The sequence below is a fragment of the Sus scrofa genome, chromosome X (genome assembly GCF_054392235.1).
Source record: "Sus scrofa isolate SSC_HxYL_T2T_F1_AM1 chromosome X, Sscrofa_HxYL_maternal_Yorkshire_Landrace_v2.0, whole genome shotgun sequence".
Taxonomy (NCBI): Eukaryota; Metazoa; Chordata; class Mammalia; order Artiodactyla; family Suidae; genus Sus; species Sus scrofa.
Window position 1 is genome coordinate 120,990,308 of NC_139401.1, and position 119,482 is coordinate 121,109,789.

The 119,482-nt window shown below is 48.0% G+C and overlaps 7 protein-coding genes, 1 long non-coding RNA gene and 1 pseudogene across 11 annotated transcripts; 4 read left to right on the top strand and 5 right to left on the bottom strand.

Annotated features, from left to right (window-relative positions):
- Nucleotides 1-6,108: 6,108 nt before the first annotated feature.
- Nucleotides 6,109-24,266, bottom strand: LOC146394795 (uncharacterized). 2 transcript variants are annotated; one of them, XR_014834688.1, is made up of 6 exons: nucleotides 24,045-24,266; nucleotides 16,832-18,054; nucleotides 13,043-13,135; nucleotides 12,583-12,662; nucleotides 10,963-11,973; nucleotides 6,109-9,075 (listed from the first exon to the last, which is right to left on the bottom strand). XR_014834688.1 is itself a non-coding variant. In XM_085006681.1 (5 exons), exons 2-5 carry the CDS (start codon nucleotides 17,000-17,002, stop codon nucleotides 11,916-11,918), a joined length of 402 nt encoding a protein of 133 aa, XP_084862807.1. In that variant the 5' UTR covers nucleotides 17,003-18,054; nucleotides 24,045-24,266; the 3' UTR covers nucleotides 6,109-11,915. The 2 variants fall into 2 exon arrangements, 1 of the variants encoding a protein (XP_084862807.1); XM_085006681.1 differs by having other exon boundaries at nucleotides 6,109-11,973.
- Nucleotides 24,267-24,525: 259 nt separating this feature from the next.
- LOC100736603 (retrotransposon Gag-like protein 8) lies at nucleotides 24,526-25,764 on the top strand. The gene has a single exon (XM_021079959.2). The coding sequence runs from the start codon at nucleotides 24,542-24,544 to the stop codon at nucleotides 24,881-24,883; it is 342 nt and encodes a 113-aa protein (XP_020935618.1). The 5' UTR covers nucleotides 24,526-24,541; the 3' UTR covers nucleotides 24,884-25,764.
- A 15,682-nt stretch (nucleotides 25,765-41,446) lies between these two features.
- RTL8C (retrotransposon Gag like 8C) lies at nucleotides 41,447-42,761 on the bottom strand. The gene has a single exon (XM_003135416.7). It carries the CDS (start codon nucleotides 42,696-42,698, stop codon nucleotides 42,357-42,359), a length of 342 nt encoding a protein of 113 aa, XP_003135464.1. The 5' UTR covers nucleotides 42,699-42,761; the 3' UTR covers nucleotides 41,447-42,356.
- Nucleotides 42,762-45,258: 2,497 nt separating this feature from the next.
- LOC110257712 (retrotransposon Gag-like protein 8) lies at nucleotides 45,259-46,538 on the top strand. The gene has a single exon (XM_021079958.2). The coding sequence runs from the start codon at nucleotides 45,275-45,277 to the stop codon at nucleotides 45,614-45,616; it is 342 nt and encodes a 113-aa protein (XP_020935617.1). The 5' UTR covers nucleotides 45,259-45,274; the 3' UTR covers nucleotides 45,617-46,538.
- An 11,097-nt stretch (nucleotides 46,539-57,635) lies between these two features.
- Nucleotides 57,636-58,084, bottom strand: LOC100517446 (ubiquitin-conjugating enzyme E2 N pseudogene; annotated as a pseudogene).
- A 6,560-nt stretch (nucleotides 58,085-64,644) lies between these two features.
- On the top strand, nucleotides 64,645-72,559 carry LOC102157543 (embryonic testis differentiation protein homolog B). 3 transcript variants are annotated; one of them, XM_085006695.1, is made up of 3 exons: nucleotides 64,672-64,784; nucleotides 69,816-69,917; nucleotides 72,185-72,559. In XM_085006695.1, the coding sequence occupies exon 3, from the start codon at nucleotides 72,236-72,238 to the stop codon at nucleotides 72,413-72,415; it is 180 nt and encodes a 59-aa protein (XP_084862821.1). In that variant the 5' UTR covers nucleotides 64,672-64,784; nucleotides 69,816-69,917; nucleotides 72,185-72,235; the 3' UTR covers nucleotides 72,416-72,559. The 3 variants fall into 3 exon arrangements, with proteins under 3 accessions (XP_084862820.1, XP_084862821.1, XP_084862822.1); XM_085006696.1 differs by having other exon boundaries at nucleotides 64,708-64,784; nucleotides 69,864-69,917; XM_085006694.1 differs by lacking the exon at nucleotides 69,816-69,917 and having other exon boundaries at nucleotides 64,645-64,784.
- Nucleotides 72,560-77,764: 5,205 nt separating this feature from the next.
- Nucleotides 77,765-94,682, bottom strand: CT55 (cancer/testis antigen 55). The gene is made up of 5 exons (XM_021080817.2): nucleotides 94,461-94,682; nucleotides 91,299-91,480; nucleotides 87,099-87,243; nucleotides 78,921-79,033; nucleotides 77,765-78,171 (listed from the first exon to the last, which is right to left on the bottom strand). The coding sequence occupies exons 1-5, from the start codon at nucleotides 94,549-94,551 to the stop codon at nucleotides 77,980-77,982; spliced, it is 723 nt and encodes a 240-aa protein (XP_020936476.1). The 5' UTR covers nucleotides 94,552-94,682; the 3' UTR covers nucleotides 77,765-77,979.
- An 8,257-nt stretch (nucleotides 94,683-102,939) lies between these two features.
- LOC110255250 (small integral membrane protein 10-like protein 2A) lies at nucleotides 102,940-106,263 on the top strand. Its single transcript, XM_085006693.1, has 4 exons — nucleotides 102,940-103,597; nucleotides 104,371-104,427; nucleotides 105,111-105,678; nucleotides 106,087-106,263. The coding sequence occupies exon 1, from the start codon at nucleotides 103,037-103,039 to the stop codon at nucleotides 103,271-103,273; it is 237 nt and encodes a 78-aa protein (XP_084862819.1). The 5' UTR covers nucleotides 102,940-103,036; the 3' UTR covers nucleotides 103,274-103,597; nucleotides 104,371-104,427; nucleotides 105,111-105,678; nucleotides 106,087-106,263.
- On the bottom strand, nucleotides 106,033-111,825 carry LOC146394796 (uncharacterized). The gene is made up of 2 exons (XR_014834697.1): nucleotides 111,793-111,825; nucleotides 106,033-106,217 (listed from the first exon to the last, which is right to left on the bottom strand). It is a non-coding gene; the product is annotated as an uncharacterized LOC146394796 (long non-coding RNA).
- Between the last annotated feature and the right edge of the window lie 7,657 nt (nucleotides 111,826-119,482).

The window sequence follows — 119,482 nt, forward strand, 5'->3', positions numbered from 1 at the left end:
AAGGGAGGGGATTTTCTTGGCCACAGTAGGCTCTATGGGACAGGAAGGGTGCTGCTTGTGCCCCCTCACCTCTCCCTTCCTGGCCCAGACTTCATCTTCCCTCCCTTCTCCTTCCCAGGTTGCAGATCTGGCCTGTGAGGAACATACAGAAACAAAACAGGAGCTGCTGGGTCCAAGGCACCGGCTCATGACACATGACAGACACTCACTTGACTAAACTGTTGTGTTTCAAGGCTCAAAATCGTTCAGTAATCTCTCAACTACACACCCCGCCCCCGGGGCCCCCACGGAATAAAACCAAGACACAGACTGCCACCTAGAGGTCATTTATAGCAGAGGGAAAAGGGTTCAAATACTTGCTCTGGGCTCACACCTGGGCAAGTCGTTTTTCCCTACAGGGATCCTAATTTCCTCTCCTATAAATACTTAGATCAGTAGTTCCCAAATTCGGCTCCCCAAAATGTGTACGCCTTTTTAGTCATTTGTAATTAGGTGCACTCACCGGAATTATCTATATGATCTTTGAAATTATACAAATGCCCATGCTTCACCCCTGGATATTCTGGTTCAGTAGGTGAGGAGCAAGCAGAGTCAGGGCCAGGACATATGTATAAAACAAAAATAAAAACCATCCACTGGTGCTTTCAGAGACCTCATGTAAGGAATCTGTGATGCAGATGTCAGAAGATGTTCCTGCAATAATGACAGTCTTCAGTGATGACCTCACGGATCCTAGTCGGGCTCACTTTCTCACTCTAGGGCACTAGAAGCCTTTCCTATTCTAATGTACATCGTAGATTTCCAATAGACCTTAATATTATGCAACACATTCAAAGGCGGTTAACCATAGAATCGACAGCTACGAATGGTCCAAGCACACCAGTGTTTTCAAGATCACAGTTAGGAAAATCTTAGATTAGGTGTCTTCACTCCGGTTGTCAAAACAAAATACCATGGACTGGGTAGCTTAAACTACAGAAATCTGTTTTTCAAAGGTCTGGAGGCTGGTAAGTCCAAGATCAAGGTGCCAGGAGAAGACTGCCTTCTCCCTATGTCCTCAAATGGCTTTTCCTCCACGTGTGTGGGCAGGAAGAGACCTCTCTCTCTCTCTTCTCCTCTTCTTATAAGGCCACCAATCTTATTGGATTAGGACTCCATCCTCACGACCTCTTTTATTTTATTTTTATTTTTTATTTTTTGGCCACTCCATGATGACATATGGAGTTCCTGGGCCAGGGGTCAGATCTGAGCCATAGGTGCAGCAACGCTGGATCCTTTAACCCACTGTGCTGAGCCTGGGATCAAACCTGCATCCTGGGGCTGCAGAGACTCTGCCAATCCCCTTGCAGCACAGCAGGAACTCTACCATGACCTCTTTCAAACTTAATTATCTCCAAAAATCCCTGTGTTCAAATACAATCACATTGGAGTTAGGGCTTCAACAGATTATCTGGGGTGGGGGTGGTACACAAGTCAGGCTACAGCACTAGGAGATATCCAAGGCCATTCTGAGTCTACATCCTAAGATTTTTGTTTGTTTGTTTTCCTTTTCTAGAGCCGCACCCGTGGCATATGGAGGTTTCCAGGCTAGGGGTCAAATCGGAGCTACAGCTGTCGGCCTACACTACAGCCACAACAACTCGGGATCCGAGCCGCGTCTGCGACCTACACCACAGCTCATGGCAACGTCGGATCCCTAACCCACTGAGCAGGGTGAGAGATCAAACCCGCAACCTCATGGCTCCTAGTCGGATTTGTTAACCACTGCCCACGACGGGAACTCCCCATCCTAAGATTCTTAGTGAATCATTTTCTTTTGATGAATCATTGTTCACAATATTAAGGAATTTCCCATGGGAAAATCATATAGATGACCTCACAGGGGCGTATTTTCCAAGTGTTCTAGTGCCTCCGATGAAAGGTATTACCAAAGAACAAAGGATTACTGTGAAGACCAACCTTTTAGAGGTTTGTCCCCTTTATTAATATTGGAACTAAATCAAGAACCAATATTCTGAACTTGCTCAAAATGCTAGCCCGTATCACATTGCCATTTCTAACCCAGATGGTGCCAAGACATATTTATCATCATGTCAAAACAAATAATCAATAAACAATCTGTAATAGGAAGAGAAAAAAGTTGTATTTGAACCAAACCAGGCCTAGGAAACAGCTAATCAGTAATTCTGAGAAGCTTCTCTGGAGAAGCATGGTTTTCATCACGGTTTTATGTCTTTTCACAACAAACAACAACCATCAAACACAAACATGGCAGGAGTACATTCCTGCAAGATTTCAAGAGGGAGAGATTAGCACGTACACAGTGAGTCAGCTTGACCTTAGTGTCTGGGAAGGGAACCTTATCTTTAAAGGAATATTAGCATAAGCGTCATAGGATGGGGTGGCATTTATTCCTATCTTCAAAGTGGACATACTTTACTTCTGGATAATGCATTCTTTTCTTAATGGCTAAAGCAGATGCACAAAGCATGATAAACAGGTCACAGGACAGGCTGTTCTAGTTAGCATAAAGTTCAAGCCAAATCACATATAAGCCAGAATGACTTCCCCATACCTCAATTGTGAAAATTTCTTCCGTCAATCACAAAATTTTACTGATCCCAGACAGTGGTCTAAAACTGTAATCCTGCATCTGAGCTTTACGTAACATTCAAGTTGTGGGCGAGATGTTTATTTTCTCCCCCCCCACCCACCCCCCCAGTTCTGTAGAAAGGACCTTCCCTTTATTTTCTATTGCTCTTAGGGTATGAAGGGAGAAGGCTGAGCTGAAATTCGAACAACTTGCAAATCCACAAATGTCTCCTTTACACCTAGTTTCTTTCTTTTTTTTTTTTTTCATTTTAGGGTCGCACCCACGGCATATGGAGGTTGCCAGGCTAGGGGTCGAATCGGAGCTGCAGCTACTGGCCTACGCAGGATCTGAGCCAAGTCTGCGACCTACACCACAGCTCACAGCAACGCCAGTTCCTTAACCCACTGAGTGAGGCCAGGGATGGAACCCAAATCCTCATGGATCCTAGTTGGGCTCATTAACCACTAAACCACAAAGGGAACTCCTACCCCTAGGTTTTGCTTTGATGTTCATCCCAATGGATTAGAAGGAATTCATACACCCTGAGTAAGCTCATATCTTACATATAGACTTCATTTCCATATATTAGTTCTTGTATTTTTATGAATCCATATTCTGCTTATAAGACTCTGCTCTAGGTAATGGCTCATATTGCCATATACAGACTGTGGTATACTGACTGAAAAGAAAGCCACAGCAATATCTCTCATCCCTGGATTTACAGCCCTTTGCTTGTATGTTGAAGGGAGAGCTGAGGATTTGCTGACGGAGTTAATGTGGGGCATGAAACAAACAGAGGAATCAAGGAGGACACCGAGGTGTTTGGCTTGAGCAATAGGAAGGAAAGAATTTCCATCTACCAAGGCGAGGAAAACAGAGGAAGAATAGAGTTCAGAGGGGCAAAAAGACAGTCTTAATGAATAAAACTTTCACAGATACTATATAATTTATTTACTTTAAAATTTATAATTTATTTACTTTTAGTAAACTTATAAAATTTATAATTTATTTACTTTTTAGTAAACTTATAAAATCAGTGAACCCAAGATTCCCTTAAATGTTCGCATATATAAACAACCTATAAAAGTAAGAGTTCAACTAAAATCCCAACCCCAAACCCATTAATCAACTATGTATTTTAAACAGGAACAACAGGAGCCATATTGTCTTTGGATGGAGCTGTTGTGGGCATCCAGAGAGTTGCCCTGCAGCATTATCTCATAAAAACGTGATTTATGAAAGAAACTGGAGTGTCATTGCCCTAAATGGTGAATTATGTGCATATATGTGATTACAATGTTAGAAAAAGTAATTTAATGATCAGAGTGGTAATTTGATTTTCCGGTATTGGTAATAAACTAAAAGTAAGTGCCTCTGGTAAAATCAGATAACCCCTCATTTTTATCTTTTCAACATCGATGCAGATGACCATATGATTATCTTCTTTTGGTCTTTAAAAATTTTTTTGATTAAAGTATAGTTGATTTACAATTTTTTTTCTTTTGGTCTTTTAATATAGCAAATCAAGGGATTTCTTAACACTCAACCTTCCTTACATTCCCTGGTCATGGTGCATCATTCTCTGAACATGCTGCTCTGGACTATGCTGGCTAATATTTGGGGCTTTCCTATTAATACCGCAGGCAACATGTGCAGCCTGGGTGCAAGTACTCTCTGGCTGAGCGATGCATGAATAATAAACAGGAACGTGTGTTCACAGAACCTCACAAAAGTGAGGGGGGGTGTCCAGAGACTGAGCGTCAGACAAGGAACTCGGAAAGGCGAGTGAGTGCCAGGGAGGGTGGGGAAGGTGAGCACCTGGCTGACTCTTCAGCCTCAGAGCACCTGGCCCTCCCCTCCCCAAGCGCAGCGGGCTCTGTCCCCATTACGTAAGACCTAGCCTCCCCTACAGCCTTGGGAAACATAGATTCCGCCCCCGCCCTCCAAGAGCAGACGTTAGCCCCGCCCCTTCAGGCCCTAGCGTGGACTCCATGTTGCGCCTGCGCACTAGCAACCATCTGGTCCAGTGGGAGGAACCCGCGCAGGCGCCGGTATGGGCCATGGCCCCGCCCACCCCTGCCCTGGGCCCGCCCACCCCTGCCCTGGGCCCGCCTCCGCGGAACGCACTCCTGCTGAAGCCTGGGAATATAAACATCAGAGTGGTAGTGAGATTTCCTGGTGTTTGGTAAAGCCTAAGTGCAAATGCCTCAGGTAAAATCATACCCACTGACCTGAAATAGGGCCAAATGGCAGATGGCTCACAGCCTTATATGAGACACATTCTGTAACACAAGAGAGGATAATAAAAGGGGTATAAAGTTCCAGCTCCATTTGGAGAAAAAGAGAAATGATTTGAACTTTGCATACTTATGAACCTCTCAGGCAGGAAATGAGACACTGCACCTTTGGCCACTCTAGTCTGGATGGCAAGAACAGAGCTGCTGACACCTGGGGCCCACGAAAGAGAACTGTACCCAACCACTCAGCATGTCTACAGGCAGAACAGATTGCCAGTATTGTTCTCCTTTCCCTTGGGGGTTGATTTTAGTAACCATAATCATAAGGCTTCTGCTGATGTGTTTTGTTTTGGGTTTTTTTTGTTTGTTTGTTTTGTTTTCCTTTTCAGGGCCGCACTCGTAGCATATGGAAGTTCCCAGGCTAGGGGCTGAATCGGAGGTGTAGCCGCTAGCCTACACCACAGCCACAGCAGCGCAGGATCTGAGCCGCGCCTGCAACCTACACCACACTCAAGGCAACACCGGATCCTTAACCAACTGAGTGAGGCCAGGGAACCAACCCACATCCTCATGGATACTAATCAGCTTCATTTCCACTGAACCACAAGGGGAACTCCCTGCTGATATGTTTAAACCATGGTAAGCTATACAGAAGACATGAAATTTTAGTTAACTGCATGTCTAATTCCAGTTAGGGCTGGATACTGTGTTGACATGTTTAAAGAATAAACAACGCCAAAAATTTCTTCTACTTACTTAATTCTGCTATTACAAAGGCTTTCTAAGATCTAGTGATGTCATGTAATGAAAGATGCCTCGGACACAAAGAACCAAGGTTCTCATGCAGGCCTCACCAGGAATTAACTGTGTGCTTGTGGCTTCCAGTTTTGGTCCTACTGACTTCTGATGCTTTGTACAACCATGCTGGTCCTCCTACCTCTGCCCTACCCTTGGGAGGATCAGGAGATTTCCCCCAAAACCTCCACAATCCCCAGATATATATTTATGGCCTTCATGAAGTGGTTAAAAGGATCACTTCTTATAGGGAGGTATTGGATTACCTATGACCTTTAGGGGTGAGCTTAATGAAGGGTGGAACTTCTACCATAGCCTGGAAAGACCCCATTCCCCTGCCACCAACTCCTGTTCTTAATCTATCAGATTCTATAGCTTAGAGCTCAGCCCTGGTTCAGGCAACAATGCACATGGCAGAGCCGTCGATTCTTTGATCAGGCGGGTGTTCATTGTGAATAATAAAAATCTACAAGTGAGATCTTCTGAAACAAATTTTATTGGAAGAACACAAGTATTTTACAAAATACAAGAAGCTTAAGCAGCAAATACATTCTAAAGACACAGAAATGAGGATAACCCAGGGAAACCCCACAATATGTCTTTTACATGATATTTTCTGCAGTGAAAGGTTATTAATGAGCCTTTGCAGGCTAGCCTAGCACCCATTCTTGGCATCTAGTCCCAAACTCTAAATATAACAGAAGCATGGTTTGCTCAACTAGGACAAGATGAAAAGTATCAAACTGAGTAGCTAAGGCCAAGGAACTCAGTCACACAGAAAACAGAAGGTGGTGGGAAGACCTCAGAGAAAAGAGGCCTGCTGCAGAGACCAACCAGCCTGAGACACTACCTTCCACCCTATAGGATACAGATACAGTACATATACACCTTGACGTGTCCCCATATGTAAAATATTTTACACCTGGACATGTCCCCATGTGTAAAATATTTTAAAAGATTTCTCAGGTAAGCACAAAAGCACATATTATAAGAAACAAAACCAACCCAAAGTCCAAGCCATTCCCAAAGGCACAGGACCCAAAGTCAATTTCTGGTCAAATGACAAATAGCTGATGTCACAGGCCACTCCTTGAGCTGAAGTCCTCCAGGTGAAGTTCACAGCTTTCGCAGAAGTGCTGTGATTCTACAAAATTCAAAATCCTATGGACTAAAGGTTAACCTTATATGTGCCAATGCAAATGCTATGCATACATAGAAAAACCAAGGCAAAACAATAATACAGAGTAGTAAATAGCATTACCCATTTCCCAGTGTAGAAGCATTCTTCCCTTTCAGTTCTAAAACCTCAAGACACTTGAGGGGGAGTATACATCTGTAACCACGAGAGGGTCTTTTTTGTTATTATTTTTAAACCACTTTATTGAGGTTATGAAGGTATGACTGACATACAGAAAGCTGCACATACTTAATACATACAACTTAATGAGTCTGGAGATAAGTATACCTCCACGAACCATCATCATAATCTATGCCTTAAACATATCCAACCCCTGTTAAGTTTCATTCCACCCTCGCTAATTCATATTATTATTTTTTGACAGAAGGTAGAATAAGATTTACTCTCAGCACATTTTTCTATACACAATACTTCAAACTCTGAGCTCAGGAGGAGACGCGCACGTCTTGGTTCCCAGCTTTAACTACATCCTACATCCCGTAGCTCAGTACCCTGACTGTACAACCTATAATCACTAGAGTCGAGTCTGCGACAGGCCTTTCAGCATTCAGGAAGGCTGCTATGTCTGACTGCTGGGGCAGACTGAGCAAATCAGAGCATCTCCTTAGGATTCATTCAACAGAGCCCACTGCTGTTCTTATCCAAACTTGATATGAAGCAGTACAGTAGGCCTGCACATGAGTAAGAAGAGGGAAGGGAAGCTGAGAAGGCCAACCCAAATCTAGACTGTGAAGGGGCCTGACTGGCGACACTCAGTAATCCCTTTATTGTGTCAGCTGAAGGGCTGCGAGGGCAAATTCAAATCCAGAGGGATCAGAGATCATTCAAGCTACATAGGAGGGCACACATTTTGCACACTCTTTCCACCCTGTTTGACAGGGCTGCACACTAAACATTCACAACGTGGGATCTGAGTCCTCGCCTCCTACCACATATTCTATCAGGTCCCATGTATCCCAAGACACAGAGATGACATCTCTGCCAGGTGCTCCTCTGGAGACTCAAGAAAGGGAGGATAGGAGAGGGAAAGCCCAGCTCCACCTGCCAACACACCAGTGACATCAGGGTATCAGTTTACACCCTCTCAAAACAAGGTCTGTAGTTTTAATCCTCATTCCAATTGATCCTAGAGATCCCAGAGAACTCCCCCTGAGGACAGAGGCACGGGTAAAAGCAGCCCAGAGGATGAGCAGTCACGCATACTGATCACTTGTCCTTCAGGTGCTTTTGGCACGAGCTCCTCCTGAGGAAGGCCTCTGCACAGGCCTGACTTTGGCAGAGCTCTGGAATCAGCAACTGGGAGCAGGGTGCCAATACCCAGGAGACCAGGTGTCTCATGGGAGCATGTTGTAAGGGCAAAAAAATAAGAAAAGTTAAAGAATCCCTGTTGAAAAAAGGGAAACGGCCTCTCTTTTCCCTTAAAACATTCACCTTGGAAAACTTATCAGCTCTTTCTCTGCCTCTTTGCAATGTATGCAAATCTTTTTCTTGAAGCTAAGTAAGCTTTTTGGTAATGTGACAACCCAGAATGTCCCTTTAAGGACCAGGCACCCAAACTCCTGGCAATAAGTGAGAACTAGGTAAAGGGGGAACAACTTGAGGAGCTGAAATCAGAAACTCACCTAGACCCTCGCAAAGAACAGGAGGAAATGGACACCATAAAGCAGCGCCTAAGAGTCCATAAAGCTACAGGAAAAGGGAGGGAAATATGTCCGGAGAAAAACAGCATAAGCAACAGCAGTTCCTTCTCAGAACTCCCTCAGATTATAGACTGTGCAAAAGTCTAGCAGGATGAAGGGCTCCCCTGTCACAGTGGCCATCCTTCACAGGCCTGCGGCAATACAGAATAAGGATGAGACAGCAAAGTCATCCTCTGCAGACAGAGCACGATTCACTTGGAAAATGGAGAATAACCCTGTTCCGTAAGAAATGTCTCAAATTTACAAGAGAGCCACATTTTTTCATAGCATATTCATCAGTGCCCATGGTTATCTTCTGTCCCCCAAATATACTGACCCAAAGGTGTGTGGGAGAATGAAGAAAGGGGACAGGAGGAGTTCCCGTCGTGGCACAGTGGTTAACGAATCTGACTAGGAACCATGAGGGTGCGGGTTCGGTCCCTGCCCTTGCTCAGTGGGTTGACGATCCGGCGTTGCCGTGAGCTGTGGTGTAGGTTGCAGACGCGGCTCGGATCCCGCGTTGCTGTGGCTCTGGCGTAGGCCGGTGGCTACAGCTCCGATTCAACCCCTAGCCTGGGAACCTCCATATGCCGCGGGAGCGGCCCAAGAAATAGCAACAACAACAACAACAACAACAAAAAGACAAAAGACAAAAAAAAAAAAAAGAAAGAAAGAAAGGGGACAGGAGAAACAGCCCTGAAGCCACAATGCCCCCTCACCTTGCACACCCAAAGCCTTGGGTCCTGCCCACCGGCAGCCCCCCCTTATATTCTCATTACCACTTTATTTCTCCCTAGGCTGTGGCTCCGTGTTTCAGGAATCGAAGCTAATCAGAAGCTTGAGATAAGAAAACCAGAGCAGCCTCCCTGCCCCAGACTCATCTCCTGGATCCTCCTGCCACCCCCAAGGGCGCAGGACCACACACAGTCCCACACATGCCACACAAACCCCCCACTGTCTTGGGAGGGCAGACAAAGGCCCCTTGATGCAACCTCATCTCCCCCGACAGCAAGACCAAAACGGCCCAGGGGCTAGACCAGCAGGCATCAAGGCCTCCCAGCAGATACACACAGAAGGAACAGCGACAGCCGGGGGGCATAGGCCCTCTTCGGCAAGCAGAACAGGGGGGCTTCCCACACGTCCCCACTTCAGCTCCTGCACACGGACAGCACCCATGTGACCTCTTGCTTCCAACTAACATGCAGAGGAGTCAGCAGGAGAGGGCGGAGCGCGACATGGAAATGCTCTGATGAAGCTCCAGCCACATCCCCACACGCGCAGGTGTGGTTCCTCAGGATCCCCACCAGCCACCGCTATGCACAGTGGACACTCTTCTGCTCAGCTCCTTCCTGTCACCAAGGAGTCCTGACCACAGGCCACGCTCTGCTTCTGCCCTAGACCCAACATCTCCCACAGCCCAGAAGCTCCATCGCCCCTATGTGCCTCCTGCAGGCCCCTGGCAGGGCATCTGAGCCACGGAGTGGAAAGGGGCGTCTGGACAGGGACCCAGAAGAGCACCCCCGCACAGCGACGCACCTTCGCCAGGCTCTCTGTGCAATTCGGCTCACAGAGTGGAGCCGTCCACGCAACCAGGCCTGACTATTCACAAGAAAGAACCAATGTCAGCATGGGCCTCCCATGAGACGGCCCCAGAGTCCTGGTCTAGGCCACCAGTGGGTGAAGAGCCCCCTTTCCTGAGCCACTTGTCACAGGCCAAGGCACCACACAGCACGAGGCAGAAACACCAAGACCTTCCCCAGCAGCAAAGCCCCAAATGCCTGGGACTCCTGGAAGATGGGGAAACGCCTCCATGGTAACAGCCTCCCCTTTCCCAGAAGGCCACCGATTCTCAGGTCACCCCCGATGATGGGCCCCGTGCTCCGCCCACCCCAGGCAGGACTAGGGGTTGGGAAGCGGGCAGGGGCCTGGCCTGCAGTCACACAGTCCAAGACCCCTTTCACACGGAGGGCCCAGGCCCTCCAGCAGTCTGCTTTCTCCCCCTGCTCTGACAGCCTTGCTCCAGAGGGCTACCCTTCCCAGCCCCAGCCCCAGCCCCAGCCCCATCTCTGGGCTTTAGGCAGCCCAGGGAAGGCCCGGTCGTTGCATCTTTCCTGATCAGGGAAGCTCTTCCCGGTCTCAGCCCCTAATTTCTATAGCTCTTCTCCTGAAAAGAACAGACAATCAAAGGCGGCCGGAAAAGCAGTCATGAAACTCATTTAGTTCAGGATGTATTCTCCCATGGAAACTGGTACAGCCACTGTCAAAAACAGTATGAAGGTCCCTCCCCAAAACTAAAAATAGACCTACCATCTGATCTAGCAATCTCGCCTGGGGTATATACCCAAAGGAATACTTTAAACCAAGAATTTATAAAGCATTCATATTCCTACCAGTGAGCAGACATTAACTGAGTACATGCCTCATGAGGCTAAGTGACATGCCTGGCCTAGCACTGAACGCCTGGGAAAGAAGCAGCAAACCAGATCCTAGCTCAGATTCCGAGGAGGATCATCTTCTGTTTTCCTGAGAGTCCTGATTGTGAGAAGGTCACCCATTAGAGGATCACCGTTTGAGAGTCCTCAACCTTGCGACTCATTTTTAAGTGCCAATACTCAGCAGATTTACCCATTAAACCATCCATTTAGGCCTTCCCGATCCCTCCTTCCAATGAAGGCACCCAAGAGTACCTTGATGGGCAGTGGGCACAAGTGCATGTGGAAGGGGAAGAAGGCATCACAGTAACTGTTCAGTTTCACAACTGTTTCTGATTAGTAAATAAACCAGTCTTGCTCACATCACTTGGTGAAGGAACATGGGTTTGGGTTTTTCTAAATATCTCAGGCCTCGGGTTTCCACTGGGTAGAAAACCATCATGACCTCATCTTCCACAGCTTTAAAGTAATTTAACCAATTACAGGAATGAATAAAAAGTCTCTGAAATGTCAACATGCTATCTAAAGGTTACATCCTTAATTTCTAATCACAAAGAGATGTAAATTTCTCTTACCCTTTGGTGAGTGAAATTTAGGTTCTGTGATGCCACCTTCTGGATAAAACCCATGCTAATAAAGCAACAGAGGAAGCAGAGGTATTTATGAAACTAAAGGTTCGAAGTGTTCTTAAACACACCTTGGTAAAGTTCATGCATTTAGCACTCTCTTCCCCCACCCCAACTGTCAAAACTCTTAATTTTCAACAAAGTAACCACTGCGCAGAAACAAAGTCTCTTTATATAGAGGAAGGAAAGGAGACCTCTTTGGCGCTGCCAGTTAACAAACACCCTCTTGGTGCCCAAACTTGGTGCTGAGTCACATCAGCTTCGATGTAAGGCATCAGTGCTGGCCAGAAAAGAAAGCGGCTCCGAGCAAAGCAAGGTCTGAATTGCCGGGCTACCTCTTGGCATCATAGCAGGATTAAAGAGACTGGTTTCCAAAGAGCTGCCAGGTAATCCCCAAAGGACATGTGCTGGCTCTGTGAAAGGAAACAAACGTTTAATTGAAATTATAACAAAAGTCTAAAGAAATGAAGTAGCAGTGGGCTCTGGACAGGTAAGGAGAAGAGCTAAACTAAGCCACAATGTTCTGTTTCAACATATGGATTCTGTAAATGATGTACTAATTCCTTCAGTACCTCTGTGTGCTGAGCACTTTACAAAAATTATCACACTTGATTCTTACATCCCTGATAGCAAGGTGTGATTCCCACTTTGCAAATGTGGAAACTGAGGCTCAAAGGTGCGAGTAAGAAAGACACAAGGGTCCTTCAGACTCAGATACTAGAAATGTATTGTGAATGGAACACAACGTATTGTCACAGCAACATCTGCAAGCCCCCCTCCCCAAATAAAAGCCTGACGAAGTATGGAAGAGTAAATATTTATGGAAGTACTGACCTGCATATTACTTGACTTATTAGCTTACACCTCCAGGACCACTGCCAAATAAATGCCTGCCCACCCACAGTGGGGGTAGACTGGCAGACTCTCATTCTCTGACACCCACTTGGTGTACAGATCTCATCTTTCTCCCTTGTCTTAGACAGAGCTGGCTTTAAATTATATTTAAATCCATGTTCTCATACCTGAAAAATAGCAGCACTGCCACAATCTGGATCCTTGGAGTTTGTTTTTGGCAATCCCGTCCAGTCCATCCTGCTTCATCCTGGTATTACAAGGGTTTTCCAAAAGGATAAAAAGACAGATCAACACTTTGATGTGAAAATGCCAAGATAAGGCTGTTTGGAAATCTGACATTCTGATAAAGTATGTCTCTAGTAGTGGCACCCACAGTGAACAAAGGAACACAAAGAAGGACTGGAAAAAGATGCCACTGACTAAAGACACTGATTAGAGATACAGGATCTGAACCAGAGAGTTAACAAGTAGTGCCCAGAGGGTGACCCCGACATTGTTGGAAAATCCTATCTTAGGGATTCAGGAAAGGCATTTCGATACCATCTTAATTATGGTATAGCTGACAGGGAGTGGGTGCTACCCTCTGTCCAGCATCTATGGCCCCACATGACATAAGTTTGCACTTACTTGTTTGGCAGGTCTAGAAGTTGGTTCTGGGTCCACTCTCTTCTCATTACAAGCCCATAGGCTGAGCAGTACTATCCTTTTCCATCCCAGGTCCTAAAGGAAATGGTGATTGTACACATCTGCAAGAAGACTTACTTATGGGCACACAGCTTAATACCACTGCAGCAATCTTAGGTAACTTGCAAACTCGTAAGTTAAGTAGCTAGGGCAAACTTCCCCTTTCCCTTACCCAGAAAAATTTCTGAAAATGGCTGGTAGGGCCAGAGCACCCAGTTATGCAGCCTGTGTGAGGTAGGGCAAAAGAGTGTTAAGACAGGAACTGCATGAATCAAATCACAAGATATGGCTGCTGCTTTATAGAAATATACCTGATTGCCCCTTCAAAATGAACCATGGCTCACCCTGCTTTAATAAAACATCACAGAGTAATTATTAAATATTTTTTTTGCAAGGCATTGCTAGTTATTTGCTAGAAGGGGAGTCTCAGAACTCCATTTTTTCTTTTCATGATGACTCATACAAAACCATGGGTAAGAAACCTTTGGAATGGGTTACCTCTTCTCACTTTGCTTCCAATCACAAAGATTATGGGTAATAAATCAAAAGGGTTTTGTGTTCTACTTCATAGACCATGAAATGCGCATTATACAACTGTGTTATTATTAGTCTCAGTAGTCGATAATATAGTTCCAAAACTGATAAAAATAGAAATGAGCTAATTTAATTCAGAACAAATTCATGAAGAATTTTTTTACATTACATGATGTTTCCAACATTTTTCATTGAACATAGGTCTTTGAAGAGAAAATAATGGGGAAAAAAGACATTGGGTAAAGTATAGGTTGAGGAATTAGCTCTTAATTTGCAAGTATGTTTCTAGGATACCATGGACAATGGGCATGTAATAAAAATCCCTTCACTCCACACTTAGATATTGTTCAAGGTCTAGGGATCTGCCTGAAAAGTCAAGATTAGTGAGGCTAATTAGTGTCAAAGTTCCTGAAATCTGCATTCCTGCCAGTACCAATGACACAGATACAGTAAAACCCAAATACCAGCGATGAGTCTTTCACATTTCTAAATGTAATCAACTTATGGATTTAGACATCATCAATGTTCCACCAATATAAGAGTCATTAAATCATTTCTACATGAGATAATACATAGACCTGAAATTGAAACCAAGAATCAACAAGCAAAAAGGCTAATAAGCAAACTTATAACCATCACCATCCCGGAAAGGAGGTAACTGTTTTACTTAACACAAAGTATCAGAGTCTCTCGGTGCTTGGGGTACTCAGGGCTTTGAGCAAAACCACAATTTTCCGTTAATTCGCTCCTTAAATACACTGCCTATTTCTTAAGCCAACATGCTAGCACTTGAGGCATTAAGGCACAGTCAGCACTTTTAAGAACAAAGAGGCAGGGACAGCACCCTCTGCAATGGTAGGGGAGCGGGACGTTGTAGCATTTGCAGTTTGGCTCAAGACCTCAAAGAAAAAGGACAAGGACAGGTGTTTTCCTCATCGGACTGGTCAGTACATAAACTGGCATAATATCCTTCTTTCTAAATAGAAAATATACAAATCATTTCTTCTATGGGAGAACGCCTGCGAATGAGGACTAGGCCAACACTTAAAGAAATAACACATTAAGTGCAAAATTATGGTTCTAAAAATAATACTCAAAAGAATCCACCGTGGTCAGCACGGGCCATGCACTCCCAGAAAACTCATTCTGGAGATGAATTTTCTTACATGCAAACTGAAAATGCTCCACGATTTTCAAAAGGAATACACGAAAAAACTAAAATCAGAACTGAACTGAATAACATGATAATCAACCTGCAATTATTTCGAGAAATGAAATCCCAAAAGCCAAATGACTTCAACGGGCGGCCGGGGACCGGCACTTCCGGGAATTCACTGTCGTAAAAGAACGGACGCGTAGCCAGATAGTCAATGAGTGTTTTTTTTTTTAACTGAAAACAAAACTTTCCTTATTTTTAATAGAGCTACGAAATAAGATACACAAAAGCTAATTCTCAGATAGATACGATGCTATTAAAACATTTTAATGATTTAAAAAACCCGTAATGTTAGGCTGCCGGGCCGCGCGCGCCGGTAACTGTCGTAAAGCAAGGAGCAGAAAGACAGAACATAATTTTTCCTCATTTGTAAATTGAATATAACGTGAAAATTTTAAACATAAAGCTTATTAAAAGGGCCAAGGCCCACATTTAATAAAGTGATACCGAACACAATTCTGTAAAACACAATCCGAAACTGTGTTAACGGCGAACATTAACATACGGCATACACTGTCGTAAAACGTCGAGAACTCAGCCAGCTGACAGTTCTGCATTGTAAAACTAGAGTACCTAAAAAGGTTCATTTTTAGGAAAATTTATGAATAGAGATCAAGACTAGAATTTGACAAAATGTATTATGTCAAACACGCAATTATATTATAAACTTAAAGCATTCAATCACACGTTAAACGCCCCTCTGTGAATTGAAATTTACACTAAACCATTTAAAGGAAATTTATTAGGAGAGCCGGGGTAAAAATTTAGTTGAATGCATGAGTACGAAGATGTAAAATTAAATGCCAAACAACACCCAGTCTTGGCTGTCAAGTACAGCTAATAGGCATTCACAGTTTCTAAAACATTCAGGCACTCAGCCAGATAATTCACTTCCAAAAGTGCACTCTGAAAATACTTTAGTCTGGAAAATATTTACGAAACACTGCCAAAATAAACATTAAAAAAATTCGAATGATTGCAATGTAATAAAAAAATACCCCACGCCACTATATTAAGATAAAACAGTAAACAGGATATCTGGGTGCGTGATTTCTTTCACGGTCTCAAAGCAACAAGGTTTTGCCAACAACAGTGCGATTTTTCTCATTCGAAAATTGCAAATAATAATTTATTAGGGAAAACGTAATGAAAAGTGCCAGGACCACTCTTACGTGAATACAATGGTATGAAACAAACATAAAATGCAAAAGACCCTTCCACTGAACTGAAGGCCATTTCCGAGGTCCATGAACAAACAAACAAACCCCAAGCCGACCAGGCTTTCTGTCTACTCATTTTCACGTTAAAATTTTCAGGCTTTTTGTCTTTTTTAAAACAGTACGTGAAGAAGGCCAGTCCGAAGAGATAACCAACAAATGATATTACACTTAGAGCCATGCTGTTAAATGAAACACAAAATTACGCTCAAAGGCAGCCAAGGGCCATCACCTGTCAGGATCGCTCACGCGCTTACTTTCTCTTTTCAGGTCGAAAGTAACAGAGATTCTACGACTGGCAGGGAATCTCACGAAAACGGGCAATATCAGCATTTAAACAAACACCCGACAACAACATCCACCTGAACATCAACACTGAACAAGAAAAGGCCAAACCAGCTCCCTGGCGGCCAAAGGCTCTGCGCCGCCCCGGGCCCACAACCTCCGCCAGCCGCCCCAGCCCTCCAGGCCCCTTCTTCACATGAAGCTGCAAACACCACAAAACCTTAAGACCACGAATGGGGGCAGCGGGATCAAAACACACATTTAAACAGAGGAAACGATTAGAAAGTTTCATCATTTCTTCCATAAAGCACAACGCTGCGTTCGAAGACCGCTAACGGACCCCCTCTGCCGGCGGTCCAGAAGCCGTCCACCTGCCGCCCACCCACGGCTGTCAAAGGGTACGAGGACACACCCTCTACCCCACTCTCTCCATTTCACACTACACACTGCCAAGGACGAAAAGAAATCAACGAAACTTACAGTTTTGAGCTCTCGGGAAAGGGAGCCGCCATGTTCTCTGCTCGCCGAAGTTAACGGTTCACGGAAGCCCACGGATGCCCGCACAGTCCAATCCAGATCCACAGGCGTTTGGTCACGCGCCAGGGCCCTCTTAGCCGCCCTTTCTGTGGCCCCGCCTCCGCACATCGTCATTGGTGGGTCTGCAGTGATGGACGGGAAGACTATCCACTCCCGTCAGGCCGGCAACTGGAACCCGCCCATTTCTCAAGCCCCAGCTCAAGTACTGAAATCCTTGCTCTTAATCTTTCCTTCTACGTCTGTGTCCATCCCTCAGTGCCCAGCTCTGCTTCTTAGGCCTTTGCACCTGTCTTTTCCTTTGTTTCCTGTCTTCTCAGTCTGGAAATCTTGCTCATCCAGTTTTCCCAGGCCTAGACCAGTTGCAGCCCCCTCCAGGAGCTTCCAAGGTTTACTCCTTTCGCCCCTACAGGAAAATGAGTTCTTCGCTATTAGATTTGGTCCTGGAGACACATCAGGGCAGAGATGCAGGAGAATCGTGTTTGACTCTGGGATCAGATAGTACTGGGCTGAGCACTGTGTCAAGGACCCAAGGTTTGCACTTGGAATTTTGGCAAGGCAGTTGAGGTTGTAGACACTTAGGGAAGGCCAGAGAAAACCAACACCAAAGTAACTCAGAGCAGCCTCCCAGGACTGGTCCCAGCAATGAATTCAAGCAACTCTAAGCCACCTTTTCAGGATTGCCCCATCTATTCTTTTCTTTGTATGTGGAAATCCTCCTCCTGCCCCCCTCCTCCACTTTCATGACTCAGGCCAAAGCAGCCTCTTACTCCCCCCCCCCACCCCGCCCCTGATTTCAGTTCCCTCCCTCATCTGCAGAACACTGATTCCTTTTGTCGTTGTCATTGTCGGGGCAGGATAACTAGCCTCAGATCTTGTCTGGAAAGGGCATCAAGCTTCATGATTATTCATTCTGAGGCTCTAAGCTTGCTCCTTGGCAGGAGGCCATCTGCTCAGTGAATTTTACAGCTGTCCAAACAAGGATGTGCAGATTATCTAGGTCAACTCCTTGAACGTTGAATTCAGCTGCTCCTAATGGTGGTAGGTGAACCTCACAGTGACTGGGTCATGTTATGCAATAATTCATGACGTTGCCCTACTCACTCTGGAATATCATCAACAGCCAACAGTAGCGACAGAGATGGCCTGATAATTCTCCAAGAGGAGACCTGAAAAAAACCGCAAAATGAAATTGGTTAAATTCAGTTCCAGAGAGATCAGCTTAGTAACACAGGGGAAAAGACTTGGCAGATACTGGGATGAGATTCACATCAACAGCGTTGCTCTTCTTTATCTTCCCTCCCCATGTGGATTAAGATCCCACATTCACCACGTCACTGATTGTTGAACAAGGCCTGCAACAACTCTCTAGCCCTCTGGATCATTGTCAAAGTCTTACCCCCAAGCCCCAGATCTGGGAAAAACTCACTTTCTGTGGCTTGCAAAGAAGCAGCCAGACTCTAGTCGGGAAGTCACCTATGTGACCAACGGCTGTGTTCTTAGTACCACACAATAATCTGGCTGGCTGTCTTTGGTGCTAGTGTTCTTGCCACCTGCGCCTTCATCCCCAAAGGCCTCTCTGTGGCTCACTGACCTGTTTGCTTGGAGATGCATGTCCTGCCATGCTGGTCAGAAGTAGAAAATTTCCCAGAATATCAATAGTCAAAAGAACTGACTAGACATTTCCCCAATGGCTGTGGAGTCGGGGCCCAGTAACAGACCTCTGGCTCCTTCCCCTCCTCCGTGTATCCCTGATCCCCTTCGCACTTTCTGCCTCCTTGCCTCCCAGTGGCCCTCTGGACCCACTCTTGCTCCCCCTCCTCCCACTCCCTTCTAGAGCATCAGGCCAGCTGCTTTGAGGGCCCGGGGCCATGGGAAGCCTGGTGGATTTCATGAGCATGGACCCATTGCTGTACGTGCTTCCCCGTGACATGTGCTCCTGGGATGGTCAGCACATTGGGCCATGTTCTCCATCTATTGTATAAACTTCTGGAAGTGGATCCACTGGGACAAAATAAATTTTTTGGAGCAGTGAGGAGAGTAGAGTTTGGCAGGAGGGCGGTTGGGAGAAGTAGGCTGGGTAAGGTTTCCATAGGACCTTGTTAAGTCTAGCACAGTTGGGATTTTCCTCGAAGTGTGATGGGAGCACTGAATCCCCTCCCTTCTCTGTTTCAGCGCACAGTGGGGACCAGTACCCAGGAATGCCACTTCCCTGCTCTCCTGCTTGGCTCCAGCTCAATCACCAGAGCTTCCCTAACCCCTTCCTTGGGTGTCCCTCTAACTCTGCAGCTGCCCCTCTAGCCAATTTAGCCTCCAGGGCACCCCCGCCCCCCACTTCTGGGCTACTGCTTCTTAGGATTGACCTTCTGAGGCAGTTCCAGGCACATGATGAAGACTTTCTACCTCTTGGTAGGATAAGTGAGCTGTGTTCTGAGCGCTGCAGAGAAGTGAACAGATCAAAGGCTGAGCCTGTGCTTTACTTAGCCCAGTATGGGACAGAAAGAGAAGCCAACCTCCGGAGCACCCGCACTTACTCACACTCTCATACGATCGTGACATCGTAATGTATACATCGGGACCTCACAGGTATGCACAGCTCAGTGATAAATCACGATGAAAACCTGAGACAACCAACCACATAAAGAAATACTATTTTCCCAGTGTTCTGTGATCATCTATGTGGGAAAAGAATCTGAAAGAGAATGGATGTATGTACATGTATAACTGAATCACTTTGTTGTACAGCAGAAATTATCAGAACGTTGTAAACCACCTATATTCCAATAAAACTTTAACAAATGAAAAAAAAAAAAGCAAGTTGTCAGCAACCTTGAAACCTCATAACTGGCTCCCCAATCACTATTTTCTTCCTCCCTTTCAAAGGTTACCACTATCCTGACTCTCACAGTAATCACTTCCTTAATTTTCTTTTTAGTTTCACCAACTAAGCTTGCACCCCTAAATATTAAGCTTTGCCGGTTAAAATAAAATTATCCCGCCCCCCACATTTTTGGACATCTGACTCACAGGAAAATGTTAAAAAGAAAATGGGAGATGAGTTCCCTGGTGGCCTAGCTGTTAAAAATCCAGCACTGTCCCTGCGGTGGCTTGGGTTTGATGCCTGGCCGGATGGATGGATGGATAGATAGATAGATAGATAGATAGATAGATAGATAGATAGATAAAATAGGATCTCTCCACTCAGGTCAAGAAAGAAAACATTTCCATCACTCTAGAGGCCCCGCCCTCCGTGTGCAGTTTCCTATTCACTCTCTCCTCCCTCCCTCCCTCAAAATAATATGCTATTTTCGATATATCTTATCACATGATATCACTTATATGTATAATCTAAACAAATGATACAAATGAACTTACTTTAAAACAGAAATAGGAGTTCCCATCATGGCTCAGCAGTAACAAACCCGACGAGTGTCCATGAGGACATGGGTTCCATCCCTGGCCTCGATCAGAGGGTTCAGGATTCAGTGTTGCCACAAGCTGTGGTGTAGATGCGGCTTGGGTCCTGCGTTGCTGTGGCTGTGGTGTAGGCCGGCAGCTGCAGCTCTGATTCGACCCCTAGCCTGGGGACCTCCATATGCGGTGGGTGCGGCCCTAAAAAAACCCAAAAACAAAACAAACAGAAATAGACCCATAGACATAGAAAATCTATTTATGGTTACCAAAGGGGAAAAGGGGGGCAAGGATAAATTAGGAGTTTGGGATTAACAGATACACACTACTATATATAAAATAGATAAACAACGAGGACCTACTGCATAGCACAGGGAGCTATGGTCAATATCTTATAATAAGTTTTTTTTTTTTTTTTTTTTTGCTTTTTAGGGTCGAATCTGCAGCATATGGAAGTTCCCAGGCTAGGGATTGATTCAGAGCTGCAGCCACTCGCCACAGCCACAGCCACACTGGATCCAAGCCACACTTGTGACCTATGCTGCGCCTTATGGCAACGCTGGATCCTTAACCCACTGAGTGAACCCACATCCTCACAGACACTATGCCTGGTTCTTAACCCACTGAGCCACAATGGGAACTCCTACAACATGCCTTCTTGATTTATCAAATTCCAATCTCATGCAGTACTTTCAATATTTCCCTAGGTAAAGCAAAAAATTAGAAAACATTACCTCCATGTAGTCCCCTACTGATTCTATGCATTATTTAATGTATTTTAAGTCTCTCTACATTTTAATCCCATAAGGCAGTATTTGTTCAGATCTGCCCATTTATTTTCCCATTTCATTACCTTTTGCTCATTTAAAAATTTTTATTCTGCCTGAGGAATATATTAGCATTTCCTTTAAGTACTATTCTGCTAGTGACAAATTCTCTCAGGTTTCTCTTTTTTTGCATAAATCTATCTTCATTCTTAAAGTATATTCCATCAAGCTAATAATTGCTACTGTGAAGGTAACTTGCTTTTATCCCCTGAAATCTTTAAAATTTTTCTATTTGTCATTGGTGTTCGATGGTTTTCCTGACCTGTGCTTAGGTGTGTATCTTTCATTTTTCCCTGCTAGGTGTTTTCAGCTAATGTCTGTTCAAATACTGCTGCGGCTTCATTTTCTCTCTTTTCTTTTTCTGAAACTAAATGTCATCTAGTCACGTTCATACTATCCTGCATGTCTTATCTGTATTTTTCATCTGTTTATATTTCTGTGCTTCATTTTGATATTTTCTTTTGTTTGTTTGTCTCTTTAGGGCCATACCCATGGTATATGGAGATTCCCAGGCTAGGGGTCCAATCAGATCTGTAGCCGCCAGTCTACACTATAGCCACAGCAACACCAGGATCCGATACACGTCTGCGACCTACACCACAACTCATGGCAATGCCGGATCCTTAACCCACTGAGCAAGGCCAGGGATCAAACCCACATCCTCATGGATGCTAGTCAGGTTCGTTAACCACTAAGCCACAACGGGAACAACTGATATTTTCTTAAGACATATCTTTCAGTCTACTATTTAACTGTTAGGCTGTATCTGACCTTTGCTTCAACACATCTGTTGAAGGAGGCAGGACTCCTTTGTCATGGTCTGCCAGCCTGTAAGGCCAAGGGTGGCTGAGGCTTGCTGCATGGAGCCTGGGGGAGAGGAAAGGATGCTTATCCTGGATATCTGGAGTCTGCACTCAAGGCTCTGGGAAAGAGGATGGTGATAAGGCCACAAGGTAGGAGGCTGGGATCTGATGAGGGCAAGTCCCAAGCAGGCAGTTTATAGTGAAGGAAACACATCTCTGTACAAACATGTGGATATAGCAGATCTGGTGGAAAAGTCCCAACCTAAAGCATTGTTACTAGAGAGTAACAATGGCAGAGTCCCATTCTCAGAAGAGTGTTTATTTCAAAGCCCTATCCCCAGGGCATTTACTGAAGAAAAATCATAGGGAATTGCTTAACATCACGGCTACTTGAGGTTGCCAGCATCTGGTACTTGAGTCAGGAGAAAAAGATAATAAAAGTAAACCAATAAATAATAAAATATTGTGAATATCTATTGAAGCAAGTCATCTCTCACTACCCTTATGTTTCAAATTTCTTCATACTATTTTTGCTGTTTATTTTACCATATGAATCTTAAAATTGCTGGCCTAATCAAAAGAAAATCCTCTTGGAGTTCCCTGGGGGCTCAGCAGGTTAAGGATCCAATGTTGTCACTGCTGTGGAGCAGGTTTTATTCTGGCCCGGGAACCTCCACATGCCACAGAGGTGGCCAAACAGAAATAATAATGCTCTTGGTGGTTTGGTAGGAGGAAAAAAATAGTGCATATAATTTGATTGAACACAATGTTGCCTCATGACAAGATCCCCATCGCTGGTCCTGTACTGGAAGTAAAATTTAACTTAGGGAAATGTAACTATTTTATGATATTGAGTAAACTTATCCCAGATCTGGGGATATCATTTCATTTGAGTATTCTTCTGTCTCTCTCTTTAGCAATTAAAACATTTCTCTTTCTATAATGATTTTGATTTTTTCCATTATAGCTGGTTTAGAGTGTTCGGTCAGTTTTCTACTGTACAGCAAGGTGACACAGTCACACATACATATATACATTCTTTTTTCTCACGTTATCATGCTCCATCATAAGTGACTAGATATAGTTCCCAGTGCTACACTGAAAACATTATGTGGTGTTTACCGTTTAAAAAATACATTCCTAGGCATCATTTCCTTTGAATTGTTTTTCCGGATAGGGTCTTCTACCATTATATAGATTTTTCTTTATGCAGCCACACCTGCAGCATGTGGAGGTTTCCTGGCCAGGGGTCAAATCAGAGCTGCAGCTGCCAGCCTATGCCACAGCCACAGCAACACTTGATCCATGCTGCATCTGCAAACTACACTCCACCTTGTGGCATGGCAAGAGAATTAACCCACTAAGTCAGAATGGGAACTCCTACCATTAATATTATTATTATTATTTGCTCTTTAGTGCTGCACTCCCTTCATATGGAGGTTCCCAGGCTAGGAGTCTAATCCGAGCTACAGCTGCCGGATTACACCACAGCCACAGCAACACAGGATCCGAGCCGCGTCTGCAACCTACACCACAGCTCACGGCAACACCAGATCCTCAACCCACTGAGCAAGGCCATGACATTGAACCCGAAACCTCATGGTGCCTAGTTGGATTCGTTTCTGCTGTGCCACGACGGGAATTCCACCTTTATGTATCTTAACTGGTTATTTGCTGCATATATAAAAGCTGGTGATAAATTTATATTAATTTTATACTGTCACAATTAAAATCAGATGTAACAGGCAATGGCTAATTTTTCCTTCTCCTTTCCAATTTGTTAAAACTTAATTATTTCTTACCTTCATTCTTACATATGAACATGCATAAAGACACATTTGGAAAGCACCCATCTACTCTTTTAGTCTTTTAGTTTCTATATTGATCATTCTCTAGTCTTTCAATATAGCAAATTAAGAGATTTCCCAACATTAAAACTTCCTTACATTCCCTGGTCTTGGTGCATCATTCTCTGAATATGCTGCTCTAAATTATGTTAGCTAATATTTGGGGCTTTTACATTAATGTGGCAGGCAACCACATCTGCAGCCTGGGTGCCAATAATCTCTGGCTGAGAGATGCATGAATAAGCAGGAAAATGTGTTCACAGAACCTCACCTAAGGGACGTCCAGAGATGGAGGGTCCTCCAGGGAACTCTGAAGGGTAAGTGAGTGGCCCACAGGGAGGATGGGCGCCAGGCCTACTCCACACTCCAGAGTACTTAGTCATCCCCTCCCCAAATGCAGCGGGATCCACACTCTACACTTGGCGATTAAGGCTCCTCCGAGGTCCCCCTCCCCTCGCCAGTGTCCCGCCGCAGGAAATCTTGGCCCCGCCCCTCATATTCTGAACCCGCCTCCTCGGGCGAGCGCTAACTCCGCCCCCACGCGCCTCTCCACACCCCTCCCCGCCCGCCCTACGCGGGCTCCATCTTGTGCCTGCGCACTACGTGACGCCAGGCACTGTGGGCGGGGCCCGCCGGCGCCGAGCACCGCCCACGGCCCCGCCCGCTCCGGCGGGCCCGCCCCGCCTCCCCGCACACGCACTTCCCGCCCCGCCTCCTCGCCCACCTCGCCGAGAGGCCCCTGCAGCCCAGCCAGGCGAGCGAGGCGCGATGGACGGCCGGGTGCAGCTGATCAAGGCCCTCCTGGCCTTACCCATCCGGCCCCAGACGCGTCGGTGGAGGAACCCGATCCCCTTCCCCGAGACGTTTGACGGCGACACCGACCGGCTCCCGGAGTTTATCGTGCAGACGGGCGCCTACATGCTCGTGGACGAGACCCTGTTCTCCAACGACAGCCTGAAGGTGACGTTCCTCATCACCCGCCTCACCGGGCCGGCCCTGCAGTGGGTGATCCCCTACATCAGGAAGCAGAGCCCCCTCCTCAACGATTACCGGGGCTTCCTGGCCGAGATGAAGCGGGTCTTTGGATGGGTGGAGGACGAGGACTTCTAGGCCGGGAGCCCCTCGGGCCCGGGGGCGGGTGCCCGCGGGAGGGTCCGCTCTGCCCGTCGCCCAGCCGCGCAGACCGCCGCGGGCGCCCTCCCGCCGCGCCTCCCCCGTCCCTCACCTTCGGGTGGCCGCGCTCTCCCCGCGCGCTCGTGTCCCCTCCCGCGTCGTGCTTGCCTTTGTTCCAGGAATAGCGCTCCAGGTTCCCGCCGCCTCCGCCGCCTCCAGGCCTGGTGCGGACCGGCCGCCGCCCTCTCGGGCCGGCCCGGCCCCTCCCGTGCACCCTTGGACCCGGTCCTGCGCTCCAGCTGCAAGCCGGGCTCCTGTTACACGCGGGACGGACCACCTGCAGCCCGGCGCCCGCCGACCGCCGGCGCCTGGCCGGACTCCCAGGCCGGCATCCGGGTGCCCAGAGACCTGCGCTGCCGCTGCCGTGCCCCCACCGTCCACCGCATCGCTCCCGCCGACGCCCTGCAGCCTTCGGGGATCTGGACTCACCACCACCCCCCGGGGGGGTGGGGTGCCTGAGCCGCTCACTGCCCCCCGAGACGATGATTGCAACAGCTCTCCACCGCCGCGGAGGGGCCGGCCAGCCTTTCACCGTCAGCGGGGCCCACTCCCTCCCTACTCCCAGAGACATCTCCTGCTCCCGCTCCCGCTCCCGCTCTTGCTCCTGCTCCTGGCAGCCACGTCGAGTCACTCATTGTCTCCTGTGGACCTGTTAGTTTCGCCCAGAATCCAGTTCTCTTCTGAATTTGGAATATTTTCTTAGTTATGTGTTTGTTGTTCAACAATATAACTCTGATATCCACCCAGCTCCTCAACACTACTTGGAAAAAAGTCTTTTCTTATTTTCAATAAATGTCAGACACTATTTAAAAAGAAAATTGAGTCTCAATGAATATGGTGCTTCTCCTTCCCCATTCATGTAAAAGCAGTCCGGAAGTCATGGATGTCCCTCGCCCTTCCCTGGGTGATGTTAGAGGCACTCTCCGCTCTGTTGACTCTTGCCGATAAAATATCGAAGTCAGAATCCTGAGGTGTTCCTGGCATGGAGACCCCGCTGGCAACCCATTCAATCCCAGATGATAGGTCCTCTAAACCAGTTAGGTTTATCCCAAGCATCTTAAGAAATGGCTCTTTACTTTGGCCAAGGTGATGTTGAGAAGTTCATCCAGGAGGCTTCTCTGAAAAGCTTTCCTCATTTCCAAAAATCCATTTGAAAGCACCCAAATTGTCCCAAACTGTTAATCCAACACAGATGGTGAATAATGTCAAAGTTTTATTTATCCCATTATTCAGGGAGCCAGCGGAATGATACAGGTGCTTTTGAAAAATATTTATAGTACCTTCACTGTGTAGGTAGTGGGGGTGGGGAAAAACACAGAAATGATATTGTTGATACATAAACCTGGTTGATGACCTGTAGGAAAATAAAAGTATAAATTTCCCTAATACGCAAAAAAGGTCATCTCTCTTATCTGCAGTTTAACCTCTTACATTTATAGCACTGTAAAAAGCCTGTGTTCCTTTACCAATTGTTATTTAATGAATTCACATATACCCTGCATCAGATGATTCCCAGGTGGGCTTATGGACAATCCTCTGGTGTGATTTTCAAAGGCTATACAAGCTCATGTATTGTCTCATTTCTAAATTTTGGTGATTTTCCAGAACACAAGAAAGAGGAATAAATAACACCAGTGTTTTTTTCACTTTTTCCCCTCTATCTTTGTTTGAACCAGTATGTTTGGGCCTTTCATATGTTGTAGTTCACAAGGCTGCATTGAGATGGAGATACATTACTTGCATTATGTGTCTTTTTTTGTTCCTCCCAATACTGAAACCACCCTTGACTTGCAATATAGCATGTGATAGGTCAAAGTCTTAGAGTCAGGAAAAATTTGAAGTGCTTAATGAAATGGAGTTTTATGATTCACAGGTTCTTAAAATAACTGAAAGCGGGCTCATGATGAGGTTCCGATTCAAGGTGCTGGCAGGAAGGCTTCCTGGACGGGTTGAAGGCTGATCGTGCTAAGCACATGCCCTGTTTGGTTTAAACACAGATTCTGCTCAAGCGGTTTGGGAGCTGCTGGGAAGCAGTTTACTTTCTGCAGTGGATCCAGCGCATTCCCTATGGCCTGCGTCCTCCTGGCTCTCGAGGTAGGCAGGATGGGCTGGGGCGGGCGACTGGGCGTCCTTTGAACAGTGCTGGTCGCCCCCACCTCCCTCAACCAAAATGCCCCTGCATTTTACTCCCTCCTGCCGGAATGGCTCTGTTGGGGATTGTTCTTTGGTCTACATTTGTTGTGTCATGCCAAGTCCTTTTTCGGGATACAAATGTCTAGGGCAGGGTTAATAGTTTGCAAGAGTTAATCAGGACCATTTTTGGAAGATTGAAGAAGAAATGGCATTTGTAAATAGAAAAGGGAGGTTATTTTTCATTACCGTCTCAGCTCTGAACCCTATAATAAAATAGCAGAGACTTGGTGGCTTAAACATCAAAACATTTATTTCTCAGAGTTCTAGAAGCTGGGATGTCCAAATTCAAGGAGCTAGTTCATCAGTGTCTTGTGAGAGCTGGGTTTTTCCTTTATCCTTACACCTTACACGGTCGGGGGCAGGAGGGGGCACTCCTATCTCTTTTTAAAGGGACTCTACTCTCGGGAGTTCCCATCGTGGCGCAATGGTTAACGAATCCAACTGGGAACCATGGGGTTGCAGGTTCGATCCCTGGCCTCGCTCCATGGGTTAAGGATCCAGCGTTGCCGTGAGCTGTGGTGTAGGTCACAGACGTGGCTCGGATCCCGTGTTGCTGTGGCTCTGGCGTAGGCCGGCAGCTACAGTTCCGGTTAGCCCCCTAGCCTGGGAACCTCCACATGCCGCGGGAGTGGCCCTAGAAAAGGCAAAATAAAAAATAAAAAAATAAAAGGACCGTACTCTCATTTTGGCACTCCAACCTCTTGACCTCTTCTAAACCTAATAACCTCCCCAAATGTTCAAACACCATCACATTGGGAATTAGAGCTTCAACATATGGATTTGGGAGGAGGAATACGAAGATTTAGTTCATAGCAATTACTTTGCCATCTCAATCATTACAGTTGTCATTCATACTTTGTTTCCCTAACTTCGTTCTCAGCAATTTATTCTGTCCCCCACCATAAAGCCCCACCTCAGAAGTGACTATCAAAGGAAGGAGAAACATAAATACTGAAACGAGAAGATGTATATAAATATCAGAGGCATGAGAGAGAAAATGCAATCAACCTTGGTGGTGGTTGGGGCCAATGTTGATTTGAACTCTAAAAGTTAAGATAATATCACACCAATTTTGTAACACACGTGTACAAAATGTTCATACAGAAAATACAGACACAGAGGGGACAACGTGGTCCTCGAGTGGTTTCGCGTCCTGAGTTTTCAGGTTCTGGAGCAATCCTGGTAGAGAGAATTTGTGTAATAAGTGGTTTGAAAGCACAACTTTCAAATTGATACAACCATAATTCCCACACAGCTTGTTGATGAACACCTGTCAAAATTTTATTTAATGCATTATTCAGGAAAGCAGCAGAATGACAGAGTTAGTTCAAAAAATCCTTTATAGCTTGTGGGAAAAAGAATTCAGTAATAATTTTGTTAATTTATGTACAACCCTGGCCTATGTCCAGAAGAACATCACTTCTTACTATATTTCTACAAATGAATTCCTTAAGTCTATAATATTTTTTGCAATTTTCAGAAGGCTCACTTTATTGCATTTAAAAGATGTCCTTGGGTGTTCCCATTGTGGGGCAGCAGAAATGGATCTGACTAGTATCAATGAGGATGCAGGTTCGATCCCTGGCCTCGCTCAGTAGGTCAGGGATCCAGCATTGCCTTGAGCTGTGGTGTAGTTCGCAGACGCGGCTCAGATCCAGAATTTCTGTGCCTGTAGTGTAGGTGGGCAGCTATAGCTAGGATTTGACCCTTAGCCTGGGAACTTCCATATGCCTCTGGTGCGCTCCCCCCCACACACAAAAATGTCCTTGAATTAGAGGTGAAAGTCCATGGCATAACAATGTGGCTGACGTTTTTGAGCACTCCCTATGTTCCAGAACCTTACACAAATGTTCTTGTTTGATCTTTAGCACCCTCGTGAAGTAAGTGTTGCTGTGGCTATGGTGTAGGCCGGCCTGGGAACCTCCATATGCCACAGGTTTGGCCCTAAAAAGCAAAACAAAAAGAGAAGTGGTAGAACTGGGACTCACATTGAAGATTCCAGAAGCTCTGTACTCTTAACCAATACGATGCCTGTGCTGCAAGCATTTTTATTTTTATCTTTTGTCTTTTTTTTGAGGGCCACACCCGAGGCATATAGAGGTTCCCAGGCTAGGGGTCTAATCGGAGGTATAGCTGCCGGTCTACACCACAGCCACAGCAATGCCAGATCTGAGCCACGTCTTCGACCTACATCACAGCTCATGGCAACGCCAGATCCTCAACCCACTGAGCGAGGCCAAGGATGGAACCCGAAACCTCATGGTTCCTAGTTGGATTCATTTCCGCTGCACCACGATGGGAACTCCCATTTGTATTTTTCACAGCTCTATTGAGATATATTGGGCACACCATAAAATTCAGCCATTTAAAACGTGGGCGTCCAGGTCTTTTAGTTCATTTACAGAGTTATACAGACTGCTTAACCTCACTAATCATCAGGGAAACGCAAATCAAAACTGCAATGAGATGTCACCTCCCAGCTGTTAGGATGGTTATTATTAAACATAAGAAAAAAAGTGTCGGCGGAGATGGAGAGCTCCTCCTACAACAGCTGTCACGCTCTTGGTGGGAATGTAAAGTTGTGCAGCCACTAGGGAAACCCCTATAGAGGGCCCCCCCCAAATTAAAAACAGAATTACCATGTGATCCAGCGATTCCACCTCAGTGTATTTATCCAAAGAAATTGAAATCAAGATCTCCAAGAAAGACCTGCACTCCCACGTTCACTGTGGTATTATTCACAATAGCCAAAATATGGAAATAATCTAAACCTCCATCAGTGAGTAAATGGTTAAAAAAAAATGTTGTATAGGAGTTCCCGTCGTGGCTCAGTGGCTAATGAATCCGATTAGGAACCATGAGGTTGCAGGTTCGATCCCTGCCCTTGCTCAGTGGGTTAAGGATCTGGCATTGTGGTGAGCTGTGGTGTAGGTCACAGACGCAGCTCAGATCCCACGTTGCTGTGGCTGTAGTGTAGGCCGGCGGCTACAGCTTTGATTCGACCCCTAGCCTGGGAACCTCCATACATACAACGAAATATTCTTCAGCCTTAAAAAAGAAAGAAATGAACTCTAGTTGGCTTGAGCCCAGGTCATTCACTTGGCATCTCCTGGGACTCTCTTGCTCAGTCTTAACTGTCAGTTGTGGCACATTTGCAGCAACCCCCGCCTGGAAAGGACATGGAGGCCAAGGGCCCAAGCCCTTAGGACCAGGTAAGCCACCAGGACTTGCAAGGTGAAAACCCGAAAAGGATGGCATTTTATGCTGGGTAGTAAAGGAGGAAGAGGGTGAGCCACGATTGTGGCGGGGAGACCAATTACAGCAACAGGAGCTCATTACACGAACCTACATCTTCTTTTTTTTTTTTTTTTTTTTTTTTTTTTTTGTCTTTTTGCCTTTTCTAGGGCCGCTCTCGAGGCATATGGAGGTTCCCAGGCTAGGGGTCCAATCGGAGCTGCAGCCACCTGCCTACACCACAGCCACAGCAACGCGGGATCCAAGCTGAGTCTGCGACCTACACCACAGCTCACGGCAACACTGGATTCCTACCCACTGAGCAAGGGCAGGGATCAAATCCGCAACCTCATGGTTCCTAGTCGGATTCATTAACCACTGCGCCACGACGGGAACTCCCCTACATCTTCTAAGTGTCCTCTCAGGAAGAGAAGCCACGGAAACCATGAAGAAGATGCTCCCCTAACCTGGATGGAGAAGCAGATCCATGCCACACAAGGGGTGCACAAAGGTACACGTGAAAGTGTGCCACTCAGATCTCCCTTCAGCCAAACCTTCTCTGAGGATAAGACTGAGCAAGCACCCTCCAGAGGCTGCACTTTTGGACCCCATGTCATCTTCACACTGAGGTCATGCTCTCTTTAGGCTGCTGCCAGTCAATGCCTAGCGGAGCAGGGATACCAGAGCTGGACCATTTCTGTCTGACACAGGACTCTACTAACAGCTCATCTTTGCTCGGAGCTCCCCATTTCCCAAAATGAGATTTTTTTGCAGGCATAACCTGCAGACTAAGGCTGTTTCTTTTTTTTTTTTGTCTTTTTTTTTTTTTTTTTGTCTTTTTAGGGCTGCACTCATGGCATATGGAGGTTCCCAGGCTAGGGGTCCAACTGGATCTGTAGCTGCCACCAGCCTATGCCACAGCCACAGCAAAGCATGATCCGAGCCATGTCTGCGACCTACACCACAGCTCATGGCAATGCCGGATCCTCAACCCACTGAGCAAAGCCAGGGATCGAACCTGCAACCTCATGGTTCCTAGTCCAATTCATTTCCACTGTGCCACGACGGGAACTCCTAAGGCTGTTTCTTCTCTATCTCCTTTACAGGTGTCAGCCTAGCATCATAGGCTGAAGACTCTCCCCACCTGTCCCTTCTCCTCTTCTTTATCCTCCACAGGCCTTCCCCCCAGTAAACTACTTTTTTTTTCTTTTTACAGCTGCACTTTCAACATATGGAAGTTCCCAGGCTAGGGGTCAAAACAGAGCTGCAGCTGCCAGCCTACACCACAGCCATGACAACACCAGATCTGAGCTACATCTATGCCCTACGCCGATGCTTGCAGCAACACTGGATGCTGAACCCACTGTGCCAGGCCAGGGATGGAACCCACATTCTCACAGAGACAACATTGGGTTTAGCCCACTGAGCCGCAGTGGGAACGCCTCTCCCAGTAAACTGCTTGAATGAATAATTAGCATCGGCTTTTTGGAGGACTGCAAATCACAATTGACAAAAATTATAAATTGGACTTCATATAAACTGTAAAAACCATAATACTTAAAAAGATAACTCTCAGAAGATTGAAAAGCAAGGTATAGACCTAGAAAAAAATGTTTGGAATACACATATCTGACAAAGGACTCTTAGCTAGAATATATAAAGAACCATTATAACTCAGTAATAAGGAGAAAAATGGCAATTAAAAAATGGCCCAGGGATTTGAACAGACTCCTCATAAAAGGAGATATATATATATAAATGGGCAATAAAGACATCACTATTCATCAGGGAACTGAAAATAAAAAATACACTGAGATAAGATTCACACACTGGAATGTCTAAAACTAAAAATAATAAATTAAGGAAGTTCCCTTGTGGCACAGCAGGTTAAAGATCCTGTGTTGCCACAGCAGTGGCACAGGATGCAACTGTGGTGCAGGTTCCATCCCTGGCCCAGGAACTTCCACATGCCATGGGTGTGGGCAAAAAAATAATTAGTTAAAATATGTTAAAATGATGACAATATCAAGTGTTGATGAGAATGTGGAGGAACCGGAACTTTCATGTATTGGTGATGAGAGTGTATAATTGAAAAACTGTTTTTCAGAGTTCCCGATGTGGCGCAGTGGAAACGAACCCGACGAGTATCCATGAGGACTCGGGTTCCATCCCTGGCTCACTCAGTGGGTCAAGGATCCCACGTTGCTGTGAGCTGTGGTGTAGGTGGCAGACTTGGCTCCGATCTGGTGTTGCTGTGGTTGTGGTGTAGGCCAGCAGGTGCAGCTCTGATTTGACCCCTAGCTGAGAACTTTGCACATGCCACAACTTCAGCCCTAAAAAGCAAATTAAAAAAAAAAAGAAAAAGAAAAACTATTTTGGAAAACAGCTTGGCAGTTTCTTATAAAGTTAAATATACAATATACACCAACCAGACAACGTAGAAATTCCACTCCTAGGTATTTGCCCTAGAAATAAGAACATATGCCCACATCAAGACTTGCATACGTATTTTCCTAAAAGCTTTACTCACAATAGCCTCAAAGTAGAAACTACTCACATTTCCATCAAACAGATTAATAAAGAAAACAAATATGGTATATCCATGCATTGGACTACTCCTTGGTAATAAGAAGGAATGAACTACCAAAACACGCTATAATATGGATGAGTATTAAAACATTATGCTATGGTGAGGGAAGTCAGATATCAAATAGTACATACTGGATCATTCCGTTTATATGAAGACCTAGACTAGGAAAAAACTAATTTCCAGTGGTAGATTGCTCGGACTAGGGGTATGACTGGTTGCAAAGTGGCACAAGCCAACATTGTGGAGTGACAAACCCGGTCTCTATCTCGATTCCGGTGGCTCAGACACACATATACGTATGTACATACACATTTACATACCGCGGGGTAAGACCTAAAATTAAGGCCCAGTAATGGTGTGCCGCTTTGACTGCTGAGCAAGCCTGGAGGGCCTCCATGGCCCTCTCCGCTCTGCTCCCAAGGTGGGGTGGGGGTGGGGGGGTCCCCCGGCCAAACACCTCTTCCCATCACGGAGACGACACGCAGTTCTTGCTCATCTCCGCGTAGAGGGTTTCCGTCTCCCACCAGCGTGAGGAATGATCCACGCAAGCCCATCACATCCTCCCCCCGGGGCAATGCGTGCACCGCACCCTCTTGATGCTGCAGCGCCTGCCTCCCCTAGCCCCTGCTGGCTCCCTGTGTTCCCAAGCACACCCCCACACCAGGTGGCGTGCAGTGTGCCCCCTCCGAGCTGTGAGGATACGTGATCAATAAACTGTTGTTGATCTTGTCTGCCCAATGTCAGGGGTCATGTTGGTTCAGCCACCCCCATAACCCTAGGGCAGGAATCCCTCCCTCACCGACACGGTGCGTAGCGGGCAATTAAAACCCGCTCATACACACACATATACACATAGCCGCTGCGTATACTTTCCAAGACCTCCGAGTGGATGCCTGAAGCCAGGGGTAGTAGCCGACCCCACACATACCATGCTTTTTCTTATACGTGCAGGCCTCTGGCAAAGTTTAATTTATAAATGAGGCACAGCTGGAGTTCCCTTCGTGGCTCAGTGGTTCGCGAACCCAAATAGGAACCATGAGAATGACAGTTCGATCCCTTGCCTCGCTCAGTGGGTTAAGGATCGGGCGTTACCCTGAGCTGTGGTGTAGGTCGCAGGCGCGGCTGGGAACCCACGTTGCTGTGGTTCTGGTGCAGGCTGGCAGCCATAGCTCCGATTCCACCCCTAGCCTGGGAACCTCCACGTGCTGCAAGTGCGGCCCTAAAAAAATGAATAAATAAATAAATAAATAGGCACAGTTAAGAGATTAACAACAGTAACTAGTAATAAAAAAAAACAGTAATTAGTAATAAAATAGAACAATTATAACAATATACAAGAGTTGGGAGTTCCCGTCATAGCTCAGCAGAAATGAATCTGACTAGTATCCATGAGGCTGCGGGTTCGATTCCTGGCCTCGCTCAGTGGGTCAGTGATCCAGCACTGCCGTGAGCTGTGGTGTAGGCCAGCGCTATACCTCCGATTTGACCCCAAGCGTGGAAATTTCCATATGCTGCCGGTGCGACCCTGAAAAGCAATATGTATATATATATATACATACACACAAGAGTAAAGGTATGTGAATGTGGTCACTCTCTCTTAAAATATCTCATTAGGGAGTTCCCGTCGTGGCCCAGTGGTTAACGAATCCGACTAGGAATCATGAGGTCGCGGGTTCGGTCCCTGCCCTTGCTCAGTGGGTTAACGATCCGGCGTTGCCGTGAGCTGTGGTGTAGGTTGCAGACGCGGCTCGGATCCTGCGTTGCTGTGGCTCTGGCGTAGGCTGGTGGCTGCAGCTCCGATTCAGCCCCTAGCCTGGGAACCTCCATATGCCGCAGGAGCGGCCCAAGAAATAGCAAAAAAATAAAAATAAAAAATAAAAAAATAAATAAAAAAAAATAAAACTTATGAAATGGAAAATGGTATTTTCCATTTAACATTTTCGAACCATGGTTGACTGTGGGTGAGTAACTGAAACCACGGAAAGAGAAACGTTAAGATAAGGTAGGAGTCCTGTATGTATGCATGTATTATTCCAAAGTGCACTGAATAGACACTTAAAATGGGTTTTTGCTGCCTGTAAATTGTAACTCAATCCAGAGTTAATGTTTAAGCCTGTTAAAAAATGAGTTGAATATTCACAATTTAATGAGAGTCATCCTATTGTAATATGGTGCTATATGCCCATTAGATGAACTACTGAAACAGACTTCGTGGCTCAGGAAGAACTTCTGAGTGAAGTGGACAGATCCAGTGAGTAGGAACTGGTCTGGTGAAAGTTGTGGGAAAGCAAAGAACACAAAATATTCCAGGCAAAGGGATTGAAAACCTAGAGAGAGCCTGGCCCATGTCAGATCCAAGAGTGGTCCAAATCCTACGCCAGAAACTTGGTCCCGTCCCAGCTCTCTACCTCCCACAACCTCCACATTCCAAAAAATCACCAGTGTCACTTTTTTGTCTTTTTAGGGCCGCACCCTCGGCATATGGAGGTTCCCAGGCTAGGGGTTGAATCAGAGCTGTAGCCACTGGCCTACACCACAGCCACAGCAACACCAAATCCGAGCTGCATCTGCAACCTATGCTGCAGCTTGTGGCAATGCCGGATCCTTAACCCACTGAGTAAGGCCACGGATCAAACCTGCATCCTCATGGATACTATTTGGGTTCTTAACCCGCTGAGCCACAGCGGGAACTTCCTGAATGTCACTTTTCTCGGCACATCCTCTTTGTCTTTAGGCCCTGGATAACTATTACCTGCAAAACAGGCATGATTGGACTTGGCCCATATTCCATCTTCCCGCATGCTACCTTCACATCAGCTTCAGAGTGAATACTAAAACACACATCTAGAAGTTCCCATCGTGGCTCAGCGGTTAACACACCCAACGTGTATCCATGAGGATACGGGTTCAATCCCTGGCCTCACTCTGTGGGTTAAAGATCCAGTGTTGCCATGAGCTGTGATGTAGGTCGCTCATGTGGCTCAGATCGTACGTTGCTGTGGCTGTGGCGTAGGCCGGCGGCTACAGCTCCGATTCGACCCCTAGCCTGGGAACCTCCATGTGCCACGAGTGTGGCCCTAAAAAGACAAATAAAAAAACCCCCCACAAATCTAATCATATCAGTCTTCCATTCTCTATCTTTCCACTGTTCCATGGTGAATACAGAGTAATTGATACAGGCCTTAGCATGACGTAGGAGACTTTCGTGATATAGTTCTCTAGCCGTGCCATCTAGACTCCTAAAATGTCCTTTCCTGACTTTTGTATACTAACTACATTCTCGTATTCTTCTGAGCCTCAGATAGAGGTGGTCCTCTTTGATTGGAACCAAGTCTCAGCTCACCTCCTATTCCCTCTATTGAGATGGCCCTGCCTCATCTAGGGCAGACTTAAATGTTCCTTACCTTATGCTCTCACTATGTTGTATAAAAGCCCCAAGTCATTATCATTCCCTAAAAATAATTTAAATTATTGTTATCATAGCAAGTCCCATTTATGGAGTGCTCAGGCTGTATATTTAATTAAAATCTCATAAGGAACCTATATATATATATATGATCTTATCCACTTTACCTATGGCCTGGGAAGGTTAAGGAATTTGGGTAATGTCATAACAGCTGGTGCAACCAAGCATGGATTCTAGAACTTCTTAAATCCAAATGTGAGATTCCATATTCAATACGTTGCTGCAAAAACATCTGTGTTGCTAGCACTCTCGTATGTCTTTATATTATGTTATACAGAGATTTTGGAATGTACAAGAATTTATTAGGACAATTCTTAGCTCCCCAAATTATCCAGGTCCCATGACCAATATATAGACCTACTAACTAAGGGACACATCTGATAGGGAGGATGGCAGAGTGAGTGTGCTGACCTATCTAAAAGGTTTTCTGAAGCTCTGTATAAGATTGACCAGAAAAGGGAGTTCCCGTCATGGCACAGTGGTTAATGAACCCAACTAGGAACCATTAGGTTGCAGGTTCGTTCCCTGGCCTCGCTCAGTGGGTGAAGGATCTGGCATTGCTGTGGCTATGGTGTAGGTTGGTGTCTACAGCTCCAATTCGACCCCTACCCTGGGAACCTCCATATGTCGCAGGTGCAGCCTTAGAAAAGGCAAAAAGACCAGCAGAAACGAATCTAATATCCGTGAGGATGCAGTTTCAATCCCTGGCCTCACTTAGTGGGTCAGGGATCTGGTATTGCTGCGACCTGCGGTGCAGGTCACAGACACGGCATGGATCCCGAGTTGCTGTGGCTGTGGTGTAGGCTGGCAGCTTTAGCTCCAATTTGCCCCCTAGGCTGGGAACTTTCATATGCTGTGGGTGCAGCCCTAAAAAGCAACAAAAAAAAAAAGAGTGACTAGACAATAAAGTTGCGTACATGCTTACATGATCAAGGGGCCAATCCAGAGGTTAAGGGCCGACTGCACTGAGATTAATTTTCTTTCTCCCTATCTCTCTCTCTCTCCTCCCACAGACCTCCTGCACTGAGAGGAGCAGAGGTCCTCTTCCTATTTAAAGGGAGGTGAGGGAGTTCCCTTGGGGCTCAGTGGATTAAGGACCTGGCATGGCTGCAGGTAGCACAGGTTCCATACCTGGCCCAGGAACTTCTGCATGCTGTGGGCATGGCCAAAAAAAAAATAAAATAAAGGGAGGGGAGTCTCCTCACATTTACCCATGTCAGAGTGAAGTGACATACATTTTCTAGAAAAAGAAGCCACATGGACAGAACAGACCAGAGAGGTTTTCTCTTGAGACACAGGAACACTGGGCCTGTGTTGGTTGAATTGCAACCCCCTAAAATCATGTTGGAGTCCTAACCAGCAGGGACCTTATTTGGAGATAAGGTCTTTTCAAGGGTAATCAAGTTATAATTGAGTTGAAAGAGTGCTGTCCTAAAAGCCCACCTTTTACCTGACTCTACTGGGATTTTTAACTTTTCCCTGATACATAAAGGCTGTTTTCAGCACTGGTGATTTAAGAGCTTAGCATGAGGAGCAGCAGTGAGGAGTAACGTTTTTACCTTTTCTGCCCATTTGAGAGCTCTGGTTTTACTGTCCTGCAGGTCATTGAGCAGGTTTGAACCTGGTTCACAACCTCAGTTGGGAATTCTTGCTGCACTTCTCACACCATCGAGGCTCTATAAATGGAAATGCTTTTCGGAAGCACGTCTGTCATTCTGCTGATCACTTGACTCTAATCCAGAAAGACCGAATCCTCATAAAAAGGGCAAGTTTGGGCACAGAGATAGACATGCCTCAAGGGACGATAATGCAAAGAGCCATGGGGAGAAGACAGCCAACTACAGGCCAAGGGCAGAGGTCTGAACAGAGCCTCCACTCCCAGCCTCAGAAGGGACCAACCTTGGAGACCTTGACCTTTAAATTCTAGCCTCCAGAGCTGTGAGACAACTGCTGCTGTTTCTTTGGGCAGCCCAGGCAAATGAATACAGAACCATACTTCTAATTTTTCTCTGCAGAATAAAGAAATGTCTAAGGGTCGTAAATCTACTTGAATTTTGAAAATGCCTGAACAAAATCCCTCTGTAACTTAGCAAATATCTGCCAATAGGCGCCCATGTTGTTAGGTAAATTCCCTCCCAGACGACAAACAAGCGCTACAATCCCAGGCCGCAATTCCTGCCTGACCGCAGGTGTCTCGCCCTCCAAGAACGTGAACCATGTGGGCTGAAAAAACCCTTCACAGCCCATGCGGCTGCCTTAGTGCCCTTCTCTCCCAGCACATGGTGTGTTTCCAGGAAGGAATAAGGAAGGTGGGTTCTTTTTTATTTGTTTGGAACAGTAAACAGTTTTAATTCCAAATTTGTGTTTCTGAGGGTGGGCTCTCTCAAATAACATCCTCAGAAGTCCCTCCAGCTTGCTGCAGGAGGCCGTGGTCGGCCCTAATTTCCATAGATTGGGCCCTGCACTGGGAATCATTTCTCATGAAAAATGGTTTAAAGTTAGCTTCTTTTACTGCCTGGCAGCTCATATATTTTCATTCCTTTTCCCAGTCTACTTCCCAAGTGTGTTTTCCTATTTAGACTAGAGTAGGAAATGAGAGAGAGGAAACAGAATGACAACTGAAAGGTGTGAGATTGCAAAGCAACGAAAAATGAACATCCCTTCTCTTGTTACAAAAGCCACTCCTTCATTCCCTCTACGGAATCTTGCTAAGGAATCTTGCTAAGATGTTACGATTAATTCTTGCAGAATATTGCCTCTCCCCTAGACATGTGTATCCCGAAAAAGGGCTTGGCAAGACACGACTGCCACAGGCCGAAGAACAATCCCCAACAGAGCCATTCCGGCAAGACGAAGAATGAAGGGGCATTTTGTGGGGTTTTGTTTTGTTTTGGTCTTTTTGTCTTTTTGCCTTTTCTGGGGCCGCACCCGAGGCATATGGAGGTTCCCAGGCTAGGGGTCGAATCGGAGCTGCAGCCACCGGCCTCCGCCAGAGCCACAGCAACGCGGGATCCGAGCCGCGTCTGCGACCAACTCCACAGCTCACGGCCACGCCGGATCCTTAAGCCCCTGAGCAAGGCCAGGGACCGAACCCGCAACCTCATGGTTCCTAGTCGGATTCGTTAACCACTGAGCCACGGCGGGAACTCCTGAAGGGGCATCTTGGACTACTGTTTGTATTTTGTTTTTTTTCAATGGCCCCACCTTCGGCATATGGAAGGCCCCTGGCTAGGGATCAAATCGGAGCTGCAACTGCTGGCCGACACCACAGCTTGCTGCGACGCTGGATTCTTTAACCCTGAGCGAGGCCAGGGGTTGAACCCACATCCTCGTGGATACCAGTCGGGTTCTTAACCCACTGAGACACAGCAAGAACTCCGGGGGCATTTTGGTTGAGGGAGGTGGGGGCGACCAGCACTGTTCAAAGGACGCCCAGTCGCCCGCCCCAGCCCATCCTGCCTACCTCGAGAGCCAGGAGGACGCAGGCCATGGGGAATGCGCTGGATCCACTGCAGAAAGTAAACTGCTTCCCAGCAGCTCCCAAACCGCTTGAGCAGACAGAATCTATGTTTAAACCAAACAGGGCATGTGCTTAGCACGATCAGCCTTCAACCCATCCAGGAAGCCTTCCTGCTGGCACCTTGAATCGGAACCTCAATCATGAGCGGCTTTCCATTGTTTGCGGGTTCCTGCGAAACCTAGCAACCCCACATTTTGAAAAGTAGCTCAAGGGGTTCCCGTTGTGGCTCAGTGCTAACGAATCCAACTAGTACCCATGAGGACGCAGGTTTGATCCCTGGCCCCGATCAGTGAGTTAAGGATCCGGGGTTGCCCTGAGCTGCGGTGTAGCTCGCAGTCGTGGCTCCGATCCCAAGTTGCTGTGCCTGGGGCATCTAGGCCGGCACCTGTAGCTCTGATTTGACCCCTGGCCTGGGAACTTCCACAGGCCCCAGCTGCGGCAGCCCTAAGAAGCAAAGCAAATAAAACGAAATAAAACACACCCTCTGACTTCAAGAAGCCTTGACCCATTACCAGCTCAGAGCAAGTTAACAATGTTTCCACTATTTCTGATAATAAAAGATGACTGATGCAAAACGAGGAGAATGTACCTCCAGCCCCACATACAGCCCTACGAACCAGGGCACGTGGATGGCAAAAATTACCTGTTCAGATGAAGAGGGTCAATACAGTGAAAAACCACTGCTGTCACGGACTCGTCTTGGCCCCGTTCTGGAAAAATCGCTCAAATTAGCAACGAGGCAGACTCGATGGAGCATTGTCCTATAAGCCCGTCTTTATCTGACCTGACTGGAAGGTTTAACTTTTCCCAGCCACAGTTGAAGCCGTGGAGGCTTTTGGCAGCCCTGGGGATTCAACAGGATGGTGTGAAGAGACACAGTAGGGAGTAACATTTTTTGCTTTTCTGCCCGTTGGAGCAAGTTGTCATTTTACTGTCCTGCAGGCCATCAACCGGGTCTTTACCTAGATTGACAAGAGCAGTTCTGCACTCCCTTCTCCTCCACTTCACAACCAAGCCTCCATAGAGGCATTTTTCTGAACCACCTGTCATTCCGCTGCTTCCCTGAATAATGGATTAAATAAAACCCTGACAGGTGTTCCCCAACAAACGTGTGGGATGCCTGATTTGTAAAAATTAGGTATTGTGCTCTCAGGCAGCGTTTTGGAAATGAGGGGATCTTTCCCCAAAGCCCCTAGCTGCCCTCTCCTTGCACCGCCTTGGCCAAAACCAGATCAAGAGCCTTTTCCCAAGGGGGCACGGAACTGACCGCTGTGCAAGAGTCAGCACCCCGCAGTGAATGACGCCCCCGCGCACGCGCGCGCACGGGGGGGGTCTCCATCCCCGGGACCACCACGAGTCCAGGGCTTCTGCCTGGTGATGCAAGACTCAGCAGGAGCCACAGAAGGGCGGGGGCGGGACACACCTTCTGAGCAAGCCACGGGCTCCACTTACTGGACCAGGGAGGGAGAGGTGCCCTAGTCACTGAGACTCACTTCCTTTTTGAACAGCGTCTGACATTTATTGAAAATCAGGAAAAGACGTTTGTCCAGGTAGTGTAGAAGAGCTGGGCAGAGTGCTGGGGTTACTGTGTTGGACAAAAGGCACACGTCAGAGAGACAGCTGCACATTCAGAAGAGAACTGGATTCTGGGCGAAACTAACAGGTCCACAGGAGACAATGAGTGACTCGACGTGGCTGCCAGGCACCCCCGGGACCTGGCAGCCTCCTGGCAGGAGCAGGAGCAGGAGCAGGAGCAGGAGCGGGAGCAGGAGATGTCTCTGGGAGTAGGGAGGGAGTGGGCCCCGCTGACGGTGAAAGGCTGGCCGGCCCCTCCGCGGCGGTGGAGAGCTGTTGCAATCATCGTCTCGGGGGGCAGTGAGCGGCTCAGGCACCCCACCCCCCCGGGGGGGTGGTGGTGAGTCCAGATCCCCGAAGGCTGCAGGGCGTCGGCGGGAGCGATGCGGTGGACGGTGGGGGCACGGCAGCGGCAGCGCAGGTCTCTGGGCACCCGGATGCCGGCCTGGGAGTCCGGCCAGGCGCCGGCGGTCGGCGGGCGCCGGGCTGCAGGTGGTCCGTCCCGCGTGTAACAGGAGCCCGGCTTGCAGCTGGAGCGCAGGACCGGGTCCAAGTGTGCACGGGAGGGGCCGGGCCGGCCCGAGAGGGCGGCGGCCGGTCCGCACCAGGCCTGGAGGCGGCGGAGGCGGCGGGAACCTGGAGCGCTATTCCTGGAACAAAGGCAAGCACGACGCGGGAGGGGACACGAGCGCGCGGGGAGAGCGCGGCCACCCGAAGGTGAGGGACGGGGGAGGCGCGGCGGGAGGGCGCCCGCGGCGGTCTGCGCGGCTGGGCGACGGGCAGAGCGGACCCTCCCGCGGGCACCCGCCCCCGGGCCCGAGGGGCTCCCGGCCTAGAAGTCCTCGTCCTCCACCCATCCAAAGACCCGCTTCATCTCGGCCAGGAAGCCCCGGTAATCGTTGAGGAGGGGGCTCTGCTTCCTGATGTAGGGGATCACCCACTGCAGGGCCGGCCCGGTGAGGCGGGTGATGAGGAACGTCACCTTCAGGCTGTCGTTGGAGAACAGGGTCTCGTCCACGAGCATGTAGGCGCCCGTCTGCACGATAAACTCCGGGAGCCGGTCGGTGTCGCCGTCAAACGTCTCGGGGAAGGGGATCGGGTTCCTCCACCGACGCGTCTGGGGCCGGATGGGTAAGGCCAGGAGGGCCTTGATCAGCTGCACCCGGCCGTCCATCGCGCCTCGCTCGCCTGGCTGGGCTGCAGGGGCCTCTCGGCGAGGTGGGCGAGGAGGCGGGGCGGGAAGTGCGTGTGCGGGGAGGCGGGGCGGGCCCGCCGGGGCGGGCGGGGCCGTGGGCGGTGCTCGGCGCCGGCGGGCCCCGCCCACAGTGCCTGGCGTCACGTAGTGCGCAGGCGCAAGATGGAGCCCGCGTAGGGCGGGCGGGGAGGGGTGTGGAGAGGCGCGTGGGGGCGGTGTTAGCGCTCGCTCGAGGAGGCGGGGTCAGAAACAGAGGGGCGGGGCTTAATATATGTATGTATATACAAATAAAGCACACAGAAAAGTTGGTGAACATTATTAATAATTAGGGATTGCAAACTAAAACCACAATGAGTTACCACTTCACTCCTATTAGCTTGGATAAGTAACAACAAAACCAAACGGGACAATACTAAGTGCCATTGAGTTTGAAGAACAAATTTATAACTCATACATTGCTGGTGGGAATACAGAATAGTAGAGCCACTTTGGAAAATACTTCTGGCATGTTTTAGGTTTCTTCCATGCAACTTTGCAGATACAATACCTCCTCTCTTGTGATAATCATTATTCTGAATTCTATAAACAGTTGTGCCTATTCTTGAAATTGATATGAAAAGAAATCATATGAAAAGATACATGTACAATGTTTATTGCTGCACTATATACAATAGCCAAGACATGGAAGCAACTTTAATGTTCATCAACAGCAGAGTGGATAAAGAAGAAGTGGTACATATACACAATGGAATATTACTCAGCCATAAAAAGGTATGAAATAATGGCATTTGTAGCAACATGAATGGACCTAGAAACTATCATGCTATGAGAGGTTAGACAGTGAGACACAAACATCATATGCTCTCACTTATATGTGGAATCTAAAAAAAGGATACGATTAACTTATTTGCAGAGCAGAAACACTCATAGACGGAAAAACTTATGGTTACCAAAGGAGACAGGTTGGTGGGTGAGGGATGTACTGGGTATTGGGATGGAAACGTTCTAAAATTAGGTTGTGATGATGGCTGTACAAGTATAAATGTAACAAAATTCATTGAATTAAAAAATAACTAGCTCAAAAAACAGAAGATAAAAAAAAATACCACAAAAAGTGATTCATATAGGTCTCTTTTATTTTGTTGCTAATCATCAGGGAAATGTAAATCAATACCACAGTGAGACAGCACCTCAAACTTGTAGGAACATTTATCATCAGAAATAACACACAAAACAAGAGTTCCCGTCGTGGCGCAGTGGTTGACGAATCCGACTAGCAACCAGGAGGTTGCGGGTTCGGTCCCTGCCCTTGCTCAGTGGGTTAACGATCCGGTGTTGCCATGAGCTGTGGTGTAGGTTGCAGACGCGGCTTGGATCCTGCGTTGCTATGGCTCGGGCGTAGGCTAGTGGCTACAGCTCTGATTCGACCACTAGCCTGGGAACCTCCATGTGCCGCGGGAGCGGACCAAGAAATAGCAGAAAGACAAAAAAAAGAATGAAATAACACACAAAACAAATGTTATCAAGGATGTACAAATATGGAACGCTTGTGCATAGTTGGAGGGAATGTAAATTGGTACAGCCAACTGTGGAAAAGAATATGGCGGGTTCTCAAACTATGATTAGAACTACCGTAAGTGCCAGCAATTCGAATCCTAGGTACATTTCTCAGAAAACACTAAAACTAATTCAAAAAATACATGCAGTGGAATTCCCGTCATGGCTCAATGGTTACAGAATCCGACTAGGAACCATGAGGTTGCAGGTTCCATCCCTGGCCTCGCTCAGTGGGTTAAGGATCTGATGTTGCCATGACCTGCGTAGGTCGCAGACACAGCTTGGATCCGTTTTGCTGTGGCTCTGGCACAGGCCGGTGGCTGCAACTCCGATTTGACCCCTAGCTGGGGAACCTTCATGTGCCCCGGTGCGGCCCTAAAAGCAAAAAAATATATGTATATAGCACAACATAAGAAAAAGACCCAATATTTTATAATAACTACAAATGGTATAACATTTAAAAATTATGACTCACTATACTAGACACCCGTAAATAACACAATATTATACGTGAATACACTTCATTTGAAAGTAAAATATAATAGAAATAATATGATATTAATTATAAAAAAGATTAGGTGCCTTAGGCTCTGACCCTGGTCCCTGACTCTCTACCTGGGCCCTTACACAGAACTCCTTGGCCGCGCCCCTCCAGTTCAGTCTACTTCACCCTCCAGAGGCCAAAAACCTAGACCAGGCCTTAGGAAAGTTCAGCCGCGCCCCTCTGTTTCTGACCCCGCCTCCTCGAGCGAGCGCTAACACCGCCCCCACGCGCCTCTCCACACCCCTCCCCGCCCGCCCTACGCGGGCTCCATCTTGCGCCTGCGCACTACGTGACGCCAGGCACTGTGGGCGGGGCCCGCCGGCGCCGAGCACCGCCCACGGCCCCGCCCGCCCCGGCGGGCCCGCCCCGCCTCCCCGCACACGCACTTCCCGCCCCGCCTCCTCGCCCACCTCGCCGAGAGGGCCCTGCAGCCCAGCCAGGCGAGCGAGGCGCGATGGACGGCCGGGTGCAGCTGATCAAGGCCCTCCTGGCCTTACCCATCCGGCCCCAGACGCGTCGGTGGAGGAACCCGATCCCCTTCCCCGAGACGTTTGACGGCGACACCGACCGGCTCCCGGAGTTTATCGTGCAGACGGGCGCCTACATGCTCGTGGACGAGACCCTGTTCTCCAACGACAGCCTGAAGGTGACGTTCCTCATCACCCGCCTCACCGGGCCGGCCCTGCAGTGGGTGATCCCCTACATCAGGAAGCAGAGCCCCCTCCTCAACGATTACCGGGGCTTCCTGGCCGAGATGAAGCGGGTCTTTGGATGGGTGGAGGACGAGGACTTCTAGGCCGGGAGCCCCTCGGGCCCGGGGGCGGGTGCCCGCGGGAGGGTCCGCTCTGCCCGTCGCCCAGCCGCGCAGACCGCCGCGGGCGCCCTCCCGCCGCGCCTCCCGCGTCCCTCACCTTCGGGTGGCCGCGCTCTCCCCGCGCGCTCGTGTCCCCTCCCGCGTCGTGCTTGCCTTTGTTCCAGGAATAGCGCTCCAGGTTCCCGCCGCCTCCGCCGCCTCCAGGCCTGGTTCGGACCGGCCGCCGCCCTCTCGGGCCGGCCCGGCCCCTCCCGTGCACCCTTGGACCCGGTCCTGCGCTCCAGCTGCAAGCCGGGCTCCTGTTACACGCGGGACGGACCACCTGCAGCCCGGCGCCCGCCGACCGCCGGCGCCTGGCCGGACTCCCAGGCCGGCATCCGGGTGCCCAGAGACCTGCGCTGCCGCTGCCGTGCCCCCACCGTCCACCGCATCGCTCCCGCCGACGCCCTGCAGCCTTCGGGGATCTGGACTCACCACCACCCCCCCGGGGGGGTGGGGTGCCTGAGCCGCTCACTGCCCCCCGAGACGATGATTGCAACAGCTCTCCACCGCCGCGGAGGGGCCGGCCAGCCTTTCACCGTCAGCGGGGCCCACTCCCTCCCTACTCCCAGAGACATCTCCTGCTCCCGCTCCCGCTCCTGCTCCCGCTCCTGCTCCTGCTCCTGCTCCTGCCAGGAGGCTGCCAGGTCCCGGGGGTGCCTGGCAGCCACGTCGAGTCACTCATTGTCTCCTGTGGACCTGTTAGTTTCGCCCAGAATCCAGTTCTCTTCTGAATGTGCAGCTGTCTCTCTGACGTGTGCCTTTTGTCCAACACAGTAACCCCAGCACTCTGCCCAGCTCTTCTACACTACCTGGACAAACGTCTTTTCCTGATTTTCAATAAATGTCAGACGCTGTTCAAAAAGGAAGTGAGTCTCAGTGACTAGGGCACCTCTCCCTCCCTGGTCCAGTAAGTGGGGCCCGTGGCTTGCTCAGAAGGTGTGTCCCGCCCCCGCCCTTCTGTGGCTCCTGCTGAGTCTTGCATCACCAGGCAGAAGCCCTGGACTCGTGGTGGTCCCGGGGATGGAGACCCCCCCCCGTGCGCGCGCGTGCGCGGGGGCGTCATTCACTGCGGGGTGCTGACTCTTGCACAGCGGTCAGTTCCGTGCCCCCTTGGGAAAAGGCTCTTGATCTGGTTTTGGCCAAGGCGGTGCAAGGAGAGGGCAGCTAGGGGCTTTGGGGAAAGATCCCCTCATTTCCAAAACGCTGCCTGAGAGCACAATACCTAATTTTTACAAATCAGGCATCCCACACGTTTGTTGGGGAACACCTGTCAGGGTTTTATTTAATCCATTATTCAGGGAAGCAGCGGAATGACAGGTGGTTCAGAAAAATGCCTCTATGGAGGCTTGGTTGTGAAGTGGAGGAGAAGGGAGTGCAGAACTGCTCTTGTCAATCTAGGTAAAGACCCGGTTGATGGCCTGCAGGACAGTAAAATGACAACTTGCTCCAACGGGCAGAAAAGCAAAAAATGTTACTCCCTACTGTGTCTCTTCACACCATCCTGTTGAATCCCCAGGGCTGCCAAAAGCCTCCACGGCTTCAACTGTGGCTGGGAAAAGTTAAACCTTCCAGTCAGGTCAGATAAAGACGGGCTTATAGGACAATGCTCCATCGAGTCTGCCTCGTTGCTAATTTGAGCGATTTTTCCAGAACGGGGCCAAGACGAGTCCGTGACAGCAGTGGTTTTTCACTGTATTGACCCTCTTCATCTGAACAGGTAATTTTTGCCATCCACGTGCCCTGGTTCGTAGGGCTGTATGTGGGGCTGGAGGTACATTCTCCTCGTTTTGCATCAGTCATCTTTTATTATCAGAAATAGTGGAAACATTGTTAACTTGCTCTGAGCTGGTAATGGGTCAAGGCTTCTTGAAGTCAGAGGGTGTGTTTTATTTCGTTTTATTTGCTTTGCTTCTTAGGGCTGCCGCAGCTGGGGCCTGTGGAAGTTCCCAGGCCAGGGGTCAAATCAGAGCTACAGGTGCCGGCCTAGATGCCCCAGGCACAGCAACTTGGGATCGGAGCCACGACTGCGAGCTACACCGCAGCTCAGGGCAACCCCGGATCCTTAACTCACTGATCGGGGCCAGGGATCAAACCTGCGTCCTCATGGGTACTAGTTGGATTCGTTAGCACTGAGCCACAACGGGAACCCCTTGAGCTACTTTTCAAAATGTGGGGTTGCTAGGTTTCGCAGGAACCCGCAAACAATGGAAAGCCGCTCATGATTGAGGTTCCGATTCAAGGTGCCAGCAGGAAGGCTTCCTGGATGGGTTGAAGGCTGATCGTGCTAAGCACATGCCCTGTTTGGTTTAAACATAGATTCTGTCTGCTCAAGCGGTTTGGGAGCTGCTGGGAAGCAGTTTACTTTCTGCAGTGGATCCAGCGCATTCCCCATGGCCTGCGTCCTCCTGGCTCTCGAGGTAGGCAGGATGGGCTGGGGCGGGCGACTGGGCGTCCTTTGAACAGTGCTGGTCGCCCCCACCTCCCTCAACCAAAATGCCCCCGGAGTTCTTGCTGTGTCTCAGTGGGTTAAGAACCCGACTGGTATCCACGAGGATGTGGGTTCAACCCCTGGCCTCGCTCAGGGTTAAAGAATCCAGCGTCGCAGCAAGCTGTGGTGTCGGCCAGCAGTTGCAGCTCCGATTTGATCCCTAGCCAGGGGCCTTCCATATGCCGAAGGTGGGGCCATTGAAAAAAAACAAAATACAAACAGTAGTCCAAGATGCCCCTTCAGGAGTTCCCGCCGTGGCTCAGTGGTTAACGAATCCGACTAGGAACCATGAGGTTGCGGGTTCGGTCCCTGGCCTTGCTCAGGGGCTTAAGGATCCGGCGTGGCCGTGAGCTGTGGAGTTGGTCGCAGACGCGGCTCGGATCCCGCGTTGCTGTGGCTCTGGCGGAGGCCGGTGGCTGCAGCTCCGATTCGACCCCTAGCCTGGGAACCTCCATATGCCTCGGGTGCGGCCCCAGAAAAGGCAAAAAGACAAAAAGACCAAAACAAAACAAAACCCCACAAAATGCCCCTTCATTCTTCGTCTTGCCGGAATGGCTCTGTTGGGGATTGTTCTTCGGCCTGTGGCAGTCGTGTCTTGCCAAGCCCTTTTTCGGGATACACATGTCTAGGGGAGAGGCAATATTCTGCAAGAATTAATCGTAACATCTTAGCAAGATTCCTTAGCAAGATTCCGTAGAGGGAATGAAGGAGTGGCTTTTGTAACAAGAGAAGGGATGTTCATTTTTCGTTGCTTTGCAATCTCACACCTTGCAGTTGCATTCTTTGTTTCCCCCACCTTGTTTGAGCAGTCTAATCAGTACCCATCCAAGAAGCCTCACTTCAGGAGAGAGAAATATTATGCACAGTAAAAGGTAAGATGGATGAACACATGTGAGATGAGTGCAAAATGCAATCACTACTTGTGTGTGGGTGCTCAGTGCCCATAATTAGTTGAAACCCATAATTATGATAACATACAGAAATTTTGTGGAGTTCCCCTTGTGGCCCAGCGGAAACGAATCCAACTAGGAACCAGAAGATTGCAGGTTCGAACCCTCACCTCAGTCAGTGGGTTAAGGATCCATCGTTGCTGTGAGCTGTGGTATTGGTTGCAGATGAGGCTCAGATCCCGCGTTGCTGTGGCTATGGTGTAGGCCGGCAGCTGTAGCTCCAGTTCTGCCCCTAGCCTGGGAACCTCCATATGCCGCAGGTGTGGCCCTTAAAAAAAAAAATTGGTGACACTGAAATATATGAAAATTTAATTTGGGAACAAATTGGCCTTTGGATGATTCAACATCCCAGGGGACACTTGGATCTCGGGGGAATCCTTGTAGATTGCACTGGTGAAATATTTCACTCTTCTCTCGACCCCAGTAGCCTAAGTGTGCCCCTATACAGATAGGCAGCCTGAGGGTAGAGATGGAGTAGGCAAGGGAATTCCAAACCGACCCTGTGGGAGGGTCCCTGATCTGTCTACCAGAAACTTGGTGGGTGCGAAAGGGCAGGCTGAGAGAGGGTGTACCAGAAATCCCTTGTGCATCACAGCTTCCTCCAGCAGCCTTTGCAAGGATCTCACACCCAATTGCTTCTGAAGATGCTGAGACACCGATTCGGCTTCCATCATGGTACCGTAAGTACTTCAATTCTGCATCAAGCAGTTCTGAGCAGCAATGAGTCTAAAATGAGAAGTAGCACATCTAATGGGACCAGGGATGGAAAGAAAGGACAAAGACGGGTCAAAACACACACTCAGTAAAAAAAAAAAAAAAATAAAAAATAAATACAATGAAAAAGTAAAAGGAAAGCGTATCATGATGTCACACTATTTAGTAGCCTGGGAAATGGTCATGCCCGAACATTAAGGAAAAACTGCATTCTAGCAGTTGAGGGCAATCAAGACCCCCACTGCCTTCCCACCAAGCATCTAATCACAGACCCCCTACTGAAAGCACTGGACTTTGTGTTTGGTGCGAAGGAAATTCCTGACGTCATGGTGAGGGAGGTTTTGGCCCAGAGAAGACGGCCTGGCTGCATTCGGCGGCTGCTGGCCGGGACCGGAGCTCCCTGTCTGCCCCGAACGGGCTCCGTTTGGTCCTCTTGGCGGTCGCACCACCGTCCCCCACTCATGCCCAGGGCTCTTCGCGCCCACGCTCGCCCTGGCCCTTGATCGACGGTCACTCAGGGCCTGCTGGCCCGGACTCCCGCCTCGGCGGGTCCCCTCTTCTCCAGCCCCGACTCCAGGCGCCCGCCCTCGTCGGCCTCCTGATGGCAGAGGCCCTGCCGCGAGGGCCCGGCCGCTCCCAGAACCCATTTTCCGCTCCCTGCTGTCGCTGCTCCTCCGCGTATTATGGCAGCTGAGAGCGTGGTGCCACCCGATCAGAGGGCGAGCATTTAGAATTTCAGAACTTGTTGGAGCTACAGGCACTGTAAGCCTGAATCTGGGTCTTGAGCTAAAGACTACAGCTGTACCTGTTTTGCAACCTGCATCATGTCTGAGTGACATATTGACTCAAGCTAGAAGCAAACACATTCTTTGCCGGGTCCTGACGGCAGAGTCCTAAAACGAAAGTGTGGATCAAAATCTGTGACATGCTATTTTGACCAGTCACAATCTCACTCCAGAAAAGTTTTTCAGGTTACACTCTCACTATGGTGTGAGGGAATGTCTCTTTGCTCCTGTCATTAAATTTTCAATTTTTTTTTTGTCTTTTTGCCATTTCTTAGGCCGCTCCCACGGCATATGGAGGTTCCCAGGCTAGGGGTCAAATCCGAGCTGTAGCCGCCGGCCTACACCAGAGCCACAGCAATGCGGGATCCAAGCTGAGTCTGCCACCTGCACCACAGCTCACGACAACGCCGGATCCTTAACCCACTGAGCGAGGCCAGGGATGCAACCCGCCACCTCATGGTTCCTAGTTGGATTCATTTCCACTGAGCCACGACGGGAACTCCTGTCCTTCCACTTTTGCACCCCGTTCTCACCCCCAAGTAATGAGGTGGATGAAGGCAGGTAACATCTGAAAATATGAAAATAATATAGCTAGGATTTTTTAAAAAAACATTTTTAGATCTCTGTAAGAAGCAATATTTAACTTGTAATGTGAAAGCCTCTCAATCAGCTTTCAGATATTGGATGTTAAATAACATCCTAGGGACGAAGTCAGTGGCGAAGTTGAATTTAGACCTTTTCAAATTCCAGGGAGGCCTGCAGGGATGAGCGGTTCTCATCTTCCCGGAAGAAAAAAAAGAAGTATGTTCAAGGGATGAGTTAGCCACGTTGCCAGGCAGAAGAGGGGATGAAAAGGAAAGAATGCCTGCCATGAGATGTTGAGAGAAAATAAGAGGATCAAACATCAAAAAACTTCCGAGGCAACTACCGCAAATGTGGAGCCCACGGTCACACGCGTCAAGAAATCTTAAGCAGGGGATTTAGTTTAAAGTGGGTCTGGACTGATTGTTTAGAGAATATAGAGTTAAAGAATATGAACATCCAAACTGACTTTCAACTTGGAGAATTGACTACAACCTTCCCAAAGTCTCCACTACTGCCGTTGTTACCTTCCTGGAATCTCACAGAGACAGCCTGTCTTGGAAGCCAAAGTTGGGTAACAGCATCCTTCTCAGCTCTTTTCTCTGCTGTCATTACTTGAATGGCAATATGACCCTGGCTGGATCCAGAGTCCGTCTCTCCTCAACCACCCAGTTATCGCCCAAGAGTTCGGTGGATATTCTGGCTGAATGTCCAGTTTTAGCAGCTCCCTAGATAGCCGAGTGCATTGAGTAGGACCCTCCTGGGCAATCCTGGCATCTCAGACCGCCAGGGGTCATTTCGGCCCATTTTTTGATGAATCTATATCCACACAATTTACATAATGAATGCCCATCAGGATGAGGAGCAAAGACCTTGCTGTTTAAGGTAGCTGTAACATCAGGGCCAGCCCTGTCCACTCTGCCTAAAATAAAACATGTTAATATCTAGGAGTTCCCGTCGTGGCGCAGTGGTTAACGAATCCGACTAGAAACCATGAGGTTGCGGGTTCGATCCCTGCCCTTGCTCAGTGGGTTAACGATCCGGCGTTGCCGTGAGCTGTGGTGTAGGTTGCAGACGCGGCTCGGATCCAGCGTTGCTGTGGCTCTGGCGTAGGCCGGTGGCTACAGCTCCGATTCGACCCCTAGCCTGGGAACCTCCATATGCCGCGGGAGTGGCCCAAGAAATAGCAACAACAACAACAACAACAACAAAAGACAAAAGACAAAAAAAAAAAGGACAAAAAGACAAAAAAATAAAAATAAAAATAAATAAAACATGTTAATATCTAATATTAAAAGTGATGAAGACCTATGTGTATTGGGATCCTAATATGTACAAAAAATGTTAGATGTACCACGTGCCCATAACTTTATCTCATCATCACTCCTAGGATGAGGCCCATATATCTTCCCATTTCTTCAGAATAGCACACATAGACAGAGAAACGGGTATTTGCAAACAAAAGGATATATTCCAGGTATCTTTTTTCCTTTTTGTGTCTTTTTAGGGCCGCACCCTCATGTGGAGGTTCGAAGGCTAGGGGTCAAATGGGAGCTATAGCTGCCGGCCTACACCTCAGCCACAGCAATGCGGGATCCAAGCCTCATGTGAGACCTACACCACAGCTCACGACAACACCGGATCCTTAACTCACTGACTGAGGCCAGGGATCGAACCTGCATCCTCATGGATGCTAGTCAGATTCATTTCCTCTGAGCCACGATGGGAACTCCTACTCCAGGTATCTTAAGCAGGTATGTTTAAGCATTTAGTACAAATAACTGTAAGAAGGGCTGGAGGGGCAGGCTCTAGCTCTCATGTCATTTTGCATAGTATTAAGGGTATTAAAACTAATGCCCATCAGAGTTCCTGTCGTGGCACAGCGGTTAGCGACCCGACTAGCATCCATGAGAACATGGGTTCGATCCCTGGCCTCGTTCATTGGATTAAGGATCCGGCATTGCTTCGAGCTGTGGTGTAGACTGCAGTTGCAGCTCGGATCCAGCATTGCTGTAGCTGGGGTGTAGGCCAGCGGCTACAGCTCCAATTGGACCCTTAGCCTGGGAACCTCCATATGCCGCGAGAGCGGCCCTAAAAAGACAGAAAAACAAAAAACAAACAAACAGACAAACCAAAAAACTAATGCCCATTGACGCAGATGCTGTTAGTACTCTGTTTTTACCCCTTTAGGGCTCTTGACCATTTTCCAACGTCTCAGCTCCCCTGTGCTTTTGCTCCTAATAGCCAGAATCTGCGTCTCTTTCTTATAGGACTGCCCCCAAACTACCAGAACCCCTTTGTCTGTAAGCATGAAGAGCTAGTATCTCACAATTTAGGACATTCAGAGAAGAGTCTTTAGCCAATAATTGCTGGCTGTTAGGTGTCCATACCTTCGCTCCCTTGCGCCTGATTAGGACCAGAATGAAGAGTGACCTACACTGCGTCCAGAGTTCCCCCGCTGGATTGTGTCAAAGTGAACCTCTCTGAGACCTTGGTTGATAAAGTATTGCTTGGCTTTTTTCCCTTCCCCAGTCTACCTGGTCTACTTCCTCAGTCTCCTGTCAGGGTATATTTTGGAACTGTTTTTTTTTTGTTTGTTTTTTTTGTTTTGTTTTGTTTTGTTTTGGTCATGCCCATGACATGTGGAAGTTTTTGGGCCAGGGATCAAACCTGCGCCACAATAGCAACCTGAGCTCTGGTGACAGTGCCAGATCCTTAACCCGCTGTGCCAATGCAGAATTCCTCGGACCACTTCTTTTTGTTGTTGTTGTTGGCCTTTTAGGCCTGCGCCTATAGCATATGGAGGTTCCCAGCCTCGGGGTTGAATCGGAGCTACAGCCAGCGGCCTACACCAGAGCCATAGCAACATCAGATCTGACCCTCGTCTGGGACCTACACCACAGCTCAGGGCAACACCAGATCCTAGCGAGGCCAGGGATCGAACCCACAACCTCATGGTTCTTAGTCGGATTTGTTTCCACTGCGCCATGACGGGAACTCCGAACCACTTCCTGATATACTACTTTTATATGAGCCCTTGGTCAAATACCATATGATATCATTTATATGTGGGATCTAAAATATGACAAACATGAACTTATCTATGAAATAGAAACAGACTCAGACGTAGAGGACAGACTTGTGTTTGCCAAGGAAGAGAGGGGGAGGGAGTGGGATGGATTGGAAGTTTGGGGTTAGCATAGACAAACTAGTATATATAGGATGGTTACACGACAAGGTCCTACTGTATAGCACAGGGAACTATATTCAATATCTTGTGATAAAGCATAATGGAAAAGAATATGGATGTGTATAACCGAGTCACGTTGCGGTACAGCAGAAATTAACACAACCTTGTAAATCAACTGTACTTCGAAAAAATTTTTTAAAACATCATCCATTTTAAAGTTCGCTTTATCGGGGGAGTTCCCGTCGTGGCACAGTGGTTAACGAATCTGACTAGGAACCATGAGGTTGAGGGTTCGATCCCTGCCCTTGCTCAGTGGGTTAAGGATCCGGCGTTGCCGTGAGCTGTGGTGTAGGTTGCAGACGCGGCTCGGATCCAGCATTGCTGTGGCTCTGGCGTAGGCCAGCGGCTACAGCTCCGATTCGACCCCTAGCCTGGGAACCTCCATATGCCGCGGGAGCAGCCCTAGAAATAGCGAAAAGACAAAAAAAATAAAAATAAAAAATAAAGTTCGCTTTATCTATCTTCTTCTTATTGACGGGTGCCAGTTCTTTATATATTCTTCATATTAATGTTCTACATCTAAAGAACACACCTGTAATTGAACAAATTGGGTTTATTACTCATTGCAGCAAAGGAGAACCTACATCATGGAGAACCATGGGGAACTCAGTTAAGACGGTGCTTTACCGTAAGACGGTAAAGTATTTGGGCTTTAGCTGGGTAATTTGGGGGAGGTTTTGAGTAAGCAAGGTTTTGCTCTGGATTGGCTGCTGTCAGGAAGTGGGGGAAATTATATTGTTGGGTGTCTGAATAAATATTATCTATAGGGAGGGCAGACATAATTAGTGCTTTTTTGTGTCCTGTTTGAGAAATCTTTGCCAAACCTAATATCATAGTCTCCTCTAAAACTTAAATTGCTTTAGCTTTTAGATTTAAGTCTATAATCTATAGTGAGTTAATTTTTACGTATGCTTGGAGGTAGGGGTCAATGTTTACTTTTTTCAATATGGATATCCAGTTGACCCAATAACCTTTATTGAAAAGACCATTCTTGGAGTTCCCACTGTGGTTCAACAGTAAGGAACCTGACTAGAACCCATGAGGATGCAGGTTTCATCCCTGGCCCCGCTCAGTGGGTTAAGGATCTGGCATTGCTGTGAGCTGCAGTGTAGGTCAAAGACAAATTGCGGATCTGGCAGTGCTGTGGCTATGGCGTAGGCTGGCAGCCGCAGCTCCAATTTGACCCCTAGCCTGGAAACTTCTGTATGTGACAGTTGCACCACTATTAAGGAAAAAAAAAAGACCATTCTTACCCTCACTGAATTGAGATGGTGTCTTGGTCATCAATCAGGTGACCATTGGAGTTCCCATCGTGGTGCAGTGGAAACAAATCTGACTAGTATTCATGAGGATGCGGGTTCGATCCCTGGCCTCTCAGTGGGTTAAGGATCTGGTGTTGCTGTGGCTGTGGTGTAGGCTGGCAGCTGCAGCTCTGATTCGACCCCTAACTTGGGAACTTCCATATGCCATGGGTGTGGCCCTAAAAAGCAAAAAAATAATAATAATAAAATAGAATAAAATAAGAAATAAAATAAATCAGGTGAGAATATAAGTGTAGTTTCTTTCTGGATTGTTCATCGTATTTCATTCATCTGTCTATCCTTGTACTAATATGATATGCTTTTTTTTTTTACAATAAGCCTTGCTGTCATCCAACTTTGTATTTCTTTTCAACAGTGACTCAGCTATTCCAGATGCTTTGCCTTTCCATATAAATTTTAGAGTCACTTTTAAATTTTTCTTATGGTTAATAATTTTTGTATCATGTTTAAGAAATCTTTGCTTAACCCAAGATCACGAAGATATCCTCCTGTATTTTCTTCTAAAGCCCGCTTGATTTTTTTTTTTTTTAGGGCTGCACCTATGGCATATGGAAGTTCCTGGGCTAGGGGTCTATTCAGAGCTGCATCTGCAACCTACGCCACAGCTTGTGGCAATGCCAGATCCTTAACCTGCCGAGCCAGGCCAGGCATCACCAGCATCCTCACTGACACTCTGACAGGTCCTTAACCCACTGAGCCTCAAGGGGAACTCCTAAAGCCTGCTTGATTTTGTTGGAATTACATTGAATCTAAAAATAAATTGGGGGAGAATATATATTGTAACAATTTTCAGCCTATTTATTAACATCTTATAGACTTCCATGTACTTTATCATTTAATTCAGTAATATTTTGGATTTTCCAGTGTTGAAGTATTGTGAATATTTTATTCCTGGGTATTTGTTCATTCATAACGCTATCATAAATGGTATTATTTTTGTTAAATACTATTCCCACTAATTTGTGCTTTTTTTAGAATAACAAAAAATATTTTACTAAAACATAAGATTTACAGAAGTTTCCAGACAAGCCATACAAAATGGTCACAAGCTTTTTCCCAAGGGGAGGATTCTATACTTGACAGCAAAATCACAATGTTCTTAGTGAGGGCTGTGATGTTTAATGTTCCCTTTTTGGTTCAAACAATCAAGCTTGTCCCTCTACAGCATCTAAATAAAGTTAGACTTGGTAGAAAGCATATTCTAAGGAACTGGTCAGCTGCTTTTATCCAATGCAATTAGGTCACCATAAAAGGGGGGAAAGGAGCCCATAAAATTAAAGTAAAACTACTCCCCCCCAAAAAAATAAATAAATAAAAACACCCACACGCCTGCAGCTAACCCTGACAACTACCTTCATTCACAGGGAATATGCTTAAACCATGTCGGGCGGGGGGGGTTGGGGGGAGAATAAAAGCAGAGAGGGCCACTGCTTTTAAACGTTTCACAGTCATCCCGATGGTACTTCTAGCCTCTGCTCATGCTTTACAACAGTAAATCAGGACAAGACATAGATTTGCTAATGTGCATTTAATCATCAAAAGACGGAAGATATTTGAGCTTTTATTCCGTAATGTTTCTAAGACTGTGTCCATTAAATGCAAACAAAAAAGGGAGAAGTCTTGGCAGAGCAGAAGTGATGCATACTTGATGATCGATCGCAACGGAATGAATCTGATTAGGAACCATGAGGGTGTGGGTTCGATCCCTGGCCTCACTCAGTGGGTTAAGGAGCCAGTGTTGCCGTGTGCTGTGGTGGAAGTCGCAGACGCCACTTGGATCCTGCGTTGCTGTGGCTGTGGTGGAGGCCGGCAGCTGTAGCTCCAATTCGACCCCTAGCCTGGGAACCTCCATATGCTGCGGTGCAACCCTAGAAAAGACAATAAATAAATAAATAAATAAATTTCATGGCATATAGCCTAGTCCATGCTCCAGCTGTTTCTATGGCTCAGGCTTCATTGGTCTTCCACTGTCCACTTGGGAGCACTTCACCAAACCTGGATCAATAGCAGAGCTGTGCGGATCTGCAGTGCTGGGAACCACTTTCAAAATATCTAAACATATTCTTCCCAATTTGTCTACATTAGGATGATAAATTTTGGTCATGAAACGGACTTTAGGGGCTGCCATTGGGTATTCTTCTGGAAAGAATAGTTGAAGTTTAAAAGTCCCTCCCTCAAAGAGGGAGTCCTGGGGGCCAGCTATGACCACAGGAAAATGACGAGCGTTGCTCTCATCTGGTTCTGCCTTAATGCCAGGAACTGGTTCTGCCAGCAAACGCTGGGTTTCCTTGATAATCCTGCAGGGTAGCCTGGCCATCCTGTCACATCCCAAGGACGGCCTCTGGTCTTGTCTCTGGCTCTGCTCGCCTCACACACGAGTTTAATTTGTTGTTAGTAAATAGAAATATAATGAATTTAAAAAATTTTTAATTTTTTGGCAGCCCCTGTGGCATATGGAAGTTCCCTGTCCAGGGATTGAATCCAAGCTGAAGTTGTGACCTATGCCACAGCTGCAGCGACACTGGATCCTTCACTCACAACACGACAGCAGGAACTCCCAAATACGGTAAAGTTTGCTTTTTGGTCTTTGGGTTTTGTTTTTTTTTTTTTTTTTGCTTTTTAGGGCTGCAGCCGCAGCATATGGAAGTTCCCAGGCCAGGGGTTGAATCAGAGCTGCAGCTGCCGGCCTACACCGCAGCCCACAGCAACGCCGGATCCTTAAGCCACTGAATGAGGCCAGGGATTGAACCCAGTCCTCATGTATCCGAGGTGGGTTCATGACCACTGAGCCACGATGGGAACTCCCAGTTAATTTTTTATAACAGCTTTATTGAGATATAACCCACACACTACAATATCATTCTTTTAAAGTACCGCACACGTAAGCAGTTTTGAGTATATTCCTCATATCCCTTCAACACTTGATATTGTCATTATGTTTTCTATTACCAATATAAAATAGTTTTGAAATGGGATCCTACTTTTTTTTTTTTTGGCCGCCCCATGTAGAGTTCCCAGGCTAGGGATCAGATCCAAGCCGCAGTCATGACCTAAGCAACAGCTGTGACAACACAGGATCTTTAACCAGGACCAGGGATCGAATCTTCATCCCAGTGCTCCCAAGATGCTGCTGATCATTTGTGCCACAGCGGGAACCCCTGGGATCCCATTTTTATTCTACTTAAAATCTCTCTGATTACTAATGTGCTTATGCATCTCTCTGAATATTCCTCACTTGGAATGGATAGTTCATATATCTTTTGAATATCCTCTATTTGTCCTTATCTAACCATGCTTCTCCACCCTACTCTGTGCCCAGGAGGCTGATCTTTATGGACTGCATAAATGGTTTCCTTGCCTTCTGGCTTCTGGTTGAGTTTGGTCCATGGGAGGGCTCTAACTCTACCAGATTGAAAGATGGTTGTGGCTTAATTCCTCTACCTCTATCTCAGGCCACAAATCCCCCTGTCCAGGGACTCTCTTCTATAGCTTCTATGTTCTAGTAACCGGTCCTTGCCCTTACCTTACTTTATGCTTTGGTGGGAGATAACAGCTCATCACTTTTGCTAGCCTCAGGCTCTTTCAAAATCCCTTGTTGGTTTCAGTATTAGTTAGCTATTGCTGCAATAATGCTGTATAAGAAATCTCTCCCAAGCTTATGACAGTCACCTGTTCTCCCTGCTCAAGTGCTGTGGTCTGGAGTTCCCGTTGTGGCTCAGCAGTTAACAAACCCGACTAGGATCCATGAGGATGCAGGTTCGATCCCTGGCCTGGTTCATTGGGTTAGGATTCGGCCTTGATGTGAGCTGTGGTGTGGGCTGCAGATGTGGCTTGGATCCCATGTTGCTGTGGCTGTGGTGTAGGCCAGCAACGACAGCTCCATATTCGACCCCTAGCCTGGGAACCTCCACATGCCGCGAGTGCAGCTTGAGAAAGCAAAAAAAAAAAAATAAATAAATAAAAAATAAAAAAGTGCTGTAGACTGTCTGGAGACTGTTCTGCCTCAGGATTCAGTTTACAGTTAAGGTGGGTTTGGCTCTAGGATGCAAATGGTGTTAAGATCTGTTCCACATGAATTACTGTGTTGCCCAAACAGAAGGATCAGCAGCTACCTGGAGCAAAGCTTCCACAGGAGTGCAACAAGAGGATCTCAGATCCACCTCTCAGAGTATTGACAACAAAAGCAAAAATAAACAAATGGGACCTACTCAAACTTCAAAGTTTCTGCACAGCAAAGGAAACCCTAAACAACACAAAAAGACAACCCACAGAATGGGAGAAAATCTTTGCAAATGAATCAGCTGACAAGGGATTAATCTCCAAAATTTATAAACACCTTCTGCAGCTCCATACCAAAAAAACAAACAAACAAACAAAAAAAAAACAACCCCATCAAAAAATGGGCAGAAGATCTAAACAGACCGTTCTCCAAAGAAGACATACAGATGGCCGAGAAACACATGAAAAGATGTTCAGCCTCACTCATTATTAGAGAAATGCACATCAAAACCACCCTGAGGTACCACCTTACACCAGCCAGAATGGCCATCATCCAAAAGTCTACAAACAATAAGTGCTGGAGAGGGTGTGGAGAAAAAGGAATCCTAGTACACTGTTGGTGGGATGGGATATTGGTGCAACCACTGTGGAAAACAGAATGGAGATTCCTCAGAAAACTAAACATAGAACTACCATCTGATCCAGCAATCCCACTCCTGGACATCTACCCAGGGAAAACCACGACTTGCAAAGACACATGTACTCCAATGTTCATTGCAGCACTATTTACAATAGCCAAAACATGGAAACAACCTAATTGTCCATTGACAGAGGAGTGGATCCAGAAGATGTGGTACATATACACAATGGAATATGACTCAGCCATCAAAAAGAACGAAGTACCAGCATTTTTAGCAACATGGATGGACCTAGAAACTATCATGCTAAGTGAAGTCAGCCATACAATGAGACACCAACATCCAATGCTTTCACTGACATGTGGAATCTGAAAAAAGGACAGACGGAACTTCTCTGCAGAACAGATGCTGACTCACAGACATTGAAAAACTTATGGTCTCCGGAGGAGGCAGTTTGGGGGGTGGGGGGATGTGCTTGGGCTGTGGGATGGAAATCCTGTGAAATCAGATTGTTATGAGCATTATACAACTACAGATGTGATAAATTCATTTGAGTAATTAAAAAAAAAAAAGAAGACGAGCAAAACCACACAAGCAGGACCAAGCCTAGATTCAGAGGATCAGGTGTATACACTCCATCCCAAAGATTGGGGGGGAGGGCAATGAGGAGCGAATATTGGCACCTCAGTTATCCAACCTATCACAATTCCTTTTAATCATAACAGACCCTTTAACTGTCTCGTCATTTAATTCTCTCTTGTTACTGCAGTTGTGTGGACAGCTGTTTCTTGTCCGGACTCTGATTAAGACTATCACGGAGTTCCCATCGTGGCTCAGTGGTTAACGAACCCGACTAGCATCCATGAGGACGCAGGTTCGATCCCTGGCCTTGCACAGTGGATTAAGGATCCTGCGTTGCTGTGAGCTGGGGTGTAGTTCATAGACTCAGCTTAGATCCTGCGTGGCTGTAGCTCTGATTCGACCCCTAGCCTGGGAACTTCCACACACTGAGGGTGCAGCCCTAAAAAAAAAAATTAAAAAAAAAGGACTATATCGTTCTCATAAATTTCTATAGATGTTCCAGTTTTCAGGGACACACATTAATACCCCATTTTTAGTGCAGCTTCCTTACTTTCCTTTTTTGTGGGGGTCCCCCCAAAGTCTTTACTCCATCTATGGCATCAAAGCTCTCCCACCTCTTGTGACTCCTACTAACAACCTAGACTGTATATGTCTATATTTTTCTTGATATCTAGCAAATCATTCATATGTAAGCCTTTTGGGGTTAATGTGTATTATCATAAAGGGGGGCACATTATGCAGTTTTATGCATATTGCATTTTGAAACCTTGCAAGTATCTCTCCAAATCAACTGCCATAAATCCGTCTCATTCCTTTTTTTTATTTTTATTTTTATTTTTTTTTTTTTGTCTTTTTTGTTGTTGTTGTTGTTGTTATTTCTTGGGCCGCTCCCGCGGCATATGGAGGTTCCCAGGCTAGGGGTTGAATTGGAGCTGTAGCCACCGGCCTACGCCAGAGGCACAGCAACGCAGGATCCGAGCCGCGTCTGCAACCTACACCACAGCTCACGGCAACGCCGGATCGTTAACCCACTGAGCAAGGGCAGGGACCGAACCCGCGACCTCATGATTCCTAGTCGGATTCGTTAACCACTGCGCCACGACGGGAACTCCCGTCTCATTCCTTTTAAGTCCCGAATTATGTTCCATCGTGTTGATTCCATTCCCCCACTGATGAGTGAAGTGGGTAATGTGACGTTCCCAGACCTCACCTTTAGGATGAAGGCACTTGTTGCCCTAGCTGCTAGGAGTGAGGCTGCTGGGAGTCACAGCAGCAGTAATTCCCTCCAGGAATTACTACGGCTCGAAGGGAGCTGCCGTGCCCGGAGTAGATGACTTGCTCTAGGTGAGACCCCATCCAACCATTAGTCAGTGTGGGGGCAAAAAGACCTGGCCTCATCTCCTCCATTCATTTTTCTGAATGGCCATCCTAGCTTTAGCGATGCCTGTAGGACCAGCTGAGGCCTCTAGTGCAACTGCATAGCTCGTCAAATTCTCCCTTTGCTCCAGCCTGCTGCCTTCACTCTCTTACAAGTGTTTATGAGATCTGTTTCGGGGGAACGTTCAAGTATAATTATTTGGTGCTAGAAGTGGTCCTAAGAAGCAGATTAGGAAATAGGATTTTGGAGAACAAATATTTGCCAAGTGACTAGAAATGGGGACTTTATCACAGGTGGTAAGTGATATACTGATAACCCCTGTGATATGGTTGTGGTGCAATTGTCAAAACTTTCATGGAGTTCCCTGGTGGCCTAACAGGTTAAAGATCTGGCATTGTCACTACCGTAGCTCAAGTGCTAGGGGTTGGATCAGAGCTGTAGCTGCTGGCCTGAACCACAGCCACAGCAACTCGGGATCTGAGCCACGTCTGTGACCTACATGACAGCTCATGGCAACGCCGGATACTTAACCCACTAAGCAAGGCCAGGGATCAAACCTGCATCCTCATGGATGCTAGTCAGATTCATTTCCGCTGAGCCACGACAGGAACTCCCTGGCCTAAGAACTTCTACATGCGACAGTTGTGGCCAAAAAACAAAACAAAACAAAACAAAAAACAACAGCAACAACAAAAAAAACCACCACAAAAAACAAACGACTGAACAAAAAAACCTTGGCTAGTGGTAAAATGAGATTGGATGCCAATGGAAGGAATTTTCTTGGAAGGTACAGTATCTCAGGAGTTTGAGAGTTCAGGGGAAGGGATAATCATAAAGATTACGAAAATAGACGATTGTTACCAGAGGCTACTGATAAAACTGCAGAAGGACAATGAAAGGCTAAGGATGATTAAATACCAATTTAATGTAAAGCTGAAAGCCAAAGGGTCTGAAGGCAGAAGGCAGAGAAGTCGAAGGATAGGCCTGTAGGCTTTATTCCTTTCTCAGGCAGTCACAGTCGTCTTTGCTTTCTACCACACATCAGGCCAATCCATGGTGAACTGAGCTCAGCCTTTCCCCACCGCTTTCTGTATTCTGGAACAATAACCCAAATTAAAAATGAGGCAGGAGTTCCCTTTGGGGCTCATCAATTAACGAACCCGACTAGGAACCATAAGGTTACAGGTTTAATCCCTGGCCTGGTTCAGTGGGTTAAGGATCCGGCGTTGCCATGAGCTGTGGTGTGGGTCACAGACGCGCCTTGGATCTCGTGTTGCTGTGGCTGTGGTTTAGGCTGGCGTCTACTGCTCTGATTCCACCCATAGCCCGGGAACCTCCATATGCCACGGGGGCAGCCCTAAAAAGCAAAAAAAAGAAAAAGAAAAAACCCCCACAAAAATCAAAAAAGAGGCAGAGCTGATTCCATGGCCTTTTAACATCACACCAGAGTGGGGCCCTATAAGCCCATCTGAGCATCATTTGACTATAAGGCAATTGACCTTTCCCAGCCAAAATAAAGCAGCAGAGGCTTTTATTCAGAGTAGCGATATAATGGTTAGCATGAAGGGAAACAGGATGGAATAACATTTTTTGCTTTTCTGCCCATTGGAGCAAGTTGTCATTTTACTGTCCTGCAGGCCATCAGCCGGGTCTTTACCTAGATTGACAAGAGCAGTTCTGCACTCCCTTCTCCTCCACTTCACAACCAAGCCTCCATAGAGGCATTTTTCTGAACCACCTGTCATTCCGCTGCTTCCCTGAATAATGGATTAAATAAAACCCTGACAGGTGTTCCCCAACAAACGTGTGGGATGCCTGATTTGTAAAAATTAGGTATTGTGCTCTCAGGCAGCGTTTTGGAAATGAGGGGATCTTTCCCCAAAGCCCCTAGCTGCCCTCTCCTTGCACCGCCTTGGCCAAAACCAGATCAAGAGCCATTTCCCAAGGGGGCACGGAACTGACCGCTGTGCAAGAGTCAGCACCCCGCAGTGAATGACGCCCCCGCGCACGCGCACGCGCGCGTGGGGGTCTCCATCCCCGGGACCACCACGAGTCCAGGGCTTCTGCCTGGTGATGCAAGACTTCTGCCTGGTGATGCAAGGGGGAGTGGGTAGTAGCCACTCAAGGGGTGTGGTGGAAGCGGGAGGGGCGGGGCCAAAGTTTCCCTTGGCAGGAGGCGGATGAGAGGCGGGGGCCAGGGGAGGGGCCCAGGACTCAATGCTCCTGATTAGGCAAGAGCTGGCAGCTGGTGGAGAGCTGAGTCCCTTTTCTAGAAGTAGAGTCCTACCTTTTCCTCCCCTCTCCCCTAGTGTATCCTTTGCAGACCCTCGGACCTGGACACCGTTTGGTGCGCTTCTGTGGGCACATTCCCCTACTGATTCATGCATCTGTCAACTGAAGTATCACGCCGCTGGTTGTAGGTATGGTTGTCTTGCACCATCATGGGAAACCCCAGCTATTAGTGGGCATAATTCAGAGAAGCATATTCATAGAGTAATGCACCATGACAAGTGAACTTAAAGAGGGTTAAATGATAAGAAATCTCTTAATTTGGTATATTATGGTACCGAAGTAGACTATTAGTATAGAAACTGAAAGACAAAAGTGAGAGGTGTTGGATGTTTTCTAAGTATGACATTATACATCTCCATACTTGAGAATAATGGAAAGAAATAACTAAGACATTAACCAATTGAAGAAGGGAAAACGAAGTATTACAGGTTATATTTGAATTCATTTGTATGGCTGAGTACAAAATTGATATAAATTCTTCACAGGCTTTCATATATGCAGAGAATAATCGGTTAAAATAGATAATGCTATTAATGACTTAATTCAGAAAAGCAGTTAAAAAGAAGTGGTTCCTAGGAATATACTTGAAAAATCATAAAATCCACTTAACATTTTTTTTGTCTTTTTTTTTTTTTGTCTTTTGTTGTTGTTGGTATTATTGTTGCTATTTCTTGGGCCGCTCCCGCGGCATATGGAGGTTCCCAGGCTAGGGGTATAATCGGAGCTGTAGCCACCGGCCTACGCCAGAGCCACAGCAACGCAGGATCCGAGCCGCATCTGCAACCTACACCACAGCTCACGGTAACGCCGGATCGTTAACCCACTGAGCAAGGGCAGGGATTGAACCTGCAACCTCATGGTTCCTAGTCGGATTCGTTAACCACTGCGCCACGACGGGAACTCCCCCACTTAACATTTTGAAATGCCAAATAGGGGATATAAAAGAATACTCAAGAGAACACAAATGCATACCCAGGTCTGAAATAGGGTGGCCCAGCATCTTAAAGATGTTGATTTTCCCTGTGTGAGGAGAGAAGAGGAGGTGGGACTTAGGTGCTGCCTCAGAGGGTGTACATGCTGCCTCAGTAGCTGGAGAAGCTGAAGGGTAGACCCAGCTGGAGGTGGTGGTGGTGGGGGGAGCTACAGAGCCAGCTGCTGCCCCAGCCCAACAAGGTGACAGCCAATTTGCCTCTACCTGCCTGAGTTGTTATAGTGCTTGGTGACACTGTGACCTTCAAGGGCAAACTATCTTTTATGGACCTAGCTAATCCAGAATTATTCACAAGTAAAAAAAATTCCAAGTATATGAAACACTAATTTTATGACACTGGATATCATGCAGTCAGGGTGAAGTTCCCTAAGGGTGAAAAAAACACTTAAAGCGAACCCTAGTGCTGCCTCAGCTTACTGTCAGGAGCAAACCTCCAGCCTGCCTGCTGGTCTATTTGTTGGCATTTGCTGGTATCACGTGGAAAGCAGATGTGAGAAATCCTCCAAGACTCCCAAAGCTGTCTCTTGGTTCTTGCCCTGTAGGTCCTACCTTTCTATTGAGGGTGTTTAACGCCTCCCTCCTGTTATATTTCTTTCCCCAGATCCAGGTCCCCTCCATCCAGACTTGACACCTCTGATTGCCACTTAGTCCCTCTGGGGAAGTTAGCATGGGAGGGTGACAGAGCCCTCCCAGGTCTGTGGATAGTGACAGCTCAGGGGGAAGCTGAGGGAAGATACCATTGGGCAGCCAATGGATCCAAGCATCCAAGCCACATCTGAGTTGTGACAAAGATTCATTCCTAGCTTCACAGCACATGCTTGGGAAGGCCATCTGTTGCCACCTGTGGCTGGAGTAGGTGGAAATGGAACCTGGTTGGCAATAATACCCCAACTGTCACTGACCATCTGCTCATGTAACACCTCAGTCCCTTACAAACTGCTCACCACCCAGAAGAGAATTTCTTAGAATCTCTGGAGAGAGACACACACTACGGGGACAGTATACTGGTTGGGGTGAGGGTGAGCATAGCTGAGTGGGAGTAGCTCACACCCTAATGCGTGACTTATTCTTTAATACAGAGACCTTAATAATAGGGATATAAATAAAGCTCCAGCTGCAATGGGAGAGTAGGGGAGCTTCTATGACTTCTGCATTTTGAGGGCTCCCCCAGGCAGGATGTTACATGCAGCTTGGGACCCTCTAGACTGAACAGCAGGAATAGGGTTGCCAACACCTGCAGTCCAAGATCTTCCTGGAATCCCGGGGACAGACCCTGGCCCATCCACCCTGGGGACACATCTTCAGTCAGGACAGACCACAGAAACCTTGCTCTCCTTTTTCCTGGAAGAAGATGTTAAGGTCTACAATGCAAACATTCCTTAAGCAGCTGAAAACTCATCTCAAAATTTCCTGGGACTGGGGTGCCCAAAACCAGTTTTCAACTGGAAATGCTCATTGGTAAGGCGTTTTATACATGCTCAGCTTTAGAGAAGAAATGTAATTCCAGTTTACTGAAGATTTTACAAACAGTGGGTAGAGCATTGCAGACAATGTCAAAAAGATTCTGACCTTGACTCATGAAGAACTCTTTTCTCTTTTTAACCACACCCACAGCATATGGAAGTTCCTGAGCCAGAGATCAAATCCCAGTCCCCTTATGCCACAGCTGCGTAATGCTGGATCCTTAACCCACTGTGCTGGATCGAACACACACCTTCCTAGAGACAACACCTAATCCTTAATCTGCTGTGCTACAGCGGGAACTCCTTGACCATGACTTATGTATCATGATTCTGGCTCTTCAAAACCAGGTCTCTCAGGGGCATAGAGAACAGACTTGTGGTTGCCAAGAGGGAGGAGGAGGGAGTGGGATGGACAGGGAATTTGGGGTTAGTAGATGCAAACTATTCCATTTAGAATGGGTGAGCAATGAGGTCCTGCTGTACAGCACAGGGAACTCTATCCAAACTCCTGGGATAGACCATGATGGAAAAGAGTATAAAAAAAAGAGAATACACACACACACAATGTATAACTGAGTCACTTTTCTGTACAGCAGAAATTGGCACGCAACATAATAAACCAACTATACTTTAATAAAATATTTTTTTAAAAAGCCAGGTCTCACCTCTACACCCACCACACTGCTTTCCACATTCAACCAGGACACTCTGCTGGAGCGTTTTTTCTGTTGCCCTTGGTGCATGCTGGCCATGACCCAAAGCCAGGAGGACGTGCAAGAGACTTATTACCCCTGGCAGTAGCTTTATGAAAAAATGATTGCATTTTGGTGGGTACATATTCCAGCTTCCTGTCTCATACTGGGCATGGATTTGAGGCGTATCTACACAGTCTCCCGTAGGCCCCACTCCCAGGAAGCTCCAGTTGCCCACAGTTTCCACTTACGGCGTTGCCAGATCACCCCCCTCAATTGGCTGCCTTCCTTCTAAGTCTTATTTCCTCACCCCTTTATCTCTGCTCCCTGGGATTCTCTCCCAAGTCAGCTACTTGTATTCATGGGTCTGTCTCAGAGTTGGCTTCCTGGGAACATGTACACAGATACCTGTCATATTACAAATGCATTTAGGAATTCCATCGTGGCTCAGTGGAAATGAATCTGCCTAGTATTCATGAGGATGCAGGTTCAATCCCTGGCCTCCTTCTGTGGGTTAAGGATCCCTGCGTTGCCTTGAGCTGTGGTGTAGGTCACAGATGGCAGATCACAGAGTGAGGCCAGGGATCAAACCCTCATCCTCAAGGTTCCTAGTTGGGTTCATTAACCGCTGAGCCACAAAGGGAACTCCCTGCTTCCCTCCCTTTTTTGCAACCACTTGTCCCCCAGGGTCTGTTGAGCATGGGGAGGGACGAAGGGTCAAGGTGGCAAGTCTCTCTTATCTGGATGGACTTGAGCAACTGTGTTTTGTGTTTTTTTTTAATTTTTTTTTTTTGAGAGGGGCACACCTGCAGCAATATGGAAGTTCCAGGACAAGGGATTGAATAGGAGCCGCAGCTGAGGACTACGTCACAGCCACGGCAACACCAGATCCAAGCCACATCTACATCCAGCTTGCAGCAACACCAGACCTTTAACCCACAAGCAAGGCCAGGGATGGAACCTGAATCCTCATGTACACTATGTGGGGTTCTTAACTTGCTGAGCCAGGAGTTCCCGTCGTGGCTCAGTGGAAACAAATCTGACGAGTATCCATGAGGATGCAGGTTCCATCCCTGGCCTCGCTCAGTGGACTAGGGATCTGGCGTTGCCATGAGCTGTGGTGAGAGCAGCAGCTACAGCTCAGATTTGACCCCTAGCGTGGGAACCTCCATATGCTGTGGGTGCGGCCCTAAGAAAAACAATAAATAAATAAATAAATAAATTAATTAATTAACTTGCCGAGCTACAATAGGAACTCCTTTAGCTGTGTTTAAAGCTGACTGTTTAAATTTCCTCCTTTGGTGAGGTCTTTCATGGCTACTTTGGAGACCCCATCTCTGGGTCTTGAGTCCCTTCAGTTCCCTGACACATAACCTCCGCACACAGGAGAACTCCCCCACCCTCCCAGTTACTCCCATTTTAAATGTATTTGTGATTCTGACTTCTTCCGATGGTGTCCTTCAAACTCCAGGGGAGACCAAACAAGACCTCCAATTGGCCTCCTTGAAGCTCTAGTCCCCCTAGTAAGTTAGGGCATTTTCCACTTGTAAGCCCAGCAGCTTTTCTAACTTCTCTCAAGGAGGCCCTCTTGACTCCAAATCCCTCCTACTCTGTGTTAGTAAACAGTTTCCTAAGGTGAGTGGCCAGAGTTCACCTGTTTGTGGCCTTTGGGTAGCAGGAAGAAGTGTAGATGTCACATAAATGATGGGAGATGATATGAGAAAAAGCATGTAAATATATACGTATATCATATGTATATATGTGACTGGGTCACTATGCTGTACAGTAGACATTAACACAACACTGTAAATCAACTATACTCTAATAAAAAAAAACCTGCATCAAACCAAAAGAAGTGAAAACATGGCTTCAATTTTAATGGTTCCATCAGGGGAAAGATTTGTTGATCCACACCATTTTCTGGACTTTTTCATAATCATCAAGGGTTATAGGCGGGTAAGTCACATGACTTTTAGGTAAAGACCAACTCCACCCTGGTGTCGTTTGTGTCAGGTTCCACAGCCACCTCCTCAGAGCCTCATCACTCCTGTGCTTCCCCAGCTGCCTACCCAGTAAAAAGCTGATGACATTTTTGGAGGCCAGGGCGGATCTGAGGTATTTGTCTGCTACCCCTCTCATGCTGGGCGTGGACTTCCTGGGACTGACTTTAGAGGTTCTTTTATCCATGACTGGTTGATGGCACAGATGGTTTCAGGAAGAGAAGGCCTGCGAAAGTTGATGGAATCCAGAATTACCTGTAGGAGAAATACAAAGTGCCCCGGAAGCTCCTCTGCATTTTCATCTCCCGGACACACACACACACACACACACACACACACACACACACACACACACACATGCAGTTATTAGATACTGGCTTGAGACAACATCTGATTTGAAATGTCAGCTTTATCATTTCTTTGATTCCCACATATATACGAAAATATTTTAAGAATCTTTATTTTGTTCCATTGACATAGTTATCAATTCCTGTTTCAATTGCTAATCCTATAGGGTAAATTTTAATATATCATATAACAAGCTCCTCCCCTGCCTTGGCTAATCCTTTACATTTTCTCTCTTAGGTAATTTTACAATCTAGTCCTCCAGTTCCACGTACACAATCAAAATCCTGTTACGATTTATGACTGGGATTGCACTGAACTCATAGATTAATTTAGAGAAGAATTGATACCATTCCAAAATTTAGTCTTCCTTTCCAAAAAAAAGGTTTTTTAAAAATACTATTTTAGGGTCCAAACAGCGAGCTTATAAAAATTTTCGTGTATATTTTCCTTATGTTTTTTAAAAAGAGAATTCTATTTGTAAGTGTTTTACAATGCTTGGGACAATTTGAATAGGACAGTTTATTTCTATTATATTTCCTAATTATTAGAAGAGTATGTGAAATTCTTTATGTGTTTAACTTACATCAACCAACCTTTTCTGATCTAATTGCCTTAGTTTTTCCAGAAAGGCAATCCCTTAAGAAAAAGACAGTTTTGCCACTTCCTTTTGTTAATCAAATACGGCACATTAATAATAGTTCCTACCCCTCTCCAATTTTTTTAGACATTGAACACAGTATCTTAGTGTCTTTACATGGTTCTATGTGGGATGGAAAGAGACTGAGCCTTCCTTGCCACTCAAGGAAGAGCGTGTATGACCTGGGTCCTTCCCATCAATAGATCTCCATGTCTCAGTTTCTTCAATTGTCGTGTGACACTTACCACGGTGGGGCCACCAGTGTAGGAATAGGTCACATCTCATCATAACAGTCATGGTAGGTTCTTAGGACAGCACAATTTTCAAAGCCCCGTCCTCACCGTTATCCCTGTTACAACCTGTGAAAATCCATGTCCTACCACTAGACAACACCCACTTGAATCACTCATAAATGTTAACTATAGAGTTGTATATTGGAGACTTGCAAGGTAATATGACATAAGAAGTATGGCCAGAATTTCTCACAGCCCAAATTTCTACAAGCAAAATCCCCATTTTATGGTGTGAATTGTGCACTATAAAAGTAGTCATTTCAGGGCTGTATCCAAGGCTGTACTCAGAGATTGAGAAAGAAGCAGAAAATTCTACCTGGGACTGTTTCTGTTTGGAACTTGAAGCCAAAAGTGCTGGATATTGTCCAGTGGACTTATTGATAGGCAATGGATATTGGCAACTCCTCACACAGGGGAAGTTTTGATGCAGAGATTTTTGAATGAGCCAGTGAAAATCACTGAGGCCAAGATAACTGAGTATCTGACCCAGGGGACAGATATGGACACGGTACCCAAATATGGGTAGTACCTGCCCCCTCTTGCAGGGCCTCTTAGTTACTCACTGTTTAGCCCTAAACCAGGGGTAACCTAGGTGGTAGCATTCATGGCCTGTGGTCATGAAGTCCTGAAAGCCATTGTGAGTCATCATGACTCCCCTTGGGCCTGACCAATCAGGCCATGACCCTCATAATAGGACAGAGAGAGAGAATTCTCCTTCTTAGTTCCCTCCTAGCTCTTCAGGACACTCATTCCGGAGAAACCTGAGTGTTCTGGGAGGTAAGGGATCCATCGAGGTAATGGAACCCTCTTTGGGACCATCGCCTTACTCATCTAACCTGATGAACCCTAACCCTGGTGGATAAAAGGGGGAAGGGTATGGGATTGTCACTTGGTCTATAGGGAAGTGAGAAGGAGCACAGCTCTACATACAGGCTTCCTTAGTTCCAGCCCCCGCTCTGTGTAACCTTGGGCAAGTCAGACGAGATCCCCCCAAGCACTCTTGTATGAGCACTGCTAAAAACAAGCGCATGTGATGGGGGGGGAGGTGGCAGGGAAGAGGCCCCTGGGTCCAATGGATTAAATGGGTTTCACTATCTTTTTCAGGCCCTTTCAGCTGTGCTCTCTTCCTGAAGCCATCTGTCGTGTCAACTAGTCATGGATAAAGAAGCCTCTGAGGTCAGTCCCAGCCCACCTACAGTGACCATCAAGAAGAAAGATAAAAGTGCAAGATCCGAAAAGTTCTCCAAAAATGTTCTGATCTTTTTACTGGGGAGGCAGCTGGGGAGGCACAGGAGTGACGTGGACCTGTCAAAGTGGCTGTGGATGCTGACATGAGCTGCCCCAGGGTGGAGCTGGCCATGGCCAGTGAGTCCTAAAACCTACCTGCTCATGCCTGTCTGTAACTTTAGAAAAAAATAAAAACAAGTAACAAACTCCTCCCTTGTTTCACCTGTTAAAATAAAAGGTGACTGTCACCCCTTTTGTCTTGATACGTTTTTACGCCAGTACAGTTTTCCTGGGTTACACTGGAGAGGGAATTCTATTCATTCTAGAGTCTATGCAGCAGCTCTCAGACATGGCACAGATGGTGCCATCACGCTGCACCTCAGATTTCCTCCACCTTTCATGTGAAAAACGAAGAAAGAAAAACCCAAGGGAACGGTTATGTGGCACTAGGTCACTCAAGGACCCAAGGCTCCTGTCCCCTAGGCATTTTGGAGACACATCCCCTCTGCTCTGCTCTAAAGCCTACTTGCTCATCCTGGAAGAAGACATTCAGAACACGCCATGAGGCGCAGGGCCATTTAGGAGATTCTTTTTTGTTTTTTTATTCTGATGCTCATGAGACCATCATGTAGACAGTCTACAGCATCCAATAGTCTTTGTTGGTTCCACTTGATATTAAGAAACACAAGGCATTTTAATGTGGGAACATCATACCTTCAGGGCTTTTTTTTTTTTTTTTTTTTGCCATTTCTTGGGCCGCTCCTGTGGCATATATGCAAGTTCCCAGGCTAGGGGTCCAATCAGAGCTGTAGCCACCGGCCTACACCAGAACCACAGCAACGCGGGATCCGACCGCGTCTGCAACCTACACCACAGCTCAGGGCAACGACGGATCCTTAACCCACTGAGCAAGGCCAGGGACCAAACCCGCCACCTCATGGTTCCTAGTCGGATTCGTTAACCACTGCGCCACGACGGGAACTCCCCTTCAGGGCTTTCTGCAGGTGGCCCTCCCGCCGGTCTCAGCTCGGGGGACTCCCCAGGACACCGGGTCCCCGTGCTCCCCATCTCCCAGGGGTGGCCTGACCTTGCGCGGAGAACCGACTGGGGTCGCAGGCATCGCACACCCTCGCGTGAACGCTGACCACGCCCCCGCGGGAGGGCGTGGACTCACGTGGGAGTGGGGGCGGGGCTCAGGACCGGGGAGGCCCTGCTCGCGGAGGGAGGTCGGGTGGTGTGCGGCGTGTCGGGGCGGGAAATGTCCCGCACTTACTGGGAGCCGGAGGGCTCGAGGCGTCCACCTGGCGGGCCGATGTGCCCCTCCACGAGTCACAATCACCGAGACGAGATTCAGGAGTTCCGTTGTGGCTCAGTGGTTAACGAATCCGACTAGGAACCATGAGGTTGTGGGTTCGGTCCCTGGCCTTGCTCAGTGGGTTAAGGATCCGTCGTTGCCCTGAGCTGTGGTGTAGGTCACAGACGCGGCTCGGATCCCAAGTGGCTGTGGCTGTGGTGTAGGCCGGTGGCTACAGCTCCGATTAGACCCCTAGCCTGGGAACCTCCATATGCTGTGGGAGCGGCCCTAGAAAAGGCAAAAAGACAAAAAAAAAAAAAAGGGACACTGTAACACATGGATGAATTATTCACAGTAAATGTGAAAATTTTATAAATCTCAATGTTCCCAACTATGGCATTCAAAAATTTATTTACTTAATTAACTTAAGATATGAAAGAGCATGAAATGTGATTTTGTTTTCAGGAACTGGCTATTATTTGAATACTGGAAAAATTCTCTAAGATTTTCTTTTCTTTTTTAGGGCCACACCTGCAGCATATGGAGGTTCCCCGGCTAGGGACCCAATTGGAGCTGCAGCAGTTGGTTCGTTACCACTGAGCCATGTTGGGAACCCCAACAGCTCTGTTTGTTAAAAGGCCTCTTGTGAGTTCCCATCGTGGCTCAGTGGAAAGGAATCTGACTAGTATCCATGAGGCCCCACTCAGTGGGTTAAGGATCCAGCATTGCCTTGAGCTGTGGTGTAGGTTGCAGACACGGCTCGGATCTGGCGTTGCTGTGGCTGTGGAGTAGGCCGGCAGCTGTAGCTCTGATTAGACCCCTAGCCTGGGAACCTCCATATGCCACAGATGCAGCCCTAAAAAGACCAAAAAAAAAAAAAAAAAAAAAAAAGGCCTCTGTCCTTTACAGAACTTAACAGAATCACTTGACTTCTGTGTGCCTGTGTTCACTAACCCTGTACCTCCTAACTCTGACTGTGCTTTCTCAGATGAGATGGTGGATGTAAGTTTCTAGCCCCATGCTTGAGTATATTATGGGTCAAAATTCACGAACCATTTTTCTCTCTTTAAACATGCCCACCCCACCAACAGCAGAGCCCCAGTCCCATTTTCACACCAATGGCCAGCATTTTTGAGCCCTTGTCATACTTTCTGGTCAATGGAATGCAAATAGTGCTCTTAGCTACTGTAGGAAAGTAATACGATGTGCGGAACCTGGGACTAATGAACACTTATTTTATTTGTTTATGGCCACACCCACAGCATGTGGATGTTCCTGGGCCAGAGATGAAACCTGCGCCACAGCAGTGACCCCAGCTGCTGAAGTGACAACACAGGATCCTTACCCTGCTGGGCCTAATGAACACTTTCTTAACTGATGTTCTCTTTAAGTCTTTGCCTTAAGCCTGACATGGATGGGATTTTTACAGGCAACCGGGGAATTGTAAAGATTATAGAGAGAAATTCTAGAGTGAAGAGCATCGGCAAGAATAAAGCAAAAGGAAAGCATGAAGCACACTGCAGGTCCCCTTTGGAGGAAGCATTTGCTGGTCCTTGTCACTAGGACATGGAATCTAGTGAGTGTAAGTAGTTCCAGGGATGGCAGGTGGAAAATTGTTTTATGACACTTGAGTTTGAGGTCCAGATAGACTGCAGGAGGTAACTGGTCACACATTTAAGAACCTTAGGCAGCACGCCTGGGCGGGAGTGGGAGATTTGAAATTCAGACCGTCAGTGGCATCTCGTGCCATATGTGACCACCTGAATGCAGTTGGTCTCCATGTCTAGAGGGCTTCAGAACCACTTGAAGGGCTGACTTCATGATTTTTTACTTTGAAATTTTTTTCTTCTTCTTTATCTATTCATTTTCGAAGAGCTGACTTTATTTATTTATTTATTTACTTTTGTCTTTTGTCTTTTTTTTTTTTTTTTTTTTAGGGCCACACCCGCAGCATATGAAGGTTCCCAGGCTGGGGGTCCAATCGGAGCTGTAGCCACCGGCCTACACCACAGCCACAGCACTGCCAGATCCGAGCCACGTCTGCGACCTACACCACAGCTCACGGCAACGCTGGATCCTTAACCCACTGAGTGAGGCCAGGGATCAAACCCACAACCTCATGGTTCTTAGTCGGATTCGTTTCCGCTGCACCACGATGGGAACTCCAAGAGCTGACTTTAAAGGGCAGTAAAGGGAGTGAATGCGTCTATGACTATCAAAAAGGCAAAATGTATAAACTGATTTCTATCCCTGATTGCTGTGCTTTCAAGCAGGGGTGAAAATGTCCTAAAATTAAGATTGTGGAGATGGTTGCAAAATACAGTAAATATACTAAAAGCCATTGAAATATACACTTGAAATAGGTGAATTGTATGTGAATTACATCTCAAGAAAGCTGGTTAAAATAAAAAAGCAGAGGTCAGATTTGGCCAAGGGATGTAGTGCCAGTGCTGCTCAAGATGAGTCTTCTCTCTTTGGCTTCACTGCATTTATCCCCAAATGATCAGAGGGGAATGTGCACATCTGCGCTTCTGGTGCGCGTCCCAGCACACGGGAGACCCAGAGGCGTGTGGTGGCAGGTCCCTGCATTTACATGCAATTTATTAAAACCCCATTTCTTCTTCCCTTTTTTTCCCTTTTCTTTTTAGGGCCGCACCCGCGGCATATAGAGGTTCCCAGGCTAGGGGTCTAATCGGAACTACAGATGCCGGCCTACACCACAGCCACAGCAACGTGGGATTCGAGCCAGGTCTGTGATCTACCCCACAGTTCATGGCAACGCCAGATCCTTAACCCACTGAGCAAGGCTAGGGATGGAATCTGTGTCCTCGTGATTACTAGTCGGGTTTGTTACCGCTGAGCCACAGCTGCAACTCCTAAAACCTCATTTCTTTTTTTTTTTTTTAAGAAGTTTGAAATCTTTTATTTATTTATTTATTATTTTTGTCTTTTTTAGGGCCGCTTCCCGCAGCATATGGAGGTTCCCAGTCTAGGGGTCTAATCAGAGCTACAGCAGCCGGCCTACACCACAGCCACAGCAACGTGGGATCCGAGCCGCATCTGTGACCCACACCACATCTCACGGCAACGCCAGATCCTTAACCCACTGAGTGAGGCCAGGGCTTGAACCCATAACCTCATGGTCCCTAGTCAGATTCGTTAACCACTGAGCCATGACGGGAACTCCAAACCTCATTTCTAATGCAGCCCAGCCTTATACTTTCTGCTCCCTGGTCCTGGCACCATGACATCATCCGTTTAGGGAGACCAAGTGCCCCCCTGAGGAGGCCGAGGTGATCGAGGACCTTGCATTCAAAATGATGGCAAAGGCCTCTGAGTTGACACAGCCCTGAGGCAAAATGTTCCAAGTCTGCTGGGCAGGTCCTGTGAAAGCAGATAGATTCTAGAGGTTGCTAAATGGATAAAGGAAAATTATTCACCTCCTCCCCAACCGCTGCACACCAAGTGCAGACAGATGTGCTCACTCCAGTGTGGAAATGTGTGAAGCAGCAGCTGCGATCGAACCACCACCTGATTAGGTTTCTGGCAAGCCACTGTCACTCTCCACGACAGCCTCCCACCCCCTCCAAATGGGAGAGCCCAGTGGGGAGGTGGGAGAATCCACGGCTCACATGTCTCTCAAGTTCAAAGGTGGACTTTTCTGTAATTCCCACAGTGACTTTCACGGGGACCTGGAGCCACCTGCCCCTTTCTAGCCTATGACTCCGTGGGTCAGGAAGCCAGGTGGGCAGTCACAGAACCCACATCCCATTAGGGCACAGGATTTGGGCCTTTGTGTTCAAGGCTATAACCTCAGCCCCCCTCCCATAAGGGGGCAATCACTATTTCTGAAGGGACTCAGTGGCTGTCTATCTGCTATAGAGGATACTGACTTCAGCTACCCGCCCACCCAGTGAGGAACGAACCACTAGATGGTTGGGTGGTCCCACCGGACCTGTAATGAACACTCATAATATTAAAACAAACAAACACAAACGAACTATGATGCACAGTGTGTTCCCCCCGAAATTGGTTCTTGGATTAGGAACTCTGTTCTAAAGGTAAAAAAAAAAAAAAAAAAAACAGAGAATGCAGATTAATTTTTAAAAATAAAGAGATCCACTAAAAAGAGAACATCATGGACATAAGACTATTACACGGGATGAAGATGAAAATGTCTTTAATCAATAATGGAAAATGCCAAACACTCTGCAGAAGATGCACTCTGTTTAGCCAAGCCACACAGGATTTGAAACCTTGTCTTTGAATTAATTGTTGAGGTTTAACTAAACTGTTTTCCTTCCAAACACATTTAAACCAGGCTCTGACAGCCAAGAGAAGAAAAAACTGCACAGGGAATAAAAACATTGCTTTCTTATTAACCCCTCTTCACTAGAGTCATAGAAATTGCTCTCCAAATATAGCAGGACTGGATGCTCTCTACCGCAACCGCATTGACGATGTCAGATACTTGAGGTACGTAGCCATCAGGAAGTTTCAGAGAATCCAGGGTGAAAAAGATATCATCACCTATCACCCCATTTCTTCCATGTAGGCTAGAGATGCAGGCCTGTAATTACAAAAAAAGGATCAGGCACTGTCCCGGGGGCTCACCGGCCCGCTCCAGCTTTAATCTGTAGGTCACGCCAGCTCAGCGATTCCCAACCTGGCTGCACATTTGAAAAGTCCAGAGTGCTACCCACAGAGTGCTACCCACACCCAGACCCCGCCTCACACCAGCGAGGTCAGAATCTCTATGGATGGAGCCCAAATCTAGGATTAGAAACGCCGCTCTCATCTATGATGGCCATTAACCTCTACAGTGACGGTGAGAGAGGAAAGCGATTGAGCGAGAAAGGAATGTGCTGGGAAAGAGAATATCATTGCCCCACTTCCTCCGTCACAGGTCAAGCTTCATCTGCACCTTTGCGCAAACTCAATTTCCCACTCGTTTGCGGTCTCTGCTACCCAAAGCACAGCCAGCATCGACCGTGGGCTCCAGTCCCGCCATCCGCCCCATTCATTCTTTCCAGCAATCTCCGATCATGATTTGTTTGCTGTTCTTGTTGCTCTCAGAACATTTTAATACCTCCCAGATAAGCCATGCAATTTAGATCTTAATTATATGTGCTCTGTATTAGTCTCTAATTATTTCCTTTCAGAAGCACAACCTTTTCAATAAGAAAATCGACTCCTCTTTGGCAAAGAATATATTCTCTTTTCGGCTCCCCAACACACCCCGTGGAATGCTGAGCACCAAAAGCGGTCACCACAGGCAGGATGAGCAGAAACGAATAAGGGCAACAGAAGACAAACTACCTCACGAACGTGCTTATGTCTCAGAGGCTTCACTGAGAGGGCCTTTCTGCTCCCTGTGTCTGGCTGGGTGGAAAACTCAACTTCTACTCGGTCACCCTGATAAGGCTCAAAACCTAAAACAGCCACGGAGAGAAAGGTGGGATTACCTCAATGTTGTCATGTTAAATTTCCCAAGTTACTTGTAATCCCCCAAAATAGCTTCTATTACATCAAAGGTACATTGAGAACATTTTTTTTTCTCTTTGGCCACGCCCTGTGGCATGTAGAAGTTTCCAGGGCCAGGGATAGAACCCATACCACAGCAGCAATTCGAGCCGCAGCTGTGACACTGCTGGATCCTTAACCCGCTGAGCCGCCAGGGAACTCCCATTTTGAACATTTAAAAACAGGTAACTTGCAAGTCTTCCTGTCAGAAAGGAAATGTATAATCCTTTAAGTAGTGATTCTCTCTACTGACTTAAGGTCAATTGGGGAAAAGCATCAACTGGGCGTCTCAGAGCAATCTTTGTAGGAGCAGCATAGGATTCATCAAACCACTGGTCACATTTTCAACTCCTGGAGAGGAAGGAAAATTCCTAAGGAAGAGCACACGTATGAGTCTGACTGCCTGAGTTCAAACCTTAGTACTGCCCCTTACTCAATGTATAACCTGGATCAAGTTACTTAACTCTGGGCCTTAATTTCTTCATCTGTAAAATGAGAAGCATAAGAGTAGTACCTACTACATGGAGTTGAAGGGACAATTACTCAGTACATACAGAACTCACAGAATAGTGCCTGGCACATGCCCAGCACCAAATAAATGTTGATTGCTATTATTACTACCAGCAGGAGCAGTAGAACACAGTGCTGTAGAAAGAAACAATTTTCTCAGGTGTTTTGAACTAACAATGAACACATTTTTTTTTTTTTGTCTTTTCAGAGCTGCACCTATGGTATATGGACGTTCCTAAGCTAGGGGTTGAATTGGAGCTGTAGCTGCTGGCCTACACCACAGCCACAGCAACACTGCCAGATGTGAGCTGTATCCACGACCTACACCACAGCTTTCGGCAACACCAGATCCTTAACCCACTGAGCAGGCTGGGTCGAACCTACATCCTCATGGATACTAGTTGGGTTCTTAACCCACTGAGCTACAACAGGAACTCCATTGTTTTGTTTACTTTTTAGGGCCATAGGTGTGGCATATGGAGGTTCCCAGGCTAAGGGTCTAATCGGAGCTGTAGCTGCCAGCCTATACCACAGCCACAGCAATGCAGGATCCGAGCCACTTCTGAGACCTACACCACAACTCACGGCAACGTTGGATTCTCAACCCACTGAGTAAGGCCAGGGATCAAACTCTTCATCTTCATGGATACTAGTCAGGTTCATTACTGCTGAGCCATGATGGGAACTTCGTATTTTATATTTTACATTTATAGACAAATATTTACATATTTACCCAATGGGTTAAAAGTCCCACACTGGGGATAACATTATTTATTTTTGCACTGCTAATACCAATACAAATTTGGAATAAAGCATCATAGTAAGCAGAAGTTTCTTAGAACCTAAAAGAAAAATAAAACACCCAACTGATGGAGCAGAAATGAACCTGGAATTGGCTGTGGTGTAAGCATAATTCATAACCACATCCAAACATTTATGATGTTCAACCAAAACTGAAGCCATAGTAATCAAAATTTCAGTGTGTGTGTGTTTATATATTCAAAATAACTGAACTTCACAACTTCTGGGCAAAGTTTATACTGAATACAAAAGGAAAATGAGGAGTTCTCATCATGGCACAGCATAAACGACTCCGACTAGGAACCATAAGGTTGCGAGTTTGATCCCTGGCCTTCCTCAGTGGGTTAAGGATCCACGGTTGCCGTGAGCTGTTGGTGTAGGTCACAGATGCGGCTCAGATCCCGTGTTGCTATGGCTATGGTGTAGGCTGGCGGCTACAGGTCCTATTAGACCCCTAGCCTGGGAACCTCCATGTGCCGAGGATACAGCCCTAAAAAGACAAAAAAAAAAAAAAAAAGGAAAATGAGTCAGCATGGTTAGTTTTCTCTTTTTACTGTACTGATGAGATTTTAGGCATGCTTTACCTCTGAAGGACTACTGTGTAAATCAGCCTGCCTGTCTTAACATGGTAGTGACTTTTTTTTTTTGTCTGTGCCATGGCATGTGGATGTTCCCAGGACAGGGATCAAACCCTTGCCACAGCAGCAACCCAAGTGGCTGCAGTGACAATGCTGGAACCTTAACCCACTGTACCACAAAAGACTCTGGTAGTGATTTTTTGAGAAAATGAGTATTTTCTGTTGTAATTACAGTCTGCTTAAAATCAGCTGGAGTTCCCGTCATGGTACAGCGGAAACGAATCTGACTAGGAACCATGAGGTTGCGGGTTTGATCCCTGGCCTTGCTCGGTGGGTTAAGGATCTGGCATTGCTGTGAGCTGTGGTGTAGGTTGCAGACACAGCTGGGATCCGGCATTGCTGTGGCTGTGGTGGAGGCCAGTGGCTGTATCTCTGATTTGACCCCTAGCCTTGGAACCTCCATATGCTACAAGTGTGGCCCTAAAAAGCAAATAAAATAAAATCAGCTGGAAATCTTTAATTAAAAAATTCAACATAGTGACAAAATTCAGGTTTTAAAGCTTTTGGAGAAATACAAGTATTGTTATGAAGTTTACAAAGAGAGAGATGTTGAAAAAAATGGAGGAAGTGAACAAGTTGAACCATTAGAGCTTAAATGGTGCACAAACTTGAAGTCAGATCATTGTACTTGGGAACATGTCAGCATGTGGCAAGAATCTTTGAATGTAGCTCTTATTTTGTACTGGAGACATTCATAATGTCTAACAGAATGGAAGGAAATTAAGAAAATCTACAAATTTGCCATTGGATTTCAATTTGATGAAACATTCAAAAGTTTGCATTAATGTACACAGGCTTTTCTCGAAATAATTTTACTTCTGAAAAATTTATAAATATTACTATTTTAAAGGTCCAAACATAAAACCAATCTGTTAGTCATATATAAATACTTCAAAAGCAGATTTAACTTTAATCACATGCGACACCCCCTTTTAGTCTTAAAAATGACTCAGTTTGGACCATAGAGGATATGGTCTCCCCCCACAGCTAGAGCTGTAGGAGAGGGTGGCCTTTTAGAAGCTACAGTCTTTGGTATAAAGTATAAAGTCACTGCCAACATGAGGCCTGGCAATGAGGTAGGTGGGGGGGTCTGCCCACTCCAGTCTCGCGACTGTGCTCCCCCCTGGCCAAATCCAATCATCAGAATGCCAGCAGCTGAATAACAGGGCCTTTAGTCACCACAGAGGCACACAGCAAACAGGGAAGAAAAAAATAAAAAAGGAGTTCCCATTGTGGCTCAGTGGCAATGAACCTGACTAGTATCCATGAGGATGCAGGTTTGATCCCTGGCCTCACTCAGTGGGTTAAGGATCCGGCTTTGCCCTGAGCTGTGGTGTAGCCTGCAGACCTGGCTCGGGTCCTGCGTTGCTGTGGCTGTGGTGTAGGCCAGCAGCTGTAGCTCCGACTTGACCTCTAGCCTGGAAACTTCCATGTGCTGTGGGTATGGCCCTGAAAAGCAAGAAAAAAAAGAAAAAGAAAAAAAGAAACAGGGGAGCTACTCTTGGGTTGAGTAAGATGATGGACTATTGGACAACTCAAGGCGTAAGGGAACGTCCAAAAAGGGATGAGCAGGTTATGGGGAACTTTCTTTTAATCTTTCAGTTGGGTACTTGAGCCAATAAATATATTCTGAAAAATGAGGAAATAACCTTATTTGTGATCCCAGGCTTCTGCCTGAGGTCACGCTGCTTACATAAGGATATACAGGATGTTCTGTATATACATTTTAGTGTATAACCTGAAAAGTAAACAAAGAAATAGCAATGCTGTGTGCGAGAGAGATGTCTCCACCTCTCCCCCTAGGCCAAATGCCCAATTCCATTGTAGCATCCTTCACCAAAATGGTTAAGATTTACTGCTTACTCACATAAAAAAAATAATCGGAGACACATCACTGAAGTTAACCATTTCCCATAAGCAGCACTCTTGGACCTACACCCTCCAACCTTGTCTGCAAAACGGGGCTGATCCCCACCGTACTGTGAGGCAGGTAAAACCAACCGGGATCCTGGACCCAGAGGCACCAATGAGAACACCTCCCACTGACATAGAAGCACATTCGTGTGGGCAGAAAACACACACACATTCCTCCTCTCACACACTCCTGCCACACACATCTGCATTTAGTCACCACCCACTCATTCCTCAACCCACTTACAAGCTTTTTCATCTCTATCATCCTATTAGGACTGACCGCACCAAGCCTACCTCGGAAGGGTCCCCAGAGGATTAAATCGGCTAGTGCAGATTCCGTACTTAGCACAGGGCTGGATTCCACAACATCTGGGTCCCACTGGCATTTACAATCTCATTTCATACCTGTCCCTCGTGCAAGTCACATGACACCTACTCACACACTCCAGCCGTCCTCCAGCCGTCCTGCCCCCACTGCAGGTCCCAGGACATGCCAAGCTTTTTCCACCTCAGGACGTTCCCCATGTTTCTTCCTTGGTTTGGAAGAGTTTTCCCAGCTGGCTCCTTCTTCTCCTTCATGTCTCAGCTCCAGTGTCACCGCCTCAGAGGCTTCCCCCAAGCTGCTATCTATACTATCACGCCGTGGTACTCCCAGTTTTATTAACCTAATACCTTTTATTAACCTAATACCTCGGTCACATTCTGGAGAGTAAAAACAATCTGCATGTCTGTGCCAGGGGGTGGCCGGGGGAGGAGGATTGCCTGAGCTCTGCCTCATTAGAATGTAAGTGTTATGAAAATAGTACTTGGAACAGAGCGAGGCTCTGAAGGATCCGCTGAATGACTATAAACAAGGAAAGAACATACAGACTCCCCATTATGTGGAACAACAAAATAATTAACACAATTTTCCCTTCTTTTAGACTCCCATTGTTTTAAATCATAAGTGCTTTTTGCCACTTCCACTGGGTTTTGTAATCAGATTAACAGCAGCTATTCTGACAATTCTTTTTTTTTTTTTTAAACTATTATTCTTTTTTTTTTTTTCTTTTTTTGTCTTTTGTCTTTTTTGTTGTTGTTGTTGTTGCTATTTCTTGGGCCGCTCCCGCGGCATATGGAGGTTCCCAGGCTAGGGGTTGAATCGGAGCTGTAGCCACCGGCCTACGCCAGAGCCACAGCAATGCGGGATCCGAGCTGCGTCTGCAACCTACACCACAGCTCACGGCAATGCCTGATCGTTAACCCACTGAGCAGGGGCAGGGACCGAACCCGCAACCTCATGGTTCCTAGTCGGATTCGTTAACCACTGCGCCACGACGGGAACTCCTATTCTGACAATTCTAAGTACGACTAGCTAGGTGCCCAGGTCTTCTTTTTCACCTACTCTCTCTCTCTCTTTTTTTTTTTTTTTTTGGTTGCTTTTTAGGGCCGAACCTGAGGCATATGGAAGTCCCTGGGCTAGGGGTGGAATCGGAGCTACAACTGCCAGCCTACACCACAGCCATACCAACTCTGGATCCGAGTGGCATCTGCGACCTACAGTACAGCTCACTGCAATGCCGGATCTGAGGCCAGGGATCGAACCCCCATCCTCAGGGATCCTAGTTGGGTTCATTAACCGCTGAGCCACGAAGAGAACTCCCCTACTCTGTCTTTCACCTTAGAGAGCCCATTACTCGAATTCACTCTACTTATGTTGCAGCAGCAAATCCCTCCATCCCTGCTCTGGGTCTCATCCTCTCTTTACAACCAGGGACCTCGTTCCATCAGTCCTTGCTGCTCCCTTCTTCACCTTCGGTCAATCTCTTTGGCATTACAAACATGTCCAGGTGTTTCCCATCTCAAGAAGAATTCTCCTAGTGAGGGCTACCATTGGTGGTGACTCCCTGTTGGCATGGTTATAGCCATGGTCATAGGGTCTAAGAGATTGCCTTTGGAGCCTAGCAATCCCAGGGGCCTTTCCTCCTAGAATTGAGTATTTTGGATTAAAGGGGTCTTAAAATCCTGTCTGCCATCAGACAATCATCTTTGAGGATTTTCAAGGTCAAATTCTGGCTTTTATTTATTTTCTTTAAATTTATTGAAGTATAGTTTTTTTAAATGACTTTTATTTTTTCCATTATAGTTGGTCTACAGTGTTCTGTCAATTTCTACTGTACAGCAAAGTGACCCAGTCACACACATACACACCCATATATATATATATATATACATATATATATATATATATATATATATATATATACACACATTCTTTTTCTCACATTATCCTCCATCGTGTTCCATCACAAGGGACTAGATATATTTCCCTGTGCTCTACAGCAGGATCTCATTGCTTATCCACTCCAAATGCAGTAGTTTGCATCTATTAACCCTAAACTCCCAGTCCACCCCACTCCCTTCCCCTCCCAAATCCTGGCTTTTAAACCCAAGAAAAGTAAAAGAGAAAGCTGCTTGGTGGGGCTGAACTAACTTCCTTTTTTTATCTAGGCTAAATGCAGCTCATGCAGCTTAACAGGTACAGTATTTTCACATCTATTCACCTTTCAAAATCTAGCCTGGCAGGGGGTTGCAGGCGTATGAGTCCTGCTGGGAAAGCATTTCACCCAGGCAGCCTCCCCCAGGTCTCGTCCATAGCAGTCAACCATTCTCTCTCCTCTGCTCAGTTATGTTTTTTGTTTGTTTTTAAGTCGCATTCTTTTAAGGTCCGTCTCTCCCAATTAGACTACAAGCTTTTCGTAGGCAGGGTTTAATAAAGTCTTAGTTATCTTGGTCTTGCTAATATCTAGTACTCTATCTTGAGCCGAATTAAACTCCAAGAGCATAAACAAATTAATGAATTATTGCTTTGGGCATAAAACAGAAAAATGTCATGCCTGATAATTAATGAACACAACACACACACACACACACACACACACACACACACACATACACACAGAAAGTGTTGGAGGAGGTTCCTGAGAAGACATGACCACTGGACCCACCAACTGAACCCGGGCAATTGGAGGTTCCTCATCTCCTCCGTTGACATTGGAATGTATGCTCCATCCACCGATCTCACAGCTGGAGCCGGTTCAAGGATGCAGCCTTGAGAGAGTAAGGTATTGCAGAGATCATTTGGGTGGTACATGTGACTGAACCCTGTTAAGGCCTCTGTGTAAACTTTTTTTTTTTAATAGGCATGAGTGTGGTTTGGCATCACATAAGATTTTTATTTATATATAGATATTTTTTGGTCTTTTGTCCTTTTAGGGTCACACCCACGGCATATGGAGGTTCCCAGGCTAGGGGTCTAATCGGAGCTGTTGCTGCCAGCCTGCACCACAGCCACAGCCACACAGGATCTGAGTCTCGTCTGTGACCTACACCACAGCTCACAGTAACGCCGGATCCTTAACCCACTTAGCTAGCTCAGGGATCAAACCCGCAACCTCATGGTTCCTAGTTGGATTCGATTCCGCTGCGCCATGACGGGAACTACCTCTGCATAAACTTTTAAGATTCTGATGAGTGGGTGCAGAGATCTACCTGTCTTGTGGCACCCGAGACAAGCCTCATATATTAAGTTCTTTTGCTTATTAAACCTGCCCCCTACCCACCTGGAGTGGTCCACCTCTTTCTAGGTCTTTCCTTGCCCTCCATGTACAGGGCAAGTTTGTGAACCAACGGAAAGGTACAAGTCTACATCCAAGTCTTATTTTAAAGCTATTGAATTATTTAAAAAAAAATAGTATCTCTGTATACTTGCAATGTTTTTCAGTTAGATTACAAATTCAATGCCTATGTGAATGAAAAAATTACGCAAATACGAATAACTGCATCCAAGAAATGAAAATGCAACAAATGATAGCATGAGCTTTTAAAAACATCATGTATCTGTCCCTCGATGTACATCCTTTTCAACTGCAAAGATCCACCTCAAGTAGAGAGCCTCCAGCTGGAGCCAAGGACAATGGAGAAGGCATTCCAGCATAAACTCCTCTCATCAATTAAACATGTCTCAAATTTGACCCCAGAAATTATGCCTGTCACCATCTTCAAATGCAATCTATAAAATTACAAAATAGGTAAAACCTAATTTTAAAATTTAAAAAATGTTAAATGGTACCTTTACAAACAACATCCAGAGAGAAGTAAGCTGTGTGATGAATGCAGCGGCCATCTTCCATCAGAGAGTTCATACAGCCCAGGGAAACTCTAGGGCAGGGGTCTGGCGGCCCATCATCGTGGCATTCATCGCAGAAAGCATCTACCTGGGGGATAAAGAAACAGTTACTTCCCACGTAAGTTTTAAAATCAGAAAGATATGCTTAAATCATTGTTGTTTGAGAAATGGTTTAAACAACTACAATAAACAGTGGTGAATATGTTTCACCTGACAAACATATCTTAAACATGATAAAATAATGCCTAAGCTTCAGTATTTTTTATTTTTTTTAAGAGCAGTTTAAAAAAACTGAACAGAAAGTTCCCATCTGTATATTCCTCTCCTTCACCCTCAGTTTCCCCCTATTATTAGCGTCATGTATTTTTCAATTAGTACCTTTGTTCAATTGATGAACCAATATCGACAAATTATATTTAACTGAAGATCATAGTTTAAATGAGGGTTCACGCTTTGCATTGTAATGTCATACATTTTTAATGTGTCTAAAAACTATTCATGCAACAAGGTCAATGCACTGATCATATTCATTTCAAAGGTAAAAGATATACTGTTCCTGCCTCTAGGAATTCACAAGCAAAGGGGAGAAAAAGGCAAAATTAATGAATTAAAAGCAAGTTTCGACACATGGTAAAAATAAGTGCAAAAATTGGCCCCTGAGAATTCCCAGTAAGAAGAGAATTTAAGACTGAGAGAATATAGGACAATATCTTGCAGAAAGTGGGATTTGACTTGAGCTGTGAAAGAAGAGAAAGATTTTATCAGCAAAGGAGGGTAGGGCTGAGGACAGGAATACAGAGATAGCAAAGGAGGAGGGAAATCGTATGTCAAGGGAGACGAACAAGGAAGAGAATTTTAAGATTCCAGATGAGGGCACCTAGGGAGGTGGAGTGACAGAACATGGCATGAAGTTGGCTCTAAATAAGGCAGGTCAAATTAGGGCTTAATTTATCTCCAGTAGGGAAGCATTCAAGACTTTTATTATTGGAAGTGTAAAGGCTTTCATATTTGGCTTTTCTAATTATACTAATAATACCTGTTCATTGCACAAAAATATGACACAGAAAAAAAGCAAAAGCCAATTATACATAATCCATAAATCTAATATCCATCTCAAGATAAACACTGACCACATTCTGATACTTACTCTGCTCCAGATGTTTTTACTATGCATAAATATCCGTGCACTCTTTGAAGGAAAAATTTAATAGTATATATATTATTAATGTACCACCAAATGATCACCACATACACAATGTTGTGTATATCAACAAATCACAAAAAGTACCATGACTGAGGAATAAAAGTTGCCTAAGAGGGCACGAAGGGTGATTTCTATTTTTCATTTTATATCCTTCTAGAGTTTAAATTATTTATATATGATTTTAGAGAAAGGTTTTTTTTAATCTCTTTTTTTTTTTGGCTTTTTGTCTTTTGTCCTTTTAGGGCCACACCCACGGCATATGGAGGTTTCCAGGCTAGGGGTCTAATTGGAGCTACAGCTGCCAGCCTACGCCAGAGCCACAGCGACACGGGATCCTAGCCACATCTGCGACCTACACCAACAGCTCATGGCAACGCTGGATCCTTAACCCACTGAGCAAGGCCAGGGATCGAACCCACAACCTCATGGTTCCTAGTCGGATTTGTTTCCACTGCGCCACGATGGGAACTCCTGATTTTAGAGAAAAGTTTATGTTAAACATTCAGTTGACAGTTGCTATCTAAATAATAGTAATAATAATAATAAAGTATATCTTAGCCATTTAAGAAAGACACAAAGAAAAGTTCAGTAAGTTTTCCATCTACGAAAGTTATATAACAAAAATCAATACTTTACTACATAGTGAGATCAAGCAGGACCCTGTGGGGCTTTCCTGGAAACAGATGCCCTTCCTCCTTCCCACCCATGGCCTCTTGTTTGTGGGAAAGCTTTGGCTTCTGGGGCCTTCCCCAACTTCCAAAGAGTAAATTTAATCAAAGAAGTGAGAAAATGTAGAAATAAAGGAAAACAGTCAAGCATGACAAAATAATAATTGTTTAGCCATAAAACAAAGTCAAAGACCTATAGTTCCTCCTCAAGGGCCATAGATAATATTCTGAGCCATATCCTTTGATCTGTTTTGCAGATACTGAAACCCCCACCAGGTGGCAGAAATTAACTGCATGCTGACCACCAGCATGTAGACCCCAGACCAAGTGGAACCAGAAGGTTGATAATGTTGACTTCGGAAATACTACCTGATTCCTCATCAGCAACCAATCCAAATAATGTCCATGAAGTAATCAGGCACACTGCTTCCCCCTTCCCTAACATAATAGAAGCTTTTTTTTTTTGTTTTGTCTTTTGTCTTTTTTAGGGCCACACTCAGGGCATATGGAGGTTCTCAGACTAGGGGTCTAATCAGAGCTGTAGCCACCGGCCTACGCCAGAGCCACAGCAATTCGGGATCCGAGCCGCATCTGTGACCTACACCACAGCTCACGCTGGCTCCTCAACCCACTGAGTGAGGCCAGGGATCGAACCTGCCACCTCATGGTTCCTAATCGGATTTGTTAACCACTGAGCCACAAAAGGAACTCCTAAAAGAAGCTTTAATTCTACCCTAAATTAAGATGGTTCTTTAGCACATTAGTCCACCATCTTCTCAGTTTGCTCACTTTCTAAATAAAGTCACTTTTCCTTGCCCCAAACCTCTTTTCTTGGCTTATTGGCCTGTCATGGGGCAAGTGGAATGAGCTTGGACTCCATTACAATAGGAGACAAAATTGGTCAGAACATATAATATATAAACACATTGATAATGGTTTAAATTATTTTAAAATTAAGTTTATTTTTATAAGTTAAATAAGTTAAATAAAAATATATATTGATAATGGAACAAAAATATTAAAACTCTGAGAAATAAAATTAGCAGGAAATATATATATACAACCTATTTCAAGAAAAGTATGAAACAATGCAGAAGCATACAAGGGGAGAGATATGCTTTTTGGAGGAAAAGACTATTAACATTATGTCAGTTCTCCCTAAATTAAATCTATAAACTCAGTCATATTAATTTAAAAATCCCAACGGGTATTGTTGTAGTTGTTTCGGTTGGAAGTGAGGGAATAAAACACAATGTTTTTAAATTGATACAGGAAAACCGACATACAGGAAATGGTCAGGACAATTCCAAAAATTTTAAAGTTTTGACAGGGAAACCAGGCTGTGGTGACCTTGAGATGTGTTATAATACTTTAGTAAATCGCACCATTTGATCATGCCTCCAGGGCAAGATAACAATCAAATGAGCACAACAGGAGGTCTCCATAGTTCCCTATACATTCTATAGGAATGTGGTACATGATGGAAGTGATTTTTCACCTCAACAGGGAAAAAGTGGATTATTCCAATAACGATATGGGGACAAGAGGACATCCATTAACAAAATAAGATGTGGATCTTTCTCTCAATCGCTATACCCCAATTAACTCCAAGCAGACTGATTATTTAGGCATAAACAAACAGATAACTTTCAGAAGAAAACCTAAGTCAATAAGTACGTAAATTTTGGAAGAAGCCTTTATAAGGCTCTTTATTGAACTGAAAAGCCACAGGCACTTTCACAGCCTGCTCCTGACAGTGTCAATTACTCCCATAAAACTGAAGCATAATTTGATCATATCTATTAAAATGGTAAACATCTTACTGAGGTAATGGTTGCACAGCTGTAAATTTACTAAAAATGTAATTGAAGGACACCCTTAAAATCAGAGAATCTTATGGTATGTCAATTGTACCTCAATAAGGCTGTTAAAAAGTGATTAAAATGCATGTCTGCTCACCTACGATTACGTTTCAACAAATGCAAACATTCTTTACCTAGGTGAAAAAAAGAAGTTCCGGGGGGCAGTATAGACTCGAACAATTATCACTGTTAACCATATTTTTAAATGCTGAAAAATACATATACAATTTATGTCTTTATAAACAGAAACCACTACAAAGAAAAGAACAAATGTCCCACACAATCCAGTGAATTGGACCTCAAATTTCACTCTCCATCCACTGTAACATGTCACCTCAGAGAAGCTCAATAAATAGAAGCAAGGGTGGAAGCCCCCCAGGAAGACAAATGGTCCCCAGACTTATCTTACTTTGATGGCTTTCAGTCTATATGTTCTATCTTCTTGCACAACTGCAGTAACCTTTTGCCCAACTTTCAGAAGCACATTGCCAGTGACAACATCACTGCTGAAGTAGATCAACTCATCAATGAATCCATGGTCACTACAGAATTTGGTCACGACTCCCTGGACAACTTTTAACTTGGTGTCACCTAAGAGATGAATAAAGGTTTCATTAATGAATCTCCAGAGTAAACATATATTATAAATGGGCCCTATCAAAGGAAGATATAGTAGCCAATGATCCAACTCTGGAAATAAATTGGGCTAGATTTGAGATACTGATGACAATGACAGTAGAGCCTAGTGGTTAAGTGTGCAAGACTCGGGACGTGGCACAGTGGCTTTATGCCCAAGTAGTGGAGCTCTGAGCTGAAGAGCACTGAGTCTGGAGCCAGGAGGCCTGGCATCGAATCACACAGCTCTTCCCTGTACCTACTAAATCTGTGTAATCCTGGGTTGGTGTCTTTCCTCTCTGAATTTATTTTCATCTTTAAAACAAGGGCAATGACAACTTCTGCCTAAAATAGTGGATCTTAGTAGTTCCCACTGTGGCGCAATGGGTTAAGAATCCAACTGCAGGAGTTCCCGTCGTGGCGCAGTGGTTGATGAACCCGACTAGGAACCATGAGGTTACGGGTTCGATCCCTGGCCTTGCTCAGTGGGTTAACGATCTGGCGTTGCCGTGAGCTGTGGTGTAGGTTGCAGACGCGGCTCGGATCCAGCGTTGCTGTGGCTCTGGCATAGGCTGGTGGCTACAGCTCCGATTCAACCCCTAGCCTGGGAACCTCCATATGCTGCGAGAGCGGCCCAAGAAAATGGCAAAAAGACAAAAAAAAAAAAAAAAAAAAAAAAGAATCCGACTGCAGCGGCTTGGGTTGATGCGGAGGCTCGGGTTTGATCCCTGGCCTGGCGCAACGAATTAAGGATCCAGCATTGCCACAGCGGTGGAGTAGGTGGGGGCTGGGGCTCAGATTCAATCCCTGACCCAGGAACTTCCATATGCCATGGGTGTGGCCATTAAAAAAAAGGAGTTGATCTTAAATGTTCCTACTACAAAAAATAATTATGTGAGGTGATGGAAATATTAACTAGCTTTATTGTACAAATGCTTCACAATATATACATATATATCATATCACATTGTACATTTTAAACTTACACAGTGTTATACGCCAATTATATCTCAATAAATCTGGGGGGAAAAAGGTTGTTATAAAGATTAACTGATACATGTATGTCAAGTGCTTAGAACTCTGAATGCCTCCCACAGGTTAGAGCTTATGTTAATTGCTGCCGTGATATCTGCAGCTAGACAGTCTACACGCATCCATTATTATATAACTTCATCATTATCAACCACAGGTTCAACAGGAGTATCTGCAGATTCTTAAACAACTAACTAGACAAAGCATACAAAGAGATTCGGGGACTTAAATCTAGCCCAAATGTGCATTTGAACCACTTGGGTTTATTTTTTTTCTGAACAAACACAGCTAGGAAACCACAATTTGGGATCTAAACCCAGGGACTCAGACTGCAGAGCCCACAATATGAACCACAACGCCTTAGGTGCTTGGCCAAAGACGCGGGAACTCGCTGGGGTTGGCTGGGGAAAATCTTGATTATAATAGGTTACAGAATCATTAGCCAAGAAAATCCTTAAAATTTCCAAAACAGGGAGGGGGGTCAAATTTGTCAGGTGAAATCATAAAATACCAGAGCATGGAAGGGACAAAGTGGCAACTTGCATTTGGGCACATGAAAACTTGTCCAGGAGTTCCCGTCGTGGCTCAGTGGTTAACGAATCCGACTAGGAACCATGAGGTTGCGGGTTCGGTCCCTGCCCTTGCTCAGTGGGTTAACGATCAGGCATTGCCGTGAGCTGTGGTGTAGATTGCAGACTTGGCTCGGATCCCGCGTTGCTGTGGCTCTGGCGTAGGCCAGTGGCTACAGCTCCGATTTGACCCCTAGCCTGGGAACCTCCATATGCCGCGGGAGCGGCCCAAAGAAATAGCAAAAAGACAAAAAAAAACCAAAAAACAAAAAACAAACTTGTCCAGAACTCTCCCGTGTGGTCCCGTTGGTAAAAGCAAGGGTAATTCCTGGACGCTGCAGTGAGAGCTGCCCGCTAAAAGCTACCCCGCAGCCTCGCATCGCAAACTTCGCTAAGACTCGGCCACCTCCGCGGGATTCGAACTCCCCAGACCGCGCTGAGAAGCTGCAGGGCAATTCTGGCACCTGGAAGCCTCAGCCCTGCTGAGGGAATAACGCTGCCCAAAGAGCTGTCTCCGGCCAACCGCCATCCGGAGCGCACAGCCGATCTACTCCTGTGGCAGGAAGGCAGCGCCGAGGTCAGGAAACGGCTGCTGGGCCGCGGGTGTCACAGGCCGCGTGACACTAGCCTGTGCCCTCTCTTCCCTGCCTGCGTCTCCCTGACCTCGATGTCACATGGACAACACCGCGACTTCTCTCACGGAAGTTTCTCGAGGATCAACGGGCGTGGATGCCCCTCAGGCCCGGTGCTGGGCACAGAGGCGCATTCGGCACACCTCAGAATGAACGCGATCGCAATCGGAGCAGGGACGCCGCCCTCTCGGGCAAAATCAGTTTAACGGATTCCCACCAACGAGATGACGCCTTCTCAGTGTCCCTCCGTCAGCCACTCAGTGCCAGACTCTGGGGTAGGTTTTTAGGGCACAGAGGTGAACAAATTAAACGCGGACCCTGTCCTCTGACCGATTCCTCTACGTGGCTTCAAATACGCGCCTATTTGTGAAACACAATCAGATTCATCCTCAAATCAGGGTGAGGCGCCATTTGGGAAGTCTGGAAAGGAATCCGCGGCACATGCGCATAACACCCCAATGTAAATTCCGAAGGCATCGGGAAATGCAGGGGTGGGACACTGCTCCCCAGGGGTCTTCTCTGTCTACACCTTCGCCACTCTTAGACTAGGGAGTCCAGGGCATGATCGGGGACCTGGGATCCCCTTCCTAAAGGGTGGCGCCGCCTGGGACACTCAGCGCCCTCGTGGCCCTCGTGGCCCTCGTGGCCCTCGTGGCCTAGAACCAGGGGCGGAATGCACCGCTAAGTAAAGGCCCGTGAGGAGGGGAGGGATGAGCAGAGTACCTTCCAGACGCCTCAGATGTTGCGTGCTCTCTGCCTCAGACGAATCCACCCTCCTCCAGAAGCCAAAAACCCTGGAAATAAACCGAAGCATTGTCCCGTTGTCAGGGCAGCCTGACAACAGGGCAACGAGGCTTGCTTCTGTCCAAGCCTCCGCCTGCCAGCCGCACTCTGATCACAGCAGCTCCTCAGAGGCTGCGCCGCTCCTCCACACCGCCCAACTTCCAGTCAGCGACCCTCGCACGGGACTTGGCCAAGGCTGCTACCCGAAGGGCTTCACAGTTCCGGTTGCCCACCCTCCAATAGGGGCGTAGTGTGCCGGATGGCGGCCAGTGAGATGCAGCGGGCTGGTGGGCGGGACTTTTGTGGCTCCTCCCACCACAGACCAGGCTGGAAATGTGGTGGCCAAGCCGGAAGTCGCTTCCAGTCTAATAACTTTTCGCACCTCTTAAGGCTGGGGGTTCCGCGTGTGGGCTTCTGCAGGGAGGTCCTGGTGCCTCTCTTGGAAGATGGCACAGAAGCTTGCCCCGAGGATGGAGGCAGGCTCCCAGTTATTGAGCCTCACTCCTCAAGGCCCGAGTTCTCCTATTCCTCTCAGAGCCTTCCACCCACCCACACCCCAACAGCCCCACCTCCTCACCCCTACACCCATTCCACACAGGGTTCAGCAGACAGCTCTAAGCAACAGAGTTGAGTGTTAAGCAATACCATCGATATTGGGGAAAAAATCTTTCACATCTGTTTGGGCCTCAAGACAGGTTGCGCTCAGCCCTGCTTGGAAGCTGAGGCGGACTGTGGCTCTATAGCAAAGCACTCACGGCCCTTAGAGACGCTTTCTAAGTGTGATCTGGAGATGAGGATGGCTAGGTGAGGAGGGTCAGGTGATGTAGCACCATGCAGGGAGTTTGAATTGCATCGCTGCTAGTATTTTTTGTTGGGGGGGGCACCATGCAGACATGGTCACATTAGGAATATTAAATGGGAGTTTCCTTTGTGGCTCAGTGGAAACGAACCTGACTAGTATCCATGAGGATGCGAGTTCAATACCTGGCCTTGCTCAGTGGGTTAAGGATCCGGCATTGCTGTGAGCCATGGTGTAGGTCACAGACTGGACTCGGATCTGGTGTTGCTATGGCTGTGGTGTAGTCCCGCAGCCTGGGACCTTCCATATGCCACACCTGTGGCCCTAAAAAAAATTAAAAAATAAAAAGAATATTAAATGAGGAGTTCCCGCAGTGGCCAGTGGCATCTTGCGAGCGCTGGGACTTAGTTTCAATCCCTGGCCATAGCGCAGTGGGTTAAGGATCCGGCATTGCCACAGCTGTGGCTTAGGTGGCAACTGCAACTCGGATCTTATCCCTGGCCAAGGAACTCTATATGCCTCGGGGTGGCCAAAAAAAAAAAAAAAAAATTTGGAGTTCCTGTCGTGGCTCAGTGGTTAACGAATCCGACTAGGAGCCATGAGGCTGCAGATTCAATCCCTGGCCTTGCTCAGTGGGTTAAGGATCCGGCGTTGCCGTGAGCTGTGGTGTAGGTCACAGACTTGGCTCAGATCCTGCATTGCTGTGGCTGTGGTGTAGGCCAGTGGCTACAGCTCCAATTGGACCCCTAGCCTGGGAACCTCCATATGCCCCGGGAGCAGTACTAGAAAAGGCAAAAAGACAAAAAAAAAAATTAAATGAGGATTTGGATTGTCATCAAAGAACCACTCACCAAAATGTTTCTAAAACACTGTGTGGCTTTAAGAACCCCATATCCAGGTCACAGCTGGAGGCCATTTACATGAGAATATCTAAAACAGCATCTAAGTGTCTCCAATGTGCCCCCCCCCCAAGACTTGAAAAACTTTTAGATGCTGGGCATCCACTTCCCAAAGCCCGCCAATATCTACGTGGGGGCCACTGATGCTGAATTCTGTTATGTAAAATGACTAGTACAATGAATACAATTGGCCCTCTGTACGCATAGATGTGGAGCCAGCAGGTACAGAGGGCCAACAGTAGTGAATCTGAAGGATTACAGGGTTGATCAAGGGGAAAATATGACCACGAGAAAATAGTACCCAAGTTTCGTTGGGCAATGCTATGACAGGTCTGCATGTAAGAAGTCCCCTGCTGCATGAACTGAGACCTGGCAGAGGCTAAGGGGTGAGTGTTTGGGGGAGGGGGGATGAGGTACAGCCACTGTGGAAAACAGTTTAGCAGCTCCTCAAAAAGTAATCATAAAATTACCATATGATCCAGCAATTCCTCTCCAAGGTGTATACACAAAAGAATTTAAAACAGATTTCCAAAGAAGTATGTGTTCCCAATGCCCATAGCAGCATCATTCGAAAAAATCAAACGGTTGAAACAATGCAGATGCCTTTCAGTGGATGAATGGATAAGCAAAATGTGATCTATCCATGTAATGGAATATTATTAGGCCATAAAAAGAAATGAAGAACTGATATACACTAGAATAAGGATGATTTTTGAAAATATCATGCTAAAGAAGCCAGGCTCTGAGTTCCCATCATGGCACAACAAAACCAATCCAATGAGGAACCGTGAGGTTTTGGGTTCAATCTCATGGCCTTGCTCAGTGGGTTAAGGATCTGGCATTGCCGTGAGCTATGGTGTAGGTCCCAGACGCGGCTCGGATCTGATGTTGCTGCGGCTGTGGTGTAGGCCAGCAGTTGTAGCTCCGATTCCGATTCCACTCCTAGCCTGGGAAAGTCCATGTGCCATGGGTGTGGCCTAAAGGGCAAAAAAAGAAAAAAAAAGAAGCCAGGCACAATGGCCACATATAGGATGAGTCCATTCATATGAAATGTCCAGAGGGAGTTCCTGGTGGCTTAGCAGGTTAAGGATCCAGCATTGTCACTGCTGTGGCTCTGGATCCTGCTGTGGCACAGGTTTGATCCCTGGCCCGGGAATTTCCCCAAGGCATGGGTGTGGCCAAATAAAAAGCATCCAGGAGTTCCCTTCGTGGCTCTATGGAAACGAATCTGACTAGTATCCATGAGGATGCAAGTTCGATCCCTGGCCTCGCTCAGTGGGTAAAGGATCCAGCGTTGCCGTGAGCTGCAGTGTAGGTCGCAGACATGGCTTGGATCCCAAGTTGCTGTGGCTGTGGTGTAGGCCAGCGACTACAGCTCTGATTTGACCCCTAGCCTGGGAACCTCCATATGCCATGAGTGCAGACCTTAAAATAAAAAGCATCCAGAATAGGCAAATTCAGAGAGACAAGAAACAGATAAGTGGTTGCCAGGGTATGGTGGTGGGAAGTGGGGATGAGTTGTGACTGCTCAGTGGGTATGGCGTTTCCATTTAGGGTGAAATAGTGGTGATGGCTGCACAGTTTTGTGAATGTTCTTAATTCCATTGAATTGTACATTTTTTAAAAATTTATGTAAATTTTATGTAAAGGAAAACTTTCTCTGCTCACAGTACTTTTTTTTTTTTTTGTCCTTTTAGGGCTGCACCCTTAGCATAGGGAAGTTCCCAGGCTAGAGGTCGAATTGGACCTGTACCTGCCAGCCCACACCACAGCCACAGCAACACCAGATCTGAGCCACATCTTTGACCTACACTACAGCTCACAGCAACACCATATCACTGACCCACTGAGCAGGGCCAGGGATTGAACCAGCACCTCATGGATGCTAGTCGGACTCGTTTCTGCTGCACCCCAATGGAAACTCCTGCTCACAATATTTCTGACACCAAATGTGTGGGTTTTCTACACTAAGCAATTCTCCCATTCTGTGTGGACCCCAACTGGGTGTCCTATAATTTAATTCAACCTTGACACTAACTACCCAGAGTTAGCACAGATCCCGCAGTTTAAGGGCTGAGTCCCATAAGTCTGCTCCCACTTCAGATGCCAATCACTCGTAGTGGGTTCCCAGGTTCCCTACACTTCATTATAGCTTGACTACAAATCAGGGTTTCCCATGAACGCCTTGGGTTCGAAAATTTGCTGTAACAGGTCACAGAACTCAGGGACACACTTAAGTTATATTTACCAGCTTAATATAAAGGATATTATGAAGGATACAAATGAACAGCTAGATGAAGACGTATTCAGGGAGAGGTCTGGAGGGGTCTCGAACATAGGAGTTTCTGTCCCTGTGGAGTTTGTGGTGTACCATCCCCCAGCACATGGACGGGTTCACCAACCTGGGAGCTCCATCTACCTGGTAGTTTAGAGATTTTATGGAGGCTTCATCATGTAGGCATGACCTGTTATTAACTCAATCTCTAGCCCCTCTCCTCTCCTCGGGGCTGAAAGCACCAAGCTTTTAATCATTACTTGGTCTTTCGGGTGATGAGCCCCCATCCTGAAACTATCTAAGAGCCAGTTAAGAGTTACCTCATTAGAATAAAAGACACTCCTATTACCCGAGAAAAGGATTTAGAAACTCTATACAAGATGCTTCTAGCACCCCAATCATCCAGGACATTATAGAAGTTTTAGGAGCTCAGTATCAGAAACCGGGGTTAAAGAAGTATGTATTTCTTGGACTTCCTGTGTAGCTCACGACAAGAAGTATGTATTTCTTTATTATATCACATAGGTTATGTCTATTTTACTACAATTAAAAAATCAGGGGAGTTCCCGTCGTGGTGCAGTGGTTAACGAATCCGACTAGGAACCATGAGGTTGCGGGTTCAGTCCCTGCCCTTGCTCAGTGGTTAACGATCCGGCGTTGCCGTGAGCTGTGGTGTAGGTTGCAGACGCGGCTTGGATCCTGCGTTGCTGAGGCTCTGGCGTAGGCTGGCAGCTACAGCTCCGATTCAACCCCTGGCCTGGGAACCTCCATATGCCGCGGGAGCGGCCCAAGAAATAGCAACAACAACAAAAGACAAACAAAGACAAAAAAAGACAAAAAAAAAAAAAAAATCAGGAGTTCCCGTTGTGTGCCATTCCAGTTGTTCTTTTTCCTTCTTAATGTGCCACCCTCCTCAGTCATCATTTCCTTTCTGGTTAAGGATATTTCTTTTTTTATTTTGTCTTTTTGTCTTTTTAGGGCTGCACCTGCGGCATTCAGAGGTTCCCAGGCTAGGGGTTGAATCGGAGCTGTAGCCGCCGGCCTATGCCACAGCCACAGCAATGCCAGATCCAAGCCGCATCTGCAACCTACACCACAGCTCTTGGCAACTCCAGATCCTTAACCCACTGAGCGAGGTCAGGGATTGAACCTGTGTCCACATGGATGCCGGTCAGATTTGTTTCTGCTGAGCCACGTCGGGAACTCCCCTGTTTAGGGAAATATCTTTAGCCATTTTTTAATGGCCACACCTATGGTATATGAAAGTTCCCAGGCTAGGAGTGAAATTGGAGCTGCAGCTGGCCTATGCCACAGCAACAGCAACTCAGGATCCGAGCTGGATCCCTGACCCAAGTCACAGCTTGCAGCAACAGTGGATTCTTAACCCACTGAGTGAGGCCAGGGACTGAATCCACACCCTCATGGATGCTAGTCGGGTTCTTAACCTGCTGAGCCACAAGGGGACCTCTGATCCTAGCCATTCTGTGTGGTTAAGTCTGCTGATCAAAAATTCTCTTAATTTTCTTTCATCTGAGAATGTCCTTATTTCTCTTCATTTTCTTTTTTCTTTATAGGGCCACATCCATGCCATATGGAAGTTTCCAGGCTAGGGGTGGAATCAGAGCTGCAGCTGCCAGCCTACGCCACAGCCACAGCAACGCCAGATCCAAGCCACGTCTGCAACTTACTCCACAGCTCATGGCAACGTCAGATCCTTAACCCACTGAGGGAGGCCAGGGACTGAACCCGAATCCTCATGGATACTAGCCGGGTTCATTACCACTGAGCCACGAGGGGAACACCCTTCCCCTTCGTTTCTGAAGGATGTATTCAGAAATCTAGAATTTGCCTACGTATCTGTGGGTGGTAAACGGAACCACCAATTAGTCCTGCTCTGGACCACCTCTTTCAGTCCTCGCTGCTTCAGATTTCCTTTTTTTCCCTTTGACCATGTAGGTAAGACACTTGCATAAGCAGTATATATGATTTATTGGGTTTCTTTTTTTTTTTTTTTTTTTTGGTCTTTTTGCCATTTCTTGGGCCGCTCCCGCGGCATATGGAGGTTCCCAGGCTAGGGGTTGAATCGGAGCTGTAGCCACCAGCCTACGCCAGAGCCACAGCAACGTGGGATCCGAGCCGCGTCTGCAACCTACACCACAGCTCACGGCAACGCCGGATCAATTAACCCACTGAGCAAGGCCAGGGACTGAACCCGCAACCTCATGGTTCCCAGTCGGATTCGTTAACCACTGCACCATGACGGGAACTCCTATTGGGTTTCTTAAACAGTCACATGGATGCCATAGAGATGTTTAAGTGTGATGCCGAACAGGCATTTTGAGAAGGCCTTACTATTCAGGCCAGCCCCCCTTGTGAAAGTAGGATGGAGCCATGCTGACTTATCTCTTGCAGACAGCTTTTAAAAAGTTATGACTATAAAGAAGCATGAGCATTTTCCCCACTTCATTAAGTAGTCTGGAAAACATGATCAAGTTTAGGTTGGATCTGGTTTAGAATAAAGATGAGAGGAAACCACAAAAGGGCTTTTAAACACACCAGCAAGAAATGCCATGAACTAGGGCAAATGAAAACCTGAGAGATTCTGTGCAGAATCCAGGGCAAACAGTGGGTTAAGAGAAGCACTTAAAAATCACTAGCGGGTATGAAAGAGTTCAGTACACGCCACCCCAAAATATGCCACTTCTTAATACTGTTTATCTTGAGCTGAAGACCTCTGAAAAACAGCACATGAAGGTGTTAGGGGACCATTGACTGAAAACGCTCACCTTGGCATAACACGGTAGTAGCGGCTTTCATGAGTTATCTCAAGAGGAGGCCCTGAAGAGGAACAGGGTGCCACCCTGAAGACTAACCAGGAGGATTTGGCAGGGGCCCCTAGGAGGGAGGAGACAACCTCCCAGAATCCTTGGCATTGGAATCCATCTTGGCTGAGAGGTGTGAAGGAAAGAACCTGAGTCAGACTAAATATGGGCTGAGCAAGGTGAGATTGGCCAAAGACAACCGAGAAAGCTAACCCCACTCCCATAAAACCAGAGACTGGGAACCACGTGGCTGAGCAGTTCTTCCGGGTTCCCTTACCCTGCTGCTCTCCACTGGGGGCTCCTTCCCAATAACATCTTTTGTTTTGTCAGCACGTGTATCTCCTCTGACAATTCATTTCCATGTTAGACAGGAACCCACTCTTAGGCCCTGGAAGCCCCCCGCCCCACACCTTCATGCAACAAAGGGAGGGGCTTTCTCTGAAATCCCCTTATCTGCGAAAGATAGATCTTCTAAAACGAACTCAATTGCCATAAATCCCTCCTTGGAAGTTTCACTAACCAGGGAAGGTGGACTCTCACCGCAGGAGAGGAACTAGAAATCAACACCACACCCAAACTCGGTCTCAAACAATCATACTCCCACCTATGCTCTGAAGGAGTCATTCATCTTTCTAACAATCAATTACTCTCCCCTAGATTGCCTACATCTTCCCTTCCCTTCCCTTATTAAGATGGTATAGAAGATCTCGAATCTCACTGTCATTCTGGGTATTTTTTTATGACACATCCGTGCAAGTAATATTAAAAATTAATGAACGAGGAGTTCCCGTCGTGGCGCAGTGGTTAATGAATCCGAGTAGGAACCATAAGGTTGCGGGTTCGGTCCCTGCCCTTGCTCAATGGGTTAACGATCTGGCGTTGCCATGAGCTGTGGTGTAGGTTGCAGATGCGGCTCGGATCCCGCGTTGCTGTGGCTCTGGCGTAGGCCTGTGGCTACAGCTCCGATTCGACCCCTAGCCTGGGAACCTCCATGTGCCGCGGGAGCGGCCCAAGAAATAGCAACAACAACAACAACAACAAAAAGACAAAAGACAAAAAAGAATTAATGAACGAATATATAATTTCTCTTCTTAATCTGCCTGTCTTTGGTTTTTCCCATTGACCTAGGAAGTGAATCTATATTGAATCTAGGAGGTAGAGGGAAAGTCTTTGCTCTCCTACAGGTAAAAGGGAAGGGCAATGGGCAATTCACGAGTAAAGAAATACTCAACAGCAACAAATATACCAGCAAGGAAAAAAATGCGCGTGCGGGTTCCACGAAACTCCACGGTGCAGTTAGCAGAAAAGTATGAACTAAAGAAAAGTACAATGGGTTGGTTGGCCCGGTTTTCTGTGGAGACAGTGGGGGAAAAGAGGATGGTGTAAACGTGCAGAGGATTCCTGGTGGGCTTTCCCTGCAGAATCAGCAGAGCTGTCTGAGCCCTCTGGCCTCCACGCCACTGCTCCCAGAGAGGGGCGTGGCCACGCTAGGGGCGGGGTTGCGCAGGCGGCCGTCGCTGTGGGAACGAGAGAGGGGGCGTGGCTGCCCCTGGCTGAGGCAGGGCATTGGCTGTGGCTGCCGCGGCGGCCAGAGCCCAGCCTGTAAGGGGAGGGAGAGGGCGGGGCGCGAGGGCTGCCTGCGGGCGGCTCCAGGCTTCCCCTCCACCTGCCCGCCGGCTCGCGCAGCGGTCCACTGGCGGGGCCGGCGCCGGGCCAGGCCCATGGCGGCGTCCTCGGCCCTGTCTGCGGCGGCGGCGGCGGCAGCCCTGTCCGGCCTGGCCGTGCGACTGTCGCGCTCGGCCGCGGCGCGCGGCTCCTACAGCGCCTTCTGCAAGGGGCTCACGCGCACACTGCTCACCTTCTTCGACCTGGCCTGGCGGCTGCGCATGAACTTCCCCTACGTCTACGTCTTGGCCTCGGTGATGCTCAACGTGCGCCTGCAGGTGCGGATCGAGTGAGCGCCCGCCGCCACCACCGCCCGGCCACGACAGCAGGGGCGCGGGCATGAGGGACGGCGGGGCCAGGGGCCACCTAGACGGGCGGGAAGGAATCGAGACCGCTCGGGCCCCCGGGCCTTAGACCTCCGCGGAGGACACGGCCACCGAGCTCGGACCTGGCCGCGACCCGCCCACCCACGTCGCGGCTGGAGCCGCGGCGCACAGAAAGCCGCGAAACGGGCCCTTTGCATTGGCCTCGACCTGTTGCCTCCCCTTGGCCGAAGAGGAAAGCAGAAGGAAGACATTCTTCAGCCGGAAAGTGAAAGACTGGCCCGGACCCAAAAGGTAGGAGGCCAGAGGTTGGACTTGTGGGCTGGAGGGAGGGAGGCGGTTGCCATGACATCTAGAGGTCCAGGCACCTCGGTAGTTTGACGGCCACGTGGAAGGGTCCCCAGGAAGCCAGCTAGGAAAGCTGCCGAAGCAAGTGCAGGCAGGACGGACGGAGGCTCTCCAGCCTCCCTTGTCATGACCCCAAGATGGGGATGAGGGCGGCCTGGGCATCTCGGAGGGTCAGCTCATCACCCACGGAGGCGCTGGCCATCTCTCGCGCCCACAGCCCGGGTGGTGTCCCTGAACATGGGGGAGTGGAGGGAGGGGGTGGGGAGGCAGGCAGAAGGCCCCCCGCGGAGAGAAGAAAGATGCTGCCGCCCGTCTCCTCCACCCCCTGGGAGGCCGCCTGGAAGGATGGCTGTGTTCTTGGCCAAACCCCAAGTCTGTCTCCTTCTCAGCTTTTCACAAAGCTGCCTCCTGCCTGGCCTCTGGGGCCAGAGGACTGCCCTCTGCCTGCTCCTGCTGTCCCTGTTGCTCGCCTCCCTGCTCCCCAAGGGCGTCCTGCAAAGCGGGCATCCGGGGACAGGGAGGAGTGGGAAAGACGCTTCCTCCTTCCCTGCATGGCCTCTGGCAGCCCCCGTGTCCCGAAGGATTTGAGCGGAGGGCAGCTCTCGGGCTGGGGTGGAAGAGCAGGTGGGGAAGAGGCTTGTAGAGGAGGCGACACTTGGGGACACAGGGACCTCTCTGAATGGGGAGGCAGCTCTCAAGTCAGCGTTTCTTTCTTTCAGGACCTGGTGTTACAGGAGGTGACCCGCTCCTTCTCTGGTCTCCTCCAGGGAGGCAAGGTGGGCCCAGAGCTGCCTGGGGAGCAGCCAAGAGAAGGGCCCGACCCAGGAGGAGAGGAAGGGCCTTCCAGGCAGAGACCCTGAGAGCCGGGCTGGCCCAGTGGTCTGGTTCTGGCGAGAGGAAGGAAGGACGGACCTAGGACGCTGTGGGGGAGCTCTGTCCTCCTCAGCCACTGACTGGGGACACTGGGGCTCCCGGAGGGGGGGATTGGCCCTTGTTACACAGATAAGAAGCAGTGGAGCTGAATCTGCCTTTGGCCTGCACCCCCACCCCACCCCCGAGTCTTCCGGAAGACCTGGCACTGTGGGATGGGGGAGGGGAGCCCAGGCTCCCTGGGGACTCGGGGGGAGGGCATGGGAAGGTGGGAAACTAGCTCTCCTTGGGGTGTGTGGGAGGTCACAGGGAAGACCAGGGGACTGAGCTGAGAGGGGCCCGGGAGAGACGGGTCCCAGAAGCCCCTGGGGGCCGAGGGCCTCTCCCACAGAGCTGGGCCTCCCCCCCCTCCCCAGGCTTGACCCAGGGCCGCTCAGGTGATGAAGACAAGCCTGTCCATTTGGGGGATGGGGTGAGGAGGCTGGGGGTGTTGGGTGGCTCCGGAGACATGATGTGACCAGGGGGGGAAGGCTGAGCCTGGGTGGGATGGGGCCGAGAGCCACGCGAGACCCCACCTCCCTGTCCCCAGGCTGGCCCACCTGCCCAGGTTTGCCTGGGAGAATCTCCACTAGCGGGGCACCCGTGGTCCTGGAGGCCCGGCCATGCTGTTGACTGGCACCCTGGGAGCGGCGCAGAGGGGGAGCCGGGAGAGCCCCTGGTCCTCCCCCCACCCCCCGGTCCCACACGTGTCCCCACACCGGTTGCTCGTGGTCCACGTCCTCAGAATTCCTGGGACTGAAAACCTCAGCCTGGTCGCCCCAGGGACGGGGTGGCCGAGCCTCACGCCATCTGCCCTCCTCAGCCACCCAGCTGGAGCCCGGGTCCCGGGTCCCGGGTCCCGGGTCCCGGGTGAAGATCTCTGCCGGCCTCACTGGGGCCTGAGGCCACCTGTAGCCCCCCACACCCCTCGCAGACTGTCACAGAGCGGGCCCGATGGCTTCCTGCCTTGTGCCACGTCGCCTGGGAGCCCCTGGTCCTGGTGGCCACTCCTCCACCCCAAGCTCGCCCACCCGGGGCCACTTCTGGGAGCCTGAGGACTGCGTGCGTGGATCTCTGGGGCAGCCTCCGAGAGACGGTGCCACAGGGCTGCATGGGAGGTGAGGAGCCGAGGATGAGGGGCCCCTTGGGGCTGATGACGCGGATGTGGCCCTTTCAATCCCAGGTCTCTCCCTCTGGGGGTTTGATCCCCAGCTCCAGCCTCTTCCCAGGCCAGCCAGGCGGGGCGGACAGAGGGCCTGAGAAGGGCCTGGGGCAGGCTCTTCCCTGAACGAGGCTGGGAGTTGGAGGGTGGCTCCGGCTGGGGCTTCTGGGCGCAAAGGGATTGGCCGTGGATGGGGCCCGGGGGCACGTCCTTAGCTTGTGTTCCTGCCCCTGCTTTTCTTACCAGCCTGGCCTTGCGTCGTTAGCCGCTTCTGCCCTCCCACCTCTGCCTTGTCACCCGCACGGGGCTCTTGCTGCTTCGAGGGCTCCCAATGCACTTTATTTATTTGCAGTCTGTTTTTCAGGCAGCGGAGCGTCTAGAAAGTCGGGCATCGACTTGAGTAAGACAACTTTCACTTTTCTGTGTGTGCCGAACTCTGCACCGGTCAGCACAGTCTGGTCAGAGCAACGTTCTTGTGTCGTCAAATCTTGGCGTCTAAGATACGAAAAAAGCCCCATGAGTTCAATAAAATGAAAAGAAATCTGGAGGCCTCCTGTTTCTCGGGGGGGTCGGGGGGCCAGTGGGGAGGTCACCCCACTGGTGGCCAGGAGCAGGGGGAGGGCCGTAAGGGGACGGGGCCGTGCCAGGGAACTGTGGCCTGGTCAGAAGATGCTCTGGGACCGACCTGCCCTGGACCATGAGGAGAAGGCAGCAGCACAGGCCTGGCCCAGGACCTGCCAACTTGACCCCTTCACGACCTTTCTTTGAATGACCCAAGTCTTTTCTTCATTTCAGGGCCTGATGTGAGAAAGTACTTAATTCATTAGAAGTCAGAGGGCAGGCTGGGGAGATGAGGCGCAATGGACTGTGTGCAGATCATGCTGTGTCCCTGCAGCAGCAGGTGGCAATGTCCCCATCACCCCCCTGCCGGCCCCGTGGTGCTGACTTTTGGAGAAGCTCAACCTCCACACGGGAAGCCTGCTTCCCTTCCCCCACCTTAGACGCAGGCTCTGCCCTCAGAGAGGACAGGCTGGGGGCTCTGAGGCTGCTGCGGGGGCAGGCGGGCCCTGGACAGGGGGCCAGGGGAGCGAGGCCTGTGGAGGAGCACAGCACCCGCCTCAGAGGAAGGAAGGCCCGCAGGACCCAGGAGAGAGGCGACCCAAGGAGACAGGGGGTGGTCACAGCCTGGGGTAAAGGGCCGGGGGTGGGGGCACGCCTCACCTGTCACCAAGAGCACCCCAGAGGTCAAAGTACCTTGATCAGGGTGCCCCTTCCAACATCCGCCACCACAGGAGGGAGGGGTGGACCCCAGTCCCTGCCAGAGCCCCGAGCTTCCCGCCCCTTTGTCCAGACGGTCGTGTTCTGTCCCCGATGGCCCCGCACCCACCGCAGTGACCAGGTGGCCTGGCCCAGCCAGGATGGGGGCGCATGAACCAGCGATCGGGGCCGAGGCCCCCTGGTGAGGAAGGGCCACACTGCCCGCCAGGGAGGAAGGCAGGCTGGCACGTTGCCCTCTGGTGAAGAGCGGCGCCTGGGAGACCAAAGACCTGCGCTCTGATCCAGCTCCTTGGCTGGCCACCGCGTGGCCCCAGGCCAGCTGAGGACACTTGTATATTCTCAGTTAGGACCCACAAAAATAATATCCTTAAAAAGCCACAGAGATATTTTCAGATTGGACAAGTGACTTTTTACCAAGGTGTCAAAGCAATACAATGAAGAAAATATTTTCAACAAATAGTACTGGAAACATTGGGAAAGCACACCTTTAAAAACAAAACTTAACTCACATCCTATGCAAAAATTAACTCAAACAATTATGACATCCATGCCAGAGACAAAACCGTAATACAAGCCCCCTGCGGATCCCTGCCGGTCAGCGTTGCACCGCTGGGGGCCCTCGCCCCAGAGTCAAATTTAATACAAAGTCAAAGCCTATCAACCTGGGAATCACAGCGCAATGGCTAAAGCAGGGGCTCCCTCCGCCGTCTCACACCGACGCCCACTCCTCCCGCTCCCTCTGTGCCTCAAGACCGCCCTTCTCTTTCTTCTCTTCCCTTTGTCAAACGGGTGACCCTGTCTGTCCCCCAAGGCCTTAGCAACCCACCAGGCCCCAGGGCTGTCTGATGTAGTTCAAGGAAGCCGCCAGCAGATGGCGCCAGGAGCGCCGGCCAGCCTCGGGCTGGAGCGTTGGGGCAGTCGCCCAGCTTTGGCCCAATCCGCTTCCTGTCGAGGAATAAACCATGAGGATGCGCCATGGAGGTTCTCGAGTTCTGCGAGGTGCGAGATCTTGAAAATAAGAACCTATGAACTGATTGTGTGCTTCCGATTTCTATGCACGCTACAAGATGTGCAGACGCGTCCGGGGAGCAGGCACCCCCGTAAGTCAGCAGGTACTTTCCAGAACCCCTGCAGTACTGGAGAGGGCCACTCCTATCTCTAGACCAGGCGCAGGGCCGTTGCTGCAAGCTTGGGAGGGGTAACCAGCTGAGTTGGCCTCGGGCTCTTCAGCGTTCGAGGCCAGAGGCCAAGTCCCTGACGTTCTCTGCGCCTCACTTCCTTCATCTGCGCGATGATCAGTAATTCTGAGGCTCTGCGAGGAATCAGTGAGATAACGCACATCAATCAATGAACACTGAGCACAGTGGCTGACACGTGGAATTCGTCCTCCCCGAGGACTTGTCTTTATTAGGGATGAGTCTGATAAGGAGCTGGTCAGACCAGCTGCTTGGTCGCAGGACATCAAAAGGCAGCACCATGACAGGGTCAAGAGCACAGACTGTCCTTAGACACAGCAGCTCTGCCACGTAAAGAGGGCGGCTGGACCCCCGGGCCTCTCTGAGCGCAGCTTTGTGACTGGTCAAGTTAATGGGTGCAACATCCACCTGGAGGGCTGTTGGGGGTCAAATGAAGCAGAGCCTGGGGAAGCACCTGGCTCATGGGAGGGCTCCATGAGTGGCAGCTGTCGTGGGAACCCACTGCAGAGGCTCCTCCACAGCGCACCACCCTGACTCAACACACTCCTGCCTCATCCACCTCTCAGTCACCCAATTCTCATCTGCTCACCCTCAGCTGCACAAAGAGGAGAGGCAGCATTCCCAGCGCTAAGCGTGCTGGAGAGAAAGGAAGCAAATTCTCTGTATGCTGAAAATAGTTCAAAATTTGGAGTTCCCATCGAGGCACAGTGGAAACGAATCCGACTAGGAACCATGAGGTGGTGGGTTTGATCCCTGGCCTTGCTCAGTGGGTTAAGGATCCGGCGTTGCCCGTGAGCTGTAATGTAGGTCACAGATGCCTCTTGGATCTGGCATGGCTGTGGTGTAGGCCAGTGGCTACAGCTCCGATTAGACCCCTAGCCTGGGAACATCCATATGCCGTCGTGTGGCCCTGAAAAGACAAAAAGCGAAAAAAAAATAGCTGGAAATTCAAAAGTGGGGGGGGTGGGAGTACCCTGGTGGTGCAGTGGGTTAAGGATCCAGCATTGTCATTGCTGTGGCTTGGATTGCTGCTGTGGTGCGGGGTCAGTCCCTGGCCCAGGAACTTCCGAATGCTGCAGACGCTGTCAAATTTTTTTAAAATAAAAAATACGAGTTCCTGTTGTGGCTCAGCAGGTCACAAACGTGATTAGTATCCATGAGGATGCAGGTTCGATCCCTGGCCTCGCTCAGTAGGTTAAGGATCCAGTGATACTGTGAGCTACGGCGTAGGCCAGCAGCTGCAGCTCCAATTGGACCTCTAGCCTGGGAATTTCCATATGCCCCAAGTGGGGCCCTAAAAAGTAATAAAAAGGGGGGGGTAAAATAGTTTTTTTGTATTATTTATAAAGCAGTTGGATGTATGAGAATTTTGAGTTTGGCACAGTGGGCTTTAGGCTAATGGCCCTACCTACTGTGAAGAAGTTGACAACATAGGGGCTTGCCCGGAGGAACCACCTGCAGCTGAGGACAGGACAAGAGGGGAAACAGCAGTGGTTACCTGAGGGCACACTCCCCTCCCTCAACTCGCTCACTTTTCTCCAAAGCCCCAAAACAGCAGTTTATAATCTTTTTGGCGGCTTTCAGAATCTGATGGAAGCCATGGCTTCACTTCAGGAGAATACGGTAGACATCCACTTCTGCACCCAACTTCCCAAACGTTTACAAAACGTCCAAGCCCATCCGTGGACCCTCCAGAACTGTGCTGTCCACCATGGGAGCTGCTAGGCTCTCGAGGACACAAGTCAAAATTTATTAAAACTAAAATCTCAGCGCCCGGCCACATTTCAAGTACTCAGCGGCCATCAGAACAGAGGCTTCTACTGGACAGCTCTGTTCCGGAATCCCCCCCACCCCCGACCAAGGCTAAACCCCCTTGCCTTAGATAAGCCCCTGCTGATGTGCTGGCTTCGAAACCCACTCTCAGCCTAATTCCAACGGTCCTGTGTTTCTGCATAGAGCTAGGCCACAAAAGAAATGGGGGCGCAATACTCACGATGGCAAAGAACCCTGAAAGTCCATCTACCTTTGAGTTGCCCCAGCCCCCTCCACCTTCAGCCAAGGGCATCCTAGCCGGAGCCACCCATGCCTTGCAAAGACAGCAAACCACCAACCCCTCTCAGTCCGCTCCCCTGGAGGTCACCGCCAGCTCAGCCAACACCACCGGGCCCCTCGCCCCGCAACAGCATTCTAAGTGACTTGCTCACAAGAAAACGACACGGCAACGGGGCAGGTCAGCGGGCGTCGGGTCTGCCCTAACACCCACGGACATTTATCACACGCGTCACGCTTTGTGCCAGGTACTGTCTGAGCCTCCCACACGGGAGTTCCTTTCGCCCTCATCCATCGTCAGGAGGTGGGCTCTCAGACTGCGCCCGGAACACAGAGGAGGGCACCGAGCTGGGGCTTAGGAGGACTTGAATCACTTATCCCAAGCCACAGAGCAAACGCCAGAGGGAGGTGGTCGGGAGGTTAGAATCGAGAGACTCCTGCACAGCTCAGGTCTCAACACACCCACATGCCCTTAGCGCCATCTCCGAGGTCACAGAGGCCATCCCATGCCTGTCCCCGCAGGTCTCAACGCTGGGCCCCGCCCGGTGCCAGGGCTCCTCTCTGTCCGCAGGGGCCCAGATGCCCTGTACCCGTCCTCTTCCTTGTAGTGGGACAACGGAAACATACCCAGCATCCCACCCGCCTCGCCCCAGTGGACACTGTCCCCATAGCACCCTTTATCCGGAGGGTAGCCTGGGCTTTGGCAGCAGACCACCTAGCGATCACCTGCTAGCTCTGGGCCCCTGGCACCCAGGGCTTCTGTCTGTAACCTGCCAACAATCCCAGCATCTCCTTCACAGAAGGACCTGCGGGCGAATCCCACTGCCTGGACAGGAACAGCAGGGTGCCTGGCACCGAGGAGGCGCTCAGGAAAGGTCGTTCCCTAGGGAGCTTCGATCCACCCCGCCCCGCCCCACCAGCCCCCCACCAGGCACCTAACCGTCGCTGGGGGGCGTGCAGGGACCACGCCGCTCGGGGCTCTGGACCCGCCTTTCCTGCGCTCCAGCCTCCCCGCGGGGCAGCCCTCCCTGGACGGTCCCCAGCCTGCCACCGCGTCGGCCAGGGAACTGACCCTCCGGGTTGCCCCCCTCCACGCCCCGCGGCCCTTCCGGAGGAAAGCTTCCCTCCACCCAGGGGCTCCTGGCTTCTCCGCAAACCCTCCCGAAATGACCCCGGGCCCACAGGGCCCGTGCAGGAAGAGCTGTGTCCGGAGAGGGCGAGGGGAAAGGCACGGGGGGCAAGTCCACAAGCCGGTGGGAAACCCGATGCCCGCGGCGCGGCCCCAGCGCGCTCCCCGGGGAGGAGGTCCCGCCGCCCGGGGGGCGCTCCCGGCCCCGGAGCAGCCCGGGAAGGCCCGGCCGGGTGGCCGGGAGCGGCGGCGGGGACCCGGGCTGGCCAGGGGCCCGCCGCCCGGCGCTCCTCCCCGCGCCCTCGGCCGGATCGGGGCTGCAGGCGGCGGGTTCGCGCAGCCGGAGCGGGATGGGAGCCCCGCTCCCCGCGCCCGCGCCCCAGGGACGGCCACGCCCTCTGGCCGCTCCGGGACTCACCGCCTCAGCGCCCACGGCTCTCCCAGGCTCACCGGGGGCAGCTGCCCAGGGCGTAGGCGCGCGGTCGCGCTGCGGGCTGCAACCTGCGGGCCATCCAAGCCAGGGCGCCGAGCCCGCTGCGCGGGGGCCAGAGTGGGACCCCTTGGTCTGGACTGGACTCTCTCGGAGTCGCCGACTCCCGCCTCGCATCCTCGCAAGGAGCCGGTGCGCCTTTGCAGTTGGGCACGTTTGGTTTGCAGTACAAGGGCTCCCAAGAGGAAAGGGCTTCTGAGAGTGAACGTGCAGGAGCTCCCTCGGAGGGTTCTGCTTCCCGGAGGCCACTGGTCCCCGAAATACCCTCAGGCGGCTTCTGGAGCTTTGCTGTGGGTGGGTGGGTGGCTTTGGCTTGTGAGATGCGCACCATGGAGCAGATCCTGGGGCTGCTGGTGTCGGGGTGCTTCCTGACCATTCTGTCCCAGGAGATCCACGGCAGGGTGCAGAAGCTGTACACACACATCTCACCAAGAGGCTGGGAGTCTTTTCAAGTACACGCAGAGAGAACTTTCGAGACAGGGAGATTGGAGGGGGGGGGAGCGGGGGAGAGAGATTTGAGTATGGGAACTTTTTTTTTTTTTTTTTTTGCCTTTTTAGGGCCACACCCGCGCCATATGGAAGTTCCCAGGCTAGGGGTCCAATTGGAGCTGTAGCGGCTGTCCTACACCACAGCTCATGGCAACGCGGGATCCTTAACCCACTGAGCAAGGCCAGGGATCGAACCCATGTCCTCATGGATGCTAGTCAGGTTTGTTTCCGCGGCGCCACAGCAGAACTCCCTGAGTATCTGAACTTTCATCCTCCAGATTTGGCCCCAAGCACACAGAGGGAAAGTGAAGAGTGCCAGTTTCCCCAGGGAGGCAGCGCCACTGCTGCAATAGTCAGAGTCATCTTGGATTAAAGTGATGGGGACAGAGTAAATGGGACAAAGTAGGTGATTAAAAGTTAATCCCACTAGGGGATTTTGTAGGTAGAGAAAAAGTATAGGAGACCCTTGAAATTAACAATTACTCAAGAAAGCAGACTTAAAAATTGTGTGTGTATACGTAAAACCGGGTCACTTTGCTGTACAGCAGAACAGCAGAAATTGGCACAACATTGTAAATCAACTATAATCAAAAAATTTTAAAAAGAAAAAAGAAAGCAGAAAGAAAGGAGGCTTGCTTAACAACTAAACCAAGCAGGCCTGCTTAACCACAAAACTAAGTGGGCTTGTTTAGCAATAAATCCATGCAGCAGAACCCTGAGACATTCGCCCAAACAGTAAAACAAGGGTGGAATGAGACCTATCCTGCGCATTGAAGTCAGCAAGTTAATGATCCTTGATTTTTTTTTTTTTTTTTTTTTTTTTTTTTTTTAGGGCTTCACCCAGGGCATATGGAAGTTCCCAGGCTAGGGGTTGAATTGGAGCTGCAGCTACTGGCCACAGCCCCCTCCATGGCCACACAGGATCTGAGCCGCGTCTGGGAGCTACACCACAGCTCCCAGCGACAGTGGATCCTTACTCCACTGAGCATGGCCGGGGATCAAACCTGTATCCTCATGGATACTAGTCGGGTTTGTTACCACTGAGCCAGACGGGAAATCTCTTTTTTTTTTTTTTTTTTTTTGTCTTTTTTAGGGTAAAGATTCTTGAGAAGGGGCTTTTTCTGCATGTACTAAGAACACAAATATTGGAGAAAGGTGACATTATACTGAAACCAGAGATAATGTACCCATATGTTACCAACTTTTTGCTCATTTCCGTAGCACCATGACAGTCCTGGTTGGGACATAAAGGGTCAAAAACTCCCCTGCCCCACGAGTAGGAGTTGATAGAAGACTCAAAGAAGGACCAAGAAGGCGTTCTTCTCCCCCCTTCTCATTTTCCTTTTGATTATAAAACTGTACCCCACTCCCTCACCTGCCGGCTTGTATTTCTCAAAAGTGTCCTATACTAATAAGCTCTTTTCTTACCTGTCACTCTGCCTGTTGCTGAGTTCTTTCTGCGCCAAGACAGAAGAATGTGTGCTTTGCTAAGTCCTGAAACAGGTTCTGTAGCTTCAAAAGGGGCTGGAATCCTGGTTCTGTCCACTAGCTCCATGACCTGGGGCAGGTCACTTTCCCCTTTGGGCCTCAACTTCCCCTTTGGTAAAATGGCTTCTGGGATTGTTTTAAGGATTAAAGGGAGGGCAGCATGTACACTTTTTTTTAAAGACATGGGCACTAAGCATTGTATTGTATTGTATTTTTGGCCACGTCCAAGGCACACAGAAGTTCCCGGGCCAGGGATCAAACCTGCACCGCAGCAGTGACGCCAGAACCTTACCCACTAGGCCACCAAGGAACTCCCAGCATGTACCTTTTGATCACACTGCTGGCGTGTAGCCGGTGCCTACAACTCTGAGCTGGCCGCCCTGGGGCACAGGCTGGTGGTCCTAGCTCCTCCTCTGCTGAGGTCGGAGGAGCGCTTGAGCCCAGGACGTCTGGGCTGTGGTGTGCTCTGCGGATCAGGCCCTGAGTTCAGCATCGACAGGGTACTTCCCAGAGGCCGGGGGCCCCAGGTTGCCCTGCAAGGATGAGCCCGCCCAGGTCATTAGCCCTGCTAATCCGCGGCCATCCCGCCCCTGTGAAGGGCCACTGCCTTCCGGCCTGGGCAGCAGAGCACGACCTCCTCTCTGGCAAACTAACAAAACTGTTCGCTGTTAATTAGGGTCAGCGGTCTGGTGCCCCCTGCAGAGCTGGGTCTCAGTTCCTGGGGATCCTAGAAACACTGCTTGGCCCTGAAGCTTGGCAGTCCCTGCCCTCAGCAACCCCCCCCCCAAGGTCACTGTCTGGCAGGGAGGGAAGGGGGTCCGGAGACCTGCTGGGGAATGGGGGGCTCCGGAAAGAATGCTCCCCCCCCGCCCTGCACACACAAACTCTCTCCCCCACACACACAGAGACATGTGCACGCTTTCATTCCTGGGCATGGCATCGCCCCAACCCTGCCTCTAGTTTAAACCATCTTTTACTCCTGCTGGGTCCACGGGCACAGACTGCAGCGCTCTACTGAAGGTTTGCCCTCACACTCCTATAACAGTTTCCCTTGGTGCCGGGCCTTGTTGTGATGAAAAGTGACAGCAGGTTGGCTGCGAAGCCACAATCCATGGGCTGGGAACAGAAATGCCTCTGGAGGAGGAGCCTTTGCCTCAGGAAACAGAATGAAGTCACTGAGCTTTAAGCTGGAGCCAAGGGACACTCAGGGAGGCCCTGGCCCTGGGCTGCATGAGCCACCGGGCCTCAGCTCCAGAAGAGGCCCCAGCTGTAAGGGGACAGGGGAGGAAGTTGTCTGGGCAGCTGGGGGAGAAGGCTTTGCAGCGGCCTCACTGACACCAGCAGGATGGGAGCTGCTAACAAGAAAGAATTTCTTTTTTTTTTCTTTTTCTTTTTTTTTCATTTTCTTTTCTTTTTTTGGCTGCACCTGAATTATATAGAACTTCTTGGGCCAGGGACTGAACTTGTTTCACAGCAGCGACCCAAACCACTGCAGTGACAACACCAGGTCCTTAACCTGCTGTGCCATAAGGGAACTCTAAGAAAGTGTTTCTGAAGTCAAGGTTCTGAATGTGGAGTGAAAGACCTGAGGAATGGTAGTTTGGGAGGTTTCTGGAAGGGGGGACTCTTAGTAGAGTCCCTCTTTTAAATTAAACTTTTGACATTATTATAGATCGATGCCCAAGAGGTGTGGGGTGTCAGGATCCTAGCAATAGAGTCTTCTCCAGAGGGGTGCAGGGGACTAACACGGATGTGGCCTCAGTGGGTAAGGACTTCTTTTCCAGGGATGACGACTGGGCCATTTGTGACCAGGACCCCGTCCCTTAGACATCCACCTCCCTGACCCCTGACCCCAGATCTGAGCTGGGCCATGCAACCTCCACAGGACGCATCCCTTGATCCCATGTCCCCTTCACTGGGATCAGTTCAGCACCTGCCAAGTGGCACAGGAGCTTCAGATTAAGCCCCAGCCTCCAGAGGTTCCAGAAGAGAGGCTGCACCATAGTGGACTTCCCATGGCAGAACCTCCCCCAGCCCAGGACCCCCCCCACACACACACACACAGTCAGTGTCTTAGGATTCTGTGCCTGCTTGAAATGTTTGACTCCTTGCAATTTCAAGGTACTTGTTCTTCTGAATCTCTTGTACTTTCTAGTCTCCATGAGTTACCTTTAGGCTCCTCCCCAAAGACAAATATTTCAGGGGCTCTCATTCAATGTTTCGGTTTATCCCCTATCAATGGCCTTAAAAATTCAGGAGGGAGGATCTGTGTGCTGAGATTTTCATCAGGCATTACTTACAATTGTGGAAGTTTGGAGCCATGGAATCTATCCAAAATAGGTGATTGTCTAAATAAATAATATGCATGGATGTGACGAACTATGATGCAGAAATGTAAGATGATGCCCATAAAATATGACCAAAAATTAATCACTGGCTTTTGGTGGAGGGTAAAGAGGCGTTCACCGTCCAATTTTTCCAACTCTTCTACATGCAGGAAAATCCTCATGAGAAAAAGTTGGGGCAAGTCTTACAAAACAGCATTATGGTTCATGCCCATCCAGAGACCCCCCAAAAAGGAAAAAAAAACATAAAACATGATCCAGGTTTTAGTCAAATAGAGCAGGGCAGGGCTGAGGTGTGTGTGGATGGCATGAAAGATGCGGGGAGGAGTAAAGTTGCGTTATTACTAAGCTTTCTCTCCGGTTACGATGGTAATTTAGTAATTTATGCGGAGTATAAATCTCCTAAGGATGTAGCCTCTCCCTCCCCCCACCCAGCGACCCAGCGCAGCAAGAGCCCCCCTGCAGATCTTATGATGTCATCGAACTGTGTTGCTCCTTCTCAGGCCGCTGTGCCTTGAAGCTGGAGCAAGGAGGAGGCCCAGACACTTGCCCTTAGGCCCTAAAAAGGCAGGCCGAGGAGAGGCTTGCTCGGTCCCTAACTTAGCCTCCCTCTGGCACCCTTCACACACGCGGCTGCGCTCGGCTTTAAGGAGACGACGTTATACAAAATACTGCATATGTAAAAAACCAACTAGAAAATCTATTAGCACTACGAGCATTTCTCACTTTTCTTTCTCCTCAGGAGCTCAAGAATATCAGGATCAGTCAAAGGAAAAATGTGTTTGTTTTGAAGCATTTTCTTTTACCCTTCAGTCTAGCTTGCAAGCACTAGCCCTTGAGAATAAAAAGCGAATTCCGTTCTTGAAAAAAAGACGACTTTCCTTGTGATCATACAATTTCTTATGAAAAAGGGATTATATGTGTTTCTTTCGCCTCCTGAAAGGTTCAAGAATGCCTCTTGCCTGACACTAGTACACAGAAAAGCGGCAGTACGAACAATCCAGGAAAAATTTAAAATAATAGGCAATGCTTGTTGATAAAAATTTGCTCATATCACACTCTCAAAATGTTTTTATAGATTTTGCAGTTAACATTAATATCCTTATAAAATGGCCAACAAGCGCCTGACGATATGTCAGTATTATCAGCTATCGGGGAAAAGCAAAGCAAAAGCACCGTGAGATACCCCGTCACATGTACTACAATGGAGATAATTTAAAAAGACAGATCGTAAAACGTGTTAGCCAGGATATGAAGAAATCAGAACCCTCACACACTTCGGTGAGCTAATCCCTACATTTTGAAACACTAAAAAGAGAAAACATGTACAATCTAAAAGGCATATTCTTTCCCCCAAACACTTCCACGTGTATATCTACACAAAACAAAATGTGGTCAAACCACACAATGGACGATTATTCAGCAGTAAAATAAAACAAAGTTCTGACACATGCTACGACATAGATGAAGCTTGGAAACATCAGGCTTAATGAAAGAAGCCAGGCACAAAAAATCACATCCTGCATGATTCCATTTACACGAAATGTTCAGAATAAGCAAATGTATAGAGACAGAAAGTAGATCAGTAGTTACTGAGGGTTGGGGGGGAATTAAAGGAAATGAAGATTTACAAATAAAGCGTTTGCTGTTGGGGAGTTCGACATGGCGCAGTGACTTAAGGAACACCAGGTCGCTGCTGTGGCACAGATTTGATTCCTGGAACTTCCACATGCTGTGGGCATGGCCAAAAAAAAAAGGGTTTGGTGTTGACTATAACGGAGTACCATGTTGGTGGCATAGCTCTATGTATATACTAAAAACTGCTGACTTTTGGCGTACTGCAAATGGGTGAATTGTATGATTTGTGAGTTATATCACAATAAAGCTGTTTTAAAAATCTAATTACTAGAACCAGAAGCAAAGTTAATATTCTGAGGTTTCGGTTTCTAAAGCTACCACTTTCCAAATGGAATCTACTTTGGAATCGTTTTTTGGTCACTACTTGTTGCATCTCCTTCAGCACGAAATGAAACTTTTGAAATTCATTTGTAGCATCAACAGAATCATGGAGGGAGTTTTCTCTTTTCTTTGAGCATATAAGCCATAGTAGGTTATAAGGAAAATTGAAGAGATTCTTATATTTATTTCTGTATTCATTCTAAATGGTGAACTATATAATATATAGATAATTTCTATTGAAGACAATTTCAAGGAATAATTTTGCACATATTAATATTAAATTCCATATTAATATTAAATTTTAAAACCTTATTATATCAAAAGAGAGAGCAAGAAAGAGAAAGAAAATGCCTTTATCTGACCATCTTCCTTGGTTAGTGATTCAGTTGTAAGGTAAGCTTGGGAACTGTCCAGAAGCAACAGTGCTCTGACTTCCCCTTCACTGTCATAAAACACTCAGTTGAAAGTGTACAACCCCAGGAACAAAGCTTTGATAGAATCATCCTGAAAATGATTCTCGGGTGGAGCAAACATCTTGACTAGGTTTACAATCACAGATAACGAACTGTGTCCTCTCGCAAACTTTTAGGCGGCTTTGCTTTGCAAACAAGGATTGACCTTATCTTCACCTGCATTTGCATGTAAAAAGGCAGGCAGGTGCTCCTTGTTTACTTTCCTCCTGAGCCGGCAGATATCTGGTCCCCTCGCCTGAGCGGTCTCTTACACCGACTTCCAAAATACACCCAAACTACATCGGTTTCATCTCCACCGTAAAACTGAGATGCGCGCCGTTTCTCCTCTTTGATTCACATGGATAACTTTTGTCCAAATGGCTCAACACTAGGTAAACACTGATAATTTTGGGACGCTGACAAGCCGAGACATTTGGGTTCTTAGATGCCTCTCCAGAGGACTATGCAAAGCATTACAGGACAACTAAGACGAAACAAAGTTCCTGTCCTTAAGGGAAGCATCATGTAATAGCAAAAGCGCGAGATATGACAACAGGAGACCAAAATTGGTCTAAAATCTGCCACCGGTAATCCATGTGACCCTGCAGACATCGCGTCGCACATCTCAATTTCTTTATATTTCAAAGAGAAATAGAAATGGAACCTGCACCATGCGGTTAAAACCTACCTAAAACAATAAAACCATAATAGTTGGGAAGGACGCGCCAGCGAACCAGGAAAGCGTTTTATGTACATGCATGGCCGGTTCACTTTGCTGTACCCCTGAAACTAACACATTGTAAGTCACCTATTCTCTAATAAAATTTATTTTTTAATGTACTGTTGTTATTGATCTAGCGAGGGGCTGGACCACCAGGACCAAAG

Coding starts and splice junctions, on each gene's coding strand:
- LOC146394795 (XM_085006681.1), bottom strand. CDS start 17,002: ATGACGATGTGCGGAGGCGGGGCCACAGAAAGGGCGGCTAAGAGGGCC. Junction 13,136..16,831: donor TTTCCCGAGAGCTCAAAACT/GTAAGTTTCGTT, acceptor CATTTCCTTTAG/GACCTGGGATGGAAAAGGAT. Junction 12,663..13,042: donor CTTCTAGACCTGCCAAACAA/GTAAGTGCAAAC, acceptor TTGTAATACCAG/GATGAAGCAGGATGGACTGG.
- LOC100736603 (XM_021079959.2), top strand. CDS start 24,542: ATGGACGGCCGGGTGCAGCTGATCAAGGCCCTCCTGGCCTTACCCATC.
- RTL8C (XM_003135416.7), bottom strand. CDS start 42,698: ATGGACGGCCGGGTGCAGCTGATCAAGGCCCTCCTGGCCTTACCCATC.
- LOC110257712 (XM_021079958.2), top strand. CDS start 45,275: ATGGACGGCCGGGTGCAGCTGATCAAGGCCCTCCTGGCCTTACCCATC.
- LOC102157543 (XM_085006694.1), top strand. CDS start 72,236: ATGGATAAAGAAGCCTCTGAGGTCAGTCCCAGCCCACCTACAGTGACC.
- CT55 (XM_021080817.2), bottom strand. CDS start 94,551: ATGCTTCGGTTTATTTCCAGGGTTTTTGGCTTCTGGAGGAGGGTGGAT. Junction 87,244..91,298: donor ATAGACTGAAAGCCATCAAA/GTAAGATAAGTC, acceptor TTTATCCCCCAG/GTAGATGCTTTCTGCGATGA. Junction 79,034..87,098: donor TCTGGATGTTGTTTGTAAAG/GTACCATTTAAC, acceptor TGGCTGTTTTAG/GTTTTGAGCCTTATCAGGGT.
- LOC110255250 (XM_085006693.1), top strand. CDS start 103,037: ATGGCGGCGTCCTCGGCCCTGTCTGCGGCGGCGGCGGCGGCAGCCCTG.